General features: G+C 41.9%; 2 protein-coding genes across 2 annotated transcripts in view; one reads left to right on the top strand and one right to left on the bottom strand.

Annotated features, from left to right (window-relative positions):
• Positions 1–22,127: 22,127 nt before the first annotated feature.
• On the bottom strand, positions 22,128–88,862 carry ppp1r3ab (protein phosphatase 1, regulatory subunit 3Ab). The gene is made up of 4 exons (XM_041216287.1): positions 87,925–88,862; positions 36,751–36,809; positions 36,521–36,651; positions 22,128–26,569 (listed from the first exon to the last, which is right to left on the bottom strand). Exons 1-4 carry the CDS (start codon positions 88,710–88,712, stop codon positions 23,414–23,416), a joined length of 4,134 nt encoding a protein of 1,377 aa, XP_041072221.1. The 5' UTR covers positions 88,713–88,862; the 3' UTR covers positions 22,128–23,413.
• Positions 88,863–126,407: 37,545 nt separating this feature from the next.
• foxp2 (forkhead box P2) overlaps positions 126,408–144,179 on the top strand; it is a 920,115-nt gene continuing 902,343 nt past the window's right edge. The window contains exon 1 of the mRNA XM_041215859.1: positions 126,408–126,538. The gene's annotated coding sequence lies outside the window, so the exon portion shown is untranslated. The remainder of the gene's footprint in view (positions 126,539–144,179) is intronic.

Below are 144,179 nucleotides of genomic sequence, written 5' to 3' on the forward strand. Positions count from 1 at the left end.
CTAGGTGCCCATTCATCAATGGCGAGCAGGAGATCCAGAGTGATGTCACGTTGGTGCTCGAGCTGCCTGTCCTCTCTGCAGGCTCTTCTCAGGGCTCTCTGGATGATGGCAGTAGATCCTTCACCCCTCTGCCAGTGACCGCGGTGTCTGATGAGGCTGAGATGACTGGGGAGATGCCAGCCGTGGCACTGGCTGCTCCTTCCCAGGCAGGGCCAGAACAGGTTGCACAGGCCAGAGGATGGCTGCCAAGGCAGCAGAGTCAGCAGGCTGTCTCCAATGCTGCTGCCAGCGAGGGTGGGGGGAGATGAGAGCACCAAGACACAACACTTGCAAGCGTAAGCTTAAAGCATCATGAGCACAAGTGAGACTGTTCGCGGGTGACCTTCTGTGCTGCCATGTTTGTTTATATGTTTACTGGTGTGGGCATTAACACCAGAAATGGTAATGTTCATTTGTTTTGAGTGTCAAAATTATATAAATTTTGCTTTTGTCTTAACCGCCTGAAAATGCTTCACTTTCGTTTGGTGCAGTTTTCGCCAGTATGTAATGCCGGATGTGAGTGGCTCTAAACTTTATTACACAGGCACTGAGTGGACTTTGCATTAAAACGATAGGGTCATTTCAAACATCTGGGATGGAGGCAGCAGCTCTGGCATGAGATGGGAGCAGATCTTTGGCAACCTAGCTGAAGGAGCGTCGGATCAAGGCTTCCCTGCCCTGCTGAAGAGTTCAGGGGTCTGCCTCCACGCCCTCAGCGTTCTCCTCACCGTGCTCCTATTCTAACTCACCACTCAATTCATCCTCTGTGGCCTGTGGCGCTGCCTCAATATCCTCTTCCTCCAGTGGGACCCTGCTTGCCAGTGCCAGATTGTGGAGAGCACAGCACGCAACCACTATCAGTGACACCTGCTCTGGGGGATATTGTAGTGCTCCCCCTGAACGGTCCAGGCATCGGAAGCGCATCTTCAGAATATCTATGGTCCTCTCTATCACTGCCCTTGTGGAGGCATGACTCCTATTATAACGCTGCTCAGCCTCCGCTCTTGGGTGGCGGAGAGGCATCATAAGCCACGTTTTCATGGGTAGCCTTTGTCACCCAGCAGTGATCCATCCAGCCGAGCTGGAGCACTGAATAGCCTTGGCATCTGGGAATGTCTGAGGAAAAAAGTGTCATGGGAGCTGCCAGGGTATCTTGCACAGACTTTCAGAATCCACATCTTGTAGTTACAAACTATCTGGATATTCATCGAGTGGAATCCCTTCCTGTTGACGAAGGCACCCGGCTGACCCACTGGCGCCTTGATGGTCACGTGTGTGCAATCGATTGCACCCTGGATCCAGGGGAACCCAGCAATCACCGAAAACCCTCTGGCTCAATCAGCCTGGCTGGTTCGTCCGTATGGAAACGAATAAATGTGATTACCCACCTGAACAGAGCTTCCGTCACCAGCTTGATGTAACTGTGGACAGCTGATTGAAACACTCCACAAAGATCCCCCACTGACACCTAGAAAGAGCCAGAGGCATAGAAGTTGAGGGCCACTGTGACCTTTGAAGACACTGGCATGGGGTTTCCAACCACACAGTTGGGGGTGATCTCAGGCCCAATCATATGACAAATGAAGGTCACGGTCTCCCTGGAGAGGTGGAGCTTCCTTCTGCATTGCACCTAAGACATAGTAAAGTAGCTGCATCACTGCCTGTAAATCCTGGAAGCAGGATAGTGGCATCTTCTGCAGCGCCTTCTGCCTTGAACTACATGCTAGCCCTGTGCCCCTTGTGCCTGTAGCACTCCTCCTACAGGTTGCTCCCCTGGAAGCTGAATAGGGATACCTGGCCTCCTCTCCCTTCTGCCCCTCTGTTCCTCCTCAGAGGAGGTACCACCAGCAGAGACCTCAATCCCCATTACCAGCATTAGGGCTGTCTGATACCTGGAAGGATCCACAAGGGCAAAATTCTCCGGGGACCTTGGAGACACCAATAAGTCCTGAAATGAAGCCTGGGAATGACAAGAATGAAGCTCAGAACTGAGATGAAGCTGTCAAGTTCACATAAGCAACCAGAAGCGAAATATCTCCTAACCTCCTCATTGCTCACAATGGCAATGCTGCAGACCCTTTTTATCCCACCCTTGGATGAGGTTTTGCAAAATGTGAGCTGCCCGCCTGCCCGTTTTGCCCATTCGAAGAGCGCAAAATCGCACGGGCAATGTGAAATCGGGATCAATTGCCTTTTTAATGGCCTTAAGTGACCTTTTAATTGATGGCAGGTGCAGCTCCAAGACCTGTGTGTGCCCGCCCACCTGAAGATGGCGCGCATGCAGGATGACATTGGCCCGCTTGCCCGACGTCATTTCACGCAATTCCATGTCCAAAGGCGTAAACTTCTGTCCCTACAGTTCTTTGCATGAAGATGCTTTTCCTAATTTCTCTCCTAAACGGTCTGACTGATCTTAAGGTTTTGTCTCCCTGCCCTAGACTCCCCTACCAGTAGAATAGGTTTCTCTCTGTCTATCCTATCAGTTCCTTTCAAAATTCTAAAACTTAAATCAAATCAAACCTTAATCTATATTCCAGGGAATACAAACCTAGTTTATGTAGGTAATTTCTCCTCATAATCTAACCCTTAGAGCCTTGGTAAAATTCTTTTGAATCTGCACTGCACTCATTAAAAATGATCAAGAAGATCTGCATATGGCTGTCTGAGGCTAAGATATGTCTACATTTTGTAACCAATCATTTATCAAACACATTTCTAATTGCTATTCAACAGTGTCTAATCATCTTGGGAACCTAGCTCCAATTTAGGCAAAGTTGAGTTGCTTCCTGTTTCTGACATATGCTAAGAGTTTCGAGATATATGGGGCTCTAGCTGTGTTAGCTATGTTTCACAGATGAATCCAAGAACATTGAGCTCTATTCAAAGAAAGAAAGACTTGCATTTTTATTGCACCTTTCACAACTTCAGGATGTCCAAAAGTGCGTCACAGCTAATTAATTAGTTTATGGCGTGCAATGACTGTTCTAATGTAGAAAACACAACAGCTAACAGGCACATAGCAAACTCTCACAAATAACACTGAAATAATGTAAAATCTCATCTGTTCTTCTTCAAATAATGCCATGGATTCTTATACATTCCGAGAGAGATGTCTCATCCAAAATACAGCATCGTCGACAGTGCAGCACTCCTTCAGCCAGTTTCAGGGAAAAAACTATATTATTACCCTTCAAGTAATCTTGTGATAAGCTCACTTTAAATTTTAATTTAATTTGTTTTGAAAGCTCAATTTATGTAAGCAAAAGAAATATAGTGTCAGTAAAAGTCACGTAATTGACTCCTTCTTAGGAGAGGTTCATCTTTTTTAAAAAATTGCTGCATTTGCAACAAGATAATGAGACACTTTGGGATTAAATTTGAATCCCTGTATGTATCATTTGAATTTCCCCATATTCATTTAAATAACCTACTTTATCTTTTATTTATATATTTTTCTATGAAACTATCACCAAACTGTTTAGAATTCATGCAATGAAAGAAAAGGCTACATTTTTGGCAGGTCCTAAAAGGCAATACCTAATGATAGCCTAAATGGATCTCTGTAGTTATCCAAAATTATATATAGATTATGGTTGTAGGCTCCAAATAAGTTTTTAACAAGGCTTATGTCTTTTTAAAATACTAATTTTTTGTGTCTAGCATGCATGTCCTGTGTGCCTGGGTGTTGTAACATTACGCATATGGTGCTGAAGTAGTAATTCAGAGAGGTCATGAGTTAAATTTCCAGCATGGTAAGCAATGAAACTGAATTCAATAGATGGTGGTAAAGGACTGGCTGACATTTGAAAAAAAGACCATGAAGCTATCAGCTGTCAGCTGTCACTGATGGGCAATTTCTTTAAGTGCAGGGCCCCTTTAAATTTTTTTGCACGGCCTCACACATGTGGCATTCTAAAGGGGAACATTGCCTGCCACCCTAATTAGTCTGGCCTTTCTGTGAGTGTATTCCCACATCACATGATTGAAACTTCATGCCCTCATACTATCTAGGGATGGGTAATACATTCTACCTTGTCACATCCCAAGAACATAAAAACAAATTAGAACTTTCATCAACAAGAGTGGCTCGAGTGCACCACTCCTGACTGAGTTGGCCGGGTCCTGAAGGACATAGCTATCAGGCCAGACCTGCGCAAGGTGTCGATGGAACCAACAAGAGGGAAAAGCCCACTAAACCTTGTCCTCACCACTCTATCTGTCACAGATGCATCTGTCCATTACAATATAGATAGGAGTGAATTCCGCACAGTCCTTGTGGAATATGAAGTCCCGTCTCCACACTGAGCATACCCTCCATTGTATTTTGTGGCACTGCTATCACTCTAAATGGGATAGATTCAGACTCAAAGCTGGGTATCCCTATATGGTGCTGTGGGCCATCAGCAGCAGCAGAATTGTATTCAACCACAATCTGTAACCTCATAGCCCAGCATATCCCCATTCTACAATTACCATCAGGCCAAGCAATCAACACTAGTTCAATGGAGAGTGCAGGAGGGCATGCCAGGAGCAGTACCAGGCTTACCTAAAACTGAGCTGTCAACCTGCTGAAGCTACAACACATGACTACTTGCCAAACAACAGAGACAGCATGCAACAGACAAAGCTAAGCAATTCCACAACCAACAGATGAGATCAAAGATCTGCAATCCTGTCACATCCGATTGTGAATGGTGGTGGACAATTAAACACCCAATAGAGGAGGAGGCTCCACAAATATTTCCATCCTCAATGATCAGTGCAAAAGACAAGGCTGTAGCATATTCAACCATCTTCACTCAGAAGTCCCAAGTGAATGATTCATTTCGGCCTCTCCAGAGGTCCCCAGCATCACAGATGCCAATTTTCAGCCAATTCAATTCACTCCACTGATATCAAAAAATGGCTGAAGGTGTTGGATACTGCAATGGCTAAGGACTCTGACTGGATCCCAACAATAGTGCTGAAGACTTGTGCTCCAGTACTAGCCCCGCCTCTATTCAAGTTGTTCCAGTACTGCTATAATACTGGCATCTACCCAACCATGTGGAAAATTCCTACGTCTGCTGATGATTGGATAATGTTCAGTATCATTCTCAACCCCTCAGATACCGAAGCAGTCTGTGCAGCGAGACCTGGACAACATTCAGGTTTAGGATTATAAGTGGCAAGTAACATTCGCGCCACACAAATGCCAGGCAATAACCATCTCCAGCAAGAGAAAATCTAACCATCCCTCCTTGAAACCTGTGGGTCACCATTGACCAGAAATATAACTGGAATAGCCATAAGAATATTGTGACTACAAGAGCAGGTCAGAGACTTGGAATTCTGAGGTGACTAACTCATCTCCTGTCTCCCCAAAGTGTGTCCACCATCTACAGGGCATGTCAAGAGTGTGATGGAATGCTCTCCACTTGCCAGTATGAGTGCAGCACCAACAGTACTCAAGAAGCTCGACACCATCCAGGAAAAAGCAGCTTGCTTGATTGACAGCCCATCAATCAACTTAAATGTTCACTGCTTCCACAATTGAAACACAGTGGCAGCAATATGTACCATATTCAAGATTGACAGGAGTAACTCACCAAGTCTCCTTCGACAGCATCTTTCAAACCCTCGACCTCTACAGACTTGAAGGAAAAGGGCAGCAGATAGATGGGAACACCACCACCACCTGGACGTCCCACTCCAAGGCACTCACCATCCTGACTTTGAAATATATCGCCATTCCTTCACCGACGCTGGGTCAAAATCCTGGAACTCCCTCCCTAACAGCAGTGTGAGTGTACCTACATCACAGGGACTGCAGCGATTCAAGAAGGCGGCTCAGCAGCACCTTCTCAATGGTACTTAGGGATGGGCAAGAAATGCTCGCCGGTGACACCCACATCTCGTGAAAGAATGAAATTGTTAAAAATCAAACATCCTTCTTGACCACTCAGGAGAAAACATTGAAAAAAAATCTAGCCATCAATTTATCAAAGTAATTGATATTTCTACCGTGCAAATAAGGTTTTTAAAAAAAGCATCAGGAAATTAATTATACTAATAACATGATTAAATATATGCACTAATTATAATATGTTTATTAAAGTTTTTCCTTGGAGGGTTAAATCTTGGCCTCTAGGATTTGATGGAGCAGATTTTACTCATTTGTACTTGGTTGCAAATAACCACCTGGGTGTAGCATGTAGAGAAAAATCAAGTGCGGAGGATTGTACACCCATAACAGAGCAAGCTTACTATTACATCCATGCATTGGCCAGGCAACTATTTACATGTAGACATGAAAGAGAAAAATCTGCCCTGTTAAATTTTCCTGGAATAGTGACTATGTGAGCTGAAGGCAGATTCACGTAGCCTGAACATGTGCAGTGTGCATGATTTCCCAGAACACACCAATAACATTTAGTTCACCCAATAGACAAAATACCTTTCTCCAGTTGCTAACATATTTTATTCCATTTAATATTCATTGAGGAAGAGTTTGAGAACAAATTTATGAAGCTTCAACCAAGTGAAAGGCTAAGTATTTGGTTGAAGTATATACTGAATGTATTTTTGGAATACAGATGGCGTGCGAAATGTGCCAAGCAGAGAAATAAAAAGACAGACAAAGAACAAAAGACTAAAAAACAAACAAATAAAGTGTAGCCAAGATTCCACAGGAGGCCTCTGGATAAAACTCTGGAAGAGGGTTAAACGCCTACTCATCTTGTCCCAAACTGCTGGTGTCAGAGCTGTTTGCATAATGTGGCAGGATACTATTGGTGAGTTCCTGCTTCAAGTTGCGAGGGTGGCAGGGAGGCTGATGGGGTTTTACTGCATGTGGAACTGTGCCATGTAAGCTGGCCTATAGGCCAATGCAAAACGAATAAAAATTGAATTTAAAATGCTTACTTCTTGATTTTGCCAAATTTGGAACTGCAATTGGTTGATCTGTCATCAGTTTTATTGCTGAAAGTCAACTTTTAAATTTTACATTCCTCTGACAAAAAGTAGCAACACCCTGGCATTTTTGTACAAACAGTGTTGTCATGATACAAACAGAGGAAAGCCTGTGATGCTGTGGGAGAAAAGGCGGGGTTGTGGATTTTAACAGTAATGAATGGCAGGGTTGAAGTCAAGTGTGAAGTTAAATTCAGAGGAAAAATAATTGCAACCGTATCCATGCTCCAACACACTGACACTCTTTGCTGGAGTCGACCCAACCATTCGTGTAGCGGTGTTGCCGATCATTTAAGCTGATAACTGAATGCAAATGAGGGCTTTTTCATGGCTATTTAACTTTCATTCTGATTTAATGCCTCCAACATGAATTTCCTCAGGTTGGGAAACTGACCAGTGAAAAGGAGGCAAATTGCAAATGCATTTCATGTGGGTCCATCAAATTTAGACAGCTCCAACTTAAGACATTCAATACTTACAGCTGCTTTATCAGTTTTCTCTGGCAAATGCTTAGAAGAGACAGGTTTTGCAGAACTTTGAAAGTTTTCAATCAGGTTGGGAAGCACATTGGATGCTTTTGACAGTACAACAGAAGAGAAAGACAATCACCGTCCAGCTAGGGAAGCAACTGCATACTGTCCCAGAAGGGGAAAAAAAAGTTTGGACCAATACTCTTATTTCCCAGGTTTTACTAATGTTCCATTTTAAGGTACACAAGACCAGTTCAGACCAGTGTTCTTATTTCCCAGTTTTTACTGTTTTCTTGTTCTGGGTTAGTGGAATCAGCAGGTGCACAGTGAGAGAATTTCCCATGGGGAGAAGTCAAGATCCCAGGAGGCACTATCCACAAAGCAGTGTGGAAGTTCAGCTTCCTTGGTTTCCTGGAAAAGCAATGGTATTCCAAGTTGCATTGGTGGCACACAACTGCAGCCTCCTGGAAGAAGACTTGTTACGTGCTTGGCCAGGCAATCAAGCACTACCAGTGGTTGTAAAAGTCACAATCACCCTCAATGTTTTGAGATCTAGGGCTGAATTTTACGAGGAGGGAAGAAGTCCCAAGGCTGGGGCCAAAAGTAGGAGGCAACCCCACTATGATGGATATCGGGAACCTGTGGCGAATATTGGCAGCAGTGGCCAATTGAGAGCTGCCACCAGGAGTGCTATCCAATTAAAGATGGTAGCCTGGCTCCCAGTGCTGCTGAAATATGAATTAGTTGTGAGAATTGATGTGATGCAGTACATTTGGCAAGGCAGTAAAGGTGGGCACAGTGGAGATGGATCAGCAAATACTCTTACGTTTACTGATCTAGCTTGAGTTATTAGATTGCTTCGTGCACTGCATCCAATACCAGGGCACAATCACTAAATCATGGAATCACAGATTGATACAACAGCAGAGAATGAAGCCATTCAGTCCATTGTACTGTCAGTTCTTTGCTTGATCTATCCAATTCATCACACTCCCTTGTTATTTCCCATAGCCCTCAGTTTTATTTCCCTTTAAGTATTTTGTCAATTCTCTTTTGAATGTTACTGTTGAATCTCCATCCATCACCTTTTTAGGTGGTGTATTCTAGATCACAACTCATTGTGTTAAGAAGCATTTCCTTATGTCGTCTCTGGTTCTTTTGCCAATCCCCTTAAGCCTGTGTTTTCTGGTTGTCAATCCTCCTGCCACTAGAAGTCATTCATGATTTTGAATGCCTGTATCAAATCTTCTCTTCTCTCTACTTTCTTTGCTCCAAGGAGAACAACCCCCAACTTCTCAAGTCTTGCGACATAACTGAAGTCCTTAATTCCTACCACCCATTCTAATAATTTCTTCTGCACTCTCTCCAAGCCTTTGACATTCTTCCAAAGGCATAGAGTCCAGGACTAAACACAATGGGCGGAATTGTCTGTGCCCACTGGTGTCGGGCATGCTTGGTGGTTTGAGCGGACAATATAGCGAGAAGGCCAAAAGTCAGTTTCACGACGTCATGAAGCCAGTTTGCAATTGTCCACTCCGCCCGCAAATAGCAGGCCATTGGGCTGATGTTTCCCACCATCAGAGATCGGGAACCTCATTGTAATACATCTGCATATCATTATACGATGATCCCGCCGGGCTCCTTTGATCATCTGCCCACAATCACACTGACGTGTTACACAACTGCATTTAAAAGTCGTAAAGTTGGCAGGTTGCACATTGAGGGGAACTCGGAGGTGAGTACACAGTAATGTTGCGGAGCGCTTGCTCAGGTCACCTATTGAACTCCAAGGCTGAGGCGCATTGTGGGGGAGAGCAAAGGCTGCCCTGTGATTGAAGGTAGAGCACAAGCACGTATGGAGTTGGGGGGTGGGCTGGGTGAGTGAAGCAGCCACGCATTAGGGAAACCTTGTATACAGTTGGAGTCAGGCCTCCAGCTTATCCGCAAAGCAGAGGCATCAAAGTGCCACCAAGTGCTCCAGAGCTTTTTACCCCCCAAGCACAGACTGCAAAGTAATGAACACTGTAGTGGACTGCATATCAGTTGGACGACTGCACAAGTCGTACAATCTCCTTGCTAAATCTGGCTGTACAGCAGTCACTGGCGGAGGCACTCACAGCCCCTTGTGAAGTCATCATCCTGGTTTGGAGCAGTCTCCCCCATGATTCAAGCTAACAGCACAGCCTTGCAGTGTGGGTTAGGAGAATGCCTGCGCCTGAGCTGAGAGCACAGCATGCAGTCCAATGGGCAAAGCTACTGCCAATCGGTCAGGTGGAGTGTGGTGGAGGTGAGTGGGGGCTCATGCAGCGCATTAATCTCTGGTCATCCAAGTGGTGGCCAGCATTCTCCGGGTTGCGTTAAGGGGCCTTCAGGCTTAACCAAAAGAGGTTCTTAGTACACCCAAGCTAACCCTCTCCTTCATCCTGCAGGATCATGGAGCCTGGTGACCTAGCTGTATGCCTTGTGGCTTACAGAGGGCGAAGAGGACTGAGAAGAATATGGCTGAGGTGCCTGGCTGCGCAGAGGGAGGAGCAACATCCTCTAGATGAAGGGGCTCCTGCACGTGCCACCGAAGAGCAACAGCGAGCCTCACTGGTTGGCACCTAGCTAGATCTAGAGTATATAGATGCCGTCATTCATTGCTGCAGATGACCGAGAACCAGTGTCGCAAAAGACTGCGCATGTCTAGGGAACTGGTCAGTCACATCTGCCAGCTACTGCAGGATATGGTGCCATAGGGATATGGGGGGTATCCACTGCCAGTGGCTGTGAAAGTGACTGTGGCGCTCAGTTTCTATGCCGGTGCCTCCTTTCAGGACTCCACAGGTGATCTCTGTGGGATATCACAAGCCTCCATCCACAAATGCATCCATGAAGTCACAGATGCCATCTTTGCGAGGGCACACAACTTTGTGCATTTCACCTGGGACAAGGAGAACCAGGATGCAAGAGCAATTGGATTTGCCCAGATCTTGGGTTTCCCACAGGTGCAGGGTGTCATCGACTGCACGCACATGGCACTCAGATCTCTGTCACAACAAGCAGTCAACTTGCTAAATGTGCAGCTGGTGTGCGACCGCCACAAATGCATCCTGCAGATCTGCGCATGGTTCCCAAGGAGTATCCTACATTCTCAGTTGGTCACAGATCCCTGAAGTCTTCTAGGGTCCACCGAAGCTGCAGAGATGGTCCCTTGGGGTCAAGGGCTACCCACAGATAATGTGGCTGATGGCACCCGCGCAGCGCCCTGAGATTGCAGCAGAGCAAAGGTATAACGAGGCTCACGATGGCGGAGCAGACCATCGGGATGCTGAAAATGAGGTTCTGGTGCCTGGACCGGTCTGGTGGAGCCCTACAATATAGTCCACAGAGGGTGTCATGCATCGTCATCATCCACTGCATCCTTTACAACCTGGCGCCACAACGGGGAGAGGAGCTGGCTGAGGAGAAGCTGGAGATCTCCTCTGATGAAGAGAACGACGACAGGGATGAGGGTTAGGAGGCCCTCGAAGGTGACGATGTTAAGGATGAGGCCCGCGCACTGGCCGTGAGGTAGGCACGCTCAGGAGGCCCTCATAAATGCTAGATTTGTGGAGGAAGATGATGACATGCAGTGAGGAGACACCATAGATCCTCACATTGCATCTATGAATCTACAAATCCAACTTAGTCTACTGCATTCGTTGCTCCCAATGTGGTCTCCTCTACCAAGAGGAGAGACCAAACGTAAACTGGGCGACCACTTTGCAGAACACCTGCGGTCTGTCCACAAGAATGACCCAAACCTCCCTGTCGCTTGCCATTTTAACACTCCACCCTGCTCTCTTGCCCACATGTCTGTCCTTGGCTTGCTGCATTGTTCCAGTGAAGCCCAACGCAAACTGGAGGAACAACACCTCATCTTCCGACTAGGCACTTTATAGCCTTCCGGACTGAATATTGAATTCAACAACTTTAGGTCTTGAGCTCCCTCCTCCATCCCCACCCCCTTTCTGTTTCCCCCTTCCTTTTGTTTTTTTATCCAATAAATTATATAGATTTTTCTTTTCCCACCTATTTCCATTATTTTTAAGTATTTTAAAATATTTTATGCTCTCCCCACCCCCGCTAGAGCTATACCTTGAGTGCCCTACCATCCATTCTTAATTAGCACATTCGTTTAGATAATATCACCAACTTTAACACCTATGTGTTCTTTTGTTCTATTGTTGTTGACATCTTTTGATGATCTGCTTCTATCACTGCTTGTTTGTTCCTACAACCACACCACCCCCCTCCACTTCACTCTCACTCTCTCCCCACCCCCCCACGCCCCCACCTTAAACCAGCTTATATTTCAACTCTTTCTTGGACTCGAACTCAAGTTCTGTCGAAGGGTCATGAGGACTCGAAACGTCAACTCTTTTCTTCTCCGCCGATGCTGCCAGATCTGCTGAGTTTTTCCAGGTAATTCTGTTTTTGTTTTGGATTTCCAGCATCCGCAGTTTTTTTGTTTTTATATTTGCATCTATGAATGTTTAACTCCAGTCTGGTTTATGACAATGCACATACCCTCTGTGATAATGCTTCTGTCATGGAGGTGCAGCAGATAATAACGATCTTCTGATGTTCTCGGTCTCTGTACCGACTCGGTCACGCCGAATTAAGTGTGCAACCGAGATCCTTTCACCCCAACAAACCAAAGGGCACTAGATCCAACAAATTAGTAACGAGGGTAAAAGCACGAAAAGCCTCAGAAAAAAACAAGGTAAAAAGTGAGGAGGAACAAAGGAAATCAGAAGAACCAAATTTGGGCCATAGATTGTACCGTAGTTGTAAGTAAAAGAAAATTTCCTTCTTGATCATCGAAGTATTCCCCTCAGAGAATGCCGCAGTTTGGGAGATTGGAGCCTTTCAACCCAACCTCAGATGACTGGTCTCACTATGTTGAATGCCTCGCGTTCTTCTTCCAGGCGAACAACATTGCAGGGGAGGAGAAAAGGCACGTGATCCTTCTGTCCACATGTGGGAGTAAGTCATATGGGCTAATTCAGGATCTGTTGGCACCCAGTGCCCAGACTTCAAAAGTTTTGAAGACTTAATGAGCTCTGACTACTGACTCCCAAGCCGGATTAGTGAGGTTGCTGCCTATCCTGTGGCCAGAGCGGGGTTAGAGGACATCACAGCGAGCCTTCACTCTGTCCAAAATGCACTTGAGAAGACGTCATTGGACCTGGGGCTGCAGTCTTTTTTGCCTTTCAGGGCCATGTCCTCATTGCAACAGTCATGCGGTGGGTTTGGGATGATACAGCGTAGAAAGCCGCCATTGCAGCCAGCAGATAAAATGTAGTTTTACTCACCCGCCGCTGAATTTAGCACAAATCTGGATGATTCTGCCCAATATTCAGATGAAGTATAACTTCTGTTTCATAAATATTTAGTATAACTTCCTCATTTTTGTACTCTAACCCTTTACTAATAAAGCCAAGGATCCTATATGTTTTTCTTAACTGGCCTCTCAACTTGGCTTGTCACCCTCAAAGCTTTGCGTACATACACTCTCTGTTCCTCTACCTTGTTAAAATTGTACTTTTTACTTCATAGGCCTGAAAATTACTTTTGGTGGGCACTTACGATTGGCAGGCCAGGGAGTGGCCAGGAAACGGACTGCCGACCACGGTCAGCCCCCAACCGTGATTTCGTGATGGCTGGCCAATTAACAGCCAGCCAGCATGAAACACACGCTGAAAAATGCAGCACTGCCGGAGGTGGGGTAGAAGAAGGCATGAGTCTCAGGGTGCTGCAGACCTTGCCCGCTTGTTTGGCACCCTATCCACAAACATTCACTCCCTCCACTGCTGACGCACAGTAGCAGCAGTGTGTACCATCTACAAGATGCACTGCAGAAATTCACCAAGGCTCCTTCTACAGCACCTTCCAAACCCACGACCACCACCATCTAGAAGGACAAGGGTAGCAGATAGATGGGAACACCACCACCTGGAGGTTCCCCTCCAAACCACTCACCATCCTGACTTGGAAATATATCGCCGTTTCTTCACTGTCGCTGGGTCATAATCCTGGAACTCCCTTCCTAACAGTACTGTGGGTGTACCTACACCACATGGACTGCAGCGGTTCAAGAAGGCAGCTCATCACCACCTTCTCAAGGGCAATAAATACTGGCCCAGCCAGTGAAGCCCACATCCCGTGAATGAATGTAAAAGACCTGAAAATGCTCAAATAGATGTTTAAAAAGCTGCAAAAAAGTGTCCATACATCATAATCAAACACCTGAAATATAGCTGATAAAAATGCTGTCTACAGATATTTATTTTTATCTTATTTCATAACAGAAATTTTATCCTGCCCTTGGATGAGGTTTGATGAAAAATGTAAAGGCCGCCTGGCCAATTCGCCCATCCACAAACCGAAAGGTTGGATGGGCCATGAAAAATCTGAGACAATTACGCCATTAAGGGGCTTAATTGCCTTCTTAATTGTTGGCAGGCGTGCTTCCAAATTTTGCATGTGCCCGCCAAGCGAAATATCATGTGAGTGCGCGAAGATGTCGGGACGTTCACCCGATGTCTTCTCACGCGATTTTACGCCCGATCAGGTCGGGCATATGTCCGCGCGTGGGATGTAAAATTCAGCCCCAGATGTCAAGTTAGAACGTCAGATTTGCTGATTTCAGTTTCACGGGGGCAATAAATTGGGATTTGCAGGTTTTGCTTCTCCAAGCTACGCAGCGTACCTGATGTGCACCTGCATGACACATCTCAACTCTATTTAAAGGGCCAAGGTAAAAATGGAATTGAGAGGAGCCAGGAGTTGTTCAGGATAGATGCACAAAGAGCAAGGGTGGCACCCAGATTTAATAATGCCTCCCTGGAATTACTGCTGGGTACAGTCAGGAGCAGGAGGGATATATTTTTGTCACAATGGGAGGAAGAAACTTTACCTCTCACCAAGAAGATTTAGTTGGAGGTAGCTGAGGAGGTTAGCAGTTGGAGCAGTGTATTAAGGACTCTGTTCTTTTTGATACATATTAATGATCTAGACTTGAATATACAAAGTATTATTTCAACCTATGCAAGTGAGACAAAACTCAAAAATGTAGTAAACAATGAGACAGATAGTAACAGACATCAGGAGAACATAGACAGGCAAATGAAATGGGCATATTCATGACAGATGAAAGAAGAATGCAGAAAAGTATGATATGATAGACTTCGGTAGGAAGAATGAAGAGAAACAACATGGGCAGAATTTTATGTCCCGTGGGTGGGCGCAAGCCCAACCCGATCGGGCATAAAATCACGCGAGATGGTGTCAGGCAAGCATGCCAACATCATTGAGCACTCACGCAATATTTCACTCAGCAAGCGCAATTCCAACTTTTGCGCGCGCCCGCTGGCAATTAAGCAGGCAATTAAGCCCATTAACGGCACAATTGTTTCCGAGTTTCCATGGCCTGTCCAACCTTACAATTAGCCCCCCACTGTGATTTCATGCTGGCTGGCCAATTAGCCAGCGTGGAATTACAGTCAGGGGTCGATCGCAGTCGGGGATCATTTTCCAACAGCTCCTGGGCCCCCAGTGGCACTGACCTGCCAGAAGTAAAATTCAGGCCCTGGATTTGCCCATACACAATCCACCCCCACCTGCTCCTTGGGTCGGAAACCATTTATGTTGTAGCCAATGAGGTACCAGATCTAACAAACCAATGTTGCTAGGCCTGACCCCTCCCCACCACTCCCCAAAGTACCATCACATTTAAACACACATTTCCCCTCTGGTTTAACCAAATCGAAGGATCCCCCTCCACAGTGATGACAGACCAAATGATTCTCATCCCCCTGCCACAGTGCTGCCAAACTCAGCACCATCCTTTAAATTGGCCACTGCAAATATTCCAGCGCTACACCCACTCCGGGAGTTTATACCTGATCTGTGCCACCATCTCAACCCCTCCTCCATACCCCACCTTCTAACTGAGCCCTGTCCTGAGTTTTCCAGTAGAAAAATTGACATTCTTCTGCCCATAATCTTCTCATGCTTAGAATGCTAGAACAGTGAACTACTCCACAGCAATTTTTGAAATAAAATATGCAAAAATTATGATTTATGATGAAAAATGTCTGAAACTGCTCCTTCAATGCCTTCTGCACTCCAGTTTTGTACTTCACACTTCTATACCTTAAGATCAACTTTGCTCCCCAGTCTTAGTGCCCTGTCCTGACCTGATGTAGCCCCTCTCCAATAACTGTATGTACCAAGGGTGAGGCTATTCACAAATTAAATGGCTTGAATCCAAAGTACATACACAATTGCCAAAATGAAATAAATTATCTTTTAAAAATGAAAATAATTAAGTACTACCACAGTACTTAAAAATTAGTAACAGCTTCGAATTAGCTCAATTCTCCCCCAGGTTAAGAGTTTTGAATTGATTATAGAATTACATTTTGCAGCAATGTGATCAGATATTGGGGGCGAGTTATGTGTTAAACCATGTATTTGGGATTTTTATTCATTCCTGTAACTAAATCAATTATGTAGTTACATTGAAGTGACAGGTTATGTAAGTCATCAATTGATAGTTAAAATAGTTGTGGAAAGACTTACCACCTAATTCTTGTTCGATTTTCGTCTGCTTTGCTGGACCTTTTTTAGGTGACTAATGCACTTCTATGATGTCTATAAGAGCCACAGGCACCCTGCTCAGTAAAACCTGGCAAGGGAGAAGAGAAGACCCTCTAAGGTAAATGAAAAACAAGGAAGGTCTTGACCTCTGCTACCCCAAACTCCCCTTCTTCCCTCCTATGAAATGGCCCCAATTCCCCACCACCCTGTTTCCCAATCAGGTGTCAAACAAATGTGCCACCTTAAAAAAGGATAACTAATCGCTATTGACAACATCCAATGCAGGAAGAGTCCGTTGGCTCCTTGCACAAGCAGTGTTACCAGAATCACCAACCTGGATTCAGGAGTAAGAAGGCAAAACCAAAGTTGCATCTTTGATCAGACAATCTATATGTTTTATTCTACACCCACCTCTTGGAACAAAAATAAGTCATGCTCCAAAGTTTGCATGTAAAGCATATAGCAGAAATTTTCATTAGCCCAAACTAATAGGATGCAACAATGAGAATGTTGGATAGTGCAATAAAAAGTATTGTCTTCTGGGCAAATTCTGTCATCTGGTGTTTGACTGTTAGATACAGAGATAACAACAACAGCTGCAAAACTTGTATTCATGTAGCACCTTTAAAGTAATCAAACCTCCCAAATTTGACACCAAACAGCATAAGATATTAGATATTAGGACAGATGACCTAAAGCTTGGTCAAAGAGAAAGGTTTTAAGGGATATGTTAAAAGGTTGAAAGTGAGTTAGAGAGGTGGAGAGGTTTAGTGAGGGCATTCCAGAGCTTGGTGCATTGACAGTTGAAGGCATGGCCACCTGGAGCAATTAAAATCAGGGATGCTTCAAGAGGCCATAATTAGAGGAGTGCAGATACCTTGGAGAGCTGGGGTGCTGGATGAGATTACAGAGCTAGGGAGGGACGAGGTCATGAATAAACTTGAAAATAAGGGTGAGTATTTTAAAATTTAAGCACTGCCTAACCATGACCTATCACAGTAGGTCAATGATAACAGGGATGTGGTGCAAGTAAGGACACAGGCAGAGAATCCACTTCCTTTTCCAGTTAAAGAGAGACTAGGGTGGTTTGAAGTTAAGGCAAGTTGCTTTATTCAGGATTCAAGACAGCGCCAACATGATATTGATACAAAAATCCTCATCAGGAAAGTGACTGATATATTTGAATAGCAAGGTGCATCTTAGAAAATGCAGCAACAAGGAGCCAAGGAAACCCCTCTGCATGATTTCCATTTCAATCAAGATGGAAGCCAATGGAGTAAATGAACCCTTCAATCAAAATGATGAGATTACTGGCAACCCAGATCAAAGTGTTTTTCACAGTCATTTGACTGATGGTAGCTCCAGTGATCTATATGCACTCAAACCGCTTACTTGCCAATTTCTGCCCTGAAATGGGTAGGCCCAAGACATACCCAATATTGGACCTCATTTCTATGAGAGCAGTGAGCTGCGGACACTTGTTGGGTGCCCCAAGTAGCTCATCGGAAAAGTCAATTTCAAGCTTGGGCCACTGCATCACCAGGCAGACCATTTCTGGGGGAGTAATCTGTTTCAGTCACAGTCTTAGGTGTCTCTTCTTCTGCCTTTGCCAACAACAATGCACTTCCTCATGGAATGTCTGCATATCATCCAGCCACTAAATTGGATGCTTAGGCACCCATTTTACTCCTGGAAAACATGCATGATGTCAATTAGCTTCTAGGCTAACATATTCATGATGCCTACTGAATTGTGAGTGTTGCTGCCACTAGATTGGTATACAAACTGTGATTGTTCTTTTCAGAAATTTTTAGCTGGGTGGTTAGAATTTATAAAGCAGCCTTTCAGGCCACATCAATTATTACCCACTTCTTCTTCAAGGAAGGTCCAACCCACAGCGCCACGATTGCCACCTTCGGTTCGGCAAAGAGACAGGTCCCAACTCCATTCCAGCCGGAACAGGGATCGAACCCTATGCTTTGCCACTGATCTGATCCACACCAGCTATCCAGCCGACTGGCCTCCCAAGGAGACTGAGTTGCTGTGACAACATACACTTTTACATGCATGTTGTAACTACAGATAGTGATGGTAGAGGCTCCAATTTCTTTCTTTCATATGGCTGACCAGGAATCTCTCCTGCTCTTAACACCTGCCGTTAGCATGTGTTGGAAGGATTGATGTTGATCCCTGTTTGGTTGTGTTATGAATGCACCTTCCTTGACCATCAAAGTCCAGGAATGGGAATTGAACCTGGAGCTTCTGGTTCAGAAACAGAGACACTACCCATTGCACCACAAGACTTTTGTTATTGCCCACTAATAATTCTTCTACTCTAAGGTGTCTGAAACAATCTTGATTCTAATACTAAACTAGAGGTGTGACAGAATCCAGAATCTAATGCACATGCAATGTGGCATTCAGCACTGAAAACCAGTTGTCTACACATTAAGTAGGTCCCTTACGTATCCTAGAATTTAAACAAGTTCCTTACATTTTGATCTATTGCTCTGAGGATCCTGTAAAAATCTAAAATGGATGTAATTGCTTTTTGAGCTGCTTTTGCTCCTCTGAGGTCAAGCAGAAGAAAAACTGATGATCAGCCTGACTGATCAATGTAACTATGACTTGACTAATGGTGTTACACATGACAGACTAGCTGATGCTTGCAGAATCCCCAGTGAGTGCCTGTAACAAGCCAGTGGCATAAAAGTTGTGCACTGTGGTCACTTTCAAAAAAAACTAACATAACAGAGTATCAATGACAAACTCACCTTCTCAATGTTGCTGCAAATAAATCCTTGTATAAATCAAGTATAGCTCTTTTCTGTGCAAGAATATCCTCCAAATTCTCTTTCAGTTTGGGCCAACAATTGATCTTCTGGGTCTATATATCAGGATAGGTGCAGCATTTCCTTGCAATGCTTCCACTACTGCCTCTGTTCTTGGGCTTGAGATTCTCCTTTTAGATTAATTAGCATCAGTTTTTAGCAAGTGTTAAATGCTTCACTGTTCCAAAGAAATGGAAAGAGACCATACAACAACATATGAAACATTAATGTTAAATTGCCAAAATAGTATTGTACTGCCATTGCTTGTTTGGTCCAAATGATAATTCTGCCCTGTGTTTTGGATATAAATTGATCCATAATCCTTTATGTGAACTTGTCCATGTTCATGGCAAAACATAAGGTAGGGGTAAGGAACATAAGATATATATTTTTAAACAGCATGTAATTTTCTCCATGTTACTGGTTAAAACCATAATCCATTGACACCTAAATAATCCTAAAGAATGAAACAAAAAGCATCTTAACCAATGCCCCATTTAATAATGTTTCAGCCGCCTTTACTTATAAGAGCTATATTGAATAATGCCTTGGCAATCATATGATATCAATCTGCAACCCCAAAGTGTATTGATATTACTCCTACAGAGTGCCCTTCAGAAGACAGATATGAAAATCCACATTAGGCACTAGCTTCATGAATTAGCAAGAGCTAACAATGCCTTTGTTTGCCCTTTGTGTACAGTATTTCAACCCAACAACGTTATCAAATAGGAAGATTGTACAATGGTGTAATGCTAAATCACATGGCATTAAAATTTTGTTTTGACTTTCTTCATACAGGTTTTACATATTGCTTTATTTACATGAACTAAGATGTTATGATCCTTGCTAATTTAATGTGAACCTATCAAAATTACATTGATCCATTGTGAAGTTGCTAGGGAAGATTGCTGCTAATTTTTTCATTACATTTAAATAACCCTAAAATTATTATATGCTTTGGAATATTGGTAATCTGTATTGATTAAAGCAAAGTTTCATAAACCTCACCGTGTGAGAAAAACAAACATGCGCAATGTTTCATTTTAAGAGAAATGCTCATGAAATTGGGGATTTATTGTACTCAAAATAGTGACATTTGTGTCAAGCTCCTTTCCCCCTGCAAAGTTACAACATATTCTAATGGAATTTGAAAAATGGGATGGGATTTTATGAGTTCCAAGGGAGTGTGTTAGGAGGTGAGTGGGGGTGAAAAATCAGATTGAATGGTGTGGGGGAGTGGCATGCTCATCACCTTCCTGATAGCACTGGCATTTATTATCAGCAGAGAAGGTAGCAGAAGGACCTTGTGCCCGTGGGCCAATTGATGGCCTTAAGTGGCCAATTAAGGGCCACTTAAGGGTTTCTTCTCACTGCTTCTTTGCATTGTGGGGAGACCGCCAGTCCTTGCGAGCTGGGAGGAGGGACCCTCTTCATCAGCCACTCCGTAGCACCAAACCCTGACCTCACGAATGACATTGCCCTCTCACTTACCAGGGCCTGCCTGAATGGCCCCAGCAAGCCTGGACCCACTCACCTGGCTTCCAGGGCTTCCTCCATTGCTGGTGCTGTTGTCTGTTTGAGCTCCCTGTGGCACTGCTGGAACTGAAGAACTTCGGGCCATCCAATTGGCTGACAGTTCTTGAGGGAAGGACCTCATCCCTTAAAAGGGACAGGAGCCCCGACTGCAGGCAGTTAATTTCCTACTACATGTAAAATCGTGTCAGGGCTCCCATAACTGGCAGAGGTAGGATTGCCCCCAACTTCCCAGCTCATGGATGGGGCACTGCAGCCCTTTAAAATCCCAGCCATGGTGTCAGATATATTAAAGCTATATATATTACTCCTCTTGTTATTATTCCCAGCTTATCCATTGTCAGTCCTAGTTAAAGGTATCCACAAAAGCCAAAGAAAGCTCTAAATCATCTGGATATGGATAGTAATGAGTGTGATGGTTTTCACTATGGTTCTAGTTTTGGCATAATTTATCATTCCTGTGTACTACTGGGAGAACATTATAGTTTATTTGATCATGTTACTATAGTTGCTGATTATCTTTACTTAATGTTTGTAGTTGTTAACCAAGCTCATTCTTGGAGGCAATTATTTTCATCACGTTACTCTGAGAGGAGCAGGGATATGTATACCATTTGCCAATTGACCCTGATCACATTGTAGCAATTGCACTCCAATGTTTTCTGTTGGTATTGCTTTGTTATTCTTCGATGTAATATTCTGGAGGGTCTGGAAATAAGAGCAGCTCATTATTACCATACCAATTTGATTGTTTATTTGGGCAAAACAGCAATGAAGAGAGCTGAGGTGTACAGCTGAAAGAAGGATAGGAGCATGCAGGTGGCCTAATACCATGCAAATCCTCTGTAAACAAATTTCCTACCTCAATTTTAGTGAGTATCAGTGTGGCTGGCAGCGCTCCTTCAGCAAAGAGGCTGGGGACAGTGCTATGCCATTTGTTACAGCACCCGGACAGGCATATTGTTTATAAGGGTCACTGTGGTGCTGAAGTTCTATGCCTTCAGAACATTCCAGGCAGAAACTGATGACATTAGCAATATCAGTCAATTTGATGTGCATCGCTGCATAAGGTAGGTCACAGATGTCTTCTACAAAAAGCATAATCAATTTATCACCTTTCCAATGGATGCAACTAAATAAGAAGAAAGTGCTGAACTTTCTATTCATTTCCTGCTTTATCTGCCCACAGTGTTTTTTTTAAATTTATTCTTCCATGGGATGTGGACGTCACTGACAAGGTCAGCATCAGTTGCCCTTGAACTGAGTGGCTTGCTAGGCCATTTCAGAAGGCAGTTAAGACTCAACCACATTGCTGTGGGTCTGACCATGTGGGACAGGCCGCATTAATGAACCGGATGGGTTTTTACAACAAGCAGTCATGCCACCATTACTCAGTTCCAGATTTTCTGAATTGAATTTAAATTCCACCAATTGCTGTGGGTTACCAGTCAAGTGGCATTATCACTATGCCACTATCTCCCCCTATCTCATTAGCAAAGGTCATAATACTTGACACCATACTCCACATCATTCACAAATATTTAAATAGTAGGAGTAAAAATGAGGAAAATATTAAAGGCATTTTTGAATGCAGGGAGAGAGTTGACATGGTGGAGATGATGAGAAATGAAATTTTACAGAGCAAGCCAATAATGCCTGAAGAAACAGTTGCTGAAGGTGCAGAAAACAAACTACATTTATTAACATCTTATTACATAAGATACAGTGAAGAAAAATGCTACATTGCACAAGACAAACCTTCTCCAGAGGATGCAGACAAGGCCGAGACAATCTGCTAACAGGAAAGAAAAACTAAAAGGAGTACCTCCAAAGAACACCTTGTATATGGCAAAGTAAAGAAAATAACAGAACAGCAGTCAATAGCTCAACTGTCTTAAAGAGACAGAGACAGTTGATGATTAACTTCTCCTGGATGAAGAAAATTTCTAATTCTGTGAGGAGGCCAAACAAATGAGAAACAGACCTCAGCAAGTGAGATCATACTGTCTCAAACGGTTTCACTTAAAGGGGACATTCTTGAAGGTGTACTTCAGTATAAACTTATCTATCCACATAAGTATTCTGAAAAAATATATATAATTCTGATCTGCTTCACCTCCTCTCCCAGCATACCATCTACTTCATGTCTCCACAAACAACGGAAAGCCATTTCAGTAGCACCGGGAACGAAGGCAGTTCTGAATGTTAACTGGGCGACACCACGTGTAGATATCAGGAATAGGAAATAAAAGATGTGTTTTTAAATCATTTGTAACAATTTTAATGCTTTACCATTTAGAAAACCAAACCAGATTTCTATTCACTGACTATAAAACAGGCAAACTTATTCAGTAAATGTTGGGCTAGCTAATTACACAAATTTAGGACAGCACAAAAAAAAATTTGGTCTGAAATTATTTTCTAAACTGCACTCAAGTGAGCGAAAAAATGGTCATATAAATTTCACTAAGAAATTTTTAAGCCAAGTTTCTTTAAAAAGTAGATGTCAATCACATTGCTTTATGCAAAGACAATAGGCTATAAATTCAATTTTCTGTAAAGTTTTCTCTCCTCGGCACTTTTTTTAAACTTATTTATGAGTAAGGCATTTTGCTAGCATTGTTGTCACTGTTCACTGTTTAACCTTTTGAGGGCTGCAATATTGTTTTGCATCATTATCAAGAATAAAACAAGGCTATAATTATTTTGGGTTATTCCAAGAATGTTATGAATTATAAAATATTACACGTGAAAATGTTATTAATCCTACCTTGTAATATTGGTAGAAATGTAGGTAATCATTTTTTTGATGTGTGAAACAAATGATGTATGCATTCCGAAAAACAATGGCTATTTCAGCACTCAAATGGTTAACAATTAAAAAACCAATTTCAGCTCTTCATAAAATGCAACCATTGCCTTTCCTTACATCATTCAAGAAAATACTAACACCCTGTATCAGTCCTTTTTGACAGAATCACTACTTGTTTCTCCTTCACAATACAACCAATACAATGAAAACACGTAAAGTGCGAAACACCCTATAAAGTCATAATGATAAACAGTAACGAGAAATACAATGAACAAAATAAAATAGCAAACTTTCCATACTGTGTTTTTCAAAGTAATTGCATCTGCAAATGGTTCACCTTGTAACCATAATTCCTCACACTTAACATTACTATCATAAGCTTCAATTGCCTGCTCATTCTCAAGTATTTTTTCATTACATTCCTCAGATTCTAAACCTTCTGAACATGGTTGGATATTACTAGAGACATTACTGTTCGTTTCCTTTTCCTCATCCACTTCAATGGGTGTGCTAATCAATATGACTGGACCTAAGTGGTTATGATGGTGTGACTCAGAATTCTGTGGTAGAGTGGTAATTCTACATTTCTTCTCTCCTGTATCCGTTGAAGTGTAAGGTGTTGAGCCTATTTTTGTAATATTTTTGGGCTTTACTGCATTTTGATTTGTGCTTTCATTTATTTGCATTTGTTGAGTGTCATGACATATTTCTGCCTTTTCAAGACTATGGGAAACTCTTGATTCAGAAAATATATCAGCTCTTTCGCTTTCACCATCCATAATAATTTCAATGTCTGTCCCACATTCTTGCTTATCAACTGCCTCATTCTCTACATGGTCTGCTTCCTCTTCTGCTATCTGCTCAGCAGCAGACACAGCTTCCTTTATTGTTTGAGATATACCAGTAACTTCATGTAACTGGGTAAATCCCATTGATCCGGATTCATCTGTTCCACCATAGTGTGACAAAATGTTTTTAATGCTTGATGCTTCTTCTCCCTTAAATTCTGCTTTTCCCACCTCTATGGACTCTTTAACATCTGGCACACTGTAATTTTGCTTAAAGTCCACTTCTGAAACATTATAACTCTGTGTAAAGTCTATATCCTTTTCATTCTTGTTGTAATGCACATTTTCTTCTGGGAGCCCAGTAAGGTTGATGGCCCACTGTTTTGCAATCTCTGTATGTGCTTGTTGAACTTCACAATTGTCTGTTATTTTAAGTTCCACAGATTCAAAAATATTTTCAGGAATTCTCTCAGTGATTCTATCAGTGATTTTACAAGAGATTCCCCCTTCTGCTTCTTTCCAATCAGGAAACATCTTCATTGAACCAGCAACATTTTCCCCATCTTCTGCTGTAATTCTGGTTTCACTTTGATTGTCTACAACTGATTGAAAATCAGTCAATTTTTGTGCAACTTCTAAAGATTGTCCATAACTACAAGGTGCAGCTGGACATTTTATATCCTCTGAAGTTGGTACAGATGTCCTTGTATGCAGACTTATTGTAGAAGCTCCTTCTTCTTCTGTGTTTTTCTGAGGAGCACCAGGTACATCCTTTCCAATTTGTACACACACTATATTAGTTTCAGGTACATAATCACCAAGCTGTAAAACACCTTTTGCATTTTGTTCATGAGTAAGGTGGATTTTTGAAAGTTGGTCATGTTTTGATGTTAAATGGAAAGCTGTGGTGCCCTCCTGAATGGACTTTGAAAATTGTTCTTCACTTGGCAAATGTTGCATGGCTTTCCCTTTTTGTGATCCAGATGTGGTAGTTCTTCCTTCATCTCCGGTAATTTCAAACAAAGCCGCTTCTATGGCTTCCTTTACTACTGTATCAGCTAACATACATGATGGGGCACTAATGCACTGCTCTACAATTTGTGTGGCTCCTACATAATTTTCTTTTTGTTCATTAGCAATATCCTTGTTTGCTGAATCAATCTCTGGAATTTGTGTCAGAACCTTATTCAGTTCACAGGGGTCTTGGTGTTTATCTTCTAAAGATCCCTGCAGCACAGGGATTTCTGTAGTCATCACAGTAGTCTCAATATTTGGCACATTTGTAACTTCCAGCTGTTTATTAGATGTGGTTTGGAGATAAGTTCCAAACTCTTTCCATGTATTTTGATATTTTCCATTATCTGAAGCACTGTGCGTATTCGCATATTGCATAAATTCTGTGACATCTGCAGAGTCTGTTGCAACTCTTCTGTTATTTGAATACATATCACACGAATTTTCTTCTTTCACAGCAACTTGAAATGCGATGGGCACTTCTTTTCCAATTTTTGAATGGTTTGTAACTTCTGAAGGATCACTAAATCTCTCTTTTGAACCAACTTTGGGGGCTTGTTTAACTGCGTTTTGTTGTTGCATACTTTCTGCTGCCTTGTTTGTTAAATTAGGTTTCACAGAAAAATCATTTTCTTGCTTTGGATCTTCCAGATTCTCAGCTTTACTGTAATATTGCAGAGGTCCTTGTGTGTCATTTATTTTTGTACTGAAAACATTTTCTCCCTTTGATGAGATTGACCTGTGGACTGAAGAACTGCTTCTATCTGCCTGAAATTCCAGATCAGCGGTGGTGCATACTACAGGAACAGGGATGGACTCTGATTCATTGCTTGTTAATGTATGTCCAGTTAAATAACCATATTCACCACTTCCACTTTCAACATTAGTGGTCTCTTGTAGAAATTCTGTAGGATTTTGCGTACTATTAGGGAGATTATCACATTTATCTGTAGAGCCCTGAATAACTTGCAAGTTATTTTGCATATCATTAGCAAAGATGCTGTCTGTGAAACTAGTCATTTCTAATTCAGGTTTAGCTGATGTAACAATTACAGGTGATGTAACAGCTTCACTCCTTCCTTGAGAGACAGGAAGACAGCTTTTATGTAGTAAATGTGCTTCATCACAAAACAAATTAGAAGATTGGGCCATTATGTTGTCATTGCTTGTTACAACATTAGCACTATCTGTTTGTATTGTTGTATTTATACTTCCCTCATGGCTCTGAGTTGACAGATTGGAAGTGTTTTTGTTACTGTCTAATTCAACCCACATAGATTCTTTCTCTTGCTTTACCTCTTTCTCTGTGTAGTTATTTGCACTTGCAAACTTGTTATGTTCAACTTCTATATCATTCTGTTGACTAATTGGTGATTCACTGACAGCTGTGGCATTCTTCTCATTTTCTTCTTTAACTTGAGAATGCGATCCTTCCAAAAGTGTTAAATTAGTTTCCTGATCTCTTGAGGTGGTCAATGAAATGTACAATGGAGGATTTATCTGTGAAAATAAATTAATCAGTAATAAATTTATCTACACATAGTTATGCCTTCATCAAAATCATTTTCACACATTTAATAATATTTAACACTTGTGAATATCCACAAGCACAGCCATGAAAATAAAAACCTCATGAAATAAATGACCACTTAAATCAATTGCTGGTTCAGCTTACAATGGAAGTTTAAGGGCAGAATTTCACAGCCTGTTGTGGTGGGCAAGTCCATAAAATACAGCTAGCTGTTCAAAAATCCATTGACTGCAGCAGAACCATAAAATCCCGCTGGTGTAAAATTCTGCCCAACGTCTGTTCCCAGCCCCCGAAAAATAATAGTTTTGAGAGATTTAAATCTGCAGTCACAAATAAAATATCTTCAATACCCATAATCACTGATAGCGTAAAATAAATGACCCTGTGATGCATGTCAGACATAAGCTATTAATCAGAACCCAACCAAAATTCTTTAAACACCATAACTTCTTCATCTGGGAAGAGTTAGAAATACAGCAAGAGAAAGTTCTCCGACAATGATATCTAACTGATATATGACAAACTGTGCCTCAGTGAAAAAAATCAACTCTGGCCATTGGACCTAAAAGAAACATTTTGGCAAAGTGCACCAGGAAAAATCAAAATAATTTATAAATTCTTTCACAAATTCCTTTGTATTACACATAATGAAAGAGGTAGAATAAGGTTTGAAATATTAGTTTGCTCCATGGAGTGTAGTCAATGTGATTCAAAACCAAGAGATTGAATTTAATCCTCAGCAGATTTCAGGTGGGTATGAGTGGAGTAAATGTAAAATGCACCTACTGGCCCCAGCTTCATCTACATGGCACCCATATGCTGCCTGTTGACATGGGCAGAAAGCAGCAGCTGGCCGACAGGTAAGAGAGAAGTTCAGGTGATTAGAACAAAGGGGAGCCTTGCCAAAGGTCAACTAAGTTGCGGAAGGATGTTTGGCATGGTCTCACGGAAGAGGTGGTGTGCCAACGGTGTCTGGGGCAGGGGAGGCTTTGGCCCACAGAAACACCCCTGTTTTTTTCTGGCTCCACAAAATAAAGGTTTACATTGGGAGAGCCTCTTCTGTATGCAGCCCAGCTGCCAACCTGTTTCTTCTGGTGGGAAAGCCATAGTGACTACCTCATCCACACCCAAATTAAAATACAATCAAGTATCACTGATGTAATGGCATCTTTGTTTGCACAGATTCATGTGGCGCCTCTTCCACCTACAGAACCCAGCAGGATAAAAGCCAAAATGGCCTAGCAAGGTTAAGTAAACTGATTATTTTTACCTTCATACCTGACCTGGTTCTGCTTGGTGGGGAGGGTTAAAAGTGACCTCCAAGAATATATTTCAACAGTGGAAAGATTGAATAGATTATTAGGCAACTAATTAGACACAATGGTATATAATTGAGTTCATTGATCAATCGTTTGCGTCTCAATTTAATTGAACTAAATTATCCAAACCATTTTCCTTGTTACACATTGAAAAATTTGATTCTGTGACTTGTCAAACAGGATAATGTATAGAATTCAATATGTATTACAATTACTGAATGTTTATCATAATTGTTAAATGAACTGGTTTTTCATGTAGACTTGCCCAGTTCTAAATTCTACAAGAAAGGGAAAACTTGCATTAATATTGTACCCTTCACGATCACAGGACACCCACAATGGAGTCCTTTTGAAATGTAGTCACTTTCATAATGCAGGGAAATGTGGCAGTTAATTTATGTACTGCAGGGTCCTGTAAACAGAAATGAAATGAGATAAAAACAAAAAAACTGCGGATGCTGGAAATCCAAAACAAAAACAGAATTACCTGGAAAAACTCAGCAGGTCTGGCAGCATCGGCGGAGAAGAAAAGAGTTGACGTTTCGAGTCCTCGAAACGTCAACTCTTTTCTTCTCCGCCGATGCTGCCAGACCAGAAATGAAATGAGACCTGTTTTAGTGAGATCAGATGAGGGATCGAAAATGGGAAAACTCATCTGCTCTTCTTCACATAGTGCCGTGGGGATCTTTTACATCCATCAAAGAGGGCAGATGAGACTTCTGTTTAATGTCTCATCCCATAGAAGGCAAATCTGACAGTAAAGCTCTCCCATAGTGCTGTACTGGAGTGCCAGCTGTGATTAAGTGTTCAAGTCCTGGAATGGTCCTTGGACCAACTACATTCTGACTCAGAGGTGAGAATTCTGCCACTGTGCAAAGGCTAAAGTGTGCTTTCTTGGTACATAAATGGATGATTAATAAACATTAAAAGACTTTAAATTTTGAATGTTCATAAGAGCCACAAGACAGAAAAAAAGTGATTTCAGTTAATCTAAGTTAACCTATTGTTTTGCAGCAAATATTTAAAAACGTGTAGAAAACAAAGCATAAACTTATTGCATTATTTAGTATTAGCTGAAAGTCACATTTAAAACAGACAGAAATTTGCATTTCTAATATATTATTTATAATTTCAATATGAAAAGAGGATTTAAAAGGCCATTTTGCCCAAGATGTACCATTTATTTGACAGGCTCATAAGAGTGAAAACCTTTAATCACTACACTGTACTCATTTTTATTTGGAACCAAACCTTCACAGACACTAAGTAGTGAAGATGCTAAATTACCATGTAATAGGAATTTGATTGTATTCTATGATCCATTGAACAGCATACCTCATACAAACAATGCTTATCATCTTTTATCAAGTAAGTACAATTTTATGTTTTGTATATAAACAATTGATTATGGCAGACAATGTAGTAGACAAGGTCAGAGCTTTGATTTTGAGGAAATTCAGACTGTTTATAGAAATTGCTAATAAGCTGGAACAGACAATTTGAATATGAATTGACAGTGAAGTAGACAATTCTGTTCCTTCTTAAAACAGAATAATTGAGGAAGGCATTATGGGGCAAAACATAATCTCAGGGGAATGATATATGGAGGACATGGCAAATATCCAGACTTTAATACCTCATCTCACAAAGTGTAAGATTGATTAAAATTTTTGTTTGCTTACTTGAAAAAAATATAGCCTGGCTAAATCACAGTTTAGGCTTTAGTTCTGGCAAAAACCTCCAAACTCAGTAGGTAAACTGGAACTTGGGTCAATAATATTCAACATTTGTCATTTAAAGGTTAAGAGACAAACCTGATCATTTCATCCAAAAGTCTTGCTGCTGATGAGATCATGTAAGATATACTGGGGTCTAAATTTAACATTATTCAGTCAATTTTATGGGCCTAAAATGGGCTCAACAATAATCATTTTAGTAGGGCAGAGGCCTGAATCTGACCGACATGGGCCGCTACTCAGTTAGTCATGGCCTTTTTTAGGCAGCAATGCAGAAGGTCAGATCAGTATTTCTGGGTCTTTTAAGCCTAATCAATAAATTTTAAAGGGACTCTGCATCAATACATCCTGGAATACTGTATTTGTGGAGTTGTCTCCACAAAACTGTGGGCTCATGCTGGCCTGTACTCAACCCCTCCAATTGCCTTCCCTGCACCCAGACTTATTCTTGGGTCTTAATGCAGACAGAATTGGTAAGGCCCTGACAAATGAGCTGTATTGGGGTGCCGCATTGGAGCCATAGCTCACCCAAATTATTATCATGAAGCCAGAGGATGAATTTGGTTTGGTCTCCTCAATTCCAGTACACTGTTACCACATGCCATTGGAATTGCACCTGATTTGGGTGCTAACAAATTTAGGTCCCACAATTTCTAAAAAAAATTAAACCCGTGAATCTCCCGTCACATTTTTTTTGCCGTTGGGCATCTCTCCAAGTCTTAAGCTTCTATTCATTTGTACTTTGCCTTAAGGTAGGTCCTGGGCTTATTGTCTGATGATGCCTCATCCTGAGCTATTTTCTTGGCAGTTTCCATCAGTGGTGCTTTACCATTGCTTTCCACCCTCAAAGGCAGGGGAGGAGGCAGGCCCCTAGTCTACCTCAGCTGGAATGGGAATTAAACACATGGGGCAGAATTTTGCCCTTGGTGGGCGGGCGGGCGGGCCCCACCAGCTCAGCGGTGGGCGGGCAGCTGAACTCCACTGCCGAAACGGAGCCCGCCGCCATTTTGAGTGGGCAGGCCAATTAAGGCCTGCCCCGGAGGCCACCCGACGGGAAGCGCTATGCGCTTCCTATGCCGGGGGTGGGGGGGATTCCCCAACTGTCAAAGTGCGCTCTTTCACGCATGCGGGCAAAAGAACACACAGCTCCCTGAGACTAAGGGAGAGCGTTGACAGTTTGAAAAACTTGAAAAATAGAACAATAAAAAAATTAACATGTTCCCCCCCCATGTGACACTGTCACACAAGATGGGACATGTTAATAAATATGAGTGAAACTTTATTATACTTTTAAAAACTGAGATGAAACCTCAGCCCGCCAGTGGATGAGGTTTCATCTTTTATCACAAGCCCACTGAAGCTCCTGGCCTGCCCGCCAGCCTTAAGATTGGACAGGCAGGGCCTTTAATTGGGTTAATGATTCTGTCAATGGCCTCAATTGGCCATTGACTGGTCGGCGGGCGGACAGCTGATTTCGCTGTCTGCCCGCCTTCCTGAATATTTAAATGGGGCGGGATGACGTCAGGGATCCTCCCAATGTCATCCCGTGTCATTTTCGTGTTGACAAGCAGGCCCCGCCCCCAACTCATCGACGGAAAAATTCTGGCCATGCTGTTGGCGTTATTCTAAACTACCTTTAGCCAGCTGAACTAACCAAATCCCCATTAGCTTCTATATGTTATTTAATTTATAAATAAATGTGGAAAAAGTAGTTTGAACCCACACATATTGTCAATAGCATGACAGTGGTTATTTTAAAAGGAATGGACATTCCACATATTATTCAGGAAACAATATACTACCATTAGATGCTAACTGCTAAATCTCGGCATGCTAATCCATATATTGTGTGCATAAGGTCACAGGTTTTGGTTCATAGGACACATAAACTTTTTATGGAAGGTGCCATCTAGTCATATACGATATGTTAAAAGTGTAGGAAAAAGCTTACGCTTGCCAATCCAGTGGTGGACAGTGAGGGGAAAAAGAAGATAAACGTGTGTTACCCAGTTCTGCAATCAGAGAATGCATCACTAGAATGAGTTTACATCAAATCGCTTTTAGTTTTTTGTTGGTAAGGAATCCAGAAATGTCTGATTTCCCCACCTACAATACAATTGCTCATTTTCACATGTTAAATTGTGGATGGTTTGACTTCTAATTTCATACTCCCTACTCCCAATCTGCCACATTACAAATCAAGAAGTTTCAAATAAATTAAATGCATATATTTCCAGTCCAAAACACTATTAGCAGAATTCATTCCTTATTTAAAAATATTAAGTTTCATTTCACATAGCTTGCATCAAAAAATAAAATGAGGTATTTTGTGTTTCATTATAAAATACTTTCCATCCATTTCTATTTTATCTTTATTTATTTTAGCCATAATGTAATTAGTCACAGCAATTTATTGCATTTTGTCACATGCTGTTAATACCCACTGGGCCCCAAATGGGTCATTGCCTGTTATTATAAGGCTTGTTTTAATTCAGGCAATCCAGGATTTAATTGGCCAGATAATAGGAAACAGAGGGAAGTTATCAATGATAATTGTTCTAATTGGTAAGCAGTAACTAGTGAAGCCCCCCAGTGATCAGGCCTTACACCCTGGTTGTTAAAATTTTGATGAGATTCTTGTAACAAGCTGTCTAAATTTAAGGATGACAACATTTTTGGATAAGTAATACGCTTGAGTGAAAGAAAAATCTATAAATACTTAGCAGTTTGAGCAGATGAATGTTAAATAACATTGCATATCAAGAAACAGAGGCTTTAAAAACAAAAGTATAATCACTCATTTAAAGAATATTTTGTTACTAAAATGCTGCTGGACTATGAATTAGGTGAGTGGGATCACCAAATGTTGAAAGTTTGATTATATTATATAATGACAATTTGACAGGAATTCTGACTCCATATTCACTGTGCTATAATTAAGTTAATGGAACGCTGAGGCCTTCCACAACCGGTGGATACTGCAGGAGCTGGGGTGCATTATCAATCCCAGCAAAGTCATTTTAATTTGGTAAGTTTCCTTTAATGTTTTTGGTTTTATCTGCAATAACATAAAAATGCCCCTTTTAAAGGGGTTGTTCATTTATTTATTTGGTTACCAGTACTTCAAAAGAGGTATTAAGTTAACAGAACCATGTTATTGTCATATCATCAGAAACCCTAAAATCAAACGCAAACAATTTTCTACATGCAGAAACCTCCATAGCTTAGCCTTTTTGTTAGGGTATTTATCATTATAAACCACTTATAATATTCAGCTTATGTCAATGGCCATTTTACCAGTGAAATATTTCTAAAGACCTCTGATGTATTGGTATGATTTATTTGTGGTCTCCACAAATTTGTAAGAGTGGAATGTCACAATAGGAGATCTTATAGCTCAGTGGGTGGCATCACTTCTTCTGAGCCAGCAGCTCTGGTTCAAGTCCCACTCCAGGACTTGGTGGCCAAGGTGTAGAAGATGTGTTCATAATGCATCAATTTATAAATCCTTCCAACACATGCCAACGGCAGGTGGTGAGAGCAGGAGAGGTTCTTAATCAACCATGTGATGGTAAGAAAATTGGAACCTCTACAATCATCATTTAAAGTTCTGAACTGCAACATGCATGTAAAAATGCATGTTACCAAGCAACTTGAACTCCTTTGGGGCGGTGGGGGGGGTAGTTGGTTTGATGGCCAGTGTGGATCAGATTGGTGCCAACAGCACAGGGTTCAATCCCCGTTCCAGATGGGGTGGATTCGGGACCTGCCTCATTACCCTACACAGGTGGAGGTTGTAGCACTGTGGTCGGACCTGCCATCGCACAGAGAACTGAAGAAGTGGCACTATAAATGATGAAAGTCATTAAATGTAAAAATCTTATTTAAAAAAAATAAACAGCCTACACTTTTAAGAAAATTATTTTGGCGAATTGCTGCATTAACAAAAGAGAGTGATCTTGATGCTAAAGAATGGAGAATTTTAATTTGCTCCACATAGTGTCAGCACCAAGCATTCTCTCTACATGGCAAAATTCTCTTTATTCTGTATCATCATTAAACCTTAAAACAGCTTGAGAGGCACATGCTTACCGTGCCAGCCTGACACTTATACTTTTCACATTAACCAATTCTTTTTGAATCAAAAAAGACCGATTTTCCAAATGTATACTCCCAGTAGGAGTACACATTCAGAAAATTGGCCTTGAGTGTCTGCTTCATGTCTGACAGTTCTCTGCAATAGACTCATACTTGTTAGGAATTGGGTTACAACTGAGCAAAATCAGTACAGTTGACAGAGACTGATGATTTTGCTTCACCTAACTGGGATGCATTTAAACCAAGGTACATCCACCCTTCATATACATATTTTCAATTCAAAACTGAAATGCTAACCTGACACTCCAACTCATAACCACATTAGTTGATAATTCAATAATTAAAGGCTTCAAGAGCTAAGATTTACCACTTATGCTAGTGTTTTTTTATTTGATAGGTAGGTTTCAAAGTAATGGATTGCCTACTAAGTGTGAGGAAGAAACATGCCAGTTTGTTATAGAGAAACTGAGGGCTGGATTTTCTGACTTTGCAACCCTTGGTTTAAAAGGCCCCATTGTAACCAGTTTTTGCTTTGGGAGAAGGGGACAGGAAAAAGTCCAGCTCGCTAACCCCAGAATTAGATCATGGGCGACCATGGTGGGTGGGCAACTGCCATTAAGTTGGTTAGATATTGCGTCTTGGTTATCTGGCACTTTGTCCCATTTGTATTAAAAGCAGTTAGGCCTTCTGGCCCTCACCCTTCACACCCCTTCGACCATCCCCCCACCACTCATATGCCCCCCATGGCACCTTCATAGCCTCCATTCTCCTTCTATGTCCTTTATGCCCCCTTTATGACATTCATGGCCCTTGCATGCTCATTCATCCAATATGCACTACATACAGAATCAATGAGCCGTATAATAACAATGGAAAGTGTTAAAACGCTGAGACAAAAATACCCATTCAAAAATCCTCTTCGAATAAAACCACAGTTTTATACCCTATAAAAGTGTCAATCTGATAGGGCAATTATAGTATCAGTAACAAAAAGATTTAACCACTTCACACTTGTTAATATTGTCCAAATAAACAGTCAGACATTGACAAGGGATCACGGAGATAGCAATTAAGCAAATTAAACACTTCACTCAGCTTTCAAAATACAACCTCTTGCTGAGCATTTTGTGATTCTTGGAGCTCACCCAAACATTCATAATAAGGCCATCTGATAACTGCTCTAGTAGAAACAGACGGCAGGCATCTTGCTCATTATGAATGCTTGGCTAAACCTGAAGATTCACAAATGCATTAGCTCAGCAGGGTTCTGTTTTGACAACAGAGTAGAGTGTTTACTTTGCTTGATTGACTTCTTTATGTGGTTATAATTTATTTTTTCCTGTGATCTCTTTTCAATGTCTGAATGTTTATTTGAGGTGTGCAGTGTTTAAAACTTTGGTTACTGACACTACAATAGCCCTGTCTGACTGACACCTTTTTATAGGGTTCTAGGAACAGCATTTTTTAAGAAGATTTCTGAATGTGTGTTTTTTTTCCCTCAGCATTTCAATACTTGCCAATGTTATATGGTTCATTGGTTCTGTATATAGTGCACACTGGTTGAATGGACATGTGGGCATGGAGGTGGCATAGAGGGTATGGAAAGGGAATACAGAGCATGAGTAAGACCTTTTAAAAAGGGTATATGGTGCATGGGTAAGACCTTTCAAAAGGTTCCCGAATCCAGACAATGGTTCACGACTGCTAAGGGGCTGTGAACCACGAATCATGGAGGAGTTGGCCTGACTCCACAAAAATTGTGGTGGGCTCTGAGATGCCTACCCCCACAATGATGCCAGCCAGGTCAGAGGTGCAAGGTGCAAGCTCATTATCCACACCCTTTTCCTGCACTGGTGAAAATAGCTGGCACTAGGAATGGGGCTGAGAGTCCCGAATTCAGATCCCGTCCACCATTTTTAAATGGTTCCGGAGTCGCCCTAACTCTGTGAAAATCTGCACCTGATTGTAAAAGTATGTAAAAGTAGTTGAGGAAGTTATTAGTTCTTTGCCACCTACCCAAGTTCAAGACAACTTACAGGCTAGAATTTTATGTCCCGTGGATGGATGCGTGCTTGACCCGAAAGGGTGTAAAATCACATGGGATGTCGTCGGGCAAGTGTCCTGATGTCATCGTGCACACGTGTTATATTTCGCTCGGGCACGCGCAAAAGTCAGAGGAGCACCCGCCAACAATTTAGCGGGCAAGTAAGCTCATTAATGGCCCAGTGTAAGTGTTTGTCATGGCCCGTCCAACCTTATGGTTTGGGGATGGGACAATCGGCTAGGCAGGCTTTACATTTTTGATGAAACCTCACCAACGGGTGGCATGAAATCTCTGTTAGGATGTAAGATAAAAAAAATATCTGGGGACTTTTTTAATGAGGTTTGCATTCAGATGCTTGATTGTGCTGCATGGACATTTTTTGCAGCATTTTCTTTCATTATTTGGAGGTCTGCAGCTCCCTGAAGCAGCTCAGTGGAAGCGCTCACCAGCACCCGCGGTGACATTGGCGCCTGTCCTCTTTCCCCCCCCACCAGCAATACTGAGCCTTTCTCAGGGTGTGTTTCACCCTGGCTGGCCAATTACCAGCCATCCAGCGTAAAATCGCAGTCGGGGACTATTTCTCATCCACACCCAGGCCCAACGATTGAACGCACCCGATGAGTGCAAAGTTTAGGTCATAGTGTTTGGGATCAGGAGAAAAAGGTAAAATTGGGTCACAATGTAAATATAAAGCACAATTTACAATGAATGAGTATTCCATACCTGTGTGTCTGGTGGCTGTTTACTTTTTTCTCCTTTTTGTTTTGTATTTTCGTCAAACAGGTTTTCAGTATTCCATTGCGAAAAGGGATTTGTTTCCAAAATTGTCTCTCTATTTGCCTGTTGGGCTGTGTCTGGGTAAATTCAGAACAATATCAGTAACTTACCATGAGCAGTTCTTTTAGCAATATGGTGTCAAAGATAGATGCAGCATAAAATGGAGCAATTTATACCTTCAGTACTTGGCAGCATCGTATCGCCATCATCAGAGGATGTTTCCAGGATCTCTTTGCTTTAAAAAAACATATGATATAATTTGTAAGAACAATATCTCAAAGTTTCTTAAATAAAATTTAGCCAGAGCAGACATCAGTCTTGGAATGTTACTTTAACGAGAGTTTCCAAAATACATAGTGAAGTCTGGATATATCTCTGCAATTCTCATGATACTAGGTAAGACACCCATGCTCCATTCATCTAGGACCACTGCTGGCTGCCCCTTCCTTGTCAACAGGACAGACTCCAGCTTCCTGTTCCATTTTCCTGTCACTATTACCATTGTTCCCAGAACTACTTGGTAGAAAGTGGCTATAGACTGGCTTTACTGGTGGTGAGGCCCCAAACTCTGTCAATGAAGGATGAGGCCTATAAAGCAACTATGTTTCTTTATTTTTAAGGCTCTTCTGCTTCCCCTGTCATCAGTTTTGATACTGCGGCACTACGCCACCCTGCCACCAACTCCTGCACCCCCTCCCAGTTTCCATGCCTTACAATGGCAAGCTCCTTCTTGATGGCAGAGCTTCTGCCAAGGACCTGCCTTGCATGCAAAATAACTTCTCATCCAGGAAAATGGGTTAAGTTTATGTCAGGGTCAAAGGGGCAGGCAGAATTCTGGTCATGCTTCTACTTTGTCCTGCAAAGAGGAAAAACCCATCACACCATGTCTAAGAATACTTTTAAACCCAAGACACTATTTACAACAAGTCTAAATACATACCTTACTTGTAAGTCTCAATGCAGTTTAAACCATTTGTCGAGTCGTAAAGGTCTAATTGGCTCCAGGTTCAATATGACAAACTCCCTCTAGTACTTGAAATTGATTTCCACCTCTCATGAATACCAAGCAGAGTACTGCAATCGATGCTGATGATATTAACATGAAATATATCCAGCAAGTCTCAACTGTCTCTTCAACATTCTGTTGCCAATTGTCAGGTGGGACAATATTAACTTGAAAGCTTCCTAAAAGTCAGCTTGTCAAAATATAATGGGCTTTCAATTAGCCAAATCATGGAGAAGGCACAGTGTCAGCCTGGATCTTAGAACGGCTGCTTCTCTTTAGCAGCGAAGGTTCATGTGCAGTTCCAAATAATATAAACAGATTTATATTTTTTCCCTTATACTACTGTTTATGTGTTTAAAACAAAAAGAGTAATAATGGATATAAACCTATGCAGTCTATATTGTGGACTGAGGATAGGAAGATCAACTGAAGAACAAGATCTTAGCTGTTCTTCAGCTAGATCCTTGTTTTGATTTCCCCAGTACCAGACAGATGGAATCCATTACTGTTTTTCATTCACAGAAAATTCACATGGAAGGACAGGACAGCAGATAGTTGAGATCCGCCTGCAAGATTCCGCCACCACCACCCCCACCACGTCATTCACCATCCTGACTTGGAAATATATCACTGTTCCTACACTGTCGCTGGATCAAAATCCTGGAGCTCCCTTTTTAAAACTATGGGTATGACTACACCACATGGACTGCAGTAGTTCAAGAAGGCAGCTCACTACCACCTTCTCAAGGGCAACTAGGCATGGGCAATAAATGCTGGCCCAGCCAGCAAAGCCCACATCCTGTGAATGAATGAAGAAAAAATAACAACAGGCAATGCATTTCAAAGTAATTAATTGGCTGGAATTTAAGGCCGCAGTGGAGGGCTTGTCCATTGTTTGGAAAACCAGTGGCAATTCTACTGTTCCCATATTCAGGACGCCTATTGGAATTTAGTCCTAATCTGGCACTTATTCGACAGCAAAGGCCAGGGGGTGCTTTCCCACCACATCCCTCCAACCTGATGTCAGGTCCCTCAATGGGGCACTGAGTGTCTAAGAATGAGGGAGCCTACTAGTAGGCCATAGGCAAACCCAGTAGGGTTTGCCAAGTGGTTATCCTACATGGTGAGTTCCCACCTACCTACTTAAGGGTCTCATTGGGCCTCCGGGCGGGAAGGCCATCATCCACCCTTCCCACCTGGAACTTGATCGGAGTGGGGGTAGTTGGGAAGGTGGCAGATCTCCAGCCTGCACCCTCTAACTTGATCACATAGCACCCCATCTCTTAACTCAACTCCTGTGGGGCGAATTAATTTCTGCCCATTGTATTGAAATTCTATGACATATTTCTGAGAGACATAAGGTATTTGTTAAACATAAATCTACCAGACAGTGATCCATTCGCTAAGAGCATAGAAACAGGGGGAGATGATTTAGCACCTCAAGCCTGTTCCGCCATTTAATGGGATCACAGCTGATCGCGACCTAACTGGGCAGAGGTTTCGCCCCCATATGGGGGTAGGTACAATGGTGGGTGGGCACGAAAATTCATGCTTCCGGCTGGCATGCTGGTTTGCCGACATCTTCCTGCACCCAGGCCATTTTCCTTGAAGGTGGGACTGGGAGCAGAAGGGCCACCCACCCACAAGCAATTGGTTAAAGTAATTAAATGGCTAATGAACGTCAACGAACAAAGGCTGACTGGAATTTTTGGCAGACTGGGTTGTGTGAGAATGGAACACTCCTGTCAGGCTTTGAGACCCTTCTTACCTACCTGGCCATTGCTGTGGCCACAGGCCACCCTGTAGAGCGATTTCCCCCTCCAAAATAGTGGTTTAAAAATTGCTGAGAGGATGCCACTGATGGAGGCGCCATCTCTTTCTCTTAGCTGAACTGCAGACTGGAGATTCTGAGACACAGGGCCTTTTATTGGTCGTACAATTTTGAGAGTCCTGAGTTGGACAGCAAGTGTACCCCATTAATTGACCAATTCATGGAAAATTTGCCCGGTAATTGTTCCCCACACACTGGAGGGTTGTGACCCCCATATGACCCTACAGATGGAGTCCCAACCCAAAACCCTGCCCCATATATCCACCATTTCTCCATATCCATTATTTTACCTTCGTTTGACAAAAATCTATCAATCTGTTTTAAAATATTGATCATGCATCAATTCCCATTTGTAGAAGGAAGTTCCAGAGTTTCATTCCTGAAAGGTCTAGCTCTAAATTGTAGATTATTTCCCCCTCATCCTAGTCTTCCTCAATCAGCAGAAATAGTTTCAGCTACCCATGCGTTCCCCCTAATAACTTTAAAGCTTCAATCAAGAGTACTGCTTTAATTTAAAGGCAAAATACTGCAGATGCTGGAAATCTGAAACAAAAATAAAAATTGCTGGAAAAACCCAGCAGGCCTGATGGTATCTGTGGAGAGGAAGACAGAGTTAAGGTTTTGAGTCCATATGACACCTCATCAGAATCAAAGAGTACTGCTTTGTTCTCTGCAGTCTTTTGCAGAATTCAAAAATGATCCCATCTCCAGGTCATTTGCAAGCAGGCCCCAGCAGTGGCAGGTAGCCTATATAGGGAATTAAGGGGCTTATTAAGGACCCTCTCCAGCGTCAACTGGCGGGCCCCCTGTAGTGGCTGAAATACAACCAGTGAAGGAAGGCGGCTGCTTGGTGGCAGACCAGGGAGCCATCTTTCCAGAGACATTTAAGAACCACCCTCCCCAGTGCCAACATGGAAGGATCGTGACAGCTATGGCTGCTTCTACCCTATGGAGGGGCTCCCCCTCCATGATATTGGTCTGGCAGCTGTGGACAATTTTATTTTTGAAAACTTTGAAGTTGCTGTGTGGACGCCTCCTTCTTGAGGTATCCTCTCTCTCTCCTTTACCTGCATTGGAAGGCTGCCACTCTGTGGTGGAGAGCCTCCAGTTGGCTCTCCAGCTTTAGGAGCCAATTCTTAATTGGCTGGTGAGCACACCCATTAATTAGCTATTCCTTTGAAAATTGTGTAGGGTGGCTATTTCTGACATGATGCAAAGGTGTGACCTAATAGTTCTCTCCAACAGGTTCTCAATTCCAAGCCAAGAGTCCTGCCCTGTTTGTTGCCATCTGTACAAAGACTGGAATGATTAGTTGAAGCATGGTATCCTCAATACCATGTTTAATTGGAATATGAATTTGTCTTGGGCAGTAGTGCAAAATGGATGATAGTGAATCGACAACACATTTTGCACACTGTCCCATTTTCTTCTCCATTGACTTCAATGTTGACTGCAATGAATTAGATAGAGGTATGGATTCAGACTTTAATCTGTGATATAATAATAAAAATCCCAGAATGTAATTTTAATAAAAATAGAATTTGGCATGTTATAGTTCACATGGCATGAATACCATTATTGTTATAAAGTAGCATATCTTCTAAATCATCAAGAGCAATGAAATCAGGTTTCTGATAATTCTCTAAAATAACTAAATAGCCATAGAGCAAAATAAAAAAGAGGCATAAAATATTGCTACATTAATGGTATGGAACACAGGGTTAATTTTAACCCTACTTGCCAATGGAAACTAAATGACTGGGCAATAAAATCATATGTTGATTTAGGCACCAATGTCCAACATAGATTCCTCTGTATTCAATTTTAACCTGTCCTTCTGAGCAGATGACAAGACACCCACCTAAAACCAGTGGATCAGGATCCATTAACACCAGCTGTCCATGACTGCACTTTTAATTGTGGTCTGAACAGGGAAGGCATTATGGCTTTCCCACTAAGCGAAGACAGTGGGAAAAGGATCTAGGAGCAAAATAGTCCTTTTAAGGTTAATTTATTTTTACTTGTTGGGTCAGGCATTCTTCTCTGGGTCCCACAAGGAAAATTGAAACCTTGTCTATCCTGGACCTCCCCCCACCCCTTGTCTCCCACAAGATCCTCTGTAAACTCTTTATCATGATCTAACCACTTGCTAACTTCCCCTTGGTAATGGCTGTGGCCTGCTGCCACACCTACTCCCATGCCCACCGCTAGTCCGTATCGCTTCCTGTGAGCAAGCAGTTGACTAGTGGCAGTTGACCGGAGACCCAGGAGTTACAATCACACACCAAGGTCATCGGGAAGAAGATTCAGTGCTCAATTTGCTCCACCTACCCAAATCTCACCCCGAGTTAAAAACAGTGTAAAGAAGTCTCTCAATTCTTCTGTCTATTGTAGGATTGTACAATATATTGTAGGATTATACGTAGGATTGTACAGAATATATGGCACAGAAATAGACCATTCGAGCCAAACAGTCCATGCCAGTGTTTGTTTCATTTGAGCATCCTCCCTTTTCTCATCTAAATCTATTAATGTAACCTTCAATTTCCTTCTCCCTTGTGCTTATCCAGCTTCCCCCTAAATGTAACTATACTATTTGCTTCAACCACTCCCTGTGGTAGCAAGTTCCACATTCTTATCACCCTTTCAGCAAATAAATTTCTTCTGAATTTCCTACTGAATTTCTTGGTGGCTATCTTATATTGATGGCCTGGAGTAATGCCTTTCCCCACAAGAGAAAACATTCTTTTTGAGTCCACGCTTTCAAAACGTTTCATAATTTTAAAGATCTCTATTAGGACACCCCTCAATCTATTCATCCTTTCTTGAAATGATATCAAATCCTCATGATTCTCCTATCATCCTTGTAAACCCCCCTGCAACCTCTCTGATGCCTCTGATTCTTTCTTTATGATATGGCAGCTAGAATGTCACAAGGTTTGATACAGGTTTAGCATAACTTCCTTACTTCTCAATTCCATCCCTCTAGGAATAAACCTTAGTGTCTGACTTTTTTTTTCTCTTAATGGCCTGCTAACCTGTAATGTGATTTTAATGATTGTTGAATTTATGCTTTGAGACCCTTTTTCCTCTACCCCACCTAGACTCACACCTTTGTTGGTTGTTTGCCCATTCTGTGAGATTATTGAAGTCCTCCTGTAATTTGTTGCAATCCTCTTCAGATTGATTAACCACCTGCACCCTCCCCCCAATTATTTGGTGCCATCAAAATTTAGAAATCATATTTTTGATTCCAAAGTCCAAATCGTTAATTTAATTTGCAAATTGCTATGTTCCCAACACTAATCTTTGTGGAATATGTTAAGGGAATATCAAGGAGGCAATGGCATAGTAGTATTGTCACTAGACAAATAATCCAGAGACACAGGGTAATGTTCTAAGGAATCGGGTTCAAATCCTTCCACAGCAGATAATGGAATTTGAATTCAATAAAAAAAATCTGGAATTAAAAGTCTGATGATGACCACAAAACCATTGTTGATTGTTGTAAAAACCCATCTGGTTCACTTTTGTCCTTTAGGAAAGGAAATCTGCCATCCTTACCTGATCTGGCCTACATTTGACTCCAGACCTACAGCAATGTGATTGACTCTTAAATGCCCTCTAAACAAGGGCAATAAATGCTTGCCCAGCAATGAACAAATAGAAAAAAAATATATAGATGGTTAAACTCAGTTGTATTTGTGGGTGTTGGGAATAAGTTTTAGCTTTAAGTCTAATTTGTAATTTTTGTATTTGTGTGTTAAGAGAGGTTTTAGTTTCACTTTAAAAGATGCCTTCATTCTAATAAGGTCTTATGACTCATGAAGGGAAGTTAAAACAAACACAAGGTACCTGTTACCTAGCAACAGAGGTCCGAGGGACCCAAAGAGACAGAGAAAAACAGAAAAGTAGTTAATTCAGTTGGAAGCAGGAGCCAGGAGAAGCTGGACACAGCAGAGGGAACTGCAGAGAGAGTAGATTTCCCAAAAGAACTGAAAGGTTCCAAAGCCAAAGAGTGAGACAGAAAAGAAGGGTGCCAAGAAAACCTCCTAGCCAAAGGAAGAACAGGGATCTAGAAAAGGTACTGTTCAGTGGAAATGAAAGTAGGGAGCAGAAAGGAAGCTCCAAGATTAAAGGGAAAAAGCTGAAGGATGCAGACTTAAAGCAAAACAGGTTTGCAAGAAGCCAGAACATCCAAGTAGAAGCCAGAAGATCCAAGCTGAAGGTCTGTAACTCTTTACTATGAGCATGTGAAGCAGTGGTGTTCTGTTGGCATGGCTGAGCATTTAAGAGAGTGTGTGGAAGGCAAAGCTTGAATGCACGTGTCGATCCAGCTGAGAGGGACACTGGAAGGAGAGTACAAAATCCTGGAGGTGGACCCTTGAGGAAGGCATCCAAGAGAGAGCATCATTTGGGAGAAGATTCCAAAGTAAGTTCTTCAAGAGTGGAGATTGGAAACCCTCATCTGAAAGACTGTGTTCAGTGAGACCGATTGACTCACAGTGTCACAAGGGCATCGGGGAAGTTGATGAAAGATCCATAACATCTATTTTGGGTGGCACCTGTCATTTGATTTCAGAATGTCGTGTGCCTGACCACAGGTTGCTTTTGGTTTATATGGACTAATTACTTACTGTGAACATTAGAATATAAGATAGGTTTTGTAATTTGTGTTATCCTTGCAAATCTGTATATATCTGTAAAGGTATAGTTGTGGGTGAAGGAGCATTGTAATATAGTTCATCTTTTCTTGTTTAATAAATGTTTCATTCTTTAGTTAAAAGTTCCTCCACTGACTCCTGTGACTCTGTTCAATAGCTACCCTCCATGTTACTAAACAAAAAATAAAAGTTAGGATCTATCAAGCCAGGTTCCATCCCGGGATCTGACTTGTCTAGTAGTAACATCAGTTGAGATCATAACAAATACCACTAACAACCCTCCACCACTTGAATAACTACCCTTCACTCCCACTCTCTGCATTCTGTCTTGAAGCCAGCTAGTGATTCATTCTGTCACTTGTCCCTAATTCTGCACTCTCTAATCTTATTCATTAGTCTGTTATGGGCACCTTATCCAAGGCCTTTTGAAAGTCCAGATAAATTTCATCAACTGCAATACCATGTCTACTTTCCCTGGCACCACCTCATTAAAGCCAGCAAGGTTGGTAAAGTAAGATTTTCCCTTTTGAAATCCATGCATTCATTTGAAATCTATGCATGAGGAATTTGTTGCAAATGTTCTTTCCAGTGTTGACAGATTGCATGGTCATCCTTAAGAAGGGTAACACCATCCTGTGAGCAAAGGGGATTTTGTGCATTTGGCCTTGGTCCATTGATGCCCCTTGTGGCTTCAAAAAAGCTTTGCATATCATGATAGTCAGCATAATGTTGGACCTCTCCATTTTTACATGTTCTTCTATTCTCCCCTTTAGTAGGGATTCTGCTATTCTTCCTACCACCGATGTTAAGCCAACTGTTCTCTAATTCTCTGACATGTCCTATCCCCTTCTTTTCTATAGATATTGTGCTAGATTTCAGAACAGTGGGATCAAATAAAGTCAACTGTACTAAATTCTTGCCCAGACCATTGGGTTTGAGCATCATTGTCACCACAACTGGTTCAATGAAAACAGTGCTGAAACGTGTGATCTCTTGGAACAAAAACAAGCAGCCTTCATTGCCTGACAGGACAACTCAAGGTCACAAATCAATAAGGCAGCATTCCAACAGCTCAAGGCTGACACCCAAAGATAAATCAGGAAGATAAAGGACATGAAATGGGAAAAGAAAGCTTGAGAGGTCCAACATTATGCTGACTATCATGACATGCAAAGCTTTTTTGAAGCCACAAGGGGCATCTATGGACCAAGGTCAAATGCACAAAATCCCCTTTGCTCACAGGATAGTGTTACCCTTCTTAAGGATGACCACACAATCTGTCAACACTGGAAAGAACATTTGCAACAGTTCCTCAACCGTGAATCCACAGTGGTAGTTGATACTCCCCAGGCTACCCCCAGTACCCTGTTGTAGAATTCATGGGAGAATTCCAACAAGCAATCAAATGGATGGAAAACAATAAGGTCTACGGCCCCAGTGGTATTCCAGCTGAGGTCTTCAAAGCTGATGGACTTTTGCTCACATCAAGGCTCTATTCACTCATCTGATGGATTTGGGAGGAAAAAGATCTCCCTGTCCCATCACCAACCCCCACCCCAAACTTTCGGAATGCAACAATTGTATTTATCTTCAAGAAGAAGGGAGATAAATCATGATATGCAAAGTATTGAGGTAGCTCCCTCTTATCTGTAGCAGGGAAAATCCTGACATAAATTCTCCTGAATCACCTACTTCATGTGGCTGAGGAAATCCTCCCAGAGACACAGTGTAGCTTTAGACAGTCGAGAGGAAACTGATGTGGTCTTTGTTGCCAGACAAATCCATGGAAAATGTCAAGAATACTGGCAAGAACTCTTTGTTGCATTCATCAACCTGGCCAATGCATCTGACTCAGTAAATCGTGAAGATCTGAGGATTGTGCTCCACCGATTTGGATGTCCAAGAAGCTTCATCCCAATCCTGCAACTAAGCGCTTCAAGATGAAATGACTGCAACTGTCTTGAGTGTGAGATCTGAAACAGTCACCTTCAAAATCCAAAACAAAAACAGAATTACCTGGAAAAACTCAGCAGGTCTGGCAGCATCGGCGGAGAAGAAAAGAGTTGACGTTTCGAGTCCTCATGACCCTTCGACAGAACTTGAGTTCGAGTCCAAGAAAGAGCTGAAATATAAGCTGGTTTAAGGTGTGTGTGTGGGGGGCGGAGAGATAGAGAGACAGAGAGGTGGAGGGGGGCGGTGTGGTTGTAGGGACAAACAAGCTGTGATAGAAACAGATCATCAAAAGATGTCAACGACAATAGTACAATAGAACACATAGGTGTTAAAGTTAAAGTTGGTGATATTATCTAAACGAATGTGCTAATTAAGAATGGATGGTAGGGCACTCAAGGTATAGCTCTAGTGGGGTTTTTTTTATAATGGAAATAGGTGGGAAAAGGAAAATCTTTATAATTTATTGGAAAAAAAAGGAAGGGGGAAACAGAAAGGGGGTGGGGATGGGGGAGGGAGCTCACGACCTGAAGTTGTTGAATTCAATATTCAGTCCGGAAGGTTGTAAAGTCCCTAGTCGGAAGATGAGGTGTTGTTCCTCCAGTTTACGTTGGGCTTCACTGGAACAATGCAGCAAGCCAAGGACAGACATGTGGGCAAGAGAGCAGGGTGGAGTGTTAAAATGGCAAGCGACAGGGAGGTTTGGGTCATTCTTGTGGACAGACTGCAGGTGTTCTGCAAAGCGGTCGCCCAGTTTACGTTTGGTCTCTCCAATGTAGAGGAGACCACATTGGGAGCAACGAATGCAGTAGACTAAGTTGGGGGAAATGCAAGTGAAATGCTGCTTCACTTGAAAGGAGTGTTTGGGTCCTTGGACGGTGAGGAGAGAGGAAGTGAAGGGGCAGGTGTTGCATCTTTTGCGTGGGCATGGGTTGGTGCCACAGGAGGGGGTTGAGGAGTAGGGGGTGATGGAGGAGTGGACCAGGGTGTCCCGGAGGGAGCGATCCCTACGGAATGCCAATAAGGGGGGTGAAGGGAAGATGTGTTTGGTGGTGGCATCATGCTGGAGTTGGCGGAAATGGCGGAGGATGATCCTTTGAATGCGGAGGCTGGTGGGGTGATAAGTGAGGACAAGGGGGACCCTATCATGTTTCTGGGAGGGAGGAGAAGGAGTGAGGGCGGATGCGCGGGAGATGGGCCGGACACGGTTGAGGGCCCTGTCAACGACCGTGGGTGGAAAACCTCGGTTAAGGAAGAAGGAGGACATGTCAGAGGAACTGTTTTTGAATGTAGCATCATCGGAACAGATGCGACGGAGGCGAAGGAACTGAGAGAATGGGATGGAGTCCTTACAGGAAGCGGGGTGTGAGGAGCTGTAGTCGAGATAGCTGTGGGAGTCGGTGGGTTTGTAATGGATATTGGTGGACAGTCTATCACCAGAGATTGAGACAGAGAGGTCAAGGAAGGGAAGAGAAGTGTCAGAGATGGACCACGTGAAAATGATGGAGGGGTGGAGATTGGAAGCAAAATTAATAAATTTTTCCAAGTCCTGACGAGAGCATGAAGCGGCACCGAAGTAATCATCGATGTACCGGAGAAAGAGTTGTGGAAGGGGGCCAGAGTAGGACTGCAACAAGGAATGTTCCACATACCCCATAAAGAGACAGGCTTAGCTGGGGCCCATGCGGGTACCCATAGCCACACCTTTTATTTGGAGGAAGTGAGAGGAGTTGAAGGAGAAATTGTTCAGCGTGAGAACAAGTTCAGCCAGACGGAGGAGAGTAGTGGTGGATGGGGATTGTTCGGGCCTCTGTTCGAGGAAGAAGCTAAGGGCCTTCAGACCATCCTGGTGGGGGATGGAGGTGTAGAGGGATTGGACATCCATGGTGAAGAGGAAGCGGTAGGGGCCAGGGAACTGAAAATTGTTGATGTGACGTAAGGCGTCAGAGGAATCACGGATGTAGGTGGGAAGGGACTGGACAAGGGGAGAGAGAAGGGAGTCAAGATAACGAGAAATGAGTTCTGTGGGGCAGGAGCAAGCTGAGACGATCGGTCTACCGGGGCAGTTCTGTTTGTGGATTTTGGGTAGGAGATAGAAGCGGGCCGTCCGAGGTTGGGCGACTATCAGGTTGGAAGCTGTGGGAGGGAGATCCCCAGAGGAGATGAGGTCAGTGACAGTCCTGGAAGCAGTGGCTTGATGTTCAGTGGTGGGGTCATGGTCCAGGGAGAGGTAGGTCTGTCCGCAAGAATGACCCAAACCTCCCTGTCGCTTGCCATTTTAACACTCCACCCTGCTCTCTTGCCCACATGTCTGTCCTTGGCTTGCTGCATTGTTCCAGTGAAGCCCAACGTAAACTGGAGGAACAACACCTCATCTTCCGACTAGGGACTTTACAGCCTTCAGGACTGAATATTGAATTCAACAACTTTAGGTCGTGAGCTCCCTCCCCCATCCTCACCCCCTTTCTGTTACCCCCTTCCTTTTTTTTCCAATAAATTATAAAGATTTTCCTTTTCCCACATATTTCCATTATAAAAAAAACCCACTAGAGCTATACCTTGAGTGCCCTACCATCCATTCTTAATTAGCACATTCGTTTAGATAATATCACCAACTTTAACTTTAACACCTATGTGTTCTATTGTACTATTGTCGTTGACATCTTTTGATGATCTGTTTCTATCACAGCTTGTTTGTCCCTACAACCACACCGCCCCCCTCCACCTCTCTGTCTCTCTATCTCTCCGCCCCCCACACACACACCTTAAACCAGCTTATATTTCAGCTCTTTCTTGGACTCGAACTCAAGTTCTGTCGAAGGGTCATGAGGACTCGAAACGTCAACTCTTTTCTTCTCCGCCGATGCTGCCAGACCTGCTGAGTTTTTCCAGGTAATTCTGTTTTTGTTTTGGATTTCCAGCATCCGCAGTTTTTTTGTTTTTACCTTCAAAATCCAGATCTGTGTCAAGGCTGCGTGATAGCCCCGATGCTATTTACCATCTACTTGTCAGTGACTATTCGCCTCATCAGAGATCAATCCCATCTGGTGTGAGTATTAAATACTGCCTAGATGGAAAACACTTTAAACTCAGTCATCTTTCATGTCAAAACCAAACTGACCATCATAAACATTCATCTACTGTTTACTGATGATTGCAGTATTATTGCTCACTCCACACCAGATTTGCAAGCTACTCTCTCGATCTCTTCAATTCTACATACATGAGACTCAGCCTGTCCTTGAATGTTGCAAAAACAAAACATATATCAAATCCCACCTGGTCAACTAAATATTCCACCTCCCATATATGTTGAAGGAGAGACTCTGGAATATGATGAAGATTTCCCATACCTTGACAGCCACCCCTGTCAAAGGTCACCATTGACAAGGAGATCCACCAGATCAACTGCACCTGCACTGCCTTCTACAAACTACAGCAGTGAATCTTTGATAACACAGACCTCTGCAAGTCAACACAAGCAGTTGTTGTCACCATACTCCTGGACTGCAGTGAGACCTGGGCTGTTTTTTTATATTCATTCATGGGGTGTGGACATTGCTGGCTTGGCCAGCACTTATTGCCCATCCCTAATTACCCTTGCTGAGAGCGTTTAAGAGCCAGCCACATTGTTGTGGGTCTCAAGTCACATGTAGGTCAGACCAGGTAAGGACGGCAGATTTCCTTCCCTAAGGGACATTAGTGAACCAGATGGGTTTTCACAACAATCAACAATGGTTTCATGGTCATCATTAGACTTTTAATTCCAGATTTTATTGAATTAAAATGCCATGGTGGGATTCAAACCCAGATCTCCAGAGGATTATCCTGGATTACCAGTCCAGTGATCAATACCACTATGCCACCACTCCCCATATCAGCAACAGATAAGAATGCTAGAGAAATTCCATCAACTATGCCTCCTCCACATCCTCTGGGTTCAATGGGAGCTCTGTCGAACAAACCCAAGTTCCGCTCTTGAAGCCAGTTCCACAAGCATTCAGGCAAAACTGCAAAGTCAACAATAATGGACTGGGCACGGTGTCTCGCTGAAAAGCATTCCCCCACCAGGTCCTGTTTACACAACTCTCAAAAGACAAGCATTTCAGGGGAGGAAAAAGAAAATGCTTCAAAGACACTCTGAAGCTCTCCTTAAAGCACGGCAGCATTGACATTATTGACTGAGAGGAGATTGCTACCAATCATTCAACAACACCAGAAGCTCTTTGTTGCATTCATCAACCTGACTAAAGCATTTGACTGAGTAACTCAAGACAGTTGCAGTCATATCATCCATGAAGCAGTTGCAGGATTGTAATGAAGTTTCTTGGACATCCAAGTCCTTGGAGCACAATCTACAGAGCCTTGCAATTTACTGACTTAAATGCTTTGGTCAGGTCAATGCATGGTTGACAACCAATCGTTCAAAATGGTGAAAACTTGTCCAACAAGTTGCATCACACTTTGAGTCCAAACACCTTAATGATGTGCCACAGTGGCGGAGAAGGAAAGAAAAGGAAATAAATCCTGCACTCTGGATCCCATGACCTTATGAGTCATCTTGCTCCATGTGCCCAATGAGCTATGGGTCCAGAATCAGCCTATTGAGTCACATGAAGACCCACAGCAGAAACTCATGACCCTGAGTAGACTTCATCCTCTAATTAATTGAGGGACAGCTGTTCCCGACATTAGCTATCCACCAGTACTCTGGCAATACACCTTTTTTTCCAGGTAATTTCTCCATTATCTCTTCCCTAGATTTATTTCAAAATGCATGGATATAATCCATCCAGACCAGGGGTTTTATCCTGAGTTTAAATAGTTTATTTAATACTTCTTTTTTTAAAATGCACTTATCTCATTACTCATCACTCAATGCCATGTCCACCTGCTCTGTGCCTCCCTGGTAAATACCGAAGCAAAATAATTATCTAATTTCTGTCATCTCTCTACTGTTAACATTCCCCCTAGTATCCTTTACCCTCCCCCATTTCCCAGAAGTCTTATGTAAAACATCTGCCACTCTGCATGAAATTAATCTCATAGCCATATGGTTTGACAGGCACATCCAGTTTCAGCAGCCCATGCTTAAGAATAGTCACTATAGAACTCCAAGTGGGCTCTTGTGTGGAGTCTCAAAATAGATTTCTTTAGTTATTGAAACTCAAGCCTTATCTGAGCTATTCCTGCAAAAGAATTGACGGATGAGTTTTAAGATACTTTACAAACAAGCCCTTTTCTTTTAAGTAAGGTGCTTGTGAAACCTGCCTAATAATTTTTATATCTACATTGGAGAACTGAGGTTATGAAGTTTGATACTTATCTGTAATGCCATCAATATTTAACTCTTTGATCCTCATTGAAGCTTCCAAAACAACATGATCTTTCAGCAACTAACATCTAAAACAACAACAACAATATATATTTGTATATCGGCTTTAATGTAATGAAACACCCCAAGGGGCTCCACGGGAGCACCATAGAACAAAATATAACACCAAGCCACATCAGGAGATATTAAGTAAATGACAAAAGATTTGCTAAAGAGCTAGGTTTTAAGGAGTATCTTAAAGGAGGAAAGTGAGGTAGAGGGGCAGAGAAGAATAGAGAGGGAATTCCAGAGATTGAGGCCCAGGCAACTGAAGGCATGGCCACCAATATTGTGGAAATTATAAATAAGAATGTAGGGTTGGAGGCGATTACAGAGATAGGCTGTGGGGGGATTTGAAAACAAGGATGAGAATTTTAAAGTCAAGATAATGCTCGACTAGGAACCAATATAGATCAACGAGCACAGGGATCATAGGGGAACAGGATTTGCTGCGAGTTAAGACATGGTCAGCAGAGTTTTGGATGACTTCAAGTTTACGGAGGGTAGAATATGAGACCAGCCAGGAGTGCATATTTAGCAACAGTGGGGGAGTTTTGAGAGGCATTAGAATAACAAAGTAACAAAGACATGAATGAGAATTTCAGCAGCAGATGATCTGAGACAGTGATGAAGTTGGGCAATGTTACTGACATGGAAATAGGCAGTCTTAGTGATGGCAAGAATGAGGTTGGAAGCTCATCTCAGGATCAAATATGACACTAGGTTGTGAACAGACTGGCTTAATTTCAAACTGTTAAGGAAAAGGATGGAGTAATTAGCTGGGTAACGGAGTTTGGAACAGAGACCAAAAACAATGGCTCCAGTCTTCCCAACATTTAATAGGAGGAAATTTCTGTCATCCAGTGTTGCATGTCAGATATGCAGCCTTTAGCAACATATTTAGCTTCAGTGTGGGAGTTGTGAGAGGTAGTGATGAGGTAGAGCTGAGTGTTGTCAGCGTACATGTGAAAACGAATGCTGTGCTTTTAGATAATGCTGCTGAGGTGCAGCTTGTAGATGAGAAATAGGAGAGGACCAAGGAGTGAACCTTGGGAGACACCAGAGGTAACCTTGCAGAAGCAGGAGGAGAAGCCATTGCTAGTGATTCTCTGGCTCTGATTAAATAGATGAGAATGGAACTAAGAAAGAGTAGTCCCACCTAGCTGGACGACAATGCAGAGACATTGGAGGAGGATGGCATGGTCAACTGTGTCAAAGGCTATAGACAGGTTGGGAAGAATGAGAAGGGAAAGTTTACCTTTGTCACTGTCACAGTGGATGTCATTTATGACTTGGTAAGAGCTGTTTTAGTACTTTGGCAAGGATGGAAACCTGACTGGAAGGATTAAAACATGGAGACCCGGGAAAAATAGGAACGGATTTGGGAGGCGACTTTGGAGATGGGATAATAGTATGTAAGGATTGGGGTCAAGAATTTTTTTGAGGGCGATGCTGATATAAAAGATTTAATAGCTGAGCACATGGAAAACAGTGGCAGAGTCAACATGGATTTATGAAAGGGAAATCATGCTTAACAAATCTTCTGGAATTTTTCGCAGCTGTAACTAGTAGAGTTGATGAGGGGAACCCAATGGATGTGGTTTATTTGGACTTTCAGAAGGCTTTCGCCAAAGTCCCACATAAGAGATTGGTGTGTAAAATTAAAGCGCATGGGATTGGGGGTAGTGTATTGAGATGGATAGAAAACTGGTTGGCAGACAGGAAACAAAGACTAGGAATAAACAGTCTTTTTTCAAATGGTAGGCAGTGACTAGTGGGGTACCGCAGGGATCGGTGCTGGGTCCCCAGTTATTCACAATATATATTAATGATTTGGATGAGGGAACTAAATGTAATATCTCCAAATTTGCAGATGACACAAAGCTGGGTGGAAGGGTGCGCTGTGAGGAAGAATATGCAGAGATGCTTCAGTGTGATTTGGACAAGCTGAGTGAGTGGGTAAATGCATGGCAGATGCAGTATAATGTGGATAAATGTGACGTTATCCATTTCAGTAGCAAAAACAGGAAGGCAGATTATTATCTGAATGGCTATAAATTGAGAGAGGGGAATGTGCAACGAGACTTGGGTGCCCTGGTACACCAGTTGCTGAAGGTAAGCATGCAGGTGCAGCAGGCGGTAAAGAAGGCAAATGGTATGCTGGCCTTCATAGCCAGAGGATTCAAGTACAGGAACAGGGATGTTTTGCTGCAATTGTACAGGGCCTTGGTGAGACCACACCTAGAATATTGTGTGCAGTTTTGGTCTCCTTATCTGAGGAAGGATGTACTTGCTATAGAGGGAGTGCAACGAAGGTTTACCCGACTGATTCCTGGTATGGCGGGACTGACATATGAGGAGAGATTGAGTCGATTAAGATTATATTCACTGGAGTTCAGAAGAATGAGGGGGGATCTCATAGAAACCTATAAATTTCTAACAGGACTGGACAGGGTAGATGCAGGAAGGATATTCCTGATGGTGGGGGATTCCAGAACCAGGGGTCACGGTCTGAGGATATGGGGTAGACCATTTAGTACTGAGATGAGGAGAAATTTCTTCACCCAGAGAGTGGTGAGCCTGTGGAATTCATTACCAAAGAAAGTAGTTGAGACCAAAACATTGTATGTTTTCAAGAAGGAGTTAGATAAAGTTCTTGGGGGCGAAAGGGATCAAAGGATATGGGGAGAAAGCGGGAGCAGGCTATTGAGTTGGATGATCAGCCATGATCATAATGAATGGTGGAGCAGGCTCGAAGGGCCGAATGGCCTACTCCTGCTCCTAGTTTCTATGTTTCTATGATGGCAGGTTTAAAGGTAAGAGAGGCAACACTTGAAGAGAGGGAATCATTTATGAAATTGACTAATATTTCATGCCATCAACCTGAAAAGTTAACTGTTTTTCTATCTCCGCAAATGCTGCCTGACCTGAGTTTTTCCAGCATATTCTGTGTTTATTTCAGATTTCCAGCATCTATAGTATTTATTCCTGTATAAAATTCAGTTTTGAATTCACCAATGAATATTGGTTCTTATTTAAATGTTATTTATTTATAGTCAAACTAACACAGGGCTTCATTTTAGCTCACCACATTATACTATGAATTATTATAAACTGATGGTTTTAGGACCTCATTTATGTAAATTATCCTAATTATTTTATTTCCTGGGCAACAATTATGGCCGGTTTCCTTTATTTCAATATAAATTGACTTGTTTAAATCCAGAAAATCACCAAACAAGTTCAAACAATATTTTTACATTCAGAAATGGAATGATGAGGCTTCAACTTCCAAATATTTTTTTAATCAACTAACAAGGAGCATAGCCATAGACTGGCATCAGTTACACCTTACACCAGGAACTTAAAATGAAAACCTGCGCTAATGTAGTTGTCATTTTACTTGACATAAAATCAAAGTGCAAAGCAGAAGCTTGTCCATCTAGAATACGAAGCGTGGTAAGCAGGCCACATCCTCCTTTCTAACTATTAAAGTAGATTGCAAGTACCTGCAACATTAGGCTGAATTTTCCAGGCTTGAAGGCAGGAAAATCAGGAAAATGGGGGGAAGCTGCATTGCGATGACTCCCTGACGTCTGGCCATCAGAGAACTTTCCCAGGGGATGGCTGGAAATCAGATGAGCTGTAATTACGCTTTTTTAAAGCCCCAATTTTAAAGGTTATTTTGCAGCCTTGCTGGCAGTTTACTGTTGGCAGAGTGACCTCCCCCCCACCCACGCCCCACAGCCACCACCCCCCCACGCCCCCACCAGCATCCCCTGTATTCAAAGGCTGCCAGCTCAGTGGAGATGGTCAACCCGCGGCAAGCAGGCAGGCTATCTGAGCTGGAGTCTCCATACCCCAATAACGGAGCTGCAGCCAGGAAAGGCCGCTATTGAGGCTGAACCCAATCCAGCGTAGGGGTTTTGTCTTCACCCCTATGGACTTGCCAGCCTAAATTTTGCTCATTTCTGTTTCTATCCAGATTTCCAGCATCTGCGGTATTTGCTTTTCTATAAAATTCAGTTTTGAATTCACTCGCAATTACTGGTTCTTATTTCCTTGTATTTGCCATATAGTCAGACTAACACAGGGCTTAATTTTTAGGTTGCCACATTACACTATGAATTCCTAGGCAACATTTATGGCCCTTTATCTTTTATTTCAATAAAAGTCAGGTTAATTAAATTCAGAAAGTCAGCAAATATTTTTACATTTGTAAATGGCATTATGCAGCCCAGCGAGGGCACCTCCATGTTGAGGTGACCTCATGGTTCCCAACTTGCCTCAGCAGTACCCACCTTTCCTGGTAGTGCTACCAAGGCTTTTAAGATGGCAGCTCTCTGATTGGGGCTGGCAGAATTGAGACCCTGCCCCACTGTCCTTAATAGAACAGCAAATGCAGAGGAGGCCAAATAGGAGGCTGCCTCCAGGAAGATTGCTGAGCCTGTCTCGTCACCGGCAACTGTGGGCTTGGGACCCCCATTTGGGCCCGAAGACGTGGCAAAGTCCAACCCATTGTGTCAAGGTTCCATGACCATGTCAATTTTCATGGCAATAGAGGTATAATAACCTGTTTTGCTGAGCTTACAGTCGATACAGTTGATAAATATCTTTTCTCACTTTCTGAGAATAAGCTAGGTTTTTGTTATAATTTGACCACTTAAATAGAGTTCAATTGCAGTGATGAGTAAACATTACTTGGGATGCAGTAGCAAATATTATGAGTGATTCTTTCATAAGTTAGAAACTATAGTAATGCCCAATATACTGTACTGAATAATGTCTCTATACATGTATATATATAAACAATGAAAAGCAGAGTTAGCTACACCTAATTGGCTTCGGTGAAAGGTAGTGGAAAGGCTCCAGGTGGGCTTTAAAGCCAACTGACAATTTCTTGGCAGTAAAGTGCTGGTGCATTTTTAGACCAGCAGTTTCCAGGGAGCAAACATTGTTGCTTTTACTCTGCTTGCTATGCCTATATTGCTAGAAAATGAAGAGCTACTTTCTTTTGCTCCTAAAAGACATTGGTTGCAACACAGAAGTTGGGTTATTTACTCTCTCACTCCTGTTTTTTCATAGCATCCAGGGAGAGTGTAATGTAAATGTCCATTCCTTTACCCTATATTCTTTTCTCCCACATTTCCTGTGGGAGTGTTTCCTTTCATTCTGGTCTTTAAAGTTCCATCACATTATATGCACCAAACAATAGCTTTACTCATTTCAATTTTGGTCATGTATTTTTTACCAGAGAAAAGAAGTAACATCAAAAAAATTGCGCTACTATCCCCATCATTTAATCCCATCTCCAATGCAGGGTCTATATGTTGCTCAAAGTAGAATAGACTATATAAATAAAATGTATCTAAGCCTCCATTATGGTGCCCAGCAAGTGCAAGCTCATTAGGAGCCAGCAATGTTGTCATATTGGTGAAGACCACCAAAAAAAAAGTGTGCCATGGCAAAGAGACATTAGGCCCTTTGCATATCAGATTAGTTTCCCCAAGGCACACCTGTATTTGTAGTCCATTAACTTAAAGCTGTCCAGTGTCATTTATTTTCAAAGGTTTATAGCAATGACATTGGTAGCAATGCTCCATACAAGGATGATTCAATCTGAATAACATATTCTCCCACTTCTTTACATTTCCTGGTAACATGCAATATTGCCTGATATTTTAATCTTGAGTTAATTTATAGGTTTAAGGCATGCAGTTTAATTGATCTTTCAATTCTTAGTACTAACATGCTAAAATATCATAAGGACAATTAGAGTATCAACGTGAATTGAATTAAAGTTAAAGTTAATTTTTAAATTTGGAACAAAAATGAAGTAGGATAACTAGAAGTAATGAGAAATTTTATTTAATGAAAATCTATGATTTTATGACAACAGGCTGCTAATGCTCACATCAAGATATTTAGTTAATTTAAGATATTAGTAAGTGGGAAAAATCACTTTGAACCTGTTTTAACAAACAGCAGGGGTGATTATCCTTAAGAAAGTTTTTGTAAGAAGCAGGTCCACATTAAGGGTTTGTTTGCCCTTTGGCTTAGTATGAAAATCTCTCTCCCAACTAATTTCAGATTTACCAGCAAAAGGGCAACAATGAACAAGACATGGCTGTGACTTAAATGCACATAATTGCTCTTGGTTTTAACAGGGTTTGCCTTAATATTCTGTGGCCGGAATCTTGTGCTGTTACTAGCAGCGGGAATTAAAGGGGCCGGGTGTACTTAATTGTGTGGGAGGCGAAACGTCAGCTTCCTGGCGGCAGGATGAAAGTAGGGAATTTAGTTTGCAGTGGATTGAAGGCGGATCAAGCTGCCTGAGGGCAAACGGTGGGAACATTTTTTAAATGTATTTGCATGTCATGCATACTCATTAAAATACCATTTCAACTGATTAAACGGTACATTTACAATTAACTCTGGAGCAAATGAGAAACAAGTACCTTCAGATTTATGACTGGTTAAAGGTGGCATGCAGCAGGTGAGGTACTCTTCCAGGTGCATTTGGACTGAGTAAGAGCTGCTTTCCTTTCATGGGGGCTTTGTTGGACCATAGGAAAGGAGACATTGATGCATTGAGATTGTGTGATGGCAGGGCAAAGGGATCGGGGCATGGCTGACTGCGGGAGGGAGGGAGGGATCCAGGCGTGGTTGACTGTGTTAGGAAATAGAGATAGTTTAAGTAAGTTGTATTGGTATTTGTAGGAGTTAGGAATGCGTTTTAGCTTTAAAGTTTAAGTTTGATTTTGATTTTGATTTATATTTCTGTATCTGTGTGTTAAGAAAAGTCAAATGGAGTTTTAGATTCATTTTAAAAAAGGTGTTTGCATTCCTACTGAGAACTTTATGACTTAAGCTAAGATAAACAAACAAGGGTAGAAGAATCGAACTGTTGCCTAGCAAAAGGGGCCCAGAGAGGCAGGTCCCCCTCCCCCCACCAAAGACAGACAGACACACACACACACACCAAAGCTAGAAACAGTAGTTTGTTTTAGAAGCCTTTGGAGTTCAACTGGTTTTGAAGATAGCTGCCAGAGGAGCAGCCTAGAAAGGTGACAGTTAGCTGGTCCCAAGCTAAGGAGAAACCTCAAAAATCCAGGGGAAACATGGGAAAGCCCCAAGAAGACCTTCTAGTCAAAGGAAGGACAAGAACCTGGAAAAGGTCATGTTAAGTAAAGTTAAGAATGAGGGGCAGAGAGAGAGGCTCCAAGCTTCAGATTTAAGGACACACAAGTTGCAGAAAACAGATTTAAAACTAGAACAGCTTGCAAGAGGCAAGAAGGTCCAAAGAGACAGCTGAAGATCTGTAACTCTTTGCTATGGGCATGTGGAGCAGTGGTACTGTTGTTAGCTGAGTTGGTGAGAGAGTGAGCATGGAAGGCAGCTTGAATGCATGTGGTGACCCAAAGAAGAGGAGCATCAGAAGGAGAGTTCGAAACCCTGGAGGTGAACCCATGCGGAAGGTGTCAGAGAATGTGTCAGTTTGGGAGGACATTCCAAAGCAAGTTCTTAGAGTGGAGACTGCACTCAGTCTTTCACATGAGGGTTTCCAGTGAGACCGGTTGGCTCATGGTGGCACAAAGGCCTGGGGGTAATTGTTGAGAGATCCATAGCATCTGGTTGAGGTAGTATCTGTCACTTGGTTTTAGAGTGTGGTGTGTCTGACCACAAGGTGCCTATTGGTACATGGACTGTGTACTTAATATGGACATTAAAATATAATAAAGCTTTTGTAACTTGTGTTATCCTTACAAATCTGCATATATCTGTAAAGGTATAGTTGTGGGCGAAGAAGTATTGTAATATAGCTTTGTTTTGTTTAATTAATGTTTTATTCTTGTGTTAAAAGTTCATTAGCTGACTCTGGTGACTCAATAGCTACTCTTCACATATCTAAACAAACAAACAAAAGTTAGGATCTATCAAGCTGGGTTCCACCCTGGGTCACGCTTGTCCAGGGGTAATCTCAGCTGGGATCATAACAACTGAGAGAGGGTGAGTCATGGCAGACCATCAAGGACCCGTGGGGGACAGAGAGAGGAAGGATTACACAGGGAAGGTCACATTACTACATATCTTTTTGCAAACAATGCACAGTTGCTCCCAGCTTCCAATTCCCATATCCCCATTTTACTGAGTAACTTTGAGTGACCATCTCCAGACACTTTCTTCAGTTTTCAGAGTTTCTTAAATCCACCACCAGCAGTTAACTTGCTATGATGATTCTTCTTCACCCTTGCCATGCCAGAACTAATAGAGACTGTTCCCCTCCTGCATCCGGTTGTGGTAGCTCACAAAATCAAACAGCAATTTTTCTCTGTTGACCATGCAAAATTTCTGCTGTCTATTTGTGATACTCATTGATTTGTAGGGAAGCCTGTAGCCTGATCTCAAACATGGCTTTCACTGCCCTCTTCTCCCTGACAACATTAAATACATTAGCCTTGTATTTAGGTAGAAATGGTAACTTGCTATCTTTGATCCCAAATCCCTTTCATCTTAGAAGTAAACAGGTAGTCTGCAGCACCAGTTTTTACAACCCAGTACCGTAATTATCTTTCTTTAGGACTTTGGGAGATTCGGTCTATTCATGGTAAACTCTGACAGCTGCCATGGTCTCTAAGCATAAATACCTTGTACCTTCTTCTCAGTAAAACAATCCAAACCTTCCTTTGATCTCTGACCAATCAAATCACCCTGGTTTACTGTCAGGCAGACTGCAAAACAGGTCACATGACTCCCTTCATTTACCCTAAATTTAAAGCTATGGTCCAAAAATATACCAATCTTACAAACTTCATAATTGTAACAAATGGTTCAGCCAGGTTTAGGTGCTAGCTTAGATAAGCCAGATGTTGGAGGATCAGGAACACCACAAGAGACAGCAGTACAGAGATGTGTGTGTGTGTGTTGTGTGTGTGTGTGGACATGAGCCAAGTATGGGGCTTCATGGGGTTATACGTTCTTGATCTCAGAAACATTGGGATTTTTTATTGGGTGGCATCAGTAAAGCCCTAACAAAAGGTCACTTGCCAACCTCCTTGATTAGGGAATGATTGACATAAAAGAAGCTGAAGTGCCAATGATTCAAATTTTGCTTCATCAGCATTTTGAAGGCATTGTTTGCATGTCAATATTTGCTCAAAAAATCTGCTCCTTTATTCCTCCAGCAGTCCATATATCCATATCATGCTAGAATACTCTCAGCAGCAAGCAAAGTGCCAGGAAAGCAAAGAATAACACGGTCATTACATTGAGTACATTATTGAATCCATGCAGATCATTCGATTGAAACATGTTGAGCCCTTTCTACTTTGCCAATGTTTGCAGACAAAAATCAGTGCAGGATTTAAATTTCTCTATTTACTCTGGTTGTCACATTATATAAAGCTCTTCTGGCACCATGCAGATGTGCTGGGGATGTTCCTTTGATTGTCCTCAGCCACTAATTTAATTCAGCTGTAAGGAAATGGTGCCTGTTGGAGACTATTAAGGCAGCATGTTTCATCAGTGTGTCATGTGGGATTGACAAAATATGGGCTGGCACTGAAATGAGACAAGGGTGGGGCACCTGAGTATGTCTGTCACAGAATAGAATTGAGAGCTTCTGGGTGCAAGTGACACAATGTAGGATTAGAGTGCCATGTTCACTGTGAGGGCGGGGGGGGGGGGGGCATTCTGGTCGTAGCCCATGTACAATGATACTTCAAATACAATATAAGAAATTTTTACACATTGTACCGAGACAGTCCCTTCAGCTCTTAGGATTATACTAACATGAGGTGGAAAGAGTGATGATGGAGAGGGGGAAGGATCTTGAGGTTTCAAGATTGGAGTCATTGAGACACTGTGGAGGTTGGTAGCAAGGGGAGCGAACAATTTCTTTTGAGTTGTCAGTTTTCTTTGAAAGTTTGTCAGCTTTTCTGATTTTTACAGGTTGACACACATGAAGGTAGAAAATATAACAATTTGCATTTATACAAAACTTTTAACGAGTAAAATGTTTGAAAGTGCTTCAGAGGTATATTATCAAACAAAATTTGACACTGCGCCACATAAGAAGGATCTAAGAGGTAAGTTTTAACAAGTGTCTTAAAGGAGGAAAAAGCAGTAGAGAGGTGAAAAGGTTTAAGGAGGGAATTCTAGAGTTTAGGGCCTTGACAGCTGAAGGCATGGTAGAGCGGTTAAAATTGTGAATGTTTAGGAAGGCAGGATCGGAGGAATGCAGGTGTCTGGGAAGGTTATAAAGCTGGGGAAGATTACAGGGATAGGGATGGACAAGGTCATTGAGAGATATGAAAACAAGAATGAGAATTTTAAAATAGAGACATTAACTGGGTGCCGATGTTGACCTGTGAGCACAGGGTTGATGGGTGACCAGGAGTTGGTGTAAGTTTGTACACAGGCAGCAGAGCTTAGTTAACCTCAAGTTTATGAAGATTGGAACAAAGGAGGCCAGCCAGGAGTGCACTAGAATTGTCAAGCCCAGATGTAACAAAGGCATGGGTGAGAGTTTCAGCAGCAGATAAACTGAGGAGGGAGTGGAGTCAGGCAACGTTAGTGTGGTGGAAATAGGTTGTCCTAGGGATGGCGTAGGTGGTCTTGTGGTGAATTGGGTAGCAGCCCTGCCTCTGAGCCAAAAGCTCCGGGTTTGAGTCCCACTCCAGGACTTGATGGCCATGGGAGATGCATTCATAATGTGCAAATTGCAAATATGCCTATGGTAGGCAGTAAAAGCAGGAGAATCTCCTGGTCAGCCATGCTTAATGTGGAGTAGTGCCCCTCAAGCTATAGCCTCTGGTGACAAGCTATTGTCATATTCCAGGAAAAACTATTTATGGAAACATAGTATTTGCTTCACCTGCCTCATGTACCTAACAGCACTGGAAAAGAATCGAGAGATAGAGTGATGGTGTGGATTCGAAACTCAACCTGTGATCAACTATGGCACCAAGGTTGCGAACAGGCTGGCTCAGCCTCAGGCTGTTGTCAGGAAGAGGAACGGAGTTAGGAAACAGAATTTCTGGCAGGGGACCGAAGACAGTGGCTTCAATATGTCCGATATTTAGTTGGAGGAAATTTCTGCTTATCCAGTAATGGGTAAAAGACCTCAAACAGTGGAGGGGTCAAAAGGGGTGGTGGTAAGATAGATCTGGGTATTGCCAGCATATGTATGGAAACTGAGGCAGTGTTTTAGGATGATATCACTGAGGAACAGCATTTAGCTGAGAAATAAGGGGGAGGCCAAGAATAGATCCTTGGTAATGATACAGGAGTGGGAACAGAAGCCATAAGCTGCATAAAAATCAGAGAAGATAATGTATTTAATTGTGGTCGAGCCAAACACTTCATGAGAAACAATATTATAGCATAAGGAAAGCAACTGATATGTACCAAGTTGGTGGAATAATGTAGAAACAAAAGAGCAAAGAGGTGTGGGCAAAGTGTGTGGCATAGGAGATTTCTGGAGTCCTGGGTGTTGAGATACTTGAGAAGGTTAAGACTGAAAGGAACAGTGGCTGACAGTGTGATAATGGAAATTAAGACTGTGACAGGGAAGTTGTTGTATTGAAGTATGAAATCATCAGATCAGAAAAAGTCAGGGTAAAAATGCATGTGCAAGGCCTGGTCAGACGATCCACTTGCACCACCCTCTGCTCCCCAGGCTAAGGATTAGTGTTAAAGAGGCTGAAACTGAAAATAATGCTTGGCAACAGTTGTGACTTTCATCGTGCAATAAGCAGTACTTTTTGCTGCTGTATGTCATACTGGATGTCTCGGTGGGCAGGGATGTGATGTGGAATAATGGCTGAGATGAAGGACAGGAATGGATCCTCAATATTCCTGCTTATTACAAAGCATTCAGGAATGATAGACAAGGAAAAAGAAGAGGGGTAGGGGATAGTGTTGATTAAGGATGATGTTGCAGTTCTAAATAAAAAGGATTTACTAAATGGTTCCTAGGACTAAATCTACTTGACTTGAGAGGAACAGTAGGGGAACTTACTGTTTGGAGCTCTATAAAAATTTCCCAACAAAGTGAGGAGATAAATGAGAAAATTTGTTGGCAAATTTCAAAAGCATGTAACAAAAATAGAGCAGTAATGTTAATATAGACTGGGAAAAGCATAATCCTAAAGGGAGGGGAGGAGAAGAATTTCTGTTATGTCACAGAAGAACATTCTTGATCAGTTTGTCTCCAGTCCAAAAAAGGAAAGAAGCAGTATTGGATCTGGTCCTGGGAAATCAAGTCGGGAAAGTGGCATGTGTTGCAGTAAGAGATCATCCAGCTAACAGTGACCAGAACAGAATCTGATTTTAAGTAATTATGGACAGGCTAGAAAATGTCTAATGTAAAAGTGTTCAATTGGGGAAGAGCTACTTCCAACGATTTAAGAAGGGTTTGGATTGGAAAAGGCAATTTCAGGGTAAAGCAGTAATGCAACAGTGGAAAGCATTCAGGAAATAGATAATTCAGGCACAAGGCATCTTCCTTTGCAGGGAAAAGCTAGAGCATCCAAAGCTAATTTGCCTTAATAGCAAAAGGAGGTTTATGAAAAATGTCAGAAACAAGATTCAGTTAATAACCAGGAAGATTATGCAAAGTACAGGAGGGAATTTAAAAAGTTCCTACAGGAGACAAGAGAAGTTATGAGAAACAATTAGCAGGCAACATTAAATTGAACCCCAAAACATTTTGATAAACATGCAAGGAAAAATGTTGGGCCTTGAAGGACCCAAAGGGAAATTTCATGTAGAGACAGAAGACAAGACAAAAGTATTAAGTGAGTACTTTGCACCTGTCTTCACAAAGAAAGCAAATGATATGAAGGTTACACTGATGAAGGGGAGGGAAATTATGGTTGGGATAATAATAGAGTGGACAAATTGAAAAGAAAATTATCACTGAAAGTTAGTAAGTCACCTGATCCAGATAGAATACATCCTAATCCTAAACTGCTGAAAGAAGCAAAGGTAAAAATAGCAGAGGAATTGGTCAAAATCTTTCAATCCTCATTGAATACAAGGGTAGTGCCGGAGGACTGGAGGGTTGTTAATGTTATACTGTGTATTTAAGAAAGGAGAGGGATAAACCAGGAAACTACAGGCCAGTCAATCAGACATCAGTGTGTGGAAGTTATTGGAAACCATGATCAGGGACAGAATGAACTTCCATTTGGAAAGGCATGAGTTAATCAAGGAGAGCCAACATGGATTTGTTAAAGGTAAATTGTGGGGTGGATTTTCTGGGAGTGGGAGGCGAATGGATTATCAACCCACACCGACCTAAAAGTCAGTGGGCACTTCACCAATGTGAAATCTGGCTGCCCTGCAGTGATATTACGCTGGGATAGAGTGTAGGGGGAGCTTAATTCATGCAGAGTGGGACTTTTGCCCCTCAGCGACAGTAAGTCCCACTCTGGAGAGCTGCCAACCAACCTGATTGGCTGGCAGCTCTGTAGCCTCAGTGGCTCCAGAAGACAGTAGTGGCCACTTCTGGGATTGCAACCAGAACCCACAAAGAAGTGAAAATGTCTTCCAGACTTGAGGTAAATCGGGGGATTTGGGACAGCTACGGCTGGAAGACCCCAATGAGAGTGGAGAGATAGGTTAGAAAGGCCCACAAGGAAGGAAGGGGTTTCCTCCAAGGGGCACGAGGGACCCCTCCAAAAGAGGCACCCCCACTTCTGCCTAATAGCAGCCTGCAGTGTCAAAGCTTCCTGGTTGCCTGCTTTGCTTCTGCCTTCCCCAACAGACCAAAAAATTGTGCCAGGGCAGAATGAAGCCCTAAAGTGACAATTAATGCTCCACTGAAGGCCTCAATAGACTAAGGACAGGCTGACTGCCTGGTGCCTTATCTGCCCACAGTAATAAGGGAGACAGGTCAGGGGTGGGCCGGAAGACATTGGGCTGGCCACCGGCTTTATTTACCAGCTTTAAGTGCCCCCTCCCCTGGCCTTCAAGTACACCAGCAGGGGGCTGTAAAATTAATCCGTGTGTTTATCTAACTTGATTACATTCTTTGAGGTGACAAAGAAGGTTGATGAAGGCAATGCAATTGATGTTGTATATATGGATATTTGGAAAGCGTTTGACAAAGTGCCTTATTAAGAAGATGGAAGCGTATGGGATTAAAGGGAAAATCATGGTATTAGTAATTTTCTGTGGTTGGAGGCAATGGGTAATAGTAGACTGATATTTTTCAAAGGAGGTTTGCAGTGGTCTTCCCTAAGGGTCAGTTTTGGGTCCCTTATTCTCATCCAATTTTGTAGCCAACCTAGGCTTGGATGTGCGGCACAGCATTGTAAAGTTTGCAGATGATACAAAACTTGACAAAGTAGTAGATCATAGTAAGGATAGTTTATAGGCTTCAAGATGACATAGACAGGTTGATGAAATGGGAAGGAAGGCAGATGAAGTTCAGTGTGGAGAAATGTGAGCTGATGCACTTTGGGAGGACTAAAATGAAAAAGCAGCATGTTTTTGAAAAATGAAGATGACCAAAGTGACCTTGTGAACCATATACACAACCCTTAAAGGTGCTAGAGCAAGTTGTTCTAAATACCATATGGGTATTTGTATTTGTCTATTTATAAACCTAATCTAAAAGCAATGGGATCATTGAACTTTATAAATCACTAGTTAGACCTTAGCTGAAATATTGTGGACAATTCTGAGCATCCCATTTCAGGAAAGGTGTAAAGGCATGAGAAAAGGTACAGAGGAGATTTACCAGAATGTTACCAGGGATAAGAATAAAAGAAAATATGGAAAATTTGGCCCTTCAAGTCTGCTCCACCATTGAATAGATCATGGCTGATCTTGTACTTCACTTCTACCTTCTTGCATCATCCCAATATCTCTTAATTCCCTTAGTATCAAAAACCTATCATTCTCTGTCATGAATATAAACAACAACTGAGTGCTCAAAACTTGCTGGGGTGGAGAATTCCAAAAATTCACAACCCTTTAAATGAAGAAATTTCTCCTCAGGTCAGCCCTAAATGGTTGCTCCTTATTCTGAGACTGTGATCTCTAGTTCTTGACTCCCAAGCCAAGGAAAACATCCTCTTAGCATTTATTCTGTTACGTCCCTTAAAAATTTTATAAGTTTCATTGACATCATCTCTCACTCTAAATTCTAGATCTAATCTACTCAGTCTCTCTTTATATGACAATCTCCTTATCCCAATCTGGTGAACATTTGTGCACTCCCTCTAAGACAAGTATATCCTTCCTCAGGTAAAGAGACCAAAATTGAATACAGTACTCCAGGTGTGGCTCCCCATGGCTCTATATAATCGTAATAAGACTTCTTTACTCCTACACTCCAACAAAGGCCAACCTAAAATTCTGCTTTGTTATTTTTCTTTCCGAAATGGATTAACTACACACTCCCCAAATGACATTCCATCTGCCATGTTTTTGTCTGCTCATTTAACCTGTCTATATCCCTTTGCAACCTCTTTGCATCCTCCTCTCAGCAAACTTTCTCCCCTAACTTTTTATAGTCAGCAAACTTGGATACATTACACTTGGCCCTCTCAGTCAAGCCATGGACATAAATTGTAAATAGCTGAGAACCTTGTGACATCCTGCTAGTTCCACCTTGTTAACCCTAAAATGATCCTTGTATTCCTACTTTCTCTTTTTCTGTCCAACAAGATGTGGTGAAGGATTTCAGTTATGTGGAGAGGTTGGAAGTGCAATAGGATTGTTCTCCTTGGAATAGGGAATATTAAGAGGTGACCTAATAGAGGTTTCCAAGATGATGAGAGGTTGTGATTAAAATAAATAGGGAATAAATATTCCTTCTGGTGAATGGGTAAATAACTAAAGGTCATAGATTCAAAATAATTGAAAATAGATTTAGTGAAGAAATTAGATTTTTTTTTTTCAATGAGTTGTCAGGATCTGAAATTCTCTACCTGAAAAGGTTGTTCCAGAAATAATTTTAAAAGGGAGTTGGACAGACATTTGAGAGTGAGAAATTGACAGGGTTACAGACAAAAAGAAGAGATGCAAGATGAAGCATAACTGATCTTTCAAAGTGCCAGCACAAGGATGATGGGCCAAATGACCACCTCCTCTGCTGTAAATTTCTATGATTCTACAAGAAAAATAACTATCACACAGGTGTCCTTCAGAAGTTGGAGTTAAATTGGATTATTGGAGCAGTGGACTGGAAATTTTAATTTGTGTCTAGACTGTGTTTCTCCTAAACTAGAAATTCTCAATGCTAACATTGGATGTAAAAGTGTAATATACTCTTAACTATAAAGAGTTAACATCAGAAGCACCTGATGCTGATATAACAATGATGTAATGACATGTGATTAAGTAATAGAGATCTGGAGGGAGAAGTTCAACCTCGTGCAGAGTTCCTAAGATGTACATAGAGATATAAATAAAATAAATAATGGTTTTAACAAACTACAGTCTTAAGTAGCTTACTTGGGGAAAATAGATAAACCCCAAAGAACCCCATCTGGACCCTGAACACATGATGAAACATGGTGGCAGCTGGCAGCAAGTAAAAGACTCAGAAAAACTACAAGCAAAGATTATAGACCTGAGAAGCCTACAAATCCTTAAACGAATGATGAAAAGAGTGGATTGAAGGCTCACAGAAAATGTCAGAGCATTGTGGATGCAGATGCAAGCTGAGACACAGACCCAGGGTGCAGACAGCAGCGAGCAAAGACCAGAAACAACAAGAAACAGCAGTGAAGCATCAGAAAGTCCAAAGCTTGGTACATAGGTTCTAGGAGTGGGAGTGTAGATTCCATCTATCGATCTAAAGCACTGAAGGCTCACAACAAGCTCAACACTGGGACAACTGGAGAAAGAGACTTTCCAGTATAGAACCACTTATGGTTTGCACAAATAGGAACAAAAGGATCAGGTCAGTAATAAAAGCGAGACAGGGAGTTGATGAGGCTTCAAGCTCTTACAATGATGTCCTCTAGGGCATTTGATTCATAGAACAGCATTTGCAAAAATCGAATTATAGAATGGAAAAGTTTAATAAGTGGAAACAAAGGCCAGGTGATAGCATGGATCCGTTCATTAATGATCTATACAGGCTGGTAGAAAATCGCTACTACAGAATATTGAGAGGTGAATTGATTCGTGATTGCATAATAATGGGTCCTAGATATCCTCAGGAAATTTGCAAATGAGGGATGATCTAATTCTAAGGCAGTACAAACAGAACTCAAGGCAAAAGATTGTTTGTTCACAGGGAAAGGAAATAACTTTCCTAGGAGAAGTACATGCAACAGAAAATAAATACCAGAGCATTAAAATTGAAGTGGATGGACACCTCAGAATTTAAGTTAGACACAGGGTCAGGTGTTTCAGTCTTACCTGACAAAATAAAGTGGCCGACATGCATTACACTTCAGCCATCATCCATCCAGTTACAAAGTCCAGGTGGGACCACACTGAAAGTCAAAGGACAACATCTGGCAAAAGTAAAATATAAGGATAGAAAAAACATTTACATCATGAAGAACCAAGAATCATTGTTATTAAGCAGGAAGGCATGCTTACACTTGACGTGGATTTATAAAGTTGATGAAGTTGCTGATAAGCAGTATGGAAGCACTTTCAGGAATGAATTTCCAAGATTATTTACAGGCTTGGTAAAACTGAAGACCGAATACCATGTTACCCTAAAAGCTGCTGCTAAATCAATTTGCCTCTGCACCAAGGAAGGTCCTTCACCCACTCTTGAACAAGGTCAAAGGTGAAATTGAGCATATGCTGCAACAGGCTGCCTGTCCGGTAACCATACTGACAAAGTGGTGTTCTGGAATGGTCCCAAAGCCAAATGGCCCAGTTAGAATCTGTGTGGACTTGACTTGACTTAACTAAACAAATCAATAGAACGTGAGATCCACCCGATGGCATCAGTGGACAAAAGTCTTGCCAAACTAGCTAAAAGTACTCTATTCACCGAATTAGATGCAAACAGTGGTTTTGGAAGTTGCCCCTAGACAAAGAATCCAGACTGCTGATCATATTAGGTCAAGCTTGCTCTAATGGATTACCATTAGGAATTGTGTCTCCTCCAGAAATACTCCAGAGAACAATGTCTCTGACCCTAGAAGGCATGGATGGAGTAATATACCATATGGATGGCATACTTGTACACAGCTCCATGAGGGAATAGCATGATTGCAGATTGAGAGCAGTCCTGAAAGTTCTCCAGATGCATGTTTGACACTGAACAAGCAATGTGAATATGCAAAACATATGATTAAGTTTTTAGGACACATCATGCAAGCTTCAGGAATAATGGCCAAACCATAAAAGGTAATTAGATAGTTTCCATACCAAGGAACATTAAAGAGCTACAGAGATTCCTAGGAATGGTCAACCAAGTAGGCAAGTTCTTATCAAATTTGGCAGAAACCAATGAGCTGTTGAGATAGCTGTTGAGACAAAGTCAACAGTGGTGCTGGAATGTGGACCAGTAAAATGCTTTTGGGAAGATCAAAAACATCTCATTTTCTCCTAAAATTTTTAGTGCACAATGATCCACTACTGCCAAGCATAGTAGCAGCCAACACATTATCTCCAGGTCTGGGTGCAGTTTTATTCAAGTACAAACAGATGGTAAAGGTAAACCAGATTATTACATCTCAAGATCACGTACAGACATAGAAAAAAAGATATGCAACAATTGAGAAGGAAGGCCTGACAGCAACATGGGCATGCAAGAAGTTCTCAGGCTAATTGATGGGATTCCAGTTTAAAATTGAAACCAACCATAAGCCATAAGTCACTCTTTTGAACATGAGGGAGATTGCAAAGATGCCACCTAGAATTCAATGCTTCAGACTGAGAATAATGAGGTATGATTCAGTAACTGAGTATGTTTAAGGGAAGTACAGGATGACAACAGATGCACTATCAAGAATACCAGTGGAAGGAATCAAAATAGAGGATTTGAATTTCAATGAGAAGATGGAAACATATATGTCACTCATTGTTAAACACTGGTTACTATAAAAGAAACTGCAGGAGATAAAACAAGCATGGCGGCAGGATGACAAATGTGTCCAGATAAAGCAATACTGTCTGGAAGGATTGTTAGCAACCCAGTACTATGGCAGAACTTTGAACAGAGAAATCACCTAATAATCATTGATGATCTCCTAGCTTTTAATGACAAAATAGTCATTTCGAGAACACTTCAGTTTGGCATTCTCCAAAAAATTCATCAAGGTCACTTAGGGATAGCAAAATGTTGAGCAAGAGCCCAGCAATCAGTCTGGTGGCCAAACATTACTCGTTCTATTGAAGAACTAGTTTTGAATTGCCTTATGTGTGCAATGAACAACCAAGACCAAACAGAACCATTGTCACCCTCCACTTTTCCATTAAGGCTATGAAGTGCCTGATTTTAAAGGCAAGGTGTTTATTATTGTCATTGATTACCATCCAGATGGATTTAAGTAAACAGATTGCACAGCATCATGGCAGGATCAGCCATTCACTCACTGAAGAGAATCTATGCGACACATGGCATCCCGAAATTGTAGTCTTAGGCACTGGTCCACAGTTTGCTAATGAATTATTCTACAATTTTGCAAAGGAATATAGATTCATTCACATGACTATCTCACCTCAGTATCCTCAAGAAAATGGAGAAGCTAAGAGAGGTGTTTGAACCAACATGGACTTGATGAAAAAGAAAGATCTCAAAGAAGCCCTTCTTAGTTACAAAATGGGTTCTCACCATCAGAATTAATGTTAATGGAAAGAGGACTGAAAACACAACTTGCAGCTGTGCAACGGAAACTAGAATCAAATCTCATCTTGAATAACCATGAGAGAGTTGCGCAAGGAGGAACAGAGACACAAAGAGGCTAGTAATTATAACTTCCGGCATAGAGCATAAGACTTATCATCCCAGAGAGTATCATCAACAGAAAGAAGGCATAATAATGAAGAGCTCCACAACTGAGATCTTACAGGATTGAGATTGACCAGGGAAATATAAAGAGAAACCACAGTGCCTTAAGATCATTGGAAAGAAAGCCAATTCGGATCTAGAAGGACATAAGGAACAAGAATCAAGATAAAGGTCTACAACCACCCCGGAGAAGGACACTCATATCTAATAGAGAGGGCAGTCTATTCTCGACTTAAAAAAGAGATCAGAACAAGATCAGGGAGATTGGTTAAGGTGTCTTAGGGACTAATCCTGTGAAGTCTGAGACTTTAGGGGTGGGGGTAGATGTCAGAGGATGTATATATTTGGGATAAAGACTTGGAGATGTAGAGTAAAGGGTTAACATCAAAGCACCTGATGCTGATGTAACTATGATATAATGACACATGACTAAGTAACAAAGATCTGGAAGGAGGGAAGTCCAACCTCATGCTGAGTTCCTAAGATGTACATAAAGCTGTAAATAAATAATAATGGTTTTGAAAAACTACAGTCTTAAGTAGCTTACTTATGGAAAATGGATAAACCCTGAAGAACCCCATCTCAACCCTAACCACATGACAAAATATTAACCAGCATTCACAAAAAGGTTCCCTCATCTCAATTATAAGTTGATGCAAACTACAAAAAACAATAATTAGGGAGCCAGCATACTGCTTATTTTAAATCTTTCCATGATTAATGGATGCCATTTAACCATGGTGTTCCAAGTCATTAAAACAAACATATATTCTCCACATAAATAAAAGTGACTACACTCTGTTCCTTACCAAATATTCTGTTAATGCAACAAACAAGATTTTTGTTTATTAAGTTATGAAATAAAGTACTTATTTCAATTAATAATGTTTGCAAATATAATTCAGATGGTATCCGACTTTTTAACTAGAATTTTTTTTACTTTAATTGCAATTCATGGACACAGCTTTCATTTTAACCACATTGCCAATATTGTTACTTGCACCTACTTAACATACTAAAAGTAATACTATACCCAATTCTATCTCTCCATTATTTGGGCCTGAATATTACCCTTGGTGGACGCAAGCGATCGGCAGGCCCTTGACTGGTCGGGAAACGAGCTCCTGCCCGCAATCGGCCCCTGACCACGATTTCATGCTGGTTGGCCAATTCAGAGCCAATGGCATGGGTTTTCAACCCATACAGTTGGAGGTGCTCTCGGGCCAAATCATCTGACAAATTGAGGTCACCTGCTCGCTGGAGAGGCAGAGAAGCCTCCTTCGGCATTGCACCTCAGATGTACTGAGGTAGCTGCGTTGCTGCCTGTAACCCCTGGCACAGGATAATGGTGCCTTCTGTGGCCCTTTCCGCCTTGGATGACCTGCTGGCCCTGCTCCCCGTGTGCCTGTGCCTCTCCTCCCACAGGTCACTCCCCTAGAAGCTACACTGTGATTCCTGGCCTCCTCTCCCTTCAACCCCTCTCTTCCTCCTCAGAGGAGGTGCCACTAGTGGAGACTACAATCCTCATTACCAGGGTAACAGAAGGCTGTCTGATACCTGGAAGGGTCCACATGGTCAAAATACTCCAGGAGCCTTGGAGACATCAATGAGTCCTGAAATAAAGACTCGAAATGCTAAGAATAAAAATCAGAGCAGAGATGAAGCTGTCATGCTCAGATAAGCAACCAGCAGAAAATTATCCCCTACGTTCCTCACTACTCAAAGTGACAATGCTGCTGACCCTTTTATCCTGCCGTTGGATGAGGTTTTGCAAAGTGTGGGCTGCCTGTTTTGCCTATACAATGAGTGTGAAAATGCATGGGCGACATAAAATTGGGTTCAATTGGGTTTTTGATGGCCTTAAGTGGCCTCTTGATTGATGGCGGGCGCGGCTCCAACACTCGTGTGCGCCTGCCGACCTGAAGATTGTGCAGGATGATGTTGGGATGCTCGTCCGACGCCTTCTCATGGTACTTTACGCCTGATCGGGTCAGGCACACGCCCGCCCACTAGGCATAAAATTCTGCCACTGCTTTCATCATGCTTCCACATCTGACCTGATATCAAGTCAGTGATGAAACAAAAGTTCCTCCAACTGAACATCAGGAAACGAAAGCTCTGACAACTTCCTGGGACCTTTTTACACCATAGAACCCCAGTTTCTATGTTAAATAGGACCTATCCCCTGAAACAGGCGGTGCTTTGAACACCTGGTGGTCGGGCACTCAAAATTTGAGTTTGTTACATTGCCAGTGTTAACATTTTGAGGCCATGATGGTTCCATTAAAGCCAGGTTCTGTTTTTAGACATTATAAATGTTAGTAATTAAGAAAATAATGACAGTGCAAAGGACTTGGTAATTTTTTAAACAATGTAATTAAATTACTTGGATAGCCTTCTCCTTTATAACATTTTAGTCAATCCCAGTGAAGAAATTTGTCCATCACCCAAATAACTGGAAGAAGTTTATCTGAGGAGCAATTCATTTGTATATCAAGCAATCAACTGAAGGAAGTGTGAATAAATGATAAATTGGTTAGAATAAACTGGTTAGTATAAACTTGCAATATAATACATTTGACGGGAAGAATGAGTCCGTCACATAAATGGAGAAGAAAGCTAAAAATAATAAATTATAAAAGAAAAATCTGATGAGAAACATTTGATAATAAGAAAGCGTTACACCTGCAGAAAATGTGCTCTATATGCAAAACCTTGAATATATTATAGATGGGCATTTATTTCTACAGTTAACCATTATGCAAATTTCATAGGATGATTAGAACATAGCAATTGTTAAATGAAGAAATACAAAGGCAAATCTAGCTCACCTTCTACCATCCTGGTAGTCGCATGATACAATATGATGTGGAGTTATTGACTAATCAAAGTAACCATCTCTCTCAATTTGTCTACAATAGACCCAACATGATACAAGGAAAACCCCTTTGGTGGAGAGCATTCAGAAAGAGCTCCAAATCCACCTGTTCCTCACAAGCTTGCTACCCTTAAGTATGTTTTGTCATGTGATTCCTTACATACTGATCCTAAAATCTTATTTTCTGATAGAAATCCACTTATCAACATTTAACTGAGTCATTATTAATTTTTGGTTACTAACAATACTAACTAATCTCGACTGTTTATTACACTACTGGTGTGACTTTAATACTGATGTACAATTTTCTTATTTTAACTGTGCACAGGAAAATTTACACAGCAATCAAAATGTGAAGATGAAATGCAGGCATCAAAAGATTTTAAGCAAGTTGTTTCAAATTACAAAGAGTTGGACTGTTCCTGATAAATTGGTTGAAATGATATCAGTTGTAATACAGAAAATGCTTTATCACTTTATTGATCTTTTTCATTTTACTCTTAATATATATTGTATTTTGCACCTACGATTAGTCCAGATGCCTTTTATTGCCTCTTTAAACATTGAAAACATCCTTTACTTTCATTTAAAGAGCGCTTTTAACTTAATACTGAACTGCAGGCATGTCTAAGCATTTGTCTTCATCGGTTATTGCATTTTTGCATGATATGGATCTTTAGAGGTCGCAGATAAAGCATAACACATGTTTCATTTGCATGCATTTCAATTTACTCAAATAATCCTCCCCCAATCATGCTAGCACCTGATAATTAAAGAAAAGAAGCTGATGGCCAGCTGAGGAAAAATTCTGTGGAACAAAAACAAAACCTGCTGGAAAAACTCAGCAGGTCTGACAGCATCTGTGGAGAGGAAGATAGAGTTAACTTATCAAGTCCATATGACTCTTCATCAGAAGCGTTCTGATGAAGAGCCTTACTGACTCGATATGTTAACTCTGCGTTCCTCTCCATAGATGCTGTCAGACCTGCTGAATTTTTCCAGCAATTTTTGTTTTTGTTTCAGATTTCCAGCATCTGCAGTATTTTGCTTTTATCTTAGAATTCTCTGGAATTCTGTCTGAATCATAGAATTATATAGAAATTACAACATGGAAACTGACATTCAGCCTGACCAATCTGTATTGGTGTTTACTCTCCATACAAACAGTAGTCCTAATCCCTGTTTGCATATTCTTTACTGCCCCCCTCCCCCACCCCACATCTTTCAACAATAACTTTGTCACTGCCTAAGGCAATCAAGCAATCTCCAAGAGATAATGGTAGCCTATAACTCCTCAACTAACCCACAACTTTCCCTCTATAGCGGGAAATGTTCCCTTCTCTCAAATACACCAAATTCCCTTTTAAAGGACTGTAATGATTCTTTACCCATCACATACTTCTGAAGTTTGTTCCAGAGGTAGAGGAAGCTATACAGTGGGGTCTCTCATGGCTCTGTACTTGAACAGCTACCACTGGTTTTCCTGATATATATTAGTGATTTAGACTTTAGTACCCAGGTCATAAATTCAAAATTTTCAGATTAAACAAAACTTTGAAGTATTGTGAAATGTGAGGAAGGTAATGATTGACTTCAAGAGGAATGGTGGAATGACCAGGCATGTGGCAGATTAAATTTAATGCAGAGAAATGTGAAGTGATACATTTGGTAGGAAGAATGAGAAGAGGCAATCTCTACCTGAAAACTTTGACAGAATTCTGCACATAGCAGTGTTTACTTACACTTGGGTGTGATACTCTACATTTGGAAGTGATTTTTAAGTCATCATTTGACACCTGAAAGTGATCAAGTGAAGGAACTGACCTGAAACCACATCAATTGCGAACAGCAACCATTCAGCTGACATCATTGGTGTTGAACTGACATGGAATAATGCTGAATCTGTGATCAGCTAACTTTGAGTGTGCTTGCAGCAAGAAAATTCGCTTGTTTAAGCACCGCAGATATAAATTGTTGTTGGAAATTAATTAAGTCCCTGCAGCTCATACTTGGAAATTTGTCCCTGCAGTGTGGTTAAGTGCATGTGCCAGCAATTAGTATGGGCTGCCTGGCAGTGAACACATCTGCCTCCCAATTTCCAGTATCACGGAATATAGAGATCTAATTAGGCAGAAGATGGATATTAGGTAGAATTATTCTATAATAGGACCTTATGGTATAGAGTTGAATAAATGGTTACAATTTGTTAACAGGCAGAAAAGGGCTAAAAGCTTTTTATCCATTTTGCACACATAGGGACAGATCTGGATTTAATTAAAGGACGTTTGAAGTACTTAGTGTGTTTAGAATCAACTGGAATTTTATAAAGCCTTTTTCAGGTACCAAATATTGACTAGTCTCAAGATTAATGCTGCCCCCCAAAACCTAAACCCACCTCCCCACCCATCTACCGCCTCCTATGCCAAACCCCCTACACCCCCACCCAGCACCCCAACATCTCCTATGCCCCACCCTCTCTACCTCCTCCACCTCCAACCCCCCTTTTCCCCTTCCCCATCTCCTACACCCCCACCCCCATTCTAGCCCCCACCCCCTACTGGGACACAGGGAGAGAGAGAGACAGACACACAGGGTCACAGGCAGAGAGAGACATACACAGGGAGAGAGAGGCAGGGAGAGAGGGACACACAGGGACATAGGAAGACAGAAAGACAGGGACAGAAGGAGAAAGAGACATGGACAGAGCGGGGGGAATGGAGGAGGGGGTGGGAGGACAGGGGTGAGCAAGACTGGAGGGGAGTGGGGAGAGGCTGGTAGGGGAAAGGGCTTGAGGAGGAGGGGGAAGAGGGCTGAGGCTTGAGGGTGGGGTGTGAGGCCCGAGACTTGAGGGGATGTCAGGGGTAGGCTCCGAGTCTGGGGTATGGGCTAACACACAGTCCCATGTAGGTATATTGCTGACAGGCCTAAGGGGGAGGGAAGGCTCCGGGCCATGAGAGCTGGGTGTTGCTATTTACAGCAGAGGAAGTGGGATCCAGGAAGAACTGAAGAGTGGAGGGATGTACTGCAAAATTGTGGCTTTTAGCCATGCAACAGTACATTTTTGTTTATATAAAAATTTTATTTACATAGTGTTTTTAACTTTTTCTGATCTTTCCCCTTCAAGCATGAACCTTGCTGGGACGCCCGGTTTTCTTGGGCAGTAGCACAGCCTGGATATTGGGGAGGACCCCGCCCTGGGCTGTGGTGACTTCTCCCGGCAGCTTGTTGAGTTCCTCATCATGGCTGATGGCGAGCTGCAAAGTCAGCAGCCAAGTAGGTGGGAGCTGTTGGGAAGGGAGTTCCAGGATTTTGACTCACCAACATTGAATAAATGGCGAGTAAGGATGGTGTGTGTCTCGGAGAGAAACTTGCAAGTTGTGGTGATTCCATGCGTCTGCTGCCCTTGCCCTTCTAGGTGATAGAGGTGGCGGGTTTGGAAGGTGTTGTCGAGGAGCCTTGGTGCGTTATTTTTCTTATTTCGTTCTATACTTTTAAATTTAATCCCACTGCACAGTTACTTCTCAATTGTACCACATTTATTTTATTACCTCCCCTACCCCCAGGAAGCATTCTTTGTTTCTCCCCAGAGTTGATGACCCTGGTGGATTCGGCACAGCCGAGGCACTGGTGAATGATCAGAAGGGGTGACCTTTCAGTTGAAATGCAATGGGGAAAAAATTTGAAAATATGCGGTAAGATTTGTTTATTTTTCCCAGCTGCACTGAAACCCTCCTGGGTCACTTTTTGATGCCTAATAATCACACTTAATGCCTAAAATGCCAAATGATCACTTCCGAACACTAGTTATCACTTCCACAAGCAAGTTGAGTGCAACAATGAGCTGTGATCAAAGGTACGAGTGCTTCACTGATCTGCGATCAATACTCGTTCCAAACTACACTATTTGATATCAGATCAGTACTGATTGCTTACGAGCTTTTGTAAACACTGAATCGATTGCAGATCTTTTAGGTAGGGATATAAACCAAAGGGTAAAATTCTAAAGGGGGCTCAGAAACAGAAAGCAGCATTTTACAGACCCCCTGTAGTGGGTTTAATGGCAGGTGGGGGCCGGGAGTTCAATGCGGTGGGAGCCAAAAAGTCAGTTTCACGCCAGCGTAAAATGAAGACAGAAACATGCGCTCCAGCCCATCATGCACATGGCAGGTCACCATTCCTGCCAGAGGTCAGCGTGAAACAATTTTGCTTCCCATTAATGGGGTGCAGATGAAGGCCTGAACGGAATCGTCTCCCCTTTGCCCAATCATCCGTGCTGCCAGCGAGTTTTCACACCATTCCAGAACACGTCCGGAGCAACATGGTGTTGCTTACCTGCTTACCATGTTTGACTTACCTGCAAGGAGGCCTGGGGTAGCTCGTGGTGATCAGAAGGAAAGATGGAGGTCTCCAATGACCAGACCCTGGAACAGCAATGGGTGGGTAGAGCACCTATGATGCAGGCCTTCTAACTTCAGGATCTTCCAGGAGGTGGATTTTCTATCTTGAATGGTGGGTCTGGGCACCTTTTAAATATGGCACCTGGATATGACAGTGGGGCACCTGCCATCCAGCCCGCCCCACCACACAAAACATCAGGAAACTCTCAACTGCATAATTAATGAGGCTGACAGCACGCGATATAGCATAAAGTCCCACCAGCCTTTGCTGCCCTTGCCCTTCTAGGTGATAGAGGTGACGGGTTTGGAAGGTGCTGTCGAGGAGCCTTGGTGTGTTAGTTTTCTTATTTCATTATATACTTTTAAATTTAATCCCACTGCACTGTTACTTCTCAAATGTACCACATTTACTTTGTTACCTCCCCTACCCCCCAGAAGCATCCCTTGTTTCTCCCCAGAGTTGATGACCCTGGTGGATTCGGCACAGCCGAGGCACTGGTGAATGATCAGAAGGAAGGGGTGACATTTCAGCTGAAATGGAATGGGTGAGGGAAGTTCTTGGGGAAAAAATTTGAAAATATGCAGTAAGATTTGTTTATTTTTCCCAGCTGCGCTGCGGGAAAGGCCCCCCCGCCCCACACAACCCCCACCACCACCCCCCCCCACCCCCCCCCCCCCCCCCCCCCCCCACCCTCCCCCCCCCCCCCCCCCCCCCCCCCCCCCACCACCACCACCCCACCGTTCCTGCCCCTACCACAGGACTTAGTCCCAGAATGGAAAATTCCACCAAGAACATCTGGGGTATATTTTCACAAATCATTGAAGTTGGCAGGAAAGGTTAATAAAGCGGTTAAAAAGGAATGCAGGATCCTGGATTTTATAAATCGAGGCACAGGGTACGAAAGCAAGGAATATGATGATGCACCTTTTAAAAAAAACTCTGGTTTGGGCCTCAACTGGGTTGTGTCCAATTCTGGGCGTAGCGCGTTCAGAGGAATGTGACGACTTCAGAAAGGACACAAAAAAGATTCACAAGAAAGGTTCCATGGATGACGAACTCCAGTTTTGTGGATAGTTTGGAGAAGATGGACCGTTTTCCCTAGAGAAGAGAGATTGGGAGGAGATTGGACAGAGATGCTCAAAATCATGAGGAGTATAGATCAACTGGATAGAGAAATTGTTCCCATTGGTGATAAGATCAAGAACCATAGGACACCGATTTAAGGTGATTGGCAAAAGAAGTAATGGCAACATGAGGAAAAGCGAGAGGCTGGAATCTGGAATGCACTGTCTGAGAGTGTGGCGGAGGCAGATTCAATTGTGGATTTCAAAAGGGAATTGGATAAGCACCTGACGAGACTATTTACAGATAGGCCTGGTTAGGTTTGTTATAGTGGATGGGGAAGAGGGATGGGGGTAGTGGTGGGAAAGATCATTGAGGAAATGATGATAGTCAGAAGAACTGATTGCAAGGAGAGTCAGATTGGGTGGGGAGGAGGGATGGGGAGTCCAATTATGGAAAGGGTTCGATCGCAGGAGTCGGGGAGGGACAGTTGGTGATCATTGTGGAGGTCCGATCATGAGGTAGATGAGCAGATGGTGGTTTGAGGTGGTCCGATCGTGGAAATAGGAGGGAGAACCTGGTCGACTGCAGTTAAAAATAGAAATACTGTTAAATCAAGACCAGCAGCCATGTTATAATTTTTAAATTACTAACTTGCATCATGCAACCAGATTGAATACTGTCCCTCATACTGGCTCTGTTAAAACCAGAAATAGTGGCTGCGAGGTAGGTTGGGATCCTATTTCATATTTTTAACTTTTTAACCTCCCATCCAAACCAAACTCACTCATTTTGGGGGTTAAAGGTCCTATTAAAAACCTTGACCATTTAAATGTTTTAATGAGGCTGCATGTTTTCATTTTTTTTTTGGTCTCAGGAAAGGAGGCGAGAACTGGATTCAGAAGGTGAATGCCTTTCCAGCACTGCTTGTGGGCTGGGAGGAGCAGGAGTGTTTCCTCCAGACTTAAGATACCCAATAAATGCTGCCCCTGCCTCCCTCCGGGATCTGTCTGCCCCCCACTCTGCAATTGGAATCTCCCACCGAGATTGCGCGCCAAAACCATCTCTGTTCCTCCACCCACCCTGGACAATTGGATCCCTACCCTGTGTTTGGGCCCTCCCCAACTACCATCCACTCTTCTTTCCCCCCACGATTGAACACTCTGTGATCAGAACAGCCCCCTTCCTGACATTTGAACCATCTCTTCAGTCAGATCCCCTCCAGCAGTCAGAGTCTCCTTCGGCCAAAACCCATCCCACCAGAATCTCTCCCAACCGCCTCTTCCCACCCCTCCCCATAATTAGACCAATTTGTTGTGTTGCAGAATTTCCCTAATCAGGCTGGCTGTGGCGGGTAAACTATAATTAAAAACCACAGGACACAGAGGAAATCCATTCTCCCCAGTTTCTGGACCAGAGCCTCTTCACTCCCTCTCCACCTCTGAGCTAACATTTAGCCCAAATGTCCTATTTCCAGTCCTAACAGATCTCTCCACCTTGAATAGTCAATCTGACCAAACTGAACCCAATATCTTATCATTTTAAAACCTCTACCATATCCCTAATAAGCCCATGCTTCTCCGAAGTAAAAAAAAAGCTCTTAGGACATATCCTCATGACTAACTCAAAGGTTACGTTATCCTATTTCCCCTCCACATTACCCATACTTTGATATCCTGTATGTCGGTCATGCTCTTTGACCAATGTTCTGTGCTTTAGGCAAGTAGCTTGCATACAAATACTAAAATACCCCCACCACCACCCCCCCCCCCCCCCCCCCACCCCCTCCCGAAGAAAGGTACAATTTGTATTGTGGGTTTTATATTTTCTTATTAACGAGCTTTTTTTTGGTCAGCATGAATTATTACCATAGCTGGCAACTATTCTCCATCCAATGCAGAGGAAAGGATAGATGGCTGGTAGTAAATTACAAAGCAACAATTCAGTCAAGCAGCTCTGCAGCTGAGAATGAAGTTATGACTGTCAGAAAACCCCAAAAATTGAATTCCTGCCTCGAACACACAACGAGCCAATTATTATTCACCCAATGTTCCTTACAATTTTCTTCTCTATAACTTCCATTATGAACTTGTATTTATAGTTTTTTATTCGTTCATGGGATGCGGGCATAGCTGGCTATACCAGCATTTGTTGGCCGTCACTAATTGTCCTTTAGAAGGTGGTAGTGAGCCGCCTTCTTCAATGGCTACTGTCCAAGTGTTGAAGGAACACCTACAGTGCTGTTAGGGAGGAACGTTTCACATTACCAGAATTGCCCAAATCACTTGACTAACTATTAATTACTTTTGAAGGGTAGTCAATGTCGGAGGCAAGGAACAGAATCTGATCTGTGCACAGTAAGATCCCACACACCAGCAAATATGATCATTGACCCAGTGAACTTGTTTTTGGTGATGTTGGTTGAACGTAGGCTATAGGCAGAATCGTCCCGGATTTGCACTAATTGCATGAATGGGCAGGGAAGGGGTTTTCACACCGTATCACCTCAGATCCACCACATCCTTTATGCATTCCTGGGAAGCATATTTCCATGGCAGGTGGGCTCTCATTCCCCTGCCCGCCATCACCTCCCCGCTTCATCACACTGGGTGCCATATTTAAAGTCCAGCCATGTGCACACATCTCAGTGCTTCCAGCCCTTGACTGCTGCAGGGAAGATGTCCACGAAAGGCAAAAAGACTGCAGCCCCCATGTTCAGCAGCGCATCACTGGAACACCTTTTGGGTGCCATGGAGTCCCACCAGGATGTCCACTACCCCAACTCCAGCTGCTTGATGGGCAGTGGTGTGATCAACCAGGGTTGGGAGGCGGTGGCAGTGGTGATCACCACCAACTCCCTTCAAAAGCGGCCAGCCACCCAGTGCCGCAAGAGGATGAATGACCTCCAATCTGCCAGGGTAAGTCACTCTTCTCATGCTGTCAACTCACACACCCATAAACCCTATCACACATCCACAGGGCCCTCGCTCACTGCCAGTTCAAGGGACATCACTATTCAATCTCTCACACTCGCCGTCATTGTCCTCATAGCGTCCATGGGACCATTCACTGCCCACACATGCCAGGCATCCTTATCTGGCCTGGCAGGTGTCCTGCTTACACTCTTTCCATCTCTATTCATGCAGGACAAGCTGGCACACAACAACAACAGGGAGAGGTCGCAGACCGGTGAAGTGATGCCTGAAATAATGGTCCTCACGGACTTTGAAACCACAGCCATACAGTTGGCCAGCGACAACCTGGCCCATTTCTGTGCTGACAGTGAGGTCGGTGCTGCTCTACCAAGTGAGGATGTAGCAGTGCAATATCCATCAGGCAACCATGCTGTGAGTGATGTGTCCTCTTTCACAGGCCACTACCATGCACTAATTATCTCTCCTTGCTTCCACACAGCTGGGAAACAGCCAACTGAGCCCATGACTCAGGGCCTCCAGTCAAGCCTCAAAGAAGCCTCTGAAGAGGAATCTGGAGGCAACCTCCTTGAGGTTCCATCACAGCGCTCACCCACACCTTCCACCAGCGGAGAGAGACACACCTTGGTGGGACCTAGCTTTAGAATAGCCTCGGGATCACAATCTGGTAGGCACATTGCACTGTTTGATCGACAGCAGATGGTGGGAGGGGTTCCCCTGGTGTCTGGCACTTGGAGGACTGCTGGAGGCCAGAAATTTGCCGAGTCCATGTCAGATGTCAAGCCTCTGGACTCAGTCATGTCACAGTTGCTGGAGCTGCAAAGACAAGCTCGGGAACATCAGGAAGGGATAACTGCTGCACTCCTCAGTTTGCAAGGCACGATGGAGGACTCCATCTGACTTCACTCTGAGGTGATAGCACCAGCATGCCAAAGCACCAAGGTCAACACTGGTCAGATGGTGGCCACTATGGAGACCTTGGTCCAAGATATTGGAGTTGAGCCCGCGCAGCAGTGCAGGACCATCGCTGATGCCATAGTTGGACTCCAATAGTGTATGCGAGAGGGGTGCCGGTTAGCTCGATCTCACTCCAGCTATCCCTTCTCAAGGAATCATCCTGGGGTCCTTGGGCACCCATTGGGAGGAGGATCAGTTGGTGCACACCCCGGGGCCATCCATCCAGGTGACTCCCAGAGTGTCTAGCCCATCTGAATCCCATCTTCCTGTGACCTCAGCAGCTCCAGCTCCACAGGCTGAGGAGGGTGTCACTGCCACACAGCAAGACCCCGAAAGCAGTCCAGGGCCCTCCAAGTCTCGAACCTCCAGAGGACAGCCTCCAAGGTCATTACAGACATGGCAGTGCAGTCAGCAGGCTGTCTCCACCTCTGCTGTGGATGTCCAGGGAGCACAAAGATGTAGCGACAGGATTAAGAAAGTTCAGAAGAATGAGTTGTACCACGTGGGTATGGGTGTTAATCACTTATACACTGTTCACTATTGTCAATAAACTCCTAAGAACGTCTCCCTACTTATGGCTCCTTGTTCTGATGAAAAGTGTTCGTGTCACTCAGAAGTGAAACCTTTCGGCACAAGATAAAGGCAGGTGTCTCAGTCCAGGGCCTCTTCCCTGTGCTCTGTGCAGCCTTCAGACCAAAGTAATGGTCCAGCCTCACACTCACTGGACACATTACTGATGCCTGCACCTGAACAGTGCTTGTCATTGCTGCCAGAATATAGTGGGCAGATGCCACAGAGTTCCACCATTCTCTCTGTGTGCTCTCAGAACCTTTAATGAGGGGCTGGCCCCATCCCTTCAGCATCTGTGACCAGTGATGCTGTGCTCCAGCTCCTGAAGGGTTCAGGTGCTGATGGCGGACAAAAAATTAGATGCTTCTAAAGTTTCATGGCTGCAACTTCATGATATGACCTTGATCACAGAGCGCAAGCAAACTGCCCTCGGCCGGACAGGAGTCAAACATTCTCAGAGGCTATGTTAAGATCTATGGAGTGTCCTCACTGTGTTTCGTCATCATCCTCCTTTAGTCGAGCAACTATTAGCACCTCCACTGCATCTCCATATCAGGAGCATTCTCACAGAAGGTATTCATGCTGTCATAAGATAGACTGGAGTGAACATTCACGGATGTAATGTGAGGACCTATGGAGTCACTTCACTGCATGTCTTCATCATCCTCCACAAATCTAACAGCTCTGAGGGCCTCCTTGAGTGCACCTGCCTCGTCAAGCCAGTGTGAGGGCCACATCCCCGTCATCATCACCTTCAAGGACCTCTTCACCCTTATCACCATCGCATCCTCCTCATCGGAAGAGATCTCCAGCTCCTCCATCTCCTAGTCAGCCAGTTCCTCTCCCCATCGCAGTGCCAGGTTGTAAAGGACGCAGCAGGTGACAACAATGCATGACACCCTCTGTGGACTATATTGCAGGGCTCCACCAGACCGGTCCAGGTACCGGAACCATATTTTCAGCATCCCGATGGTTATCTCCACCAAGTTGTGAGCTGCAGCATGAGCTTCGTTATACTGTCGCTCTGCTGCAGTCTGAGACCGCTGCATAGGTGTCACCAGCCATGTCCTCTGCAGGTAGCCCTGGCCCCTGATGGGCCATCACTGCAACTTCTCTGAACTCTGCAAAATATCAGGGATGTGTGACCGACTGATGATGTAGGAATCATGCACACTTCCCAGAAACTGTGCGCACACTTGCAGGATGTGTTTCTGGTGGTCACACACCAGCTGCACATTCAGCAAGTGGAACCCCTTGCAGTTGATGTAATTCACTGTGTATTGCGATGAGATGTGATTGCAATCAATCGCACCCTGCACCTGTGAGAAACCCGACATCTGGGCAAATCCACCGCTTTTGCATGCTGGCTGTCCTGGTCCCAGGTGAAATGCACAAAGTTGTGTGCCCTTGCAAAGATGGCATCCATGACTTCATGGATGAATTTGTGGGTGGAGGCTTGTAAGATCCCATAGAGGTCACCAGTGGAGCCCTGAAAGGAGCTACTGACGTAGAAATTGAGTACCATGGTCACTTTCATGCCACAGGCAATGGATGCCCTCCATGACCTCATGGCGCCGAATCCTGCAGCAGCTGGCAGAAGTGACCGACCAGTTCCCTAGACATGTGCAGTCTCTGGCGACACTGGTTCTTGGTCGTCTGTAGGAATGAAAGGCTGCATCTATAAACCTGGGTCTAGCTAGGCGCCAACCAGCAACGGCTCACTGTGGCTCTTCAGCAGCGTCTGCGGGAGCCCCAGCTGCTCCTTCTTTCTGAGGTTGCTGCTCCTGCCTCTGTGCAGCCAAGAGCCTCAGTCGCTCTATCCTCTGTCTTCATTCTCTGTAAGCCATCAGGCAAACAGCTAGGTCACCAGGCTCCATGATCCTGATGCACTCCTTGGGCAGGATGAAAGAGACACGTGGTTAGCATGGGTGTGCTTGTCCTGATTAAGTGTGAAGACCCCTTTCCAGAACGTGCTGGCCACCATTTGGATGGCCAGAGTTCAGTGTGCTGCATAGCTGCCCGAAATCCCACCCACCTCCATCCCACTCCATCCGACCGATTGGCAGCAGCTTTCCCCATTGGACTGCATGCTGTGCTCTCAGCTCAGGTGCAGGCATTCTCTTAACCTGCGCTGCAAGGCTGCACTATTAGCCTGAACCATGGGGGAGACTGGTCCAAACTGGGATGCTGACATTGCAAGGGGCTGTGAGCACCTTCAGCAGTGACTGCTCTATGGCCAAATTTAGTGTGGAGTTTGCACAACATGTGCAGTCATCTAACTGTCCTGCAGTCCACTAAAATCACTCATGACTTTGCAGTCTGTGGTGGTGGGTGAAGAACTTTGGGGCACTTTGATGCCTCTGCATTGCTTGAGAGGGCAGCTAAGCTAGAAGTCCGACTCCAATCATATCAATGTGTCTGCACTTGAACTGCCTCAGCTGCAGAGGAATGGTCACTTTATACAAGGTTTCCCTAATGCATGGCCGCTTCACCCGCCCACCCTACCCCCACCAGGAATGCTTGTGCGCTATAATCAACAGTAGGGCTGCCCTTGATGCCCCACCCCTTAAGTCACCTCAACCACAAGGCAGCTCTTGCCCAAACCTCCACAAATCACCTCAACAGCAGGGCTGCCCTGGCAACCCCCCCTCCACCCACCACCCCCCACCCCCACCCCCCACCACCCCCCACATCACCCCAGAAGCTTGAAGCCCAACAGGCGACCATGACGAGCACTGTACAATGTTACTACGTACTCACCTCCGAGCTCCCCCAAAGTGCAGCCCGCCAAGTGCATGCCTTTTTTATATGCTGTTGCAAAACAAGTCAGTGGGCAGAGTGGACAGGCAATCTAGCAGAGGTGAGGGGAAGGGAGGTGGGGGGTACGGTAGACGATTCCAGCAGGCTGGCCTGATGCTGATGCAATTACAATGAGGTTCCCGACATCTGAGGTTGGGAAACGAGGCCCACCATTGGCAGGCTAAGCAGACGAACACGACTGGTTTCACGCGGTTATGAAAGCAATTGCACTATATTGTCTGCTCATGCCGCTGAACATGCCCATTGCTGATGGACTCGAAAATCCCGGTCTATGCCTGGGTTTGGATACAATAGCAAAGCGCAAATCTTCTGTGCCCTGTTCCAACTCACACCCAGCAGGATTGACAACAGTCATCAGTGATCTAGTCAATTCAATTCAATTTTAACATTGTCACTGCCATCAACGTTGAGTTAAATTACACAGCACAGACCAAAGGTCAAACTAGGGCCTCTGCTCAGATCAGTGACACACCATGTGGTGTATCTACCCAACTGTGTCGCTTACAATATAGAGATGGTGTGAAAAGGGGTAAAGGAATAATAAAGACAAGGATGCCTAAAAACCGTGGACGTTTGCCATCATGAGTGATCAACTGTAGTAAGGCATTCCTGTCAGTGCAGGAAGTAGAGTATATGCAGTCTATATTGTTGCATATTGAACAAATAATTCACTTTGTTTTATCTGCGTGGTATTTTCAAATTAACTCTCTGAGCCCCTCCCCCAAACTCCAGTCAGCAGAAAACAATGTTCACGGCAAAAAAGTTTTTTTGATCAATCGGAGATGCTGCTTATACCGAGAATTTTAGACGTTCTTTAGGATAAAGATGATCTACAAATTTGGGACGGAAATAATGTGTAAATAACCCTTGGTGTTCCTGAAAAGTGATGCAATGCTAAGGGTTGTACAGGAGATCAAACATTCTAAATTTGCCAGTACCCACTCAAACTGCTAAAGTCTTCTCACCTATATGAAGCCTTTAGACAGCTTTTTAAGTTTCGATCATCGAGTTCTTCTGGAGATTTCTCGTTTGTGTTCGGTTCGTCTTTCTTGTGACATAAAATTAAGTAATTTTTGTGATCGTTGTTTGCCCAGTAAACAGCACCCGGAGTTTCATATCGAATAGCAAATTCGACTTTGGCCCCGTTTTTGAGGTAAGGGGGGACTAGTGAAATTTTAAAAGTGAACTGGTCAGTTTCACCGTCACAAGAATCAGCCACATAATCAGCCAATATGTCAAAGTAACTGTCCCAATGGTTTAATGTCATCCGGATGTACACCCGCTTTTCATACGATATGTTCAATACACGAATTACTCCTTTCATACATGTTGTACCCGGAGGAAACTCCGTTGATTCTAGTTCCACTTTCTGGGAATAAAGTTTCCGCATCAGATCCTCAGGGGAGGGTGGTAACTCAAAAAGTGGCAATAAAAGACATTCTTCAAGGGGTGGTCGCTCACCCTGCGGTTCACCGCCCAGAGTACCAGTGGGTATGTCCCATTTGTCATATTCTCTGACAGACACAAGTTCCAAGCCAAATGCATCAGCAAAGGAAACTTTTCGATTAAGAGTTAGGGGAGGCTCTGACCCCTCGTCTGAAGAAGAACTCCGTCTTCGTGGAAGTGGGGAAGATTTTGGTTTTATCCGAATTTCATTCGTGTCTTCATCCTCAGCAAATACATCATCTTCAGCTGGCAGACCTAATAAACTGACCGCAAAATGTTGGTTTTGGACTTTTTCCGCCGACTCCATTCGTGTGTCTAAAGTTTACCGAAGCAAGACCTCTCAACTAGTGGCTGTAGATATTTCAGGCAAACACACTTTAACACAACGGCTTTGGTTACAGTTGACATTGTAAAAGAACTCAGGCCTATTAATAGCTCCACTGACTTGTAAACTATGCTCGTCTGCCTTCACCGAGCTTTGCTCCTCCTAATATTAATGTTGTGTTTTGGCTCCACACAGTGCAAAGAGCTGGACCAAACCTCACTTTACAGATAACATAAAAGGAGCTTTAACGGTGGAGAAGTAATACGTTGCAATTAAGGAAAGCGAATCAGAAAATCAGGGCTTAATAATTGTTTTGCTAATTTATTGGGAAGTAAGCAATTCTCAATTGGGGGAAGCAGTGGCGTAGTGGTATTGTCACTGAATTAGCGATTTTGAGATATTGCTCTTGGGACCTGGGTCTGAATCCCATTCATGGCAGATAATGGTTGACTTCAGTAAAAAAGAATCTGGAATTAAAAATTAAAATAACCATGAAAGCATTGCTAATTGTCATAAAAAGTCATCTGTTTCACTGAAATTCCTTAGGGAAGGATATCTGCCATAGGGGTGGGCAATAAGTGCTGGCCTAGCCAGTGATGCACATATCCCAAGGAAAAATCAGATAAAACATTATTTTAAATTATTTTGTTGAATATGAACAATGACATGAATTAGGACACAAATAAGTAAAAATGCTCAGCAGGTCAGGCAGCATCTTTGGAGAAGGAAACAGGGTCGGAACTGGATCTGCATGAATCCTAATTGCAGGGACATAACTTCTGGCACTGTTTCCACTTTGTGTTAAGGAAATTAAGTGTTTAAAATATAAGTAATGTGAGAGAAAAGTTTCGAGGTTTGTTTACTGTGCAAGTTTACCATCAATGTGAAGAGATTTCAGACTTGCATCAAAAGTATGCAAACTGTAATCCGTAGCCATGATGATGGCAGTCTGAGCTTCCACTGCAGCACTCAGACATTGGGTGTCAGCTTCTGCAATGGAAGCTGCACCATGGTTGGATCCACAAGTGTGGAAGGGAGTTGGCCACCACTTGCATGCTGGAAGATATGAGCTCCAAGTTCTGCACAAAGCTCTGTGCTAAGTTGACACTGAACACCTCCATGATCCAGGACGTTGATCACAGGTTTTTTGGCAGGCTTTCCAATGGGCCAACCATCTTGTTGTACACACTCATCAGCCTCCTTTTGTAGGCTGCAGCATCAAAGTCCTCATCCGAGTCCTCCATTTGCTTTAGAATAGCAAAAGTAAATGTTAGTCCCATAGAGAGGCTGGTGAATTAACAATGGGAAACAAGGAAGTGTCACAGACATTGAACAAATACTTTCTGTATTCACAGTAGAGGACAATAAATGCATTCCAAGAATAATAGAAAATCAAGGAGCAGGAGGGAGGAACTTAAAACAATCACTGTCACTTGAGAAGAAGTACTAGGAAAAGTAATAAAGCTAATGTCTGACAAATCCCCTGGACCTGATGGCCTGCATCCTAGGGTCTTAAAAGACGTGGCTGCAGAGATAATGGGTGCATTGAAAATAATCTTCCAAAATTTCCCAGATTCTGGAAAAGTCCCAGTGGTTTGGAAAACTGCAAATATAATGTCCATATTCAAGAAAGGAAGGAGACAGAAAGCATGAAACTATGGGCCAGCTCCAGTTAGCCGAAAATCTCTCATTGGGAGAATGCTGTATTCCATTATTAGGGAAGTAGTGGCAGGACATTTAGAAAATCATAATGCTATCAAGCAAAGCCAACATGGTTTTGTGAAAGGGAAACCGTGTTTGAAAATGTTATTAGCATTCCTTGAGGATGCAACAAGCAGGGTGGATAAAGGGTAACTAGTAAGTATGTATTTGGAATTTCAGAAAGCATTATAAAAACTGCAAAAAAAGTTACTGCGTAAGCTCAGAGCTCATGATGTCGGGAGTAATGTATTAACATGGATAGAGGATTGGATAACCAACAGGAAACAGGGTCGGGATAAATGGGTAAATTTTAGGTTGGCAAACTGTAACTAGTGGGATGCCATAGGGAGCAGTGCTGGGGCTCAACTACGTATGACCTATATTAATGTCTTGGATAAAGGGACTAATTGAATTGTAGCCACATTTTCTGATGATACAAATATAGGTAGGAAAGCAAGTTGAAAGGAGAACACAAAGAGTCTGAAAAATGATATAGATAAGTTCAATGAGTGGTCAAAAATTTGGCAGTTGGAATATAATGTGGGGACATGCAAGGTTGTCCACTTTGGTGGGAAAAATAGAAAAGCAAACTATTATTTAAATGAAAAGAGGCTACACAATGCTACGATATAGAGGGATCTGGTAATCCTTGTACATGAATCACAAAAGTAATTAGGAAGGCAAATGGAATATTGGCCTTTATTGTAAGGGGGATGAAGTACAAAAGTAGGGAGATCTTGTTATAACTGCACGCCGTGTTGGTGAGACCATACGTAGAGCACTGCATTCACTTTCTGTCTACTTATTTAAGGAGGGATATATTTGCATTGATGGCAGTTCAGAGAAGGTTCACTAGGTTGATTCCTGGAATGAAGAGGTTGTCTTATAAGGAAAGGTTGAGCAGGTTGGGCCAATATTCCTATTGGAGTTTAGAAGAATGAGAGGTGATCTTATTGAAATTTATGAGATTTGTTGAAAAAAATGACCAAATGACATGAAATTGTGAGGGAGCTTGACAGGGTAGATGCTGAGAGGATGTTTGCCCTGGTGGGGGAAATGTAGAACTAGGGGTTGCATGTTTCACAATAAGAGGTCTTTGATTTAAGATGGAAATGAGGAGGAACTTGTTCTCTCAGAGGGTCATCGAGTTTATGAATTCACTACCCCAGAGAGCAGTGGAGGCTGGGTCATTGAATATATTCAAGGTTGAATTAGACAGAATTTTTTTTATTAGAGAGATGGGAGGGGGGAGGCAGGCAGGAAAATTGAGTTATGATTACAATCAGAACATTCATGATCTCATTGAATGGCAGAAAAGGCTTGATGGGCTGAATGGCCTTCTCCTGCTCCTATTTCTGATGCTCTCATGCTCTTATGTAAGTTCCAACAGCCAATAATATTATCCTTGTAATAAGTCTACCATTACACAGAAATGTTTCATTCCTCCAACACAAAATTCAGCCAAATTCAGTGACACCCAAGATTTCTTGACTCTACATTGTCAACTTAATGTATTATTGGTTAAAATAGCCATAGCAGCTGCAATTTTAATTTTATTTGTAGTTAAATACTAAAGCACTGTTTCCTATTTTACAAAGTTGAGAAGTTTAGTCATCCAAATAAAATGCAACAGAAGAACTGTTTAATTGGTACTTTTAGCATTTGCCTCTGGAATTGGTTCAAACTGGAACAGGTATTAACATTCAATAAATAGGTGTCATAATTTAATTGTTCTCACCCCAGTAAGTATTCTTCCCAAGAAAAGTTTAAAACATAGAAAATTGAAAGTTGTTCCATTGCAAAGGAAAATTCTAAAGATACATTGTGGAAGCTTGGTTTTAACAAAGACCTATCATGGAAGTGGTGAAAGGCTGTGAAAGGCATGGTTTTGAAAAAAGAGAACATGAAAAACATGCAAAACAACAGATTGATAGAATTAATCAATTACATTAGAATATGAAACCTATTAATAAACAACTTGGACAAAGTCGATAGGCCCAAGTATCATATAGTACCAGAATAACTTTTCTTCTTTTTTACTTTGGCATAATTTATAAATGAATGAGGAACTGAAAATGACTATCTTACAAATATCTTTGTCTTTTTGTGCAATGAAAACCTAACTATTGAATGTTAGCTTAAGAGTGGGACTGTAACCAAGATTTGAATTTCCTTTCCTAATCTGTGTGTATCTTATCTCAGCCACAATACTATCTAACCTCAATTATTTCTACATTAATCTCAGAAATTAAATTGAAAACACGAGTGTTACTTTCAATAATTTCAAAGAAAGATTGCGTCAGTCACTTGTCTTAGCACTTAGTGTTCTATAAATGTCTTTTAACATTTTGCTCAGGCTTATGATACATAGTTTGTCCATAAAGGCAAAAATTTTCAATTGCTCAGTAATGTTTACACAACTCTATAGAAAGCAATTATGGATTAAGCAATTTTAGTAAATTACAATTCCACTTTTTGCAGCTGGCTTGCTGTGACTCTCCTGAATTGAAGGAAAATAACATATTCCAAAATCTTACTGATCAACACCATAAAGAGTAGAAACAAGAGAACCTGTTACACATTTCCAACAAAGACTGTAGCAATAGATGAAGACTACAATGCAGTAGCTTATGGAATTATTGGCATTTGGAACATAGGAAAGAAAGAGAAGGAATCCAAATCTGGTTATGAAATCTATAAACAGTCAACAGATAAATCTGAAAACTTCATAATCATTCAAGAAAAACATGGAAGGACTGCAGAAGCTCTCTGTCAGAAGCCATCATCCTTTTACAAAGCATTGATCGCAAAGACAATTTTTTTATCACTAAGAAGAGATTGAAACAATTATACAAAACAAATTAGGAGCAGGAGTAGGCCACAGAAGCCCTCGAGCCTCCTCTGCCATTCAATAAGATCATGGTTGATCTGAATGTAACCTCAACCTCACATTCCTGCCTACTCCCGATAACCTTTCACCCCTTTGTTAATCAAGAATCTATCTAGCTCTGCCTTAAAAATATCCAAATGATCCACTACCACTGCCTTTTGAGGAAGAGAGTTCCAAAGACTCACAACCCACAGAGAAAAAATTTCTCCTCATCTCTACCTTAAATGAGCTACCCCTTATTTTTAAACAGAGACCCCTATTCTAAATTCTCCCACAAGAGGAAACATTCTTTTCACATCCACCCTGTCAAGACCCCTCAAGATCTTAAAAGTTTCAATTAAGTTGCCTCTTACTCTTCTCAACTCCAGTGGATACAAGCCTAACCCATCCTACCTTTCCTCATAAGACAACCTGCCCATTCTTGGTACTAGTCTAGTAAACCTTCTCTGAACTGCTTCTAACACATTTACATCTTTCTTTAAATAAGGAGACCAAAACAGTACACAATACTCAAGATGTGGTCTCACCAACGCCTTGTACAACTGTAATCCATTCCCCTCACAATAAATGATAACATTCTGTTAACTTGCCTAATTTCCTGCTGTACCTGCATACTAACCTTTTGTGATTCATGCACTAGGACAGCCAGATCCCTCTGAATCTCAGAGCTCTGCACTCTCTTACCATTTAGATAATGAGCTTTTTTATTCTTCCTGCCAAAATGAATGATTTCACATTTGCCCGCATTATACTCCATTTGCCAGATCTTTGCCCCCTCACTTAATCTATCTATGTCATTGTGTAGCCTCCTCACATCCTCTACATAAATTACTTTCCTACCTATCTTTGTGTCATCATCAAATTTAGCAACCATTCCTTCAGTAACTTCATCCAAGTCGTTAATATAAATTGTAAAAAGTTGAGGCCCCTGCACTGATCCCTGTAGCACACCACTTATCACATCTTGACAACCCGAAAAAGACCCATTTATGCCAACTGCCTGCTTTCTGTTGTTTAGCCAGTCTCTTATCCATGCCAATGTATTGTCCTCGACACCATGAGCTTTTATTTTCTGCAATAACCTTCTATGTGGCACTTTATCAAATGCCTTCTGAAAATCCAAGTACAGTACATCCACCAGTTCCCCTTTACCCACAGCACATGTGACTACTTCAAAGAGCTCTAATAAATTGGTTAAACTTCCCACTTACAAAACCATGTTGACTCTGCCTAATTGCATTGATTTTTTTCTAAATGCCCTGCTATAACATCTTTAGTAATAGCTTCTAACATTTTCCTATGACAGATATTAGGCTAACTGTCCTATAGTTTCCTACTTACGGTTTCCCTCCCTTTTTGAATAAAGGAGTTATCTTTGCTATCTTCCAATCTAACGGAACCTTCCCCAAATCTAGGGAATTTTGGAAAATTAAAGCCAGTGCATCAACTATCTCACTGGCCACTTCTTTCAAGATCTTAGGGTGAAGTCCATCCAGACTTGAGGATTTGTCAGCCCGCTGCCCCAACAATTTGCTCAATACCACTTCCCTGGCAATTGTAATTTTCCCCGAGTTCCTCCCTCCCTCCCATTTCCTGATTTACAGCTCTTTCCAGGATGTTACTTGTGTCCTCTATAGTGAAGACCAAAGCAAAATGCCTGTTTAATTCATCTGCCACCTCCCTACTTTCCATTATCAATTCTCCAGACCAACTCGCTATAGGACCAACACTCACTTTTTAAAACATTTCCTTACTTAAATATCTGTAGAAACTCTATTTGTCTTTATATTACTAGCTAGCTTTCTCTCATACTCTAATTCTTCCCTCCATATTTATCTTTTTGTCATTCTTTGTTGTTGTATATATTATTTCCAATCTTCTGCCCTACCACCCATTTTTGGTTAATTATATGCTTTTTCTTTAAGCTTGATATTGTCCTTAACTTTTTTAGTTAATCACATATTGTGGGCCCTCCCCTTGGAATTGTTCTTTCTCATTGGAATGTATATATTCTGTGTATTTTGAAATATCCCTTTAAATGTCTGCCACTGAACTTCTATCGACATATCCCTTAACCTCATTTATCAGTTCACTTTAGCTAGCTCTGCTTTAGTGCCCTCATAATTGCCCTTACTTAAGTTTAAAATACTAGTCTTGGATGCATTTATTTCTCCCTCAAAATGAATGTAAAATTCAATCATATTGTGATCGCTGCTACCTAGGAGTGCCTTCACCAGGAGGTTAATCCTATGTTGTTGCTCACTACCATGTCTAGTATTGCCTGCTTTCTAGTTGGCTCTAGTACGTGCTGTTCTAAGAAACTATCCTGAAAACATTCTTTGAACTCCTCATCTATACTACCTTTTCCCATCTGATTTTTCCAGGCTATATGTAGATTAAAATCCCCCATAAATATTGCTGTACCTTTCTGGCGGTTTCCCATTATCTTTTCTTTATACTCTGTCCTACTGTGTAGTTAGAATTAGGGGGCCTGTACCCCACTGCCACAAGTGACTTCTTGCCTTTATCATTCCTCATCTCAATCCAAATCGCTTCAACATTCTGGTTTCCTGAACTTGGGTCATCCTTCTCTAATGTGCTAATACCATCATTAATTAAGAGAGCCACCTCTCCACCTTTTCCTAACTTCTTGTCCTTCCTAAATGTCACATAACTTCAATATTCAGCTCCCAATCTATGTTATCCTGTAGCAATATCTCTCTAATGGCTATCAAATCATACTTATTTATTTCTATTTGCACTATCAGTTCATCTGTTTTGTTTCGAATGCTACACACATTTAAATATAGAGCCTTTAGTTTTGTCCTTTCATTATTTTTGTAGCGTATTGCCTTATCTGCTGATTTACTCTTAGATTTGTACTCTCTGTCCCTTCCTGTCATAGTCTGTTTATCATTTCCCAAAGTTAGTAACTTTCTCTCTTGCCTTTACTCTTTGATTTACCGCATCTTCCCAAATTTGATCCCTTTCCCCTACTATTCAGTTTAAAACCCTCTCTACTTCCCTAGATAGGCGGCTCATAAGGACACCAGCCCCAGCACGATTCAGGTATAGATCAGCCCAACAGTACAGATCCCACCTATATTGAAGATAATTTTTCCTTTTATGAAAATTGCGGACAGGTTTGGAAAAACACTGTATGGCATAATTTATCACTGAATGACTGCTTCATAAATGTGGGTTGATGTAAGGATGGGAAGGTGAATTACTGGAGCATCTACCCAGCTAATTAGAATGATTTTCCTCATGGTGGCTTCAGACAGAATCACTGGGCTAAATAGCGGGGAGGGGGCTCATAGAAAACACTTAGTAACCTTTATGGTACTTCATTTTTGTGTTCACTGTGCCTTTTTCAGTCAGGTTTTGTCGCTAGAACAGTCCCATACTACACATCATCCACAGATACAATTAATTACTTTGATTCAGCAACGCCGAGGCAATATTTCATCAGCATGTCTGGAATTGGCATGGATACATAGTTACTGCAGAATGCACAAATATTGGACATCTGGACAAGTCAAACAATTAGTCCCTGGAGGATTACTGGCCCCCACATTTGTCGGTATGTTTAATTCCAGCAACCCTGCTTTCATTTGTTTACAAGGATTCTTTGGCCAAAATTAACTATTTTAGTACAGAACTTGGTGATGTGACCTCCAGAAAATAATCCTTTAAGGAAAATGTTAGGCATTATTGTTTTTTGAGAACTTTTAAGACAAAAATAACTTTTTCTAAACACACATCTGGAAGAGACTAAACAATTCTTCTATTTAGCAAAATATTTCATGTATATTAATTGTATTAATTAGTTTAATGTATTTTTATGGAAATTGCTTATTTATATCAGCAATGATTTATGGATCAGTTTGTAAGTTACTTGCACCATTCAATGATTACACTAAATTGCTAAAGTTACTTTGCAGTTGTCCATTTGTTTGTAAAGATTTACTTGAGACTGATATTGAAAGATTAATGGTTTTTTAACGTAATTCTGACAGAAAAACATACTTTGTTACTGCAGTTTTTAATTATAAATTTTTTCTATACATTTTTTTACTTTTCCCTTTTTAATATCTTGTCCATTTACCACTGTATACTGACTGAGAGAGACAACAAACAACCAAACAGTTCCAGATCATTGTTAATGTTCTAGAAATGGCAACTGGGATTTGTGTGTGGGCAACCACAGATCATTCTCCTTGAAATTTTCTCTCCCTTATGTGGGGAAGAATCACACCTCTGCTTTTTACCTCCTGACAGCGTCCATGAACTCAATGTTTGAAGAATTCTGGGTATAAACTCAAATCCAGCTATTTTGTTGCAAGTACATATTGCATCCTTGTTCCATTACATTGAAATTGTTTTCAACTTAAAATTTGCAACAATTTTATGAAAGCCAGTTAACAAATTAGGGAGAAACCACAGTGATATAATACAATGCCACCTCAGCACCCAATTTTCAAATTGTTACTTAAACTAGAAGCTGCAAAATATGAATTAAAAGAAATGTAATTTTAAAAAAATTCATTTACTGACCCATAACTTCCGAGCTCCGGTGCGTCGAACATCGTGGGTACCTCTGGTGCTGGGGAACACCCCCACCCCCGGGGAACATCTCCCCACCCCACACACACACCGCCACCCCCCCCACCCCCCACCCCACCCCCACCAACTGACCATCCCCCTGCTACCTGATCACCCCCCCATTGTCCATCTAACCACTGACCCACCCCCCATGACCACCCGTACCCCTCCACTGACCACTCCCCAGTGACCACCTGACCCTCCCCTACTGACCACCCCCCTACTGATTACCTCCCCACTGATCACCTAGCAGCAGTGGCCACCTGACCCCCTCCACTGATCCATTGACCACATACCCTACTGACCACCCCCCACTGACCACCCAGCCCCTCTACTGACCACATACCCCACTGATCACCCCCCAGTGACCACCCAGCCCCTCCAGTGACTACCACCCGACTGATCACCCAACTTCCCTACCTTGTACACCCCCCCAACTCACCCGCACTCTTCCACCCCCAACCCTCACCCGCTACCCTCCATCCCTCCAATTCCAATCCTACCCACTTACCTTATACACTTACCTTCTCCCTGGCTTCTCAAATGGCTGGTACTTTAAACTTACTTGCTTTACTGTAGCTGGTGCCGTTAAAAGAAAAGGGCATGGTTTCCTTACCTTTGAATCAGCACAAGGCCTCATGAACCCAATGCACTGCCCCATTCTCACCTGGTCAGGGTTGGGGTGTCACGCGAGAGAAGTGCACATGCATTTCTTAGTAAATAACTAGGAGCAGAGATTGCTGAAAAAAGAGACATGCTGAAGTGTTTCATCATGGACACATCAGGACATTTTGCAAGAATACCAACACAGGGGGAAAACAACAATTTATACCAACTGAAAAGAGATTGCTGATTAGTTGGCAAGTGACACAGAGTCCACTAAGCCAGGAGATCAACCCTGGTTCTATGAAGAGTGCAGGGAGGGCATTCCAGCAGCAGCACCAGGCATACCTAAAAATGAGGTGCCAACCTGGTGAAGCTACAACACAACTGCATGCCAAACAGCAGAAGCAGCAAGTGATGGACAGAACTAAGCTATTTCAGATAGATCAGATCTAAGCTCTGCAGTCCTGCCACATCCAGTCGTGAATGGTGGTGGACAATTAAACAACTCACTGCCAGAGGAGGCTCCACAAATATCCCCATCCTCTGCATTCAAAGAATCATCCTCCGCCATTTCCTCCAACTCCTGCATGATGCCACCACCAAACACATCTTCCCTTCACCCCCTGGCGGCATTTGCAGGGATCATTCCTTCCGGGACAACCTGGTCCACTCCTCAATCACCCCCTACACCTCAACCCCCTCCCACGGCACCTTCCCATGCAACCGCAGAAGGTGCGACACCTGCCCCTTTACTTCCCCTCTCCTCACCGTCCAAACATTCCTTTTAAGTGAAGCAGCATTTCACTTGCACTTCCCTCAATTTAGTCTACTGCATTCGTTGCTCCCAATGCGATTTCCTCTACATTGGAGAGACCAAACGCAGACTGGGTGACCGCTTTGCTGAACACCTTCGGTCTGTCCGCAAGCATGACCCAGACCTCACTGTTGCTTGCCATTTCAACACACCACCCTGCTCTCATACCCGCATGTCTATTCTTGGCTTGCTGCATTGTTCCAGTGAAGCTCAACACAAACTGAAGAAACAGCACCTCATCTTCCGACTAGGCATTTTACAGACTTCCGGACTTAATATTGAGTTCAACAACTTCAGATCACGAACTCTCTCCTCCATCCCCACCCTCTTTCCAATTTCCCTTTTTCATTTAAAAATTTTTTTTTTTCCCACCTATTTACATTATTTTTATATGTATTTCAATCCATTGTTTTATCTCTACCTTCTAGCCTATTTCGATCCCTTCCCTCCACACCACCCCCACTAGGGCTACCTGTCAGTTGCTCGTCCTGCTTTCTACCCTTAATATTATCTTAGCACATTCCTTAGATAATATCACCACTGTCAACACCCCTTTGTCCTTTTGTCTACGACATCTTTGGCAATCTCTTCTTCACCTCCACCTATCACTGACCCTCTATGCAGCTCTACCAATCCTACCCCCCTCAACCAGCTTATATTTCACCTCATTTCTATATTTCTTAGTTCTGATGAAGAGTCGTACAAACTCGAAATGTTAACTGTGTACCTCTCCGCAGATGCTGTCAGACCTGCTGAGTTTTTCCAGCTATTTTTGTTTTTGTCCCCATCCTCAACGATGGGGGAGTGCAGCATATTAGTGCAAAAGATAAGGTTGAAACCTTATTGCAACAATCTTCAGCAAGAAGTGCTGAGCGGATGATCCATCTCGGCCTCCCCAGCATCACAGTCTTCAGCCAATTCGATTCACTCCACGTGATACCAAAAAATAGTTGAAGGCACTGGATACTGCAAAGGCTATGGCCCCTGACAATATTCCAGCAACAATGCTGAAGACTGTTCCAGAACTCGCCACAACCCTAGCCAAGCTATTCCAGTACAGCTACAACACTGGCATCTACCCAGCAATGTGGAAAATTGCCCAGGTATGTCCTGGATGTAAGGTATGTAAGGACAAATCCAACCCAACATATTACTGCCCCATCAGGCTACTCTCGCTCATCAGTAAAGTAATGAAAGGGGTCATAACATTTCTATCAAAGGGCACTTGCTTAGCAATAACTCACTCACTGATGCTCAGCTTGGGTTCCGCCAGAGCCACTCAGCTTCTGACCTTGTAACAGCCTTAGTTCAAATACTGACAAAAGAGCTGAACTCCAGAGATGAAGTGAGTGTTTGACAGAGTGTGGCATCAAGGAGCCCTTGCAAAACTGGAGTCAATGGGAATCAGGGGGAAAAATCTCCGCAGGTTGGAGTCATACCCAGCACAAAGGAAGATGGTTCTGGTTGATGGAGGTCAATTATCTCAGTTCCAGGACATCATCGCAGGAGTTCCTCAGGGTAGTGTCTTAGGCCCAACCATCTTCAGCTGCTTCATCAATGACCTTCCTTCCATCATAAGGTCAGAAGTGGGGATGTTCGCTGATGATTACATAATGTTCAGCACTATTTGCGATTCCTCAAATACTGAAGCAGTCCATGTTCAAATGCAGCAAGATCTGAGCAATATCCAAGCTTGGGCTGACAAGTGGCACATAACATTCGCGCTACACAAGTGCCAGGCAATGACCATCTCCAATAAGACAAAATCTAACCATCATTCCTTGACATTCAATGGCATTACCATCACTGAATTTCCCACTAGCAACATCCTGGGGGTTACCATTGACCAGATACTGAACTGGACTAGCCATATAAATACTATGGCTACAAGAACAGGTTAGGAATCCTATAGCAAGTAACTCACCCCCTGATTTCCCAAAGTGTGTCCACCATCTACAAGACACAAGTCAGGAGTGTGATGGAATACTTTCCATTTGCCTGGATGAGTGTAGCTCCAACAACACGCAAGAAGCTTGACACCATCCAGGACAAAGCAGCGCACTTGATTGGCACCCCTTCCACAAACATTCATTCCCTCCACCACTGACGAACTGAGGCAGCAGTGTATATCACCTACAAGATTCATTCCTGAAACTCACTAAGGTTCCTTAGGCAGCACCTTCCAAACCCACAACCACTACCATCTGCAAGGACAAGGACAGCAGATACATGGGAACACCACTACCTGGAAGTTCCCTTCCAAGCCACTCACCATCCTGACTTGGAAATATAACACAATCCCTTCACTGTCGCTGGGCCAAAATCCTGGAACTCTCTAACAGCACTGTGGGTGTACCTACACTACATGGACTGCAGCGGTTCAAGAAGGCAGCTCACTACCACCTCCTCAAGGGCAATTAGTGATGCTCAATAAATTCTGGCCTACCTAGCGACATCCACATCCCATTAATGAATTAAAAGAAAGTATTAATTGTTTTCCCCTAGTTTTGGTATTCTTGCGAAGTGTCCTGATGAGTACAAGACAAAAAGCTTCAACATGTCTCTTTTTTTCCAACAATACTCAAGTTCTGTACTACCTAACAACTATTTGTATGCCTGAGAAAGAGGTACAAACAAGGCCAAATTCGGGATATCAACAACATGTACACCTATTACACCTATTTTGGCTGAACAAAGTAAGTGACGGCCATTCACTGACTCATTCCTCAGGGCAGTGCCTTGGCCAATCAGGGTCAAGCTGCCTGGTTTAAAATATCAAACAATGCTTAGCAGTTAACTGTCAGTCACCATCAATTGGTTCCTTCTCCATAGCAACGCCTCTACCAATCAGAGTCCACTTGCCAACCGATCAGCATTCCCTTCTTGTTCAGTATAAATTGTTGTTTTCCTCTTGTATTGGTATTCTTGCCAAGTGTCCTGATGAGCCCAGGACGAAAAGCATTGGTGTCTCGTTTTTCAGTAATACTCAAGTTCTGTACTATCAAACAACAATTAGAAGTGGAGTAGCAATCTGAATGTGGTTGCCATTCCATGGAAGTTAGGGCCCAATATTTTATAAAACACCATACTTCTAGTTCTTCCATCCACAAATGATAAAAGAACAAAGTGACTCAATCAAAATGTTGTTATGCTTAATGAGATTAGTTTATTCATGCCTAGAATTATTGATTTAACATGGGTGCAGTTGAGAAAAGAAGAGAATTGTTTTTTACAAAAGCAGCTGCTTTGCTTCTTTACTCTCAACAATTCAACTCTTCACTGATATCTGGCATCAGAATGTTCAAATACTGTATGTTATTTTACTTGCAGCAAGTAAACACTTTCTCCAATATCTAGCTTAAATTTGCTATTAACTGTAGTCACACAATGCTAGAAGTGGCCGGTTCCTGTGGTTATAGATTCTTCTCCTGATGATCAGTCGGGCTTTCTCTCTCTCCCCCTCGGAGTTCTCCTTCAGACAATTAGTGGGTCTTCTTCCACTTCTACTGCAGTACAGGTCTTCAGTGTGTTCAATCCTTTATAACCCTTTTCAAGGGATGGCGTTAGTTATTGACAAGCCATACTGTCCTATGAAGCTCCTTTTAAAAGCACAATATCCAATTATCCTCTGCGGTGTTTGTTTAAACCGTGATTTGAATTTGCCCGGAAAGTTGTCCATCTTTCTTTTGCTTTCTCCAGTCATTTTGCTTTATGTGAAGCCTCATTTCAAAAATTTTACAGGAAAAGATATTTATATTTTGCTGGAATGCATTATCTCAACTCAAGGCCTAGTCTTCATAACTAAAACATGAGTGTCTTTGGCTGGCATTAGCCTCTGTTGTTTTCCTTGATGGCATTTGTTTTGTCTCTCAGCTTGTTGAAGTTTATTTTTAAAAAAAATTGCACAAAAGTTGCTTTCTCAGTCCAGGGCATTTTATTGCAAAATGTGTTGGGCATCCTTGTTAATCATTGCCCTGAATTTGTTTCAAAGCGTTTTTTTTTTTGCCTACTTGCCCCTCAGCTGCTTAACTTCTCATCCAAAAGGTAGCACTTCTGACCATGCAGCACTCCCTCAATATTGCATTGGAGTGTCAGTCTAGGTTACTTGCTCAAAGCATTTGTGTGAGGCTTGAACTAACAACCTTCTAGCTCAGAAATGAGAATGCTATCGCTGAGTTATGGTTGACACGATAGCAATTAAAAGCAATCCTCCTGGTATAAATGCCAGTATCTAAAATTACCCTGCTTTGGGATGGTTCTGCATGCTAGTCATCTAGCAACAGAATCGTTAAAACAGGAATTGAGATGACATTATAATGGACCAGCTTATCTTTGATATTTTTTCAGTTGACATTTATCTTTATTTAAATACATTTCACTATATCATTTGCAAAGGGTTTCTTAAGACTTTACAGTCAGGCAAAATATTGGTCCTTCCATTCTACAGCTCAGTGTTGAGATAGAGAAAAGAGATGTAACATGTTGAGAGTTCCCTTCATGTAGTCATGTTTTAAATTGCTTAAATTGATACATTTGGTCGGTCTAAAGTGTAGATTTCATTAGGTATGTTAGCTCAGAAACAATTATTGGTCTTCTCTGAAGGAAGATATTAAGAGGTAGTGAAACATAGGGATGCTGTCACAATCAGGGCAATAGTTAAATAATTAAAAGTAGTAGTTTGCAAGAATGCTGACATGGTGTTGGCACTGTGAAAGTGTCTATCTCACAAGAGCACATTGAACTGTTCGTTTAATCCTGTTAAGCTCTACCATTTCTGCTGGAGCCTGATGATAATTTAGTTATGAAAGCTTTATTTGCAACAAAGTGAGGATCACTAAGATCACAGAAAGGTGAAGGAGCAATGCAGAAATCATAGAAAACAAAATCACCTTCTAGCATGAGCTGAGAATCATCACTCAAATGTATTAATGATCTGAGAGCGCCCCCTAACAAAATGAAGAAATGAAAAGGTAACAAATGAGTTAAAGAAAATTAGTGTTGATTTCAAAGTTCATGTAAGGAAGTTTGTGTGTGACAAAAATTCAATGCAGAGAATACAAAAGCAATTAAATGAACAATCTATATTTAAGATCATAAGATTCATTGAGTGCATTTTTTCACATTTAAAGTTTTTATCATAAAGTAAAGAATTTTAGGATGATAAAACATCAAGACATGTATGAAATCAATCTAGGAACCATTTGTTAAGATATGCTTACTTTAAATAAGTCAATATGTCATATGTCACATGACTGACTTGATAAGTAAATGTTCATAGAAAAGTAAAGTAACTCAAAGCAAAAGTAAATAATAGAGTATGTCAACTTTGATGAAAACCTGATTAACCACGTTCCACCTACTGAAATGACCAGGATGCATTCATAAAATGTTGCTGATTAAATTGTTCTCTCAACTTCCACAGTTGGATTAAGTCTAGAATATGTTCAAAATCTATCTATCAAGTGTAGGGAAATTCTCATAGTTACCACCATGGCAAATTCATATAATCAGAGAATGATACAGCACAACAGGAGGCCGTTTGGCCCACTGTACTTATGCCGGCTTTTTGGTCGAGGCATTCAATTGGTCTCACTCCCCTGCTTTTTTCCCACAGCCCTGTAATTTATTTCCCTTCAAGTATTTATCCAACTCTCATTTGAATGTTGTTATTGAATCTGCTTCAACCCCTTTCAGGCAGTGCATTCCAGATCACAACTTGCTATGTAAAAAATTATTTCCTTATGTCACATCTGGTTCTTTTGCCAATCACATTAAATCCGTGACCATCAGTTAATCACCCTTCTGCTTCTGGAAACAGTTTCTCCTTATTTATTCTATTAAAACCATGTTATAATTTTAAACACCTCTATCATATCTCACCGTAATCTTCTCTGTTCTAAGGAGATTAAGTCCAGCTTCTCCAGTCTCTTCACATAACTGAAATCCTCATCCCTGGTACAATTCTAACAAATCACTTCTGCACCCTCTCGAATACTTTGACATCCTTGTTAAAGTGTGTTGCTCAGAATACTCCAGCTGAAGTCTAACCAGTGTTTGGAAAGGGATGGCATAACTTCTTTGCTCTCAACTCCATTTCTCTATTAATAAAGCCAATATTTGCTTGAACAGTCTTTTCAACTTGCCCTGCTTCTTTAAAGATTTGTGTTCATACATACCCAGGTTTTACTGTTCGTGCACCCGCTTTAAAATTGTACCATTTAATTCTTATTGCCTCCTTCATTCTTCCTACCAAAATGTATCACTTCACTCTTCTCTGCATTAAGTTTCATCTGTCTTGAGGCTGTCCATTTTATCAGCATCTTTCCATTTTTTATTTGTTATTGGGATGTGAGCATCATTGCCCATCCCTAACTGCCCTTGAGAAAGTGGTGGTAGCCACCTTCTTGAATCACTGTAGTCCATGTGGTGTAAGTCCACATAGAGCTGTTGTAGGTACACACAGAGTGCTGTTAGGATTTTAATCCAGCAACAGTGAAGGAACAGTTCTAAGTCAGGATAGAGTATGGCTTGGAGGGAATTCGTTGGTGGTAGCATTCCAATGTGCCTGCTGCCCTTGTCTTTCTCCTGAATTATGTTACTGTGCTCTTCATTGTTTACTACATTTCCAAGTCCAGTGTCATCCACAAAATTTGAAATTATGCCTGTGTACCGAAGTCCAGGTTATTGATATATATCGAATGGTGCAGTGGTCCGAATACAGACCCCTAGAAACCATCACTGGATATCTCCCTCCAGTCTGGAAAGCAACTTTTCACCATCCTTTTAGCTTTGAAGAAAAGCCATATAGACTCGAAATGTTAACTCTGTTTCACTTTCCACAGATGCTGCATGACCCACGGAGCTCTTCCAGCACCTTTTGTTTTTGTTTCAGATTTCCAGCATCCGCAGTATTTTGCTTTCAATTTTTCACCATCACTCACTATTTTGTATTCCTTAGCCATCCTTTATCTATGCTGCCATTGCCCCTTTAATTGCCTGGGTTTTAATTTTGCTCATAAGTCTGTGATTACTGAGAATTATTAAGAGAGGTAATTAACTTGCATCATACCTTTTTACAAAACCAGCACGACTTCAACAAAATAAAATTATTTTTCAAGTTGGATGAATGTCCTTGGTGGTATTTTGACACTATGCCAATATTGTTGCCAGTTTGACAGTTAACCACTTTTTGTTACACACAGGACGAGTTGTGGATTAATAAACAGTTATTAATGTCACTCTGTAGGCGTTTCTAATTTAATAGTTTATTGAAAAATATAAGATGTTAGAGAATTATTGAGTTAACAAATGGCAGTTTGTAGACATATAAACAAATAAAATGTACTGATGTTATTTATTGAATTTGGAAAAAAAACATTTTAAGTTATTATTAAATGACGTCTCACAATCACAAGCAACCGTGGCATTAAAAGATGGCATCATTAGAATTCATTTTGATGATTAAGGATATTAGGTGACACAGCATGTTAAAAAGTCTTTTTATCTCTGTGGTCTTAGTTGAAATTCAGATAGGCAGAGGTAATGGGCTTGTTTCTTTGAAGGGTCTTATTGGTCACAAATTGAATATTGGATCATGTTTCCCATGGATACATATTACTAATCCAAACCTAAACACATTCAGCACAAATTGGTACTAATTTGGCTGTTTTGTACTGAGATTTTATGCTGTTTCCTGCAACTGAGTCATAACAACAAGAACAAAAACATCTTTTAAAACAGGAGACAGAGAGGTGACCTAATAGAGGTCTTTATAATTATGAAATGTTTTGATAGGGTAGACACAGAGCATTATCAATATCATTCTATAGACAGTTCAAATTTAATAGGTTATTGAAAAGCATTAGATGTTAGAGAATTATTGAGTTAGCATTGGTGGTTTGTAGATATAAACATATAGTCGCCATCAATAGAAGATAGTCACCAAGAAATCCAATGGGGAATTCAGAAGAAACTTCTTTACCTAGCCAATAGTGTTAATGTGGAACTTGCTATGTTAAGGAGTAATTGAGGTGAATAGTATAGATGCATTTAAGAGGAAGCTATACCAGCATTTGAGGGAGAAGAGAATAGAGGGTTATGCTGCTAGAGTTAGGTGAGGAAGGTTGTGAGGAGGCTTGAGTGTGGCATAAACTCTGGCATGGACTAGTTGAGTCAAATAGCCTGTTTCTGTGCTCTCTATTCTATGTAATTTACATTTGTATAGCATCTTTAATGTCATAAAATAATCCAAGGTGCTTCTTAACTGTAACCATGGGTTGAACGTTTCTTGAGGGATTAGGAGAGTTGACCAAATGCATAGATGAAAACATAAGTTTTAATTGAGAATTTTAAAGGCAGGAAGAAAGTTGAGGTGGAGAGGTTTAGGGAGGGGGTTTTAGAGGAGACGGTGTAGATGGATGAAAGTTCTACCACTCAGTGAGAAGCTCCAAGGAGAGGCGGATGCAAAGAAGTTCAGGCATGGAGGATGTTAGGTTATTAGCTGGGACACAAAGGTGGAGGAAGCTACAGGGTAGGTTTGTCCAGGTTCAGAGAAGGGTTTGTAAAAGAAAAAAAACAGAATTTTGAACTTGTGCATTGAGTGGCAGGGAGCCATTGGAGGTTGCAAAGGTAAGGATAATGGATTAACAGGCAGGCTATGGGCCAACAGAGTTTTGAATATGTAGATGTTACCACAGAGTGGAACACAGGTAAGATATAATTGCCCTGGTTATGTTTGACACTACCACCATGTAAAAAAGACAAAATAATTATCATTTCATAATTCTCATGGGCCTAGAAACTTAATTGCACAACATTTATTTTAAGGTGGAAAATGGTCATTTAAGGATACAAAATGGTGGGCAACACGCAGGGCACTGTTTTCTGCCTTCTGTATTGAATTGGGCTCCTCCAGGGTCGGCTTTAGAACTATTCAGAAAGCTCATTATGCTAGTTAAATAAGGAATCTATGGTCATTGTAGGGCCCTCTTGTGAGATTGATTTGTCCCAGTGTCTGAGTAGCCATGTGTTAAATTTGCCCATGCAGCAAGTCATGGCACTAACAAGGAGGAGGAATATTGCCGATCCACTATTTAAAGGTCTCATCCCTTCCATAAAGATTAGATGCTTGTTTGTCATCATAGGCTTCTGGGCCGTCTTTTTTCTAAACTATTTTCTTCATTCTGCTAGTGAACTGGAAAAAAGTATTTGTGGTGGTACTGGACTGCTTATGCCTACTTTCCAAATGGTTTATTACAGTCATGGGTGGTCTAATAGATCTACCTTTTGGGCTGGCAAGGAGTGAAAGGAACAGCAAAGAAGACAGGAGAGAGCTGGTGCAGCTGGGAATAGAAGGAGGAGACGAGCACTGCACAGCAGGTCATAACCACAGCTCATTTTCAGAGAACTCTTCTCTTCCTCAACTTCTAGGGAAGTGTGTGAGCTTCTCCAGGGAGACTTCCACGGAGCTATGTCACATGCAGCAGCCTCAATGGAATCTCCAACCAGGGTACGGACAGCCCTGCATCTATCTAGGTCACCATGGCCCTTAACCTTATGCCATAGGGTTGTTTCAGGCTGTAGCATATCCCAGTTTGTTGTGCACTGCTGTAGTAGTCAGGAAAATGCACATCACAACTCTCATTGTCAGGATAATGTCAAACAAAAGAGCACTAATCTTTGCAGTTTTTGCAAGCTTCCCCAGGCTCCGAGGTGAAATGATGTACACCTACATTATCCTGCATGCTTCCCATCATCAGCCTAGCATCTTTATCAACAGAAAGTGATACAATTCCCTTAATGTGCAATGTGTTTGTGACCATGCAAGCCATTGCCTGGTTACCTAGCAGCAACATGATTTATTCATACTGCACTAATCTTCTATGCTATCTTTATTCCAACAGGCAATCAAGTCAAAGGTTGACTACTTGGCAACAAGAGATATCTGTTCTGGACATTGTTCATGACTCCTGTCAGGAACCTGGACACAGAAAGCAGTCCTACAATGAGAATCAGATCACCATCAGAAATGTAATTGAACAACACTTCAAATGCCTGGGCCATGCAGGAGGAACTCTGCAGTACAGCCCTAACCATATTTCAAAGCTCATAATTTAATGCTGCATATCCACTGAGGGACCAGCCCTTCCCAACACCTGGAAGACATGAGGGAAAAGGAAAAGCAACATCGACCATCAGTGTCCCTACCTGCTAGGGCTCTTAGAGCACCTAATTGAAGAGCATTTCATCAAAACCAGCCATCCCACCCTCAATTCACCAACAGGCCTTAGCACCACCATTCTCACTAATACCACTGGTTACCTTCTTTTTGTCCAGCCGTACAGGTCTTGCCTGAATTGATACCAACATGAACACAAACAACAAATGGCAGTAAACAGAAATTTTACAACAAACAACCCATTTCAGATTTGAAAATCAGTTGACTGGAATATTTAAGAGCCACCCTTGTGAAACCTCTTAGTTCCTGTCTTATGTAACCCCTTAGTCCCTCTCTTGTGTGCTCATTTACCTATCATATTGTTCCTATGAGGTTGGCTACAGATTAGCAGGTGGAAGGCTGATGGCCTTTCATTGAACCTTCATATGGGCAACCCCAAGTAAGGCTGGAATTTGGGAACTTGGGTACAGTCGGCAGCATCTCACTATAGGCTGGGCCAGTCTAATTTAACTGGCTGTGTGGCATTGTCAAAGGCATTGGAGGAGTGTGTGTGTGGCTGGAGAAGAGGAAAGCTATTAAGGGCTGAGAGCAAATAGCAGGTGCCTTTTCCATTTATTCTGCTCTCCTGGGGTAGTACCTGGACATTCCTACAGTTCTGCACAAGAATATAGTGAAGGAATGATGCTCCCTGAAAGCCACTGTGATCACTGCAGCCCTCCCCACAGCCAGGGTGGCAGCTACCTGAGCTCCCAATGCAACCATGTAGGCTGACATATAAGTTGGCTGCAGAGACTGCATCATGGTGGGCCCCACTATCGTACTCATGGAGCCGGCCACTCTGGTCAGAATGGTCTCCATGCTCTGCATGATGCCCAATACAGATTGGAGCTAGATTCCTCCATGCTCTCAGACTTGCTGGCAATCTGAACTAGCGCACCCCACCATTTCCTGGTGTCCCAGCAGTGGCCACTGTTCGCAGTACCACTTTCTGGACTGAAGAGTTGCCGGCTCTTTTATTGGCTGGCAGCTCTTGGAGGTGGGATCTTTGCGTTGAAAGGCTGAGGAGCCCCGACAGCAGAGAGTTAATTACCCAATTAGCATATAATCCATTGGGGGCCACCTCTGGAGGCAGGGGGCATTTCCAGTACTCCAGCCTCCCCCTAATCAGTGCACAACCAATGAGCTGGTTACATATCTGACACACTGAAATGCAGTACTAGTACTAGTGGCACATGGTAACTGCACTCATGTGAGCAAGCTCATGAACTGAGTGCTCCACATGCCCGTTTTCAGGTGGAATTGAGCTTCTAGGCCATAATGTTATCCCAAAATATATTGAAAATAAAAAAAAACAGATTAAGTCAGGCTGCATAACTCAAAGTATATCATTAGATGATGAACACCACAAGGAGTTGCGTTTGTTTAACTGCATACAAATGGTAATTTTAGTATTGATTTCTGGAGCAAACAATGTTGTAAGAACTGTGTATACTCCAAGCAGAAGGCAGCAACAAAAAGTGAAAATAATAATTCCCCCAAAACTTTTATTTCTTTTCTCTACAGGAACCAAGAAGGCTAGTACTTGTTTTTAATTATGAAATGTTTTTCTCTTGATGTTTTTTCTCATGATGTCCTGCAAGTTATTAATGAATCCAGAAGATGGTGCCAAAGAGCTAAAATCATATGTGTAAAATGTTGAGATTGTAGATTACAAGATTTCAGCCTTTTAGTATTAGGAAATTAATTAAATGCAGATGGTTGTTGTTTACAAGTAACTTCTGGTATATTTTCAGGACTATTCACTCAATAGGAATTATACTAAAATATTTATTGTTAAGACAACTTCTGCTACATTTTTAATTATAAGACAATTTGTTTACTTTGCATTAGAGACACTATGTTATCAGCAAACAGAAGCAAAATAGGCAGCACATATGAAGAACCCGATATAAAAGGGACTTTGTCCAAACTGGGAAACAAAGCAAATACATGAAAACAAAATATTGACTCAACAAAAGCTAAGCAAAAAACACAGTATGCACTTGCTCAGCATGGGATTGTGTCCTCCAATATTTTAACAGGGCTCCATGTTGGGATTTTTTTTTGCAGCAAATAAACCAAGTAGATGATATGTAATTTGTTGTTGTTCAAATCCCATCAGAAACTGGCACTTCGCTGCCTCTGGCATTTCTTATGCAAAAATACAATATTCAGGCAGCAAATTGTAAGCGTGTGATAAATGCAGAATGCTGGATTTGTCATGGGGTGTTATGCCATGCCAAATCAGTTATTCTACCAATCAGTGATGCAAGATCATACAGCATATGCATATCACTGGTGTGATTGAATTGGATTAACTTTATTATGAGTGCTGTTTGTTGTAAACCAGTATACTAACATATATTCTGTTTATGCAACAGATATTTATACAGGGGTGAACTGGCCATATAGAAAATCAGAAGAATTCAAGATTACCCCATGAATGGGTCACTATCACTGTATTGTTGCTACCACTCCCCGCCCCCTCCCCCCTCCCCCAACCCCAGCTTTTCCCTTGATAATCCTGGTGCCCTCTGGGGGAGCCAATCCACTCCTGCACTTACATCTGTACCTTCAGCAGTGAAGGGTTTGTGTCTTCATCATAAAAATCATGTTTTTTTTTAAATCTCACAGAGGTGTAACATCTTATCACTTAACATCATCAGAATCCAAAGACTGATCTCTGCCTCTCTCACCCTTTGCTGATTTGATTCTATGCCGATATTTTATACATGGCACTTTACAACATATATTTCAGATAGGTATGGAGGAACTTTTAGCTCCCTTTGTTAAAATGAAGTGCTGCACAGACTGGCAGTCTCCTGCTGCATGGCTATTTTATTGTTGCTGTTTTCTCGAGTGGTTAGATGCCTGCCTGACTTGGGCGAGAACCACATGAGTATATGGAAATCAGGGTCCTGCTACGTTGCTGGGAACTGGGTGCTATTTTACTGCCTGCTGAGTGGACACCCTGCTCTGTAAAATCTGACACTGGTTAAAAGCCATCAGTCAAGGCTAAAATTAATTGTGGTTGTGCAAGGAGGAGTTTTGGGCCAGTGCCACTCCAAGATAATGTATCCCCAGCCCCCAACACCCGTCCCACCTGCAAAAGCCTCCTGAGCTTTGCTGTGACTTCTCTGATTGTTGGTTTGGAAGCATCCAGGCCACTTGATCTTCTCAGGCCTGAAGGAAGCTAACGAGCTGTCTTTAGATGCCTGTTTTGGGTCAGAAGCTGGAAGGAGAATGTTAATGAGACCGGACCATTAAACTTCATGCAGCCTCCCACTGGATTTCTGCACAGGAGTTGGAACTCCCCCAGATATCTCTGTAAAGTGCACGGACCCAAACTTTGAACAGCAACATTGCTCTGCCAGAACTGCAGCAAAACAAGGCAGGCTTCCACTCACAATAATGCTCTGTTGCTGATCCCATCCCTAATTGCAGGGTGAGGTAATTAGAATATGAACCAGCCTACATACTATTCAAAGCCAGTCTCCAATATCTTAGCTATGCTGTGAGGTGGAATAGAAAAGGTGAAGAAGCCAGGCCGCCAAATCTGGCACGGGGCACAGAAAGTAGAAATCAGGGAAAGAGGGAGAGAAAGAAAGAGAGACCTGAACAACTTGTATTTATATAGTGCCTATTACACAATAAAACATTCCAAAGCTTTTGACACTGAGTCACATAGAGAAATGTTAGGGCAGATGGTCAAAGGCTTGGTCAAAGAGGTAGCTTTTAAGGAGTGTCTTAAAAGGAGGAAAAGAAAAGTTGTGAGGTGGAGAGCTTAGAGCAAGGATTCCAGAACTTAGGGCCTAAGCAACTAATGGTGGAGTGATTAAAATTAGGGATCGTCAAGACATCAGAACCAGTGAAGCACAGATAATGCGGAGGGTTGTGCGGCTGGGTGCGATTGCAGTGATAGGGGTCAAGCTATAGAGAGATTTGAAAACAAGGATGAGAATTTTCAAATTCAGGCATTGTTTAACAACAAATACATGGGGGATGGTTGAATGGCATTTGATGCAAGTTAGGACATGACCTCAAGTTTATGGAGGATAGAAAGTGGAAGGCTGGCCAGGAGTGTGTGAAAACAGTCAAGTCTCGAGGTAACAATGGCATGGGAGAGGGTTTCCGCAGCAGAGGAGCTGAAGCAAGGTATCGAATACACAGGATGTAAAAGCTGGTATTGCTAAGCAGCAGCACTAGAAGAAACATGCACCCTGGGTGCTAAGAATAGCAGAATGGGCCAAGAGAATAACAAGAAACATAAAGGAGTCTGACATAGCTCATCCATCCATATGTGTCTCCACTAGGAGGACAACTAATTGGAGTAGGGGTAAGAAACATGCTAAGAACATGAAGGGAAGTGTTACAGCAGCAAGTGCAACCATCTTAACATGCTGAATTCCTCCTTTAATTATTTCCAACTATCTCCTTCAAGTAGACAACACAACTACCTATTCACTATAGCCCTCTCTTGGGAGTCTGTTTATATGCCTGCACCCCTTCATTCATTAACTTCTCTGTTGTTGCTCCTTTTTTTTTTACAAAAATACCATATTGAATCATGGTAAGGTCAGAATTTTTTGTTCATTCCTAATTGCCCTTGGAAAGGCGATAGTGCCTTAGTTGGTGTAGTTGGTAGCACTCTCAACTCTGAGACACAGGTTGAGTGTTCAAGTCCCACTCCAGAGACTTCAGCACTAATACCTATGTTGATGCTGCAGTGCAGGACTGAGAGAGAGCTGCTCCATTAAAGATGCTGTCTTTCAATGAGGAAGTAACAGAGAGTAGACACTGTCATTTAATTTATCTGGATTTTCAAAAGGTCTTCAATAAGGTGCCACGTTATAAGCTAATGAACAAAGTCAGGCAATGTGGAGTCAGGGAATAAGTGGCAGAATGGATTGCTAATTGGCTTCAAGACAGAAAGCAGAGTGGGAGTCAAATGGTAGTTATTCAGAGCGGCAGGAGGTGGGAAGTGGTGTTTCACAAGGATCAGTGCTGCTCACAATTTACATTAATGATTTGGACTTTGGAATCAAATACACAATTTCTAAATTTGCTGATGACACCAAATTTGGGGGGAAAGCCAATCCAGTGGAGTGTAGGATTGAAATCCCCTCCAACTGGGAAATTTATGGAATATAATTTCAAACCCATGGACATGTTTTAACCTCATGACTGGAACTATAATTTACAAAAAGATAAGCTGCAGTCAGCAGTACAGGATGGGCAGCAAGGGGTTAATTGGGACATTTAGTAAAAAAAGTCACTCATCAAAAGGGTTTGGACATTGACTGCTGTCAGGGAATGATGGTATGAGGGGAATGCCATTACCTGCCATCAACTAATGCAATCAAGAAGTCTGATTACCCAATACAGTGGCACAAAGGACATATCATCAATACAATACACTCAAGGAATTATGCAACTAAGATCTGCACCACAGGCAATAATACTGGAATAGAGTAATGTAAGCCCTCATTAACTTTGGAGCCAAGTGTTGTTACTGTGCCACCTCAAACAGCAGGAAAATTGCTCAAACAATGAAAACTGATAATATTCATCTGAAAACATCTTCCATGGAAACCCCGTGTTGTTTCAACCAGCAGGAGCTGATGACATTTGCCTGGACTTTGTGTGGAAACAACTAAATGGACATTAGAACAATAGGAAATATGTTTTGACATGTCTGAGTTAAATTATTATAAAAGAAGAACAGATCTCAGTGTCTGGGCTGCAGTTGGAAGGAGGGTTAGGGCTGGTCACCTGGACTCATGCCTACAGTCAACACCAGACAGACCAGCCATGTTGGGGATTGTAAATGTTTTCAGTCATATTGTAGTGATATTGGTCTGATGATTTTGTGAAGGTTTGGGGTGAAAACTTGGTGTTTTTTTTCTGGTACCTTGTAACTTGTTTCAGCCATATCTTGGTGATATTGGTATGAGGGTTTTTTCTCAAGGTTTCAGGACAAGGTATGGTGTTTTGCCTGTGTTTTTGTAAGTTTAAGCCCAAGGCTTTGTGTCGGGTACTGGGAACGGGTTGTTTTAAATTTTGGGTTTTGTACTGTGAGGTTGTGGGTGATTCAGTAAAGCAATTGTGAATTATCAGAAGAATCTTGTCTCGCCGGTCATTCTGTTCAAGCCATACACTCGTGAACCTGGTGTCATGAACTTGAGTGTGGGGCGGGTCTCTGAGGGAAAAGGGGAACCCCTACAGGAGGACTGCAATAAATTACAGGAGGACATTAATGAACTTGCTGATGAACTTTGCTAAAACAGTTAGCAAATGAAGTTGAACATAGGTAAATGTGAGGTAGTACATTTTGGTAGAATAGGGAGGTTACTTACTACCTAAAAGCTATGACTCTTAGCCGAATAGAGGAACAAAGCAATCTCGGAAGACAAATATACCAATCACTACAGGTTGCACCACAAGTTAGCAAGGCTATAAAAAAAAGCAAACCAAACAATTTTAGATAAAATTGAAAGGTAGGGAAGTTATGCTAAATCTCTATCAAACCTTGGTTAGATCACACTTAAGAGTGCTGTATACAGTTCTGGTAGCCATATTATAAAAAAGATATCGAGGTAATGGAAAGGGTGCAGAGAAGATCTATGATGGTTATACCAGAAATGCATGAGCACTCATATCAGGAAAGGATTGACAGGCTGGGTGTCTTTTCTCTTGAAAAAAGGCTGAGGGGTGATGTAATAGAGATTTTTAAAATGATGAAAGGTTTTGATAGAGTAGGTACAGAGAAAAGGTTTTCTTTTGTGGGGAAGAGCATAACTATCAATATAAGATAGTCACCAAGAAATCCAATAGGCGATTCAGAAAAATCTTCTTTGCCCAAAGCATGGTGAGAATGTGGAACACTACCACAGGGAATAGTTGAAGTGAATGGTATAGATGCGTTTAGGGGGAAACTAGACAAGCAATGAGGGAGAAGGGAATAGAGAGTTATAATCATAGGTTTACATGAGGAAAGATGGGAGGAGATTTGTGTGGAGCATAAACCTGCTGGTCTTTGTTGGGCCAAATGGCCAGTTTCTGAGCTGTATATCATATGCAGTGTTAAACTAGAGCCCTGTCTGCTCTCCCAGGCAGATGTGTAAAAAACCCAGGTCATGATTTCAAAGAACAACAGGCGAGTCATCTCCAGTGTCATGGCCAATATTTATCCTTGAATGAGGTTAACTGAAAACAGATTATCTGGTTATTATCACATTGCTGTTTTGGGGAACATGCTGGTGTAAATTGACTATCACATTTCCTACATTAGGTCAGTGACTACACTTCAAAAGTAATTAATTGGCTTTGGGGTGTCCTGAGGTAGTGAAAGGTGCTATCTAAATAGTTTTCTTCAACATATAGTCACGATAAAATTCTTTCAGTAACATTATTTCCATTTTTCAAAATGAATTGTTGGTGAGCCTCCTTCTTGAAAAGCCGCAGTTCATGGCCTGAAGGTACTCCCACAGTGCTGAGGGAGCACCAAGATTCTGACTCTGGACAAACTAACTGTCTATACATTCACTGTTTTTCACTATGCCCAATGCATGAAGAAGCCACTCTATCATCCTTGGTAGAGAGTGTCCTTTCTTGATTTATGCCTGTTGTGCACCACATCGTTGTAACAACTGATTCTGTCCAGTCTTCGCTTTGTGCCTTCTCCTTCTTCTGATTGGACAAAATGGCCCAGAGCTGCTGACGACTTCAAGCCACTGTTGATGATCCCTCATCAATTGATCTCTGACTCCTCAGGAGGAATGGGGTCTGAAGATCTTGGAAATCCATGTGGCTGGACCTGTTGATGAAGGAGGGATAGCAGCAGCTGCAGGCTTATCTACACCACCTGTCTTTTGCTATGTTATAGTTTGGAAGGACAAACACTCCAGCAACAAACACGATCAGGCACTTTCAAAAGCTTACAGAGGCATTGTGATATCTCTTCACTTCCTTTTTCTGTGGATATCCCAAAGTATATGCCATGGAAGATGAAAGAAGCAACAACCTTGCTTCTGTAGGCCTTAATACCTCTGCCAAATAAAAAGTGATCAATCTCAGTTTTGAAACTTTATTGCATTGAAAAATTTTCCTTTCAGTGCAGGATACCCAGAAGAACCTAGCAGAATGGTGTTTATGCTGGTTAACATCCAGTATTTTGTGAATAATTGAGTTTAACTTGGTCTGTTGGCATGGACAATTCACACATTAGTACTTGAATAGATGGAAAAGTGCTTTCTACAAAGAGATTGTACAATATATTTAAGTTAACTTGTAATAACACTCACTCAAAAACAGGATTTCCCAGAAATAATAACTTTTTTAATATGCATTCCCAAAATGCTTAAGTATGCTTCATGTAGGTTCTTCCTTATACCCAGTAAAGATGAAGTGCTCCCTTTATCTGTGTCACCCTACATCAATCGAATAACCATGTGAGAGCAGCAGCAAGAGGGGGAACAAAAACAGAAAATGCTGGAAAAATCTCAGCAGGTCTAACAGCATCTGTGGAGAGAAAAGCAGAGTTAACATTTAGAGACCATATGACTCTTCTTCAGAGCTAAAGAGAAATAACAGTGTGATGAATTTTGTACTGTTTATGGAGGGTGGAGCAGGTGAAGCTGGTTAGAAGGCCAGCAATAGGTGGGGTTAAAGGAGAGATTGAAAAAGATGTCAAGAACAAAAGGGCAAAGGGAATGTTAATAGTAGTGGTAAGGGCTAAAGGAGGTGCTGATGGTGACATTAAGGAAAGAAAACAGAATGTGATAATAGCAGGACAAGGGTAAGCACTCTGAAAAGAACAATATGAACAAGTGACAGATGGCCCTTGTGGGGTGGGGTGGGGGGAGGGGACAGTGGTAGGATAAAAGATCAAAAATTAGATAAAAGGTGGGGGTAAAACAATGAATAAAAATTAAAATAAATAAAAATAAGTTGATAAAAAATAAAAAAAATATTGAGAAAAGGGATGAAAAGGGGTGAGGATCTATCACATAATGCTTTCTGATCCTAATGCCACCATCAGCACCTCCTTTAGCCTGTACCACTACCATTAACATTCCCTTTGTCCTTTTGTTCATGATCTTTTTGTCAATCTCTCCTTTGCCCCCACCTATCGCTGGCCTCTTATCCAGCTCCACCTGCTCCATCCCCCATAAAGAGTATAAATTTCATCACATTTTAAGTTTTTTTTAGCTCTGAAGAGTCATATGAACTCGAAATGCTAACTGTTTTTTTCTCCACTGATGCTGTTAGACCTGCTGAGTTTTTCCAGCATTTTCTGTTTTTGTTTCAGATTTCCAGCACCAGCAGTATTTTGCTTTTAGCAAAGGGTGGTGGGGGGGACATGCATATTGTTTTTCTTCCATCCTTGTGGACAAGTATTTCTGTTCTGAGCTTCAATGGCTTGCCACTGGGGATTGGAGGAACCAAACTGCCTCCTATCATGCAATCTCATCATTCTATACCCTGTCCAGTTGAAGCACAAACATGTTCTCTTGGCAGAGTATATATTTTATAGATAGATACACTTAAGTGGAACATACTGTTAGCCTTTTGGATAACTAAATATAACTGCTTTCAAACAATAGCTGCAGAAATGATAACTTTAATAGATAAAATTGAGAAAAATCGAAATATAACACCATTTTTGCTATTCCAATCACAGCCTACAAACATTCTCAAACCCCTTGCTCAAAAAATTATCGCGCTTGGCTTATTGTAGAGGAGCATGAACCCACATGTTTGTGCATTCTCGTTGTCCTATGTCGCAAATGTAACATTGAAAATCAATGTTATTGCTGCACGCATTATAAAGTGGATTCTGTCTAATATCAAGACACTGGGTTGTACACTTGTAGAAAATAATCGATTTTCATCTCAGCATCCATTAAAAATCGAGATCGCTTAAACCCATTTGAAAGCAATGCTCAAAATGAATAAGCAACCGACTTAGAAATGTAGATAACCGTCCCTGAACCATGATTCCAAATTTCGGGAACAAAACCCTGCTTTTAGATATGGGCATTTTAAGTAAATACAAGTGTTTTGCTGCAGCCAAAATTCAAAGGTCCTATAAAAGTTCCTATAAAAGGACGCAAGGATTTCAAACAGAGACGTTTTATGGCACAAGGGTTGAAGTGAAATGGGAGATGTGTGTACTGTCGGCCGTGTCAGCAGCAGTTAGTTTCCCAGCTAGGGAGTCCACTTGTTGAAGTAATTGTCCGCTTAACCTGCTCAAATTGGCCCCTTGCACTATAAATATCCCAAATCGTACCCTGTAGTCAAATTGTTTGTTTTTAAAGCTGCACAACTAATCATATTGAAATATTGAACAATATAACTATAGCTAACTTTTTAACTTAACGACTCGCATTCCAATCAGTCAATTATTCGAACACTACTGCGTTTCAGAATTAGGAGTGAAATGTGGTGTTTACATGTACGGAACTCAAATTCAGGTAACCAACTGACATGTTATGTAGTGATTTAGAACTCATATTTCTGTTCGACATACTTATTGTTGGTGCTAAGAGCTGTTCAAATAGACCACATATGATTGAAAAGCTGTCAACATTCAGGGGTCTGGTCCACCGAAGTTCCACCAAACACGGCTAGTATTCATGTAAAAGCCTGAGCTGAGCGAAAAATGTTCCCCAGGTTGTGTTTTCATTGCTTAGCAAAGTGAACATTGTTAATCCAGCATGTGTCAATCATCTATCATTCAGTAACAACTGGAAGAAAAAGGATCCTTTGTATAATGAAGGATTAGAATTAATTTCAGTTGTGTGTTATGTGCGTGTGGGGGGATTGGTGGAGGGACAAATATTACACAGCGTCTCACTTCATAGAAACACATCTAACAATCCTAAATCATCACACATTTCTTAACAAATTGATAATGTGTTCGGCTAGTTTTGTACTCTACCTAACCTTCGATTAGAAAGGGGAAGACACGCGATAATATCACGAATGTTTATTTTCATTACACTCTCGTACTTCAAAAATGTCCAGGGCACCTTCCTAATTGGCACTGATCCTTTGTAAAGCCGAATTCAACGTGTTGATTATTCATGACTTTTCCGCTTCCCCTTCGAGCTAGAAGTGCTTCAAGTTATTAATTAAAATGAGTTTTAGTAATTATTAGGGAAATAAATCACAATAGTCATTTCAAAATCGCATTAACAGGTTTAAAAATAGGCAGTTTTGAATAAGCTCTGGTTTCTATTGTGGCGCTGCTTAATGTCACAGCCCTGTTTATGGTGCGCATGCATAGATAAATGCATTCGTGTAATAAAGAAACCATTTTTAATTAAGAAATCAAGGTGAAGAGCCGATGCCAGGGTGCAGGACCCCGCCAAGGTCGGAGAAACTGGAACAGGTTCGGTAAGCCGGCAAGCAGTGATTGGCTGATGCCAAGCTTTGTGGTTCGAGCAGGAAAGAAAAGGCTGCGGGAAGCAAGAAGTTACAGAGTAGACGACAGTAACATGATGATTATATACTGTAAAAGGCTAACATCGCCGCAACTTATAACTGTGGATCCCACCTTAATTCTCCAATGCAAAGTCCCCGAGCGTCATTTGAATGCTGTACAATTATCACCGATAATAACTCCTCTCTCCCAAAAGTTAACATTAGCACACTAACTCCCGGCGAGTACCCTCCGCATATGGTTCAGTTTGTGTCGTCTGGCGAGGACGCAGTCGATTCTAGAAGTCTTCAGCTAGTGATTATTAAACAAAAACAATATTGTAACATTTGACTGCTTGTTTAAATGTACATTATACGGGAGAAGAGGGAAAGCACTGGAGATTGCCGAGTATCACTGAGAACAAACCATCCCGAAACAAACACGTCCCAGCAAGACGTTCATCTTAGCTCCAAGGATACTTTGGTTCTGGGAAAGGTTGGATTTGGGAAACTTACACCAACGCATCCTGCATATCCCCACCTCCGGTTATTTAGCTTTTTGAATTTCTTAAAAACAAATAATATCTTGTTCTTCATTGCTACTTAGTGTCTACACCTGTTAGCCGTTGTTAAACGAGCAGCAGAAACCGTTATACTCGCCGTCTAAATGAGAACAGCGAAAAAGAAAATACACTTTATCCATAAAAATGCACACTATATAATTAAACCTCCCTGATTATTGTAATGTTTTGAATATATGCTTTAAAAATAAAATTTGTGAACTTTTTACAACAATTTAAATAGTTTTATTTGCAATATTTTAAAAAATCATTATGTCGATCAGCAATTAGGTTTTGTAACAGGGAGGGGTGACTAGTACCTCAAAACGTTTCTTTAACAAAGGTTATTTTAAACAACACGCTTCTGCACCCAGGCGATAGAGAAGTTGTGTAATGTTGTTAGATGTTTGTAAATTGAAATGTTCTATGTGAAATAAGTTCCATGCTGCAGTATCCAAAAAAAAAGTTAGTTTTCCAATAACTGGTGCCATGGCCGTGAAAATAGCTGGGGGAAATTTTATAACTTTCCGTTCACGGACGAGTTGTTCTCTGTTCGGATATTTAAGCAACCCCTTCAGAAACTTTTTTTTGAAAAAAACATTACACGTTGTGACAAGTTACGTTTTCGATAATGTTAAGGTCTACCAGTTTGAACGTGCAAGACATTGTTCACGCCGATTCACTTTGTACATTCAATTTATAAAATATCCATTTTAAACAGACTATGTGAATGTGTTGAAACAGCGCCTGTGTTAATTTGCTCGCTCTGTAGCTGGACATTTAAAAGAAAAGAGAATACGGTCCCTGTTTTCATTGGATTGGGATTTCCCTCCAAATACTGAAAAATCCCCCAAACTCAAACTTCTAGAGATTAGACCTTTGTTTTTTTTTACTTCTGATTAATACATTCACAAAACAATTCAACTGCCTTCATGCATGTATATATAGTCTTTCAACAAAGAACACATGAAATGTGGCGCAGGAAATAATTTCTCATAGTCTACACTTGCTACTCATTATAAGAAAATTTCAAAAGCTTATAACGTCTGTGTAAAATGTTATAACAATGCTTCGTCTTTTATCTTTCAGGTGTTCCCTTCCAGTTCTTTCTGCATTACGGATATTTAATTTGTAACCAGCAGATGGCAGCAGAATTCCACAATTCAGTGAAATTATTATTCCTGGTATTAAATGTGAGCGAACTAATTTGATAGAATAAGTGACGAGAGCTGCGACTTGACACACAAAAAGAGTAAGAAGCATGGTAAAGATACGCCGTTATATTGGTTACATTCTGCAATAGTTGCATAATTTACAGTAATACAGATCTTAGGTTCAGGTTCATGTTCCCATTGAAGAAAATACAGTACCAAAAGTGTAGCGATAACATAGCCTATTATTATTATTAATGACTGGCTGACTATGTTTTGACCCAATATATTGCTCACATCTAAGGTCGCTTTTAATTTGCAAGGCGGCTTTGAAATGTTGGATTGTAACAATTGTGTAAACAGTGGTGTAAAATTTACCTTTAACTTCAAACCATTGCAACAATCTGAAACCGACTGCAAATTCTGCTTCTCAAACATTTTTCCTGGCCCTTAAATAACACCGTCGGCATAGTTAAACTTCATTCCATTAAAACGGGAGGTTTCAATTTTTAAATAAATCACACAGTTGTTTGAGTGAAAAGGTGTGTTTCGTCCGAAACGTGCCAACTGCTCCGCGATACCTGCCATCGCATTCGTGACCGTTTCTAGCGTTTAGCCGCGTTTGAAGATGAACGAATGAGTCAGTTTTTTTGCCTCTCATTCGCAATGTGTAGAGAATGCGATCGGATGTCAGTGAGAGTCTGTTTCATTTACAGGACGGTATATTTTTTTCCTGTTTGGAACACATTTTTCACTTGGAAAGACAAACGCGGGGGCTTCGCGCACACATTCATTTTCAAGTGTGTAATAAATGCACAGCGGTTGCGGCTTCGACAACAACACATCTAAGTTAAGCGATGTTGTTAAATAGAAAAACGGTCAAACCGTAACTGAAATCTCACCAGCGCAGACCATAAGCAGGCACAGCACATCACATCAGATCAGTGAATAATAACTTTTTTCTCCTAACTGCGGTACTCAGCGGGTTTTCTAAAGTTGGGTCGTTAGATGGAGTAGCAAACCCATTGAGTTTAATCTGTTACCGACTTGAAACACAACTTGAGAGGGGGAAATAGTCACTGCTAAATCTCCAACTATCACCGGATTGAGGTAATGCATTTCGCAACGCAACTTTATTCCTACAATCGTCTTTAAGTCATCCAGCACAATGGGTTGTGGAGTATGGGAAAAGGCCAGTTAAATGCCATTGTTACAGCAAACTGCGTAATAATTGTCGCATTGCTAACTTGCATGGAAACAAGGTGGGAGAACGCCTGCAGATTAATTTAAGATGGTCAGTATACTATCTGCTCAATGAAAATGTCAGGTTCTTGAGCGCAGCTTACCCCGTGTGCACGACACCATTAACACTAACTGAAAAGTCTCTAAAAGAACGCACAGGTTTGTCTGGAATCTACATTTATCTGCCACGGACTTTAAAAAAAATATTAGGGAAATACGCTGCTGGGAAGATGCAGGTGTGGGGTGGGGGGGGGGGAAGTAGCATTGCGCGAATTGCCCCTTTTCGTGTGGCTATAAGGAAATCCCAAAGATTCGCCTTCTTCTGCAAGCTGTGTAAACTACCAAGTGCCGGTGAAGTAAGACACTGCAGATCAGATATTATCTTTAGTCCTCTGCTTCTTTCTGATTGAGCCCCAACTGACTTAAAATGACAGGTTTTTAATGATAGTAAAACATTACAAAATGAGAATCACCTGCGCCTTTGCGTTACAGCATTTCACCTGGTCTTTAGAATTTTACGTGTATTTTAGTTAACGCCAAGCGTTTTTCAATTTTTAATTTAAAATGTGTGAATGGTATGTGTGTTTAAAAAGGAAATGCTGGTAGTAAATCCGACCAGGGCACGGCGACAGAATGAAGTGCTGGCTCAACTTTAAGAAATATGCAGATATAACTCACCAGAGAATATTATTGTAAACTATATATTAACATGTAGGAATAAAACACTATAATGCGTCGCTACCGACATCAATGAAATTAGCTCCGATGATTCTGTGAATCATTTTAAAACATTGATTAAAACTTATTTTCTGCATCAGCGTGAATTCAATCAGGAAAAAAAATCGTAAATGTGCTTTTTTTAAAACCGACGTTATTCTCTGCATCATTTTTCCAAAAGGAGTAAATCTCCTAACTGAGAAGCCATCTCCTCTTGAAAAGGCTGAATTGTCAGGCAAACAATAGACAAGGGCAGCTAATAAAGTTGATTTTAAAAGGCGTTATGGCTTAACTAAAGGCGACTTAATGAATTTCAGCGTAAATCAGTGAACAATGGAATGTAAAAATGAAGTATCCACTTTTTTTTCTGTCGTTCAGCGAAGTGATTTTAAAAAATCTGGCAGCCACGCGTCACTGGAGGAGGAGTTCAACTTGGAGTTAACCGCCTGACAAGTCCAACATCCCCTTGCAGTCAGGAGCTAGGAATGGAGTTTAGGAATAATTGCCCGTGTATATTCGTGCTGAGGAACATTCTTCAGTGCAGCGCACCCAACATCGTATACCAGTCCAAATATTCCGTAAAATCATGTCCTTGCACTGAACTTTCACCTTGCGAACCCTTCCAGACTTCATTGGCTAACAGTTACAAAAACATACAAAGCATTTTTTTTCCCTTTACCTCTCTCGCCTGTCCTTGTGTGCTGCGATCTGGAAACCCGTTACTTTTCGTCTTACCACAGGGGCCCTTTTACATTGATGGGAGATGGGAAGAGGAAGCCCCCTGATTAATTAAGGTTTAGGGACAAGAAGGACTACAGAACATAATCTTTGTAACCTGGAGGGGGAGATTTGGGGGGGGGGGAGAAAGAGAAGAGGCAAGTGGGGGTACCAATGCTGATTTTTTTTAACGTGCTGAAAAAATGTTTATTTTAAGAATAGAAAGGAGGTTTTTTTAAAAAAAGTGTAGCTTCCCACGATTTGATGACTTAAATGAAATAACCGTGTGGCAAGGAGCCCCGAGGACTTCTCTGCATCTCTAACACTGTTGGCGTGAGTCCCTGTGGTCGTGTCCTGGGTGCAATGAGCTGAGCCCCGTTCTCCTCCCTCTCTCAGACTCAGACTTTGCTGCTTCTGCCCAGCGGCTGGAAACTCGAGGCTGCCCGGGAGAGAGAGAGAGAGAGAGAGACTGGTAGTGGGGGGCGGGGGGTTGCTGGTGGTTCATAAAATAAAGGCTCTGAAGTCTTTTGTTTACATAGCAGGTGGATGTGACGTCACCTGGACGCTGCACCGCAAAGAAGAAGAAAAAGAATAACAATATCACACTCCGCCGCGCTTTCGCTTTGTAGTGCGCTGCAAGATTAATAATAACATTTCTTATTTTTCTCTTTAAAAAAAACACACACCCCCCCCGATTAAAAGTGCAGCCTTGACACGTACCAGCTTCTGTCATGTGAGGGAATCTGTCATACACAGGCACGTGTGAGGTGATTGCCTTTTTGTTTGAGATGGGGGGGGGGTGATTATTTTTTTTGGGAGGTTGAGGGTGGGGGGGGCGTAGGTTTGATGTTGGTTAAGAAGCAAAAACATTGGAGTGAAGTGAGAGCGCGAACCCGGACAGCGCGAGCGAGCCAGTGAGCGAAGTGATCTCCCTCCCTCCCGGCTTTATTGCTGAATATTTATTGTGCATCCCTCCTCCTCTTCGCCCCACCCCACCCACCCCCCCCCCCCAAAAAAAACTCGTACACAATACTAGTTTTTTTCCCCTCAAAATTGTGCAATTGCAAAAATTAAATCCAATCTGAAGAATTATTTCACCCTGTACCACGACGCTGTCTCTCTCTCTCTCTCTCTCTCTCTCCGATAAGCGCCGCTTTCACTTGTGGTAAGTTTTCTGTTAAGTTTTTTATGCTCAAACTTCACGGAAAAAGTTCAGTGCTCAGACTTCCAAGGTTACGATTTTCTTTCTCGGTTTTATGATGGAAATATATCGCACGGAATGTGCATATTGAGGACATGGTTGCGGTTTCACCCCATCCCTCCCTCCCCATCGCGGGCTTGTGTTTTTATTTAAAGGAGTCCTGTCGCTTTCATGGCTTCTCATTAGTTTAAACGTGACGCCCCTCTTCCACACAAGCCGTGGTTTTCAAAGATACAACGCTGCGTTGTTTCTCCAGCCGACTTCCTCGCCAGCCAGTCACTTACATGGCCAAAGTGGGACGAAACCATTCTTGTCAAGAAGGGTAACTTTCTGTATAAGTAGTAAAACCTGTTCGAAGTAAACTTAACGCAGTTTTAGCATTGATTTAAACTTATGCTTTTTAGCCACAAGAGATGAATTATTAGCGAGCATGGATGATTGTTGACATTCTTTTAGTCATTGGAAAACACAAGTAAGTTACAAGAGATAAGGAAACTACAGTTCTTGATGTGAACTTTCCTTCAGAAACCTCGGTGTCTTACACTGCAGCTAATTAAGGATTATTCCCTCCCCCTTTCCAGATAATACTGTAATTATTGACATTATCGAGTGTGGCTTAATTGAAACGTTAGGTATCAGTGTTTAGCTGAGTGGACACCATTAGAAACTCCAATGCAAAGTTTACTGTTATGAACAGCTGATTTAAAAAGTTGACAAATTGGTAGAGGTGAGTTAGGCATTAACAATTGAAAGACGTTAGTGCCTGCCCCCGAGGCAGAGTTTGTTCGGAGAATTTATTTACAAACATAACTTCTGCGAGATGGGAAAGCTGGCTGAGTGCATTTACAAATGAACACTCCGCATGTTTGAGAGATCTCATGCATTTTTGTGTTCTCATGTATCAGCCTGGTTATGAGAAATGGAGAGACGGAATGGTAGTTATGATGTTTTTTATTGTGAATTTGGAATATTTAGGCACTTATATCACAACTTTCCATAACTCATTTATCAACGATCCACCTAATGTTTCATGTGTTTGTTTAAAAAAAAAACTTAATGGATAATTTTGCAAAAATACACGAGCTATGTGTCATTAGCTATTTATAAGATCTCACAATTGTTATATGTCTGTAAACCATTGGCAAATTATTGATGTGTTTGTATGGTATCAGGTTCAGCTGGTCCAAAATTTGAGGCAATCAAAAAGCCTTTGAACACAACTGCCTGTAAGCATATTTCTGGAAAATCAATTTTACAACTGTTTTTGCTGTTGGCTCCTTATTAACATAATATGTCAAAAAGCGAAACAATTTTCAAAACAAATCACATATACTTACACCATATTTTAAAGTTCCTCCAAACATGCTCCGTCACTTGCTTCTCCCTAACTCCCACCTACCCTCGGCTTTGCACATTGCTCCGTTTCTAGAGCTTTGGCCTGACCTTCCCCATGATTGTTTTGTAACTCTTTCGAGTACAAACCTGTTTCCATCTGTTTCAGATGAAGTTACATTGTTTCATAGTTTTGCCATTGTGAGATTTGAACTCTTGATCTTGGGGTTACAAACCCAACTGTTCAGTGCCACTGCAGATAATGACCACTGCTAATTGTTATTATACACAGGTGGTGGGCATTAACTGGAGATTCACTCATGCTCCTATAAATAGGAACAGTTACTTGGTTTAATTAAAACAGTTATAAATAGGAAGAGACAAACTGTGGTTGTTGGATTAGGAGGTCTATGCTTGTTATTTGTAACTAAATAAATGCTTATAAAAGTGTGTAAAGATTGGCTCTAGGTCTATCCTTCACCAACTGGCTTTTTGAAGTATAACAACCGCATTATTGCCACTTGCAGCCAGTTTGGTTATGTACAGATACTGTGTGCAATCCTTCCACACCACAGCAACTCCGAATGGTAGTTGCTTCACTAACAGGGACTTAAGGTGAATAGCATCCATTATTAATCCACAGTTTATTTTTCATTGAGCAGTACAACTTTTCTTTTATGCCTGCAATTTATATTTTTGGAGCAGTTGTGCATTCTACCATCTCTCTGAATGCCATGCTCAATGTTCAAACAACAATGCTCAAAAAGAGTGAAGTACTGGTGCCAGAAGGTAATTGCAATCATTTTGATTGGGATGAAAAGTATTTAATATTTACAGTAGAAAGACCTGCATGTTTCACATCCCAAGCATGTTGTAAAGCACCTCGCAGTTAATTAGGTACTTTTAAAGTGTAATCACTTATTTTGTAGGCCAACGTGCAGCTAATTTAGACACAGCTAGTTCTCACAAACAAAACTGATCAGTTAATCTGTTTTTGATGACACATGAACCAGGATATTACGAACATAACAATTAGGAGCAGGAGTAGGCCACTTGGCCCCTCAAGCTTGTTCCACCATTCAATAAGATCACTGTTGATTTGAATGTAACCTTAACCCTACATTCCTGCCTATCCCCGATAAGCTTTTGCCCCTTTTTAAATCAAGAATCTATCTAGCTCTGCCTTAAAAAATATTCAAAGACTCTGCTTTCACCACCTTTTGAGGAAGAGGTTATAGTTCAGTTGTGCAGGGCATTGGTGAGACTCTCAACCCTCAGAGAAAAAAATTCTCCTCATCTCTGTCATAAATGAGTGACACCTTGTTTTTAAACAGTTCTAGATTCTCCCACCAGAGGAAACATCCTCTCCACATCCATCCTGTCAAGACCCCACAGGATCTTAAAGGTTTCAATTAAGTCGCCTCTTGCTCTTCTAAATTCCAGTGGATACAGGCCTAACCTCTCCAGCCTTTCCTCATAAAATAACCCGTCCATTCCTGTTAGCCTTGTAAATCTCTGAACTGCTAATGCATTTATATTTTTCTTTAAATAAGGAGACCAGCACTGTACACAATACTCCAAATGTGGTCTCACCAATGCCCTGTACAACTGAAGCATAACTTCCCTACGCTTGTAATCAATTCGCCTCACAATAAATGATAGAATTCTGTTAGCCAGCTTTTCTAATTATCTGCTGTACCTGCATGCCAACGTTTTGTGATCCATGCACTAGGACACCCAGATTCCTCTGAATATTGGAGCTCTGCAATCTCTCACCATTTAGATAATTTTTTAAATTCTTCTTGCCAAAATGAACAATTTCACATTTGCTCACATTTTACTGCATTTGCCAGATCTTTGCCCATTTACTTAACCTATCCATGTCACTTTGTAGTCTCCTTACGTCCTCCTCACAATTTACTTTCTTACCTATCTTTGTGTTGTCAGAAAATTTTGCAACCATTTCTTCGGTCCCTTCATCCAAGTGTTATTTACATAAATTGTAATAAGTTGAGGCCCCAACACTGATCCTTGTGGCACACCACTTGTCATATCATGTCAACCAGAAAAAGACCCATTTATGCCAACTCTCTGCTTCCTGTTAGCTAACCTATCTTCTATCCATGCTAATATGTTACCCCATGAGCTTTTATTTTCTGCAATGACCTTTGATGTTGACATTGGAAGAACTCTGCTGCTCTTTTTCATGTTGAAGTCATGGCATCTTTTGCATCCACCCAAGCAGCTGATGGGATCCTCAGTTTAATATTTTGTTTGAAAGATAGTACCTCTGAGCATGCGGTACTCCTTTGGAACTAGACTGTCGGTCTGGATGATCTGCCCAAGTCCTGACTTGAAACCTAAAACAGTTCCTACTTTGCTAATGCTAACACAGAGCTCTTGCCTACCTGCTCTGCTTCATTGGATGCTTAGTCTTCAGTGCATTGACTTCTAAATCATTGTCCTTTTTAAGACTGTTTGGCCTCATTTTCCCTTCATCAGTGAACCCCACCACTGGATTTTTCAAACTTTGAACACTCATCTTCCTGCACACACACACACACACACACACACACACACCCCACCACCCCCCCCCCCCCACCCCACCTCGGCCCCCCTCAGCCTTCAGTCATCTCTTCCTCACACTCTGAAACTTTCACTCCAGCCCAATTTACCCTGCCATATCCTTCTGAATACCTTAAACCTCAACCTTTTCAATGCGTTAAGCAACCTCCCCTTGGGTATCACACTCTAGTCCATTCAAATTCTCCCATACTTTGACTCCCCAACCTGTGCAACAGCATAACTTCTGACTTGCCATGACTAATGCCATGGGCTATCCACTGGGAGCCACCATAATGCTTAACAGGTTTGGATATATGACCTGGTTCTCTGAAACTGCTTTCAACATATTTAGGATTATTATGAAAAGTAAAGAGTTTGAATCAATCCCGATCTTTATACCTGACATGGTTATGTGGCTTTTTTAGTTGAGCAGTAAAATATAACTATCTTAAAGTTATCAAAATTGCCTATACTTATGCAACGATATTTCTAATCAAGTATGGTAAATGGAAGATCTGGTCTGGTCGCAAGGTGATGAGGCCGAAAGGAGTAATCGACACTTCTATTTTGCAGAACCCTAAAATCCTTAGGACTGCAAGCATTCTGGCTGTTTTTGGACACTATCTGGATGGCTCTGCAGCTGGCAGCCAATTATCATTGCTGCAGATCTCTTGAGGATTCCAGCAGCAGCTGGTTTTCAGCCCATGGTTTTGACATCAACCATCTTCCTACCAAGGGGAAGGCCTAAGCCTGGGGAATATTGGACTTGTGATAGTGACCTGAAGACAGAAATACAGGCCAGCTCAGTTTCTAACAGGCAGGAGGCATTTGGGTGTGATCCATATGATGTGGGGAAGAGGAATACTCTGGCCATGATGTTTTTCAATTACATGCCAAATTTTGAAAGCCTCCTAATATAATCAATCATTGGGTTGCTCTAAAAATCTTATTCCAATAAAACCTATGAGGGATATGGTCACTTTAGCACAATATTTCATGCAGCAGAAGTGCAATAAAGTCTAAAAGATGATACAGAATTTTCTGTACATGCCTGACCCATTTGTGCCAAAATAATTTTGGACTGATCTGGATACGTGTTTGTACTGCAGTTGTCACCATTTTTATTTTTCATATTAATGGGATTTTGACATTTAGTGTGAGTGAGAATTGAATGCTTTTATATGCTTGATTCACATTTATCTTGGAGTTCATACAAAATAAACTCAACATCACAAATAAGTTCTTCTTTAAAAACCTTTCCCCATTGACTTTGACTTTGTTCTTTATTTGGAACTAAAATGCCATTGGTCCAGCTGGGAAATATTTAGTCCAAAATGTTAGCTTTTAATTGTTAAATGACAAGGGATGCATCCTGATCTTTTTGTTATTCCTGTAAAAAAAAAACAGTGGTGGGCCAAGACTCTAGTTGCAATTACCACCTAGACTGAAAGGAGTAAAAGGAGCCGTGAGGTAAATTGGAAGTTGAGTGGTTGATGCCAAACTGGGGTTTGAAATATTGCAGGATTTAGATGAAGTTATGGGAAGTAAGGAGGTTAATAGTTTTGAAGTCCCAGGAAAGAATGAGTTGGAGACGAGATTGTTTGATCAGCCTTCATTTCAATTTGAAGATGTTGGAAAGATGAAAAGCATGTAAGATTATATATTTGTAGCTTAGGAAAAAGGGGATGATAGCTTAGCGAAACACTGACAATCATTGGACTGGTAAAATAGGAGGACAAGGAAAGTAGTGACTAAGAGAAAGAGTTTGGAGATTGGGAGCAAGAGGGAAATCATTTTACTGTATTGCATTTGTGTATAAGGGATTAGAAGATCCTCTCTACATATTGGAACTTTGTACAGAGAGATCAAAATATTTGAAAGGGAACAGTTTATCATGAGGACTGGTGAGTAATAGGAAAGATTGAGGCAAGGAATATCAATAGTCGGGGAATGATCAAGAGTGCGGCCGTCAAGGGTCAAGAGAAGATAGCTATTGACTAAACTTCTAAGCAACCTGATGAAACTATACAGTCAGTTTTTAAAAAATGAAAGCAACAATGGGGTAGTAGTTTGTCATTACTATTGGGGAGCAAATGTGGCATAGGCAATCACTTACTCTTTACAGATCTGCCCACTTTTCATTGCATTAGCTTTGATGAATTTGTTAGAGCCAGATTACTGCCCAGCGGTGAGGCATGAAATCTACCTCCATATTTTCCTTGTCCTATCAAAGTGTATGGGAAAAGAAAGAGATAGTCATTCAATCAATTCATTGAGAGGAAACGAGGGATGTGCAGAGGATGTGCAACTGAAGGGAGTTGAAGAATACAGAATGGAGTGGATAGCAAATAACTAGAATAATCAGCAAAAATTGGGCAGGATTAGATAATGACATTTGAAGGAGGTAATTTATATGAAAAGGAACACAGAGATAGGACTAAGTCTTTGAACGAATTGTAATGAGCAAGAGAATGAGCTAACAGCTACAACATGGATAGTTTAATTTGAGAGAACATTTTTTAGTGAGAGACTTTGTAATCGTAACTTATTAGGAATGCACCATGCTAGACCCAGTCAAAATAAAATACTTTTAATAAATTATTCACCAAAGTGTCCAAGATCAGAACTTCAAAGTTATGCAACCTAAAGAACAAATCTTCAGTAGAATAGCCCTGCCAAAAAATATTCTGGAGATCATGAAGAAGGCCAAAACTTTGAAGGCGATTGGATAATTAACAGTAGCTTCCATCAATGTAGTATTTATGTAATGAAATACGAGGGATCACCTTTCTTAGAGAAAGGGTGCAAATGAGCACATTTCTAAGAAAAAGGAATGGTAAAGTGGGAGAAAGAGCAATACTGGACACCACAATTTAGGAAGAACATGAAGGCTTTGGCGAGCGTATCAAAGATATTTACTGGATTAATTCCAAGGCTGCGGGATTAAATTTATATGGAGAATGACGTTCTCCTCAGAGTGGAGAAAGCTGAGAGGAGACTTGATGGAGTTGTTTAAAATCATGAAGGGGTTACATAGAGTAAATAAATATGAATTAGTGCCAGTGGCTAAAGGGTTGACAATCTGACATCACCAGATTTAAGGTGACATGAGAAAAAACTTTTTTATGCAACAAAAGGTTAGGATTTGGAATGTATAGGGTGGTTGATACAGGTTCAATAGTAACCTTTGAAGTTGAATTTTATACATACTTCAAGGAGAAAAGATTGCAGGTCTTTGAGGTAAAAGCATTGTAACAGGACTAATCACATTGCTCTTCAAAAGAACCAGTGCAAACCTGATGGACCAAATAGTCTCCTTCTGTGCTAAAAGAATGCATACAATATGGGTAAGTTTGAAGGTACTTAACAATATTGGGATGAATATAATTCTAATGGTATGGGAGGAGATCATTCATGATCAGAATTCATATAGGAGTCCAAAATGTAAAAGACCCGATACATCTGCTGGGGTTAAAATTTGGTTTGGTGGCAGCAAAAAAAAGAATGGTTGGAGACTTTCTTTAGGAAGGCCATTGAAATTAGAGCAGGAGGAGAAAAGTGAATCATAACTGTCAGCTTTCTCTTGAGAATGGAAAGCAACTGTATACCAATTGGAAGGAGAATTCTCAGACATTATTAGAGATAGTTTAGGCAAACAACCAAAAAGAACAGCTGTTGCAAGGAGTAGAAAGCTAGAAATTGACATTTGCTTTCATTAAGGTTGTCTTTGTTAGTGCTACCTGTGGATTTGCTGAAACTATGAACAAGGATAAAATTGGCTTGGGATATATCAGACTAACCAAGATGCCAAGTACAATAGGTAGATTGTTTTATTAGAGGTAGCAGAATGGCAAGCATAATTGAACCATGATGTAGCATTAGATATGAAGGAAGGGGAACAGCAAAGTAGAAAATCTTCCTTGCAGGCAAGAACAATGTTAGTTATTTCACTGGCACAGATAGATGAATCCAAAGAATAAGAGCAGAGCAGCGCCACAGAAATGTTTCAAATAATTCTCAAATATCACCCTAGCTGGCAGTCATGCTAATCTATAAGAACCAACTGATTTGTTTTTTGAAAGTGATTTTGCAAGAGGCAGATAGTGAAATAATGGTCAAATAATCCAGAGCTGAGATAAATGCTTTCGAGTTGAGCTATTCTGTTAAGCATGATAACTAAATAGATTGTGGAGGAGGGGTGGTTTGGACTTTGGAAGAGTTTGCAGAGAGTTGGCTGCAACTTTTTGTTTCCTAAGCTAGCTCTGAGTGTATAGATTTTGTTTTTCTTAAGAATGGAAAAATATTGTCATTTAGATCCTGCCAATGCAGAAAGATGAGACACAGTCATGAACTCGTGGAATTTGTTATGGACCTGTACTGATTGTACTGGTCCTAGATTATAGATTGGTCTGAGATTGAAAAAAATCTGGGAAATTTTATTTATATTTAGGGGAGACCCAACTCAGGAAGAAGACAAGCAGTTGTTAAGCTGAAAAAGTGACGTTTCTGACTGCCGAACCATTTACACTGGCAGTATCTTTCCCAACAACATCTTTCGTGTCACTTACACTGGTGCTTCAGCTCCTTCAGATAGTGATTCAACAACTGACATAACAATTGAATAGGAAATAATTAATTTTAGGAGAACAGTCTACTAATCTAAAATTGGAGAACAAACATGGTTAGTGCAGATGATGGCAGTTGACAGACTTCTTAAACGGCACAAATTAAGTATTTGATCAAAATGTAGAGTGTATATATAATTTAACCTGCTACAAATGCACAAGTTGAGAGGTACCATGAGTTGAAAGAAAAAACACTTTTTCTTTGACACTTGGTTACACATTGACATAAAGAACTTTCAGCTCTGGTTGAATTCAGTAATCATATATTAGTCAGCTGAAATTGTTGCCTCCCCGTTGGGATCCTAAGTGACATTATTTTGGGCATTTTCAATCTGGATCCTAGTGAGTTTAATTCCATGGGATGAACCTGTTCATAATTCTTCACTAAATACTGTCATACTGCGAGGAAAGTTGATGCGGGAAAAGGCACACTGGTGTCTTATCAAAAGTAATAGCGACAAACAGAATTTGAATGCAATAAAACTGGGCAGTTTGGCTCTTGTTTGCCTAACACTGACATTGATGTATTTCAATCATTGAACCTGTGGTGAAGAAAATTAATAGTACATTGTCTTTATGGACAATTCAAAATATACTTCCACTTTTATCCTAATATTTTTAAATGCTTACAACGTATGAACAGGAGTAGGCTATTCAGCCCCTTGAGCCTGTTCTATAAACAGAAAACTAATTTCAAAGTGACAGTAAAATCACAAAGTGGGGCAGTGGAAGGCTAATTATTAGCTGCCTTTCTTTGCAGTGTGCTATATATACATTTTTTTTAAAACTCACTTATTTGTACTTAGACATGGAAGTGTAATAAGGATTTGACGATTGAACAGACTTCCTAATGGTAAATGAAACACACACACATATTGGTCAGTTTCATGAAAACATGAACGTAGATGCAGTAGCTAATCAAAGGCTTCAATACTGCCTCACCTTCTCTTGTAGATACTTCTCAGGGATTTACCCCTCTCAGCAAATTTAGGGCAGAAGTAAAATGAAGAGGAAGAAGAAAAGCACTTTTGGTCCATTTTGTGTGCTGGTGCTAGAGTCATGGATAAATCTTGTGGTTGGAGTGTGGGGGAGGTGTCTGTGGGGGTGGGGAGGTGGGTGTTGTGTGGGGTGGGGGAAGTTCAGTTATAACAAGTAAGGAACCTCCAGAACAACATGGCTATATTATTTTGTTGGAATTTTGACAGTGAAATTAATCAGAATGAATTTTAAACTACCATGGTGGGCTGAGTGTCGATGTGAGTTGGAAGTTAAAGAAGCAAAAATGCCCATATTTAACTTGTGTGCATTTATTAGCGTGGGCCTCTTGAGCATTCCCAATATAAAGTGCTCCATGTGCCTTCTGTTGCCTCAGCCCTAAGCTCTGGCTACACCTTTCTGCCTCTTTCTCACTTTCTTCATTCAAGACAATCATTAAAAAACTACCTCTCCGTTAAGGTTTTTGGTCATCTGACCTAAACGTCAACTCTTCTTCGCCGATGCTGCCAGACCTGCTGAGTTTTTCCAGGTAATTCTGTTTTTGTTTTGGATTTCCAGCATCTGCAGTTTTTTGTTTTTATCTAATAGTTCCTTATATGGCTCTGTCATATTTTGTTTTATAATACTCCTGTGAAGCACCTTGAGACATAGGCACTCTGTCAGCATAAGTTGTTGGAAGCCCCTGTAGGCCAGGCGAGTCTGTGATTAACATATGCTAAAAGGCAATTGACTGCATCTTTAACCTTGGGAGCCTGGCTTTTACTGCTAGTGCACGTTTCCTAGGTCTTAAACTCAGCAGGTTGAACAAGGGGGCTGAGAAATTGACAGGCTGGGACACTTTTAAATATTGAGAGCTGCTGCTTTGCCTAGGTGAAAGGCATTTGCTCACAGAATTTGCTCTGAGAATGTTCTTTGCTTTGGAGGTGATGTTTAATATTTTGGAGGTCATTTCTGCTACTGTGGAGTTTCTGACTTTGATCTGCACTGCCCAGCTGTCAGCCTTCTCAGCAGTATGGGAGCAGCTTTTGCAGATCTACCATGGACCTCTGAGGAACAAGATTACACACCATCCTGGCTTTGAGCTATAATCACCCGCTGTTCCTCCATTGCCACTGGGTCAAAATCTTAGAACTCCCTCTCTTAACAGCACTGTGGATGTACCTACACCATGAGGACTATAGCGGTTCAAGAAGAACAAGAATAGTAGCACCAGTGACAACATCAGGAACAACAGCAGCCTTCTCCCTAGTCACCAGATGCTCCACAGGATAGGAGGGTGAACACCGAGCTCCAGCTTGAAGAAGACGACGCCCCCAGCACATGGCACTCAGGCGGAAAATGATCTTTCTGTACATGGCTGAGCACCAATGCCTCAGGTGGCTCAGACGTTCACATGGGTCATTGCTAACATTTGCAGCAACCTGGAACAAGACCTATCAAGTGAACCAGGTGAGCATGCATTGCCAGTAGTGGTTAAAGTCATCGCAACCCTGAATTTCTTCATCTCCAGCTCCTTCCAATGATCTTCTTTATCCTTTCACAGGACATGGGCATATATTGCCCATTGCATATTGTCCTTGAGAAGTTGGTAGTGAGCTATCTTCTTGAACCGCTATAGTCCACATGGTGTAGGTACATCCACAGCACTGTTAGAGAGAGAGTTCCAAGATTTTGACCCAGTGGCATTGGAGGAACAGCAGGTGATTGTAGCTCAAAGGCAGGATGGTGTGTAGCTTGGACAGGAGCGTCCAGGTGGTGGTGTTCCCATGCATCTGCTGCCCTTGTCCTTCTAGGTGATAGAGGCCATGTATTTGGAAGGTGCTGTCGAAGGAGCCTTGATAAGTTGCTGTAGTGCATCTTGTAGATGGTACACTTTGCTGCCACTGTATGTCGGTGGTAGAGGGAGTGAATATTAAAGGTGATGGATGGTGTGCCAATCAAGCGGGCTGCTTTGTCCTGGATGGTGTTCAGTTTTGTCGTGTTGTTGGAGCTGCACTCATCCAGGCAAGAGGAGAGTAACACTCTCTAACTTATGTCTTGTAGATTTTATTATAAATAGAAATACAAATTAAAGTCTTTTAAGCAATTTTCAATCCCTTGATATAATTTGAAATTGATTTAACAGTGATCCAGTATTATTCATTTGTTGACTATTTTTCTCATTGTTACAATCACAGATTTCCTCTCTTCTATCCTTCCTGCTCCTCTGAAGCTGATTCCTAAAAATCAGGAGCCCTTGTTGGCACCGTGTTCATTGACTTGATTCAGGGTCCCTGCTTCTTGCTTCAGGACAGTCAGCAGTATCTGGGAGCTGTTGAGGATCTTCATATAAACAGCTTCAGTCTCTGCAATAGTTCTATCAAATTCATTTCGGGTTTCCATTTTGCATGCGAGACCCTCGTTGACCTTGGCAGGTTTCTTTGTTAAAATGTGGATATCATTCTGCAGCTTGTTCTTCTCTTCCTCCTCTTGTAAGATTTGTTGGTTCAGTTCTTCTCTTTTTGTACACAAGTCTTTGATACACTTAACCAATTCGTTGTTGTAGCTCTGCAGTGCGGTCCCCTGCTGGGATATGGCGGCTCCCCCTCCTCGGCGCCGGCCTCTGCTCTGCTCACTCCCGGTGGACAGCTTTGGGAGTCAGGAGTTGAGTCACTTTCTGCAGAATTCCCTGCCCCTGACCTGCGCTTGTAGCTACAGTGTTTAAATGGCTGGTCCAGTTCAACTTCTGGTAAATGGTAACCCCCAGGATGTTGATAGTGAAGGATTCCACAATGGTAATGGCATTGAATGTCAAGGGGAGATGGTTGGATTCTCTCTTATTGGAGATGGCCATTGCCTGGCACTTGTATGGCGTGAATGTTAGTTGTCACTTAACAGCCCAAGGCTGAATGTTGTCCAGGTCTTGCTGCAAATGGACATGGATTGAGCATTGTGCAATCATCAGCAAATATCCCCACTTCTGACCTTATGATGGAAGGCAGGTCATTGATGAAGCAGCTGAAGATGGTTGGACCTAGGACACTACCTGGAGGAACTCCTACAGTGATGTCCTGCAACTGAGATGATCGACCTCCAACAAGCACAGCCACCTTCCTTTGTGGAGTGTTCTCCCTGATTCCCATTGACTCTAGTTTTGCAAGGGCTCCTTGATGCCACACTCTGTCAAATGCAGCCTTGATGTCAAGGGCAGTCACTCTCACCTCACCTCAGGAGTTCAGCTATTTGGTCCCTATTTTGTCCAAGGTTGTATTGCCCTGGCGGAACCCACTCAGCTCCTGACCTCACCTCCAGTGGTGACGTCTGTGGAATCTCAGAATCTGCTGTGTACAAGTGCATCTCCCAGATGCTTGATGACATGTTTGCCAGGGCTGCCACTTACATCCATTATGCTATGATGAGGCCAGTCAGAACCCAAGGGTACTTGGATTTGCTGCTCTAGCTGGATTCCCACAGGTACACATGCAGTAATCAAAGCACCCTCATATCAGCCAGCATTATTCATCATTCGACACTCAATTAATGTTCAGCTGGTAGGTAGCCAGTAAAAGGTTTGCACATTTGCTCAAGATATCCAGGAAATTATCATGATGTCTTCATTCTGCAACTGTCAAGTCTGCTGAAGATCTTCACATCTTCAAGCAGAGGCATTGGATGGATTCTTGGAAAGCCAGATGAATACACGCATCATCACTAAATTGGTTTGCTGAAAATGTAATTCAAGTGTCCGGATAGATCTGGGGGCATCCTTCAGTACATACCTGCCAATATATTTAGAATGATAGTAGTCTGCTATGCCTTTGACAATATAGGGTTGGGGAGAAGACTGGAGCTGCAGGAGGAGATGGAACCTGGGTAAGTGTAAGCTTAGCTACTAAGAATGCATGGCATGCTTCAGCTGATATCAGTTATTTGCCATACCAGTTCTGTGCCCACTACCAGTTTTTGACATAAAGCAGTCTTGTACTCAACAATGCATCCCATTCAATGATACCCGTTGATCATCATCTACTCTGGTCATATCATTTTCCTTGAGGCTGATGGCCCATTTGACAGGAGGTGAGCAACAAAGGTGTTGACCAGACAATAAGGCATTGAAATTAAGTTTCTGGTGCATAAACATAGGTTTTTAAAACATTTATTAAATTGCCAAAGTGATTTACCAAGTGAAACTACAGAATCTTTCTCTTCCTTTTCCTATTACTGCCATGTGGTGCCACTTTTGCAGCTTCAGCAGCTATTCCCAAGGACCAAGAGGGCTGGTGTCCTCTGGGCCTTCGAGATTATTATGACCCTTCCAAGGTCAGCCTCACTGGTGCAGGTGGATACCCTTGAGGCTCAGCATCTGCATCCAGCTGAGCAGAACTTGGAAAGTTCTGCACCCGTACCCTTGGGGCTTTCCAATGTTCCGGTCTCCAATACCTAATCCTAGTGATGTGTGGCTTACTATGTGGCAACTGTTGGAGGTTCCACCGAGGTGTGTGTATCTGAGCTGGTGAATATTGCACATGAATCATGTGACGATATGTCCTCAGGACGCAACCTCCTTCGAGGGGACTTCTTCCTCCTGAATGACACTTGAGGGACCTGTGGGGGATAAAGGATATGAATTAGAACTGACGAGGGACATAGTTCATTGTGCAGAGGTATTTTGGTGGCTGCTGACACCAAGCCAATATGAATGAGTGCTGTGTGCCATGTGGCTGGTTGATATCTAAATCTATCATCCCCTCTCTTGGAGGCCCCCATCATGCCATCACCAATGACCATGCATTTTGAAACTCAGTCTATCTTTAGTATGTTGTCCTTTGCAGTGGTCAGGGTGGCTATGACCAGAAGGCCACATGCTTTTTTGGCTTTTCCTGGTGTCCTGTGTTCTTTCCTGCAAGGCGAAGAAAATTATGAATGTAAGAAGTGGAATGTGTTGAAAGGATGGAATGATGTCATTTTTTGGTGGTGACGCTGAGGTATGAGTGTGTAATGATTTAAGATGAAGGTGGAGTATCAGAAGTGGCTGTTCAGCTGGGGGATGTAAGGAAATGCCTGGAACAGAGGAATGGGTGGAATTGCAAGGTTTGTTTGTGTGAGGAGTGTTGTGTAGGAGAATGCTAGGGAAGTTGGTGAGAGAATTGGCACTTAAATATTGCATGCTGCTCAGTTTTTCTGTCCTGATGAGGTATTTGAGCAGCACGGTATCCTTCAGCAAGGAACCACACTGCCAATGCTGACCTCCTCACCCAATTGCAGCCACACTTGCTTGGTTTCAGATGAGGCTTCTCCCCCTTCATCGCTAGGAACAGTATGTCTCTGCAGGCCCTTGTATCCCACAGCATGACTGCTAGGGATGCCTCAGAGAACTTAGAGGCTGGCTTTCCTCTTTGGCTCCATCTCTGCAGTTGCTGTTCCTCACTTGTCTGCTGATGGATGCTTCCATTCTCTCTTTTGTCATGGCCTCTTTAAATACTAAGCCTTCAGCAGCCAGACATGGATCTTGATCATCCCTGCCCACCCACATCAATTTGTTGAGAAACCTGGAAGAGGGATGTTAATGCCATTGATCAGTTAAAGAGCCTCAGAAAAATCCGCTCCATGGACTTCCGTATTCCCTAGCTGCTGCCAGCCTCCCTGACACTAGCAGGTCCAAATGTTAAATATCAGTGCTATATGTTCCTAAACTGTGTCGCCTTTGAATTCAAATTTTCTGGTGTGATTTATTATCTTGGAGTGAATTGATAACTTGTGTATTATAGGTCCATTTGCTACAATAAAGACGTGCAACAATTTGGAACTATACTCCCCAGTGTTAAATATAATTGTTGACGTGTGTTAGCTCAAACCCAGACTGTGTTTTAAGATTAATTTTATATAGATTTTAAATCAGAGGACTGGAGTATTTTTGTGTTCTTGATATGATTCTTCACAATTAGATATTAACTAACAGTTGATAGAAAAAGGCTGGTGCAAAAGTTGCAGTGGAATTTATTTGTATAGTGCAATTGAGAGGAATTTCCTGTTTTTTTAAAAATAATTTTGTGTGATTTGATACAGTGAAGCAATTGGACAATGGAAGTGTTCATAAGGTCTGTAAATCTGACTTACAGGTTGACATTTTGGAGCAACAACATGATCAAATGTGATCTCTGGAATGTTTGACCACTGTTGTGTAAGCTTGTCAAATTTCAGCAAGTATTGTCTCAGCTAAAATTTTTAGATCACTTATTTGGAAAGTAAGTTCTCTTTAAAACTTATAAACATAGCACAGGTTTGGCTGGTACTATAACGTTTCCTTCTGACTCCCTTCACTTTTTTCTCTTGCTATTTTTGTCCTTCATGTTTTTCTAAAATCCTTGGCTCGCTTTTTTCTTTTATTCTTTTTGTTTGTTTTCATTTCTCTTATTCTCCTATTTTCTATTTTTATTGTCTTGCCATTTGATTTCCTGTGTACATATCTGGATGGATGTTGTGCTTCACAATTTTGTCCTCATGATCTGTCTCTTTTTCATTCACATTCTCTCCTCCACACAACAGCATTCAAATAATACAACTAACCCTCTTGTATGATCTTGAAATGTGCAAATCAAGGTTTCATTTAAGAAACCTTCAGAGATGCAGTAACTGAATGTTTGTTCCCTGTGGTCTTAGTGTCTTTTTATAAAGAAACCACACCGGTAATTTGCATTTCTGTATTACTCCCTATGGACACAAAAGAATCTTGAAGTATTTTGCAAGGTTGTGAAACACAGGTGGATAGCAAACAGGAAAGACAAAAGGCGAGAGAGTAATTAGATGTGAGTGCAAGCATGTTAAAACAGAAGGGGATATCAGTTACTTTTGATTGCTTTGAAGGAACATAGGAGTAGGACGTTCAACCGGTCAAGCTCAGAGTCATAGAGTTAGACAGCACAGAAACAGGCCCTTTGGCCCATTGTGCCCATGCCAGCCATCAAGCACCTCTCTATTCTAACCCCATTTTCCAACACTTGGCCCATAGCCCTGTATGCTATGGCGCTTTAAGTGCTCATCTAAATGCTTCATAAATGTTGAGCGTTCCTGTCTTTACCACCCCATCAGGGAGTGTATTCCAGATTCCAACCACTCTCTGGGTGAAAAGAACTTTTCCTCAAATCCTCTCTAAACCTCCTGCCCCTTAAATCTATACCCCCTGGTTATTGTCACCTCTGCCATGGGGAAAAGTTTCTTCCTAAGTACTCTCTATGCCCCTCCAAAATTTTGTATACCTTTATCAGATCCCCCCTCAGTCTTCTCTACTCTAAGGAAAACAACTCTAGCCTATCCAGGGCAATTAGCCTATCTAGTCATAGTTGAAACACTCTAGCCCAGGCAACATCCTGGTGAATCCCTTCTGCACCCTCTCCAGTGCAATCACATCCTTCAACAGTGTGGTGACTAGAACTGCACACAGTACTCCAGCTGTGGCCTAACTAATGTTTTATACAGCTCCAACATAACCTCCCTGTGCTTACATTCTATGCCTCGGCTAATAAATTCCAGTATTCCATATGCCCTTTTAACCACCTTATCTACCAGTGCTGCTGCCTTCAGGGATCTATAGACATGTACACCAAGGTCCTTCTGATCTTCTGTACTTTCTAAGGTTCTACCATTCATTGTGTATTCCCTTGCCATGTTAGTCCTCCCAAAATGCATCACCTCACACTTCTCAGGATTACATTACATTTGCCATTGCTCCGCCCATCTTACCAGCCCATCTATATCCTAATCTAAGGCTTTCCTCCTTACTATTTATGACACTACCAATTTTTGTGTCATCTGTGAACTTACTGATCATACCTCCTATAGTCACGTCTAAATCATTAATGTGCGCTACAAACAGCAAGGGTCCCAGCATTGATCCCCGCAGTACACCTCTCATCAGACTTCCAATTGCAAAAACAACCTTCGCCCATCACCCTCTGCCTCCTGCCACTAAGCCAATTTTGAATCCAATTTGCCAAATTACCCTGGATCCCATGGCCTCTTGCCTTCTTGACCATTCTCCCATGCGGAACCTTGTCAAAAACCTTACTAAAGTCCATGTGGACTACATCAACTGCACTATCTTCATCTAC

The sequence above is a fragment of the Carcharodon carcharias genome, chromosome 21 (genome assembly GCF_017639515.1).
Source record: "Carcharodon carcharias isolate sCarCar2 chromosome 21, sCarCar2.pri, whole genome shotgun sequence".
NCBI classification, from domain to species: Eukaryota; Metazoa; Chordata; class Chondrichthyes; order Lamniformes; family Lamnidae; genus Carcharodon; species Carcharodon carcharias.

Excerpts from the sequence above, each read along its gene's own strand:
- ppp1r3ab (XM_041216287.1), bottom strand. The coding sequence starts at position 88,712 with ATGGAGTCGGCGGAAAAAGTCCAAAACCAACATTTTGCGGTCAGTTTA. Across the intron at positions 36,652-36,750 it reads GATGCTGCCAAGTACTGAAG|ACACAGCCCAACAGGCAAAT; the intron begins GTATAAATTGCT and ends GAATTTACCCAG. Across the intron at positions 26,570-36,520 it reads AACAGCCACCAGACACACAG|ATAAATCCTCCATTGTACAT; the intron begins GTATGGAATACT and ends TTATTTTCACAG.